Source organism: Apteryx rowi, unplaced genomic scaffold (genome assembly GCF_003343035.1).
Source record: "Apteryx rowi isolate R43461 unplaced genomic scaffold, aptRow1 scaffold_147, whole genome shotgun sequence".
Classification (NCBI taxonomy): Eukaryota; Metazoa; Chordata; class Aves; order Apterygiformes; family Apterygidae; genus Apteryx; species Apteryx rowi.
The window spans coordinates 1,403,658-1,547,836 of record NW_020447719.1 but is presented as its reverse complement, the minus strand read 5'-3'; the positions used below and the strand labels follow the sequence as shown (position 1 = coordinate 1,547,836).

Genomic DNA, 144,179 nt, shown 5'->3' with positions numbered 1-144,179 from the left:
ACTGTTAAAGTAGAGTTCATTAAGTGGATATGTTTTTCATGGGAAGGCACAAAATAGTTATTATTTAATGTTCCTCTTTTACACTAATTTGCCAGGACAACATAAAAATATGCAGCACAAATTGAGTGAAAGTAAGAAGGAAAAATTCCTTGTAGCTCTAGAGAATATTCTGCGGATTCAAAATGTTTTTCAAATTAATCCTCCAGCTACAATATTCTTCACATTTTTTTGTGAGAAGGTAGGCACTCCTCCTATTTCTAAAGGTTAGGACATCTAATTGAGTAACAGAAAACATTCCATTTAATTTAGGTCATCAATCATACAAAGCAAGCAAAAATAAAATGCACAAAGGACTATTTCTAGAGATATTTCATTTAACTTTTGAGGAAACATTGCTATTTCAGGAAAATTCAGTGTGGTTTGGAGACAAATTGGAAAGGCCAGATTTGACAAATCAATGACAATTGCTCTCATTCCATGACCAATACTGTAATGACAGAAGTATCGTGCATTTTTACAGAGGCAAAAAATGTGTCACAGTGAATTTAAGTGGATTGCCTGAATCTGATATATTTACTATGAGGCTTTTAGCATAAAGAGCATGAATCTGAGTATATTTGGATCATTACAATATGTGGTCAGCAGTGAGTAAGGTGGTCAAGGCCTGAGTCACCACCTCACCATTCTGTATGAACTAGGGACCTTTTGGCAAACTTGCATGATCGACTTGACCCAAGAAGAGAAAACAGAGAAAACGGTCTTTTCCTAGTTTGTGCGTGGATCAAAACTTTATTAGATTTTGCAACTGGTTTCCTGACTATGCTAATCTTGTTAAAACTGAGCCAATAGAGGAATAAGTGTAATCAAGGCTTTTTTAAACTTCATGAAACTGCAGAGCATGCAGAAAGTGTGAAAAGTTAGGAGAATTTCTGCATGCAAACATGCTGAAACGAATGGCCGAAGATTCCACCAATTTTGTGTAGAGAAACTTTTACCAGAGTAGCTACATATCTTTCAGTCAACTTTTTCAGTCCAGTACTACCCTGTTCACACCCACTCTTCACAGACCATTCTAGGCAAGAGTCCTGTTCCACCTGTGCTCCTGGCTGGAGCTCTACAGCAATTTTCTGCAATGCCATTAAGGCTGCATCTTATGTGACAATATCCTGTATCATAACAGATTGGTCAATGTGTTGAATAAAAGACCAAACAATCTGGCTTTGCAAACAATTGACCCCTCTTTTTGTCTTGTAGGTGTCATGATAGCCAGATTGCTCTATCACCCACCCATTCAGTTTCACAATGCCCTTGTGAAACAAAGCAAACTCACCCAATTTATCCTGAAATCAATTTTACCCCTCCGTTAGGAAAGAAGCTTATCCATAAACATCCACAGATTTATCAGCTCAAAATTCTTCTCTTGACTGTTCAGGAACTCAGGATTTGTGCATAGTGTGTTTCCATCTGTGAATATGTATGATAATCTAAAATATTTTAAGTTTTGTGCTCACTTTCATTTCTGTCACAAAACTTTTAACTATTTTTTCTTTTAGTTTTATATTCTTTCACTGTGATAATGCACAGTCAGGAGGGTGAGAAATAAAAAATAATTAAAATAAAGAAAGGAACAAGAGAAAGGAATGGTTGTTATACAAATCACCTTTTTTCATATATGCCATATTTGAAATACACCAAAGAATATACACTGGACTTCATATGCTCACTAACTGTTTCTTTTCATATTCTTTTCAGGTGCTGCCACTGCACAGCATTATTACAGCCCCAGACCAGATAAAAGAGTACAAAGATAGTTCCTGAAAAACGGCGCAAAGTCTACATTCAAAGAAAAAAATAGCAAAGCATAAAATCCTGGAATTGACAGAGAATCTGACCCTGTAAAGGACTTGGATCAGGCATGAGAGAGACGAGAAAAAGAGAGCAGGGTAGGATAACCATACTTTACACTGCTATAAAGAGCAGGAAATAACATGTTTGGGAGGCTTTTCAGGAGAAATATATAAAATAAAAGCAAGTGCCAATGCAATGAGGCAGTACTACTATGGCTGCCTCTTAAAAAGTGAGAAATGTCTGGTGAATGAATGTGTGCTATTACTCTGCAAATTGTGCGCTAGTACAGCCCAAAATGACATTCTGTGAGCACCCACCTACTCCCACTCCAGTGACTTTTCCAATGTGGCACTTCCCTATTTTTGGAGCCTTCCTCTTTTACTTTCTTCCCCCATGGCTGTTTAGCCTTGTTACTTAATGCTTGAATTCCAAAAGGATGGCAAGAGTCCCAAGCAAGGCTCTCCTGGAGGCATTTAGGTCCAGTACACTAGAAGGGTTTGTTAAAAATAACACCGCTGTTACCCATCTCCCAAGAACTGCTGTTAGCCATCATCCATCTCTGTGCCTTTCTCTGATATGGATATATATTTGTCAGGCAGCACAGCTATCACCCCAAGATTTAAAATGTGGGAATATCCAGTATACTTACTAAAGTACAAAAGTGTTTTTGGGGGGGTTGTGGTATGTAGAGTTGGGCAATGAAATGTAAAAGGTTAATTTGTTTGTATTACACTACTGTGGATGACTTCCAGACGTGTTGCTTTTTGAGACTTCTTAATGCTGCACTTTTATGAAGTTGGCGGTCTTACCTTTAAAAGCATAGTCAGCTAATGTTAAGTGGTTCATAAAATTTTTTGTTGCTATACACTGCTCTGTGATCAAATTACAAACATTTTGTTTATTTTTTCCTTCCCCGTCTCCCCTTCCAAAAGATAAAAAAACAATACGGATAACCAAGCTATCTCTCTCTGAGGCTAACATCAACATCACTGACCAGCCTGAATCATGCTACTGACTCACTGAAATTAGTACTAGCAAGACTAAATATAGCCCCCTCCCCTCTCTCATCAGTGCTGGCTAATTGTCTTGAGTGGGACAATAAATTATCTCTTACTGATGCTACTTCAAAGTCCTTTGGATAAGAAAATAGATAATTCAGTTAAGCCTTAGGTTCCTTCAGCAAACATTAGCATTTCTGCCCCTTGGCAATTGTTCAAGATGGTTTTGAAACATTTAAGAGTCATTAGAGCTAATAGCTCCCATTCTGAATTTCCTTCAAGGAAGAGTATCAGAAAAAAAATGCGCTACCTTATTCTCACTTCCTTAATCAAGAATTAATCATTCAAGTGATAAACAATGATAGTAACATACTTGAATAAATTATTGGTTGTCTTTGTTGAGCAGATGCAGTTCTAAATCATCTTGGCTGCTTTCAAGATATTAAAGATATAACAAGAAAAAAATCCCAGCTACCTAAAGTAGCATTTTTTAAATATTAATAACGACCTATTTTACATACATAGAGTTTAAAACTCTGGGCTCAGCCATGCAGGCTTTATTCAGGAATAATTGTTTCTTGATTAGGAATTGCAGAGCTGAAGATTACCTGTATCCAGATCTAAATTTGTATATCTATGGAAATGTGTGGATATGCAATATATAGTATTAAAACCTTAATATAAATCATTGTACACAGTAGTATAAAGTATAGAAAAGGTATTACATAAAATGCTTATAACTGTGTATATATAAATTCAAGCATGCTTAGAGTACTTAAGCATGGATTATGGTCAGTGAAAAGAAGTGTCGACTGGGGAATTGTCTCTATTATCATGCAATACGACAACTATAAATATTCAGGTTAGTAGGAACAATCTTTTTAATATAATTTAGAATGTTTCTGTAAGGTTATTAGCTAATAAAAATGAGGAAAATTAAAATATTTCTTGTGGCATCGACTATATTCCTATTATGTATTAGCAGATGGGATCAATAGGATTTTCCTCTGCCTAAGTTCCCTCTTGTCAATTAGATAACATGGCAGCCATGTATTGAACCAACAGAGTTTAAATATATCATGTTGTGGACATATCTAGTAATAGGACTGCTGTAGGTTATTTTGAGGCTATAACATGTTATGCAGCAGTAAAGGCAGTTTGGTTTAGGACAGAACTGGATTAAAAGATATTAAAAAAATCTTGTACGTAACAGCAGCCCAAACATTGACAATTTTATTATCTTTGTTTCTGACTGACTTCAGTGAGAGTTGCACGTGCTTAGTAATTACTAAAACTAACACCTATGTTTCTAAAAATACCTTGGATTATTTAAAGGGATTTCAAAATTAATCTTTATAAGGGACTTTTAGATCTACTCAGATTTAGATATAGATGTAAATCTTAAATATCTTCATATTTTGAGTTTTTCTAAGCTTGGTGATAAAAAAGTCAAGTCTGTTTTGCTGTTATAGTTTTCAGAGTCTTTCAATTTCAAGCCCTCAACCCCTAGCAGTGGCTTTCAAACTGGAGGCTGTTATGGTAGGTTGCAAATAGTCTACCAGGATAACATACAGGGCCCAGAGCTGATCTGTGGGACTGTATTCAGTAATATGTACTGCTAAACTCCTAATGTATGAAATTTCCTTGACAGCATATGTAATGGTTTGTAGAAATTTTAAGGGCTGGTGATGATCCACTGGTCTGAACCATCTGAGAACCACTGTCCTAGCATATCTGTGCCACTGTGTGTGGGAAACTTGGATGAACCTCAGCTAGAATTACCTTTCTCCATCCTCTACGCTGGACTAAGAATAATACAGGAGAGGCTTTTGTTTTATAAGGCAGATGGTGCTAGGATCCTAGTGTTCATATTCTCTGCTGTGTGTAGGGAAAAGTGCAGAGGGGACCCAATCAAGGATTCAATCAGATACTGCAGTTTCAGACACAAAGCAGGATGTTTGGGATCCTCTAGAGATCTTCTCTTAGGACTTTCCCATCCTTGTGCTGAAGGCTGAACCACACAGCTTCTTCCACCCTTCTTTGTTCCTTTGCATAGCTCCTTTTGCCTCTTCTCCTTTTATGTACTCTGTCCTTCACTTTTCTTTCAGTTTAGCTTATTTTTTTCCTCAGTAACACCTTTCCCACAATTCCTGCCAAACAAAACACAACCCAAGAACATCCCGTGGAACTAATGCATCAGATGATTAACTTGTACTGTTTGTGCTGTTAGCGTGTGGTATTCCTCCTCTGCTCTCTGACAGTCTTGTCAGTCGGGTGGGATTGATTTGCCCTAATATAGGCATCTAAAATGAGCACATCTAAATCTATGCTAGTAACTCTAGGTTCCTTTTATAGTCAATGGTGAGAAACTGGCACCTCCAGAAGGCAATATATCATCCTAAGATTAATGTCTAGGATGATTCTGCAGTTGTCTATTTTTCTGCATTAATTGTGGAGGGAAACAAGGGTGAGTAGTTTAGATTTAAATGTCTAACTCTTTGAAGGTTAAAAATGGGTAACTGAGGCAAGCTTCTCTTTCAGACCACATGTTTTTCTGGACTCTCTTCATCTGCGTACCTTTAGTTTAAGTGGCCACTGAACTGAACAGTATATACCAAGAAATCAAAAATAGGAAAACACTACCTTAAGAGGACCAGCTTTTAAAGCAATCCATTGCTAGCGATTTTTAATTAGTGCAAGTGTTTTTCTAATTCATACCCTAATTTCTACTAACAACTTTTAGTAATTAAAGCACTGAAACTTGAACAGAGGTGAGTAGTCCTTGAATCACATGATCTTAAGTAGCAACATGAATGAAGTATGTCAGATTCCAGTGGAACTATCTGTAAGTAAAGGGATATGCACATTTGGAAGGCGCGGGGTTCTGATTCTTGGCTTGAGTTCCACTGAGTTAGTAGTTAGTGGTCCTGGTTGACTCCATTTAGACTGAACTCTTATGAGATTGTATACTTTTTTGCTAGACCAGCCAGACATGGAGAATAAAATGAGTGTGGATCCCATACAGACTGTAGTGCATGGAGTTACTTAAGAGTAAGATTTGAGGTGCAATGTGGAATTGCCAGCACTACCATAGTCTATGTTGTGGATAGTGAAAAGCACTTATAAAATTTAAGAAAATAAGAATCGGTGACACAGAGACTTAAGCTCTGACCCTTCTAATCACTATATGTTTGTCTGCCTCTGGCCTTATGTGGTTCTATTTAACTCTGTGACGCTCTGCCTAAGTGTAGTGAAATATTAGCACTCAGGAAAGTGTCCCAAGAATCCCCTTCAAAAATACAATGTATGTGTGTTTAAATAAATACATAAATATACATACATAAAAAAAGAACTTGCTTTAAAAGGAAATTATAATAATATGTACAGCTAAAACTCCAAACCAGTATTATGCAAATAATAAAACTTTTAGAATAATAAACTAACAGTAAAATGTCTTTAAATTCTGTTGTCATTAGAAAATCCAGCCTGTTTCTTAAGATAAAATGGTCCTTTCCTACTTACTGTTCCTTCCCTCATGCATAGCCCCCTCAATTTTAATTTACTAAGAAAACTAGCAAAAGTATCCATTAAAAAAAAAAATAACAGTACCCTATCCAATAGTTTTATGTGGGAGCCATGGAAAACTTTGTTCTGTTTTTTAAAAAGAAACCAGAACTCAAGCGGAAAACGATGGATGTAAAACCACAAGAAACAAAACCAGAAAGAGTTAATTAAGCCCTCTGAAACCAGAAAACAGGCAGTGTTGTAAAGAGAAGTTTTTTTGGTCTTTTCCTCTTTTCTAAATTAGACAGAAAATTACATGAAACATTTAATTTGCAGACAAGTAAAACTAAGATAAAATACCTCCCTTAAACATAGAATGCCAGGAAATAGAGCTACAACAATGCTTGATCACATCCTGCAGCACTTTTGGTATGTGGGATTGTTCATTGGTGAAAGACTACGGTAATATTGAGACAGGTAAGAACAAAGATAAGTTTTAGCCTTCCTTCAAAATTTTATGTGTTGGGGCTACAGGGTGGCGTTTTTTTAATAGTTTACTATAATATTCATATTTTCTTCTTCTGTGTGTTTCACCTAGTCTTATTTTTTTTTGTTCTTATGGTTGAGTACACAAAAGCAAAGAAAATGGTGTGAGGGGAAGCAGTGAATGTAATGAATATCTGATACCTTTATTAGATGAGGGGGTTTTATTACTCTTTCGCAAGCTCAGAATAGAAACACAAATATAGATTAAGTTAAACTTGTGCATGCCTTTGGAGGGTTAGGACATAAATTTCCTAAAGGAACTTATGAAAAGGAAATATATTTCTTGCATTGTATCAGGGATTAGCTCTCTCAGCATATTCATTGTTTTCCATTTTCAATATTAAAAAGCATTTGCCAGAACTCCAGTCTACTCCCTTGAAAATTTAAACATGCACTTGTTTTTCATTGTTATGAGAGAAAGGAATGTTTGTTTCTTAATGTATTTCATCTTTAATGCACTCCTAAAATACATCAAAGACGTATCTAATCCGAAGCATCATAGTGCATGTCATTTTCAGCTGAGTTACAAGAATCAGCAAATATTTCAAACAGAAATCCCTGGGCAGGTCCATCTTATTCCTTTGCTCAGCCTTCCCAGACTTTACCTGTGGCCATTGTGGGGAAAGGAAGAACTACTTTGCTTAGTGTTCACCTCTTTTAAGAAGTGGTAGTAGGGAGGGAGGAAGGGAGACGGAAAATGAGTTAAGGAAGTCCTGGTTCCACACACCCCTGCTCAGCTACCACTGGGTATACATTGGCCTGTCAAAGTAGAAATACATTTATTAATGCTTCAAAGAAAAGAGGGAGAATGTGTCTTAAACATGTGTCTCTGAGTCATAGTATCTTAGATATTTAAACATGGAATGGCACAATTTCCCATCTCCTGTTTTGCAGGGCTGTCTTTAGAGTTACTGTATCAATCTACAGGAATTAAAAACTAATTGTGCACAAAAATACAAATAAGTAATCATATAAAATGCATGCACTTGTATTCCAATTCCTATAATCTGTATTTTGAACCATCAGTGAAATGTATAATTTCATTCATTCAATTGAGTATAATAAACCAAAATTTATTTAAATTATGTTTTAAAGATTTTTTGGTGTTTAAATCAAATATTTCATTTTTACACTATGGTCTATATAAACATCGATGAAATGGTCTGTTTCTTCTCGGCTTTAGTCATAAGTTATTTTTTGTTTTGTTTTGTTTTGTTTTTAAGCACTGACTCATGAGGTTTCTCTATACTTCTTATACAATACACTTCTTCCTTCCTGAAAAGGCCTGTTTGTTCTCTATTTTTGGCTTGCTTTTGCATTGTTATCTCTAGATTATATACATTTAGCTGATGACTGCAGGATCTGTTTAATTAATACAACTATTTCAGAATAGTTATTATATTTTGCTATATATTAAATGTCTTTGGTTTTTAATATTTTAATAATTTCTAGTATTTCTAGTGATATCTAGTATTCATTCTTCTACAATGTTTCTATAGTATGATACGTACAGTACATTAATTATGATTTATCTCAAAACCCCAAAATATGTTTAGAATTTAATCAAGTTTCCCCGAAGAAGGGAAGGTGTTATATTACCAAATTCAAACACAATAAGGAGTTAAAGTGGATATTTGTTTAAACTGAATGAGACATATTGAGGTTCATGAGAATTCAGTCAAGCTAAAATAATGTTCGTGTACACTGATAAGAAAATATGCTAACTTTTTATTGTAGTTAAAAAGAAGACACCCTTCTAGTAGTCTATCAATACAACAACTTGTAGAAAAATTAATTCACTAAATGCCAGGTAGTACCAGTTTAGTAGGTACAGAAATAAAGCACTGTTTACCCAGAATAAGGATGGCAGAGTCAAGCTTCTAACAGTCTAAAGAATAGCTTGGGGAAAGGTAGCCATATTTATTCTTGTCTTCTCTGGTACTTGGTTTCCTCCATAGTTAATATTTCTCCTAACGATGGGATTTATATTGCTTTTAGAAATAGATGATAAAATGGGAGAAAATATAGATCAACAATACATAAGATCAGTTTGTGTTCTAGTTTTTAAAATTCTAGCTTTCTTAGTAACGATTTACAATTCTTATTTTTAAAGATAAAATCTAATCTATGAACAGATATTAGTTATACTTTAGTACACTCCAAGTTTCATATATTATTCAGTCATTGAATTTCATTTTACAAGATAATAACAGGGATACATTTTTATGAATATAGTTTGATATAATATAATTGCTACTCCCTATTTAATGATAGTAATACCTTGCAGTTAAACAATTTGCTTTACCCATACAAAAGGTTTCCATGATATGTTATATCCTTTTCTTTTTGTCCACTGAATTGCTGCCACTTCTTAGGTAAAAATATTTGCATTTTCATCACATTGTTTTATCCTCTTACTTAATACACACTTCTGTGTTTTCCTGAACTCTAGATGTTTGATATCAGGCTTACAAGCTTCAAGACATTTGATTTGTTGGGTAATGACCTTTGGAAAAGAAGAACATCAGAAGAAAAAATAGCGTTGCCTTTAAAGACTTGAATGGGAAATAAATTGTTGTTCGTAGCCAGTGTAAATCTATGAGGGTTTTGCCTCTGCAGGATAACTATGAGAGATTTAAAAGGAGAAGAATGCAAGTTTCTAAAAGTAAAATGAGAAGCACATTTGTTAATTTCATGAATGTAACAATATGTGTGGTTATCTTTCTTTAATCATGCCCAACTTATAAAACATGTTGCATGATCTGTTACTATATACTGCTTTTCAATAATCCTTTCTGTAATATCGTGTCTAATCATCAAATCTGTAATCCTGCACCACTTGTATAACAGTCTGAAATGCTGTGGGGCAACTGAGTTTTTAAGTCAGTATTACAATCTACCTGGCACAGAGAGACCTCTGTATGTTTTGAATGTGTTTTTCAGAGACACTCTCTCCTGATTTGTTGTTGTTGGCACTGCCTTATACATAAAACACCTTGAGAGTATTTACCTTAGAAGAGGGGACTCACATAAAATGATAATGATAGCATTGATCAGCATCTCTTCAGAAAAAACTCATAAACTGTAGGAAACATGAAACTGAAATGCTTGCAGGAAATGCTTTCCTAAATATTATCTGGCAGATTTTTTTATGTTATTGGGCAATTGGTGGTAAGGAAAAATAAGGCCAGACTTAAAGCATAAAGCCCAAAATCTTAGAAATGTGAGTTCAATATATATCTGAGGCATATGAGAGGAACAATCCACATTCTGCTAGAGCCTTATCTCTACTGGAAACTTCCTCTGCTAAAGGTCAGAAGGAAAACTTGTCTGTATGTCTATCTGACCATACCAGTTGGTTTATTTACAAATTCTTCACTCTTTATCTGTACCTATCCATATTCTTTGTTCTTCTGTAGCTGACAAGCAATGAACAACATACGTGCAAAAGCCCACCTTGTCTACTCTGGCTTAAAATCCTGGATAATGGCTAAGCCATGTTCTTAACTAAGTTTTTCTACCTTTCGTTCAGTTTTTATATAGCATACTCCATATTACATCCAGCTTTGTAAGACAGCGCTTCAGCCAAATGGCCTCTATGAGTAAGGCAGAAACATTTTTTATTTTCTAGGGCAATTAATTAGACATCCACACTGTCACTCCCACTCTTAAATTAATCTCCATATGTTCAGTTATCATAGAAAAAAATAAATAAAAGAAAAAGCTGAAGGGAAAACTCATAACCACATCTCTGCAATGTTTTTTCAGACGTACGACTTTCTGTCAGCATATTGGGAATTCATAATCTCATTATTATATGCTTAACTAATCAGCACACCTCATAATTTCCGCACAAACAATGGTCCCCTTGCTTTTCATCAAATATTTATGAAAGACAGAGCAAAAAAAATCTCATTCATGAGACTTTGTTACTTATATTAAATATAGAACAGTTACTATTTATTTATGAAACTCTACTTCCAATTAAAGTAGCACTTCTCAAGTTATTTGTTTTGTGATGTATTGTCTCTGGTTCATTTCATTTATTGTTTCATTTCCATGCTAATTTGGAAAAATCAATACGTTTTCAGTGATTTTACTAAATTGCCAAGGTTTTAATATGTCTTATTGAAACCCTTTTAGGTCACTTTTTAAATTAAGTGTCATCTGGTGGGTGGCCTCAGATTTAAAAAAAAAATCTGAAAGTATATCTGAACCATTCAAGCACTTTAAAATGCAAAATTTTAACAACTTGCAGGTAGTGAGGTGTGGAAATATATCCATTTATAGCTGATATATCCCTGGTGTGATACAGTTGTTTACTCTGTGTAACAGCCCTATGTTCTAAGGAATTAAAAACGTTCCCAGCCAAAACTGTCACCCCTCACCCCAGCATTTCAAATGCACAAGACAGTCTCATAGCTCAGTATATACAGGACACGAGGCTCTACCATATACTGTAGGCATGAGCATGCAGGGCTGCACAGCTCCTAAGAAACACACCCGTCCCCTCTTTTATCCTGGTGCACACCAGCTTTTAGGATGCTTCCCATATAATTCAGGCAGAGATAAGGAGTTTTCCTCTCCCACCTTTTGGAAGGAGTATGATAATTGAATCCTTAACTTCAGTTTGATCTAACTCTTTTTTGAGGCTATTGAACCATGCCAGTACCATTATTCTTTGCTCTACAGCACTGCAAGGCATAGCAGGTACTTAAAAACCCATAGTCTTAGGCAGTTGTCAACCTGCAGCATTTCAGTCTCAGTAAACAAAACCAAATTAAAGAGGAATGGATACTAACTAGCCTTTATGTAAAGGACTGTTTAATATATCTTGTGTTAGTTCTGTGACCTTCCTGTCTTTAAGTCTTTGCTTTTTATTTCTTCATTTTGTTGAATCTCAGAGTCTCTTTGGTTACTTGATTCAGTGTTTTCTCCACCCACTGCCCACTTGCTCACTTTTTAATTCCAGCTGGGTTATTCCCTATGCATTGCTTTAAGAGAGAAAAAAATGCTTAGTTAGTCACACCTGTGCATTTCTTAACTGTCATCCCTGATTTCTCTTCCTCTCTCAAGATGACATGAAGACCTACAAAACCTCTCCCAAAATGTGAAACTCCATAGAAATTGATCCTTAGCAAATGGAAATAGCTTCCCTTTCCTCTTCACCACTGTTGCTGGACCTGCACATTTCTTTTAAGGACCTAAGAGGGTTCATAAAGGTCTATTGCTTTCTCATGGCGTATAGCACTTGTGGCATTTCTGGAAGAGGATAGACTATCTGCAACTGTTCTCTTGGGCTTGCTCTTTCTGTACTTACTTTTTCTTTTGAGGAGATTGGAGAAGGGGCTTGGAACTTAATCAGAGGTACTCAAAAAAAGTCCTCCCTCCCTCCTTCCTTCCTTCCTCCCTTTCTCCTGCCTTCCCTTCCTCCCTTCCTCCCTTCTTTTTCACCTTCCAATTCCACAGAACCACTAGGAATTTCAGTGAGATTTCTGAATTCACTGTAACTATATAACTAGACATTAAAAGAATTGTCCTTCTGTGTGAGGGCAACAAAACAGGAGTTTAGTGGGGAGATTTCCATGGAAACAATAGTTCAGTGACAATAAAAAATATTTCTCACCACAATTCACTAAAAATAACTTCAGAAATAAGTTTACAGAATTGGGCAATTTTTTATTGATAGCACGGCAGGCAAAACCATTTTATTCTTCATCTGGAGGATAATATGTCGCATTCTGTGTTCCTAATTCTTGAAGAGGATACCTTTACATTTCCCAACCTGCTTTTTTTAACCCTGTTCTGAAGGGATGTATTCTTACTGAACTAGATACAGGGATTACAAAGCAAAGTGGGCTACACCATCTGCCTGGTTGCTTCCACTTCCCAAATTCTTCTACATCGTTGCTATTTCATAGCAATACTAAGATCAGTTCTCTGTGAAAAGAGCAAGCAGCTCAGGTGCACACATTCTTTGCTATAGCAAGGAAGCTGTGTCTTCTTTTGCTTTGCCTGCAATTTTGCAAGAAAGCAAAATTGATTGGCAGTTCATCTGCAAGGTACAATAGAATGGTTGAATTGGATAAGCAGTGCTCCTTTGCAAGAACTGTCATCATACAGTGTATGCTGCTTACTTTGTCACTGAGCTTATGAAATTGCCTTTGGTATCTCGGTTTTCTGTTAGTATCTCCAATAGTCATATATGTCTTTTTTTTTTCTTTTTATGAACTTATTTTTCAAGTAGAAATATATGAGCACATCTCTGGGATGATTTAGGTATTTTAGCTATATATAGTTGATGGATACTGGTTGATGTTATAAGGTGCGTATACAAGTTGGCTGTGGACTGCAGCTCTGCTTTGTCTGTAAGACCATACTTTGTTTTCCAACGGCTTTGCACTTTTTTGTTGAACTAAAATTTCAATGGAATTGTCTATATAGAGTTGTTGGTTTAGTTAACTGAAATATCATAGTTATTGATGGAGGAGTTTGCTTCTTTTAAGTAGGACTGTGCAGATCACTTGGTCAGTTGATTTATCCAGCAGGGTGTCTTCATGAGAAGTTTGAAGGAAGAGGAAATATTCCTGTCTTCTTGCTGACTGCTGGACCCTGGGGTCTTCCAAGATGAACAGGTTTAGAAGTCCTATTATTTAGATCTGCTGCTTATGAAACAACCTCCAGCTATCTGTGTTTCCTTTTTGGAGTAAATACGACTGTGTATTTAAAAAAGGTCATGCAGAAGTGTAATTACTTATATTTATTGTGCATTTCTTTCTGAGAAAGGGTATGTCTAAGTTATGGTGGTAGCTGGAACTGGACCCTAAGTAGGCATAGCTGGATTCTGGGTTTGACTCTTAGGAGAAATGTTAGCTAGTTGATCTATATTCTGTCAGTATTTTGAGTAACCCTCAAATTGAAAAGTAGCGCTTGGATTCTGTTCAGATGGTGGAGGACTTAACATGGGAGTCAGTAACTGAATCTCCTCACGCTTACATGAGAGTGTACAAAAGTGAGTTCTTTATTAGATGTTACAGTGCTGAACAATACAGGTTATGTTCTTGGGGTGTCTTCTTTGCCAAGGGCCTGCTCCTGTATGTCTGTTTGGGAACCACTCCCAAGAAGAAATACGTAAGCAGTTTAAATGCCTGAAGAAATGATTTACATAAAGTTAAACTATCACAATTCAAATATGTAAACATTTAAACATGAACAAAGCCTTTAGGGGGTCAGAGCCAGTATACTGAGACTTCGTAGCTTCCTCCAGTCATAGGACAGCAAAGCAAATCTAATGCACTTTTGAACATGAAATTCTGTGAAAAATAGATTAGGACATAAAATGAGACGTAAAATAACAAAATGATGTCAGCTTGTCGCATTGATAAAAAAAAGAATGCTAATGATCAGCATATTTTTCTTCAAATGTTTTGTCCATCTATGTAGCAAGACTTCTTTGCTTTCAGATGAGTACCACATAAAGATGAATATTTGCAATATATTTATTTACTGCTGAGAAAGAAAAAAAAATTGATCCTGAAAAAGAAAGTTACCAGACAGAAGTTTGACTGAAAGAACAGATTGGAGGGGCAGAATATACTCCTTATTTACAACTTTGAGGTAGAATGAACACAGTAGCTGAGATCACTGAATGTGGCCAGTCCAGAAGTACGAAGAAGATGAAACCGGGCTTAAAGGGAATTTCTAGGTGATGTAAGGACAGCATGAAGCCTTCTTTGCCATTCTGCAGAGGGTTTTGTGGCTGACAAAATGAATGGGCAGGACCCATCCACTTTGCAGAAAATGCGTCTAGTCTATTAGCAGTCTTTTCTAACAGAGCAAACTATTTTTAAAACTAGTCTTAATATACAGGTCTTAATATGCAAACAGGTTTTTATTGGATGATTCAGGTTGAATTTGGTGACTGTGTCACTGTTTAATTTCTTTGTGCTTAGAAGTTTTGTGGCTGTTTCTATTTCTGGTGACAATCTCTTTAGTGATCATGTTAAAAAACACTTGCTTTGAGAAGACAGTCATCTATCTCTGCACAGTGAGAGCATTTACAGTCAGAATTCCTTTCAAATGGATTTCAGAATTTCAAGTTGAACATCTTCTCCAGTCTGTGATCCAGGGAACCATTCACCATTCACCTATGTGAATGGTGTTCAACCTCTATTTGTGTTCTTGGCTCTGTTGGCAGTATAGGTCCTGTACAGTTGGTTTAAGCTGACTATCAATAAGCTTTCTTTTCTTTGTTGCCTATTTAAAATGCTGGTGACAACTTATACAAACTATGTAGATCGCAACTTGAAAACCTTCAACTTAACTAATTGTTACAGTACTTTCCGTGACACATTGAACAGTACATAGTGTAACACCATGTACTGTTGTTGGCAATCACCCAATACTTATGCTGCGATGGGTCTGTTTCTACCAGTAGGGTTCCCCAGGTGTGCATAGATCTCTCTGAGGATGCTCAGCAGCACCGACAGACTCACAGGGCTGAAAGTGTCAATGGAGTGCACAAATGAGGCATTAGCTTCCAAGTTGTGGAGACTCAGCTAACCCACTGCATGTTCTCAGAGAACACCACCTGGGGAAAACCTACCCCAAATTCAGATTATGATGCTGGAAGAACCCCCTTTTAACTGGTAACTTGATGATTAAATGTCACCCATCTGTCTGATGGGACATACAAGTCCAATCTCCTTCTGTGGCTGAGGGGATTTCAACCTGCATCTCCCTCCTGAAAATCTGAAGATCAACCTATAGGATATTCTGATTTGGGCTTTTGAAGTCTCTCCTGATGAAAGGTGAGAGAAAACTCATTGTGTGGAAACAGTGTTCACCTAGGTGAGGTGACATCCAAGATGCTGTCAGCTTCAGTGAATACTTGAACACACACTGTGACCCTCTCTCTCTGTCTGATAAGGAGGGCTCTTTCTGCTTAGGCTGTTTCAGTTCTTTAGCTCGTCAGCTCTTTTCACAAAGGATGTGAGGCTTTCCTCATCCTGTATTTCTCAGAAGTGGAAGCGGACTTCTGTTCTTTTAAAGAGAAGAGGAAGAAATTCCTCTCTTTGAAGTATTTCAGTATATAACCCACTAATTTGGGACAGGTTATTTGTTTCTGTGCTGTTTCTAAGTTTTCAGTTGTTTCATTAAAAACAAAAGAAAATTAGAAGAGGATGTAGTCTAATCTAAAGGAAAAGAATGCAAGCTCCGTTAAATCTTCTCCAACTTGACAGCAGATGTTGCTTGAGTGGGACTTAGAGATCTAAGTCTCATCAGCATAGGAAAATACTGAAAACCTGTCCCAGTGCCACTTAACAGTTGGTTAGCTCTTCAGGTACTGGCAACATTCAGAGCCTTGGGGTAAACAAAGCTGCCAACGTTTTAAACAGTGTTATCTATTTAGAGCAGGCCTAATCAGCACTACTTAAAATGCTAGAGGCTGTCTGTGCTCTGTTTGTACTGTAGCTCCCAACTTTACTGATAGTAGGGGAGATGAGTCAGTCAAGATTTTAGGTATTGCCATAGTCTAGAGATTTTATAATTCATTTTTACAGAAATCTGCTCCCAGAGCGCAGTGTCCACTCCAATGCCACTGGACAAGCCACACTCTACAAGCTGCCTTTGCAACCTGAAAATGTAGTAATATTTTAGCCACTCTGTAAGAGACTGGGACAGTGGTAAGAAATACAAGATATTCTGCAGGAATGCAAGAGGTGTCATACAGTGGGCTGTGGAGAAAACTTGTAATCTTGGTCCAGGAAGGAGACTATTTGAGAAGAATTGCTATCTGTGATATACATGTAACAACACAAATCTTCTGTTAACAGAAACAAAACAAAATTTGCAGATATAAGACTTTCTTTTTCAGTTAAAAGCCAGACAAATCAGCTTTTCTTCTTAATTGTTAAGCTAGATACTGAACCAGATTCTATTGATATAGTTCCTTGGACTTCAGTTGAATCAAAATGCACTTTCACAATATTGAACTGTAGATGACTGTATTATAACCTTTTAATTGCATTCAATGGGTCCCATTTTTAGCTTCCGTGATATAAATCAGATTTTGATCGTGTGAATGTTTACATAGGGTGCTTTCCACTATAAGTCACACACCTTTTTTGGATAGACATTGTACTTCAAAGTGCAAAACATCTTTCTGAGGTTCAGAGATATGAAAAAAAGTATGATATAAAGCACAGCTGGAAAACTTCATAGTATTTTTTATTATGCCTTACATGACATAAAAATATAGCTGAACATAGGATGATAGGGACAGAAAGCTTGATGAAGGCCCTAGGCTATTTTGGTGGCACCTTGACTGTCCATTTTGCTGTTTGCTTTGGTTTTGTCTTACCTTTTCTGAATATTTCCTTTTTTTTTTCCTGTGTGTCTATCAAAGTTATTTTATTTTTCAGCATCCTGTAATTTATTTTAATATATTTACAACTATATTTTGACGTGGAATTATCAGAGTGTAGACTTTAAAGGCTTTGATTGGACTTCATTCCTGGTTATTAAGTGAGATTCTCGGGAAAACCCTCAGTTCATTTCAGCAGGTATTTCTCTTTCAGATTTTAGGATGGCATTCCTAAAAATGGAGATTTAGTCTACACAAAAATTATTTGTCAATGACATTTTATATTACTACTCTGCCAAGTTCAAAGTACTGTAGATTTTGTCTTTTTTTCTCCTTTTTAAATTTTATTTGTTGCTAACTCCCCATACCACTGAATATTTTGTAATTGTTTCTTTTATTTTATGTATTTTTGTGTTCTGACTAGATTTAGTTTGATAATTGAAAACAGAAAAGTTATAAGCATGCTTTGTGGGATACTAAAGCAGTATTTAATTTCTGGCAACATAATGTAGGTATTATCTCAGTTGTTTTGTAAAAATACTTCATATGGGTAGGAGGAAGGAAGAAGAGAAGGAGGCAAATCTTGCTCTCCCTTACATGGTTGTAGAAGACAGACTACAGAGTGTGGAAAAGGCAAATAGCATCCCTTTTACAGGCTGTGTAAAGGCTTTGGTAAGACCACAGGGTAGCTGCTGGGCAGTTTGCCCATCTTGGGATAGACTTGTTGGAAAACAGAATACTGGACCCTAGGGAAAGTGGGGTGAGGGGAGTGGGAAAAAGGTTGCCAGTTGGTCTGGCTGAATCAATGTTGTACCTGCCAAAATTTGAACCAACTTACTTCTCTTCTTCCATTGTAGACATAGTCACATATTTCAGGAAGATACTCTGAGTAGCAGAATGCTCCTACAAGAAACCCTCAAGCACTTTAGAAGATTGAAGCTAGAATAACCAGTTTGTTCTTAAATGCTTTGCAAAAAAAGAAAGAAAACGTGGTTCCTATCATGAGGACCTTCCAGAGGTCAGCTACGCACAACGCAAAACGTAAAAAGGATTCAGGAAAGAGAAGGCATGAACAAAAACTGGGTAGATTAGTAAAAATGCAGTGAAGTAGTAGGTTTTAAATATGGGCTTGAAAGCAAAGAAAGACGCTTGGCTGACAATGAGTAGGAGGCTTCCAAACATAGGAAGCAACATTAAAGAATGTACAAAGCTGAAAGTGGGAGAAGGATAAAAGAAACAAAGAAAGAAGTCAAAGCTGAGTGTAAAGACACAAAGAGTCACTTGAAGTTTTCCAGTTCTACTGAGCATTTTTTTTAGAATCCCCATCTCTTCAGTTACCTAACTTATCTGTAGCTTTCTTTTCTTTCCTTTGGGACTGAGTTATGTACTAAACATTAATTTCATGATATTTATATTTAAAGTCACTGGGCAGTACTGATTTTACTCTCTCTTTTGCCTATTCTGATAGTGGAAGAGAACTTCAGTGTGCTTTTTTCCCTCTGTGCATGAAGCCAAAATGAACAAGATTGAGATCTGAGACTTGCTACTCAGCACCTGACTAGCAACCCCTTTTTAGCTGGAAAAAATACATTGATCTGAGACTTGGCTTGGCAGGTTTTACATTTTCATTAAATATTGATACTTAAACATCATCTTTGTTTACACTGTATGCAGCTTCCTCTAGGTTTTAAACAAGGTGGGTTTTTTGCACATAGGGTTGAAGTCAGGAGTTCATAACAACTTCACTTAGTGATGTGTGATAAGTGTTTTTCGGTGTGTATTTGAACAATCTGGATATATATAGGCATTGTGAATGATGCTTAGAAGCCATATTTTTTGTGAGTCCATTTGTCTTAGAGGATGCTTTCAATTGAATCAGTCATAGTCTAATAAATAATCTGCATATAGATCACGTTAACTGTGGTCAACAAAGTAGGGTGGGAATAGTAAATTTTAAGGATATCAATGTTTGAAATTGATTCCATCTTGTTCTGGTTGTTTATATTGACTCTGTTTTCCAGTGAAATGTATTCTGGTGATTTAAATTAAAAAAATGGCCTTTGTGTGTAGTCCTTTCATTTTGATTTTACTATTTTCAGCAAGTTAGTATATTTTAAATTATATTTCTCTCAGAGTTTAGGGAGAGACAGAATGAATGCTGAGAAGAAACAACTAAAAGCTGTTTAGAAGTAAGATTTTGAAATACTGTGAAGATAAGCAAAACCCTGCTTGTGTGTTTGGTTCCCAAATCAGGACCAGGTCCTTTGTTGTGGTCATTACAACACTGTAAGTAAAATAAGACTGCTGTTGGCTATTGCTGCACTGTGGATGGAAGTACAGGAATTGCACAACCGACAGTCACTTGTAAGATGACTAGAAGCAGATTTCTTTTGGGGTACAGCGGAAGGGGGTGGGGCTACATACATCTTACTTCCCCATGTTTCTTCTAATAAAATCACAAGAGAGAAAATTAAATCAGCATTTTCACTTGTCCATGATATCAGTACCCTGCAAGTTCATGGGAATGGGAAGTTCAGGATATCTGCAAAGTCAGCGATTCAAGAGACAGCAGATGTGATACAATGGTAACATTTGTACTTTGCTGCATCAGCCTAGGTTTAAGTCATCCTAACTAACACACAGGAGTGAGAGGATGGAGCAATGTAAGATGATACCAAAACAGTATGCTAGAAGGCATAGAGTAACTGGCTTATATCTTCTAATAGCCACCTGTTCAGAGCTTTTCTTGCTTCCAGTTCTTGCTTACACTGATTTTGGTTTTGCCAAAGTACCATTTGTAGCATCAGAGGCACTTATTCTACATTTCTGCCATATCTCTTATCTATCAAAGGTCATGGCAGATATCATCCACTTACCAAAAGGAAACTGGCTGAATCTGAGACAGGCTGAGCTACGGGGAAACATTCTGAATAACCATAGTCTTTCTACCATCCTCTTTTTCAGAGGGCGCTCAGATTGCTAAGGCAGTCTGTCATCTGTATTCTCCTGGACTGGATTCTCTGTTCTTTTACCTTACACTGTTGATGGTGAGCCTCAGAACAGATGTAAAATAAACTAGCTCAAAAGGGCAGAAACATAAGTTTGTCTCAGATAGAGAGATCTGAGCTGGAGATATATATTAAGTAAGCACGATGAACTAGTAGAATAATTTGTCAAAGAAAACAATGGATTCTCTATTCAACTCTTAAAATAAAGACTGATTTTCATAGAGATACTGTAGTTCAAGTAGAAGTTACAGGCTTCATGCAGAAATTAGTTGGATTAAAGTTGATGGCCTAGATTGCCATCATGAATATATTTGTTTTGCAAGCAAAGTCCATGCAATAATCTGCTTATATCCAGCTGCAAAGAATGGGTAGGCATTAACATAATTTGAGGAAAATGAATCTAAGCTTGCACTGATGCAAGCTGGAAAAACAGCCTTGAAGTCAGTGGAGCTATTCTGATGTAAACAGGCATAGGTTAGCAGTGAATTGGAAGCAATCATAAATAAAGTTTCCCAAAGAAAGGAATGCATATGGAATATTAATGTTTCAAACAAAGAGTAAAGGTGAGTTACTATCTCCAGCTCATTTTATTTATCACAATAATGACAGGCTATGGCATGAGGCAATTATTTCATAATTTTCCATGAGTGAGTTTTTTCCATTATATCTTTTATGCCCATACATAAAAATCAAAGGTGTAATGAGGAGTTGTAAAACGAATTCTTAAACTGCACACTGCTGCCAAGTTCAGGTTCAAAGTAAATGGGTGTGACTCCCATTGTGCGAAGCTGTGCTATGCCTGCTCTTTCCTATAGTGAATTTGTTCTAGGAGGTGAACAGGTACTCCATGGTATCAAAAGGTTCCCCATGTCTTTACAGTAAAGAATGTGCTTTAGGATCCATCACCAGGACCAAATCTGTTCATCACTGCTAAAAGGAGTCTAACATTTGAATGCCAATAATGTCAGTAAACAGATGTGAGAAAATGAAGTGAAAGGCAGAGGACAGTGTTAATGAAGCCTAGGTTTTCTGTGTCAGGAAAAATGGGAAATAAATGAATTAACCAGAACTAGATGCATAGCAATCCAGGCATCCAAATAAAGAGGGAATTAATTGTTTGGTTACTATTACCACTGGACTAAATAACCAATATAGTTAATGCCCTGAAGAGCATTACCATTCCTTCCCCTTCTTGGTGGGTGTGCGTGAGAGGGGAAGGGAAAGGCACAGTGGGAGCTGGGGTTTTCTACACTGAACCAATAGATTTGTTTTGTCTATTCATCCTTTTGTGCCTGGTTTGTTTGCTAGTTAGACTTGGGCTGTGGGTTCACTAATTCTGTGTCTTTTTTTCATTTTGTTTAACACTTCTGGGAGGTATCTCGCATCATTTTCTCAGGTTGAATAATTCTGTGGTGAGTTTTTACCTCTCTGCCTGTGTGTAACATGCAGACTCAGCAGCTCAGCTTCTCTTCTTCTCATACTTTCCAGAAATGTCAGACAGCAGCATTCATATCCATGCAATGACAGGGCAGGAATCAACCTGAAAATAGTGTTTCAATATTAATGCAGTTCTAGTTTCTTTTCAGCTGGGTGGAAAGCAAACAAAACAAAAATCAGTTAAATCATTTTTCTGTGTGTGCAGGGTGAATTGTGCCACCTTCACAGCAGTGAGATATGGAAATTAATGTAGAATGCCAGTTTGACCAGTATGCTTCAACAATATATACAAAGCTGGTTGGTAAGCTGGATTTACATTGCTTTGCATTGCCAAGTAAAATAAAGATGGGTCTGGTAAAAACAAATAAATCTGAGAATCTTTCAAAAGTTGTAGCCAGGACTTATTCTCCTGTCATAGTCCTGGGGATTTACTATCTTATTAATTGTTTGCATATTTCCCTGCTCTCAGAAATGCCTCCTAAGCCATGTATTGTGATAGCAATGGGAGTTTTGATTATCATGTGCATTGCTCAAGAGATCATATAATTTTGTTGAGACTTGAGAGAAAACAGTGATCAGAAAGAATTGATAGAGTCAAGAGATTATGAAAAATATCTTTATAGCAGTTGCATTTGACTGGCATAAACTCTTTCTAATTGATCTGTACTGGGGAGAGCATTCCTCTTTTCTGGCATGAACTGTCATAATAAAAGTTACAACAAAAAAAAATGAGACGATCTAATACACAGAATTACGGTTTTGAGTGGTCCCATTCAGTATGGCTATGTCTACACAATATACAATGAGTCATATTCAGCCTGGTATAAATTTTTGATTTTAGTGAGATCTGTAATCTAGAACATCAGACATTATTTCCATGAGTTTTGGTCCTCTCCAAGGACAGAATAGAGGAGGGGAAAGAGAACTCTGTGTATTTGTGCAAGGAACAAGATGAAAACTAGACTACATGGGATATTGATAAGCATAAAAATCAAGATACTAAGAATGCAAGAGCCTTAATGGTTTCTTTAGTACTGAGCACTGATGCTGAGGAAAATAGAGAAAACACACATTGACTAAGAATTCATTTTGCAGATGCGTGAATTCTGCAAACTGCTGTTTGATCAGTTTTGACCACACCTTTCCTGTCTTCTAAAAAAAGCTAAAAATATAAATGAGGACTTTTGGTTAGAAACTGACACAATTTATTCTGTTGCATGGTTACAGGTTGTCAGAATATCTGTTAGGACAAATAGATTTATATTATTGCCAACTCCAGATGTTTTGTGAGTTATTTCTGCATACAGTCCCAGGAACTGTAGTGCAGATCAGCAGAGACTTAAACAACAATTAGTGTTTTAATGAACAACTGCTGAGTATGGTCAAAAAAAGAGAAAGAACTATTGAAATTATAACCAGTAAAATTCTTTTTGCTGGAAATGAGGATAACATTTACATCTTCCTGTAATTTCATTGGAGGATAAATGGGATTTGGCTCTGCATTTTTGCGGGGAAAAGGGGATGGAAGATGTCTTACAATAGTAACTGCAGAACAGAAATTGTGCAGAACTGCTCCTGAATATTGTAAATATCTTGGAGCTTGTTTACAGAGAGGAATTACTATGTCCTTAGAGCATACCAGCACTTTAGGCTTACCTAGTTTGGCAGTGCTTAGCATACAGTAAGAATGATAGAGCTGCTTCCACTTACAAGAATTTCACAACTTGAAAATAAGGTATACCTTTGCACTAGTGGGCACAAAGGACAATATTTGAAGTAAAAGTTTGGCTTTTGAAATGCAGTTTAGACTTAGGTCTCTATATTAAGGAGTGCAATCTTTAAAATTAAAATAAAATAAAATAAAATAAATAGAAATAGAAATAGAAATAGACTGAATAACCTCTGCAGTGTCCTCAAGTTATTCAGGTTTCTAAATTTTCTGGCAAAATTCCCTTGCAGTCAGTTTAGTGGTTAAGATGTGAGGGGGAAGGGTTTACTCAGGCTTCGGGTCCCTACTTGCTGTATTACAAGAATAAAAAGTAATGTAAAATTCAGAAACTTTCCTGGAAACAGATGATATAATAATCCTTCAAACAATGTGCTGTTCATTTAGAAACAAGTGGGACAGGAGCTGGAATGGAAAGAAGGGGACAGGACAAAATGGCACAGATGCTGTTGCGGAAATCCTAATAGTATTCACAGATTGTTCTTACTCTTATTGAAGTCCCTAATAAGTTTGCTGGTTGTTCTCAGAAGGCTGAGTAGAAGTGATTTGGGTATGTAAGTACTGAGCCTGTTCAGCAGGAGTTTACTTCTATACTGGCTTGGATTTGTGTGGATTTGAGCTGCCCACAGCCTCACTAGACCCTCTAAATTTGCTTGCTAGCACAGAAAACTGCTAACTTATTACCCAGTTGTCATGGCATCTTCAACTGTACAGCTGCCGAACCTGGGATGAAGACATCTGTTCAACCTCTCTGTAGAGAAACAGTAATAATATGGCACTCCGCTAGAACTATCCTCTCATTCTCACTAGAGCACAGTAAATGAAGCATAAGACCTCTGACAGTCTAAAAAGCATATTTTTGCAGCAGGCCCTTATCTAGTGCAAACTGGCATAGCACTCATTGACTCAAATGCAGTTAGATTTATATGAGAGCTGTCATTTAAAAAGGAAAATCTTGCAAAAGTCTATAGTGCTCTTAAAACTCTTCTTGGAAAAAATGCAAGCAGGCCAATGGACAAAACTGACATTTTGGGATTATTATGTTCATTTTACAAAGTATCAAAATACATACTGCGAAAATGAGTTGTAAAAGATGGACTAATGACAAAATGATATATTAGATGATGGAATTAAAGCCAGATCCTCGCTACATTAAGAATACTTGATATTTCATTATCTATATATTTATCAGCATTGTGACTGAGATACCATGTAATTTATTCCTGAAAGTATGCTCCCGTAGTGCTTGAGTCTTCAGAAACCATTAAAACAAATTAGCAACAAAAGTCTAGAGATCAAAATAGGCTGCCAAATAGCTGGGTATGGATCTTCAAACCCATAGGTATCGTAATACTAGATAAAAATCTTCATGTGTCCCTTCCATTGTATTCCACAGCAAACATCAGGTCTGGCAATGATTTATTGTAGTTGCAAATTTTTTTGCCCGAAAAATCATGCCTTTAGTATGCATTACACATTACAGTTCAGTAAATATATAGATTTTGTAAAACAATTTTAAGATTGTTTAATTAAGAGATTTTTAAGACAATCCAGCTATTCCTGATCCTGCTAATAGAAGATGGATGTAGTTATGAAAAGTCTGTCTACCGAATTTCACTTTGGTATATGTAAGCATGCAGGCTTCATGTCTGGGGAATCTGCAGTATTAGAGACAAGAAAAACATTTGGCAGGCAGGAGTTTTCTGGAAGGGAGGTTACAAACTGCATAATGCTAGTAAAGTAGGCTCACACTGTTTATGGCCACACCGTATGGGCTATGTATAAACACAGTGCTTGAATACTTGTCTCATTCTTACCCAACATTCTCTTCCTCTTATTCTCATCTTCACTTCCTTGTTTATTTTTTCTGTTAACATCAACAGCATTGTCTATTGACTAGACAGGCATGATCACTACAGTGTCATTTAAAGTTGTGGTTTTTATTTTTTTGTGTGATAGTTAGAAACTTGAACTATTCAGAAATGTCTCCTACCCTTATACATGTGAACAGAAATTCCTCAAGTCCAATCAATAGCTGATTTCATTGGAACTATGCCAAAAGGGAATCTGACCACTCATATTTAAAATACGAATCCAGAGCAACAAAGATAAATCTCTGATAGATTACCACTGGACTGAGTTAACAGTGAGTGATCACACATTAAGAGGTCAAAAATGAAAGTCAACAAAGCCACCCTCCATCTGCAGCTGTAACCACAGAGGTGTGGATGGACATTGATTTAACCAAATCATGTTTATTTTAATCACTTTAGAAAGATAGAGATCCGTGCTTTAAAACCTATGCATGCATACTTGTTTTTGTATTTGCATGAACAGTTTGGGACACATGAGAAAAATGTCAGGCTGACAAATGTGAATACATGTAGCAACTTTGATCCATTAAGAGCTGAAAGTTACCCAGTGGTGTGTCCTGGCAGGAAAGAAGGTCAGCAGCATCCTGGGATATATTTACGGGAGCACAGGCAGTAGATCCAAGGAAGTTATTATCTCCCTTTACTTGAGACTCAAGAGACCATATCTACATATTGCATCTAGTTTGGCGCCTCCCAATACAGGAAAGATGTCAATAAACTGAGCAAGTTCAGCAGAAGGTCACCAAGTCGGTTGGGCTGGAGCACCCGCCCTGTGAGAAGAAGCTGAGGGAACTGGGTTTGTTCATCCTGGAAAAGAGATGCTTTCAGGGGGACCAAATCACCCCTCACCTGCCCTCCCTTCCCCCCAATGCCTACAAGGTATCAAGAAAACAGCCAGACTGTTCATGGTGGATCATGGTGGGAGGACAAGAAACAACAGGGATAAATTGAAACAAGAGAAGTTCCTATTTGGTAAATAATTTTTCACCATGAGGACTGTCAAGCAGTGGAACAGGTTGCCCAGAGAGGCTCTGTAGTCTCCATCCTTAGAGGTTTTCAAGACCTGACTGGATGAAACCCTGAGCAACATGATCTGATCTCTGATCTGACCCTGTTTTGAGCAGGAGATTGAACTAGAGACCTCTTGATGTCCCTTCCACCCTGAATTATTCTGTGATTTTGTGATTCTATGATTCTGTGTGGATAAGCAGATTTGCTACCTTAGACTTTAAATTCAGCCCTATTTAAACAAAACAAAAATAGGAGCCTATTCTGCTATTCTTTGTGCTGTGGTTGTGACTGTGAAGCTAAGATGTCAAGATACGAAATGCAAAAAAAGTGCATTTCAATTAAATTTAATTTTGTGAAGCCTCTTCCTTATAAACTGGATACCAATTTCTTCTGTTCAGTTTGATCTTACATTTTCAGAAGCCTCTTAGTACTGTAAATGTGACATGACTGCATGTATGTAAAGATCTTTATATCAGACCAGATTTATTACATATATATGCACAGAGAACTTTACATGGCATATTACATGTGATGTATTAAGCTTCCTGACATTTGCTGGTGTTTGGGAGCCATGTAAAACTAGAGAGCCAAAGGCTGTGACCCTATAAAATGGCTTTGCCTTGTCTAGTTTTTTGGCCCTGAGGAATGAGAAGGTGGTCATATGCCATGTTTTGCCTCACTCCAGGTATATTTAATGATGTTTAAGACTTGTATCTTTTAATTTTAGGAGCTTGTCATGTTTCACAGAATCACAGAATCACAGAATGCTTAAGGTTGGAAGGGMCCTCTGGAGATCATCTAGTCCAACCTCCCTGCTCAAGCAGGGTCACCTAAAGCATGTTGCCCAGGACCCTGTCCAGACAGTTTTTGAATATCTCCAAGGATGGAGACTCCACAACCTCTCTGGGCAACCTGTTCCAGTGCTCAGTCACCTTCACAAGTAAAAAAGATTTTCCTTAGATTCAGATGGATCTTCCTGTATTTCAGTTTATGCATGTTGCTTCTTGTCTTATCACTGGGCACCACTGAAAATAGTGTGGCCCCATCCTCTTAACACCCTTCAGATATTTAAATGCACAGATAAGATCCCCCGAGTCTTTTCTTCTCCAGGCTGAAGAGTCCCAGCTCTCTCAGCCTTTTCTCACATGTGAGATGGTCCAGTCCCTTAATCATCTTAGTAGCCCTTTGCGCGACTTGCTCCAGTAGTTCCGTATCTCTTGTACAGTGGAACCTGGAACTGGACCCAGCACTCCAGGTGTGGTCTCACCAGTGCAGAGGAGAGGGGAAGAATCACTTCCCTCAACCTGCTGGCTGGTTCCTTGTATTTTAAAATAGAACTGTGTCAATAAACAATAGCATGCTTTATAAATAACGATCACATAATAGAGGCAAAGCAACAAAGTTACTGTTTTCTTTATCAGACATGAACATTTTCCTTTTTTGAAATTTCACTGGAGTTGCTCTGGAATTCTCTCTCATAACAGAAGAATTAGGCCCATGAGTACATGTAATTTTGGGATAAAACGATGCAGTGTAAAGTGCTATTTTGGAATTGAGAAATACACAGATGTTCAATTCTGTTTCATTTTCATTTGCTCAGAGTAAAATATCTCTCCTATGGCAAGGGAAAGAACTGATTTGAGTACCATTTATATCAGATCCTTCTAAACAAGTGGAAATATAAGAACTGTTTTTCTTAACATAGTAAATGAATTGAATCAGATGAGAAAAGGCCTGGTTCTATCACAGGCTCAATTTTGCACTCTGAAATGACAGGGTGATGGAGACTAGCATTTTCCAAGGACAAACACAAGCTTTAGTATTGCACATAATTTACCCAGTGATTTGAGGAGAGCAGTAATGTGTTTAACTGTGCTATAATTCATAACAGTTATTGAAGTAAAGGTGACAGAACAGTCTCCTGATCAAAACACATCACTGGAAGTGTTTAGTGTAATAACATTTAGAATGTTATCTAACTTAGAATAATGAGCACTTTTTCACTATCCAGAATTTTGACATGCCTGAGTTTCTGATGTCTGGCTGAACTTTGCAGAACCTGAAGGTGAAATGAAGATGGTAAATGAAGTTTGTACACCTCCTTCATGGCTCCCAGATTCCAGAGTTAATGAAGAACCATTTTGATTGAAGGCTGTTACCACTTGAATCAAAGGTCACTCTGGCAACTGAGAAAATGTAAAGTGCAGAAGCATTCTGGATACACCCATTTTCGCAGAAAAAATCTAGGCCTACCATTTTATACAGTTCCTATAGTTCTTTTATCTGAGGAAATTTCTGTCTGGTCAGACATCTATATTTATGGCTGTTTGCACCAATGAGGAAGGTACAGTGACATTAAATGCTCAAGGTTGCACAATGAATCTGGCAGAGTGAGTTAATTCAGATCTCTAGTCTATTTTGAATTTAGTTATGAAGACATTGGATTGGACTCAAGACACTGATTGTACTCACAGGTTGTGAATTCTCTTGTTCTTTAATATAGCATTAGTGTTTAAAGCACCCCTCAAAAAGCAATCATCTATAACTGAATCTGTTGTTTTAACTGAAAAAAGCATTCATTCCAAAAATTTTAAGTCAAAATATACAGATAGATAGAATATGAAATAGAATATCCCCTGCTGATCAAACCATATTCTCTTTTAGAGAAGGACTAACTCCTTTTATTAATCACTCATATAATCTCATCTGTGATAGCCCTATCACCAAAACATTGCTTGCAATTTACTGTAGCTACAAGTAGATACAAAGATTCATATATATTTATGGTTAGTATTACAGCAGTACCTGCACTGCAAACAAAATTGGTGTCTCATTTTATGCAGGCATAAACATAGAAAAGATTGTTCTGCCTTTGAAGAGTTTTCGTGATTAACTAAACTCTAGTTTAACTAGATTAACTAACTCTAGTTTTTAGAGATACATGATATCTGTATTTCAACTAATGCAGGGGTTCAAATTCATTAGCTATCACTCCTTAAAAGTGGCCCTACATAGAGAACTTTGGATTTATACATGCTAACCTCTCTGAGCAGTTTCACAACTGATTGAAAAAAACCCTTCTTTTCACCTCACAACCTCAGAAAGCTATGTGTAAAAATTTCAAAAATTAAAGTTATGCAACTCTCTCCCTTATATTGGATGAGCCTTTTTGTATGAGGAGAACCACCTATCTCAAGTTTTCTCTTCACTGGAGTCCCAAAGTCAAAGTGTCTTGAGGAGCTTTGAATTAATTAGCTTGAGTCTTACCTGGTCTTGTAATCTACCCATTGTAATATGGAGTTGTTGTTTTCCTCTTTCAGCTATACTCAAGTTTAGGGTTGATGACTTGACAGCCCCTCCTAACTCCTGTCCATTTTACTTTTATCAGAGAAATAGCAGATAGTATGCATGTTGACTATTTCTATTCTTTGGAGATCTTCATCCTCCCAAATGGTTAGCCTGCTGAGATGACTGCTAGTTTGCAGTTGGGTTTCTTCTTCTCTTTCTGGTCCATAACACCTTCTATTACGTTGTCCTGTACATTGCCACAGAACGGCTTTTCTTCTGTTTGCCTCATCAGGTGTTTACTCCTATTCTTTTTTAACCCATCACGGAAGTACAGAGCTCAGAATAATCTGATTACCTTATCAAGAGGTCCTTGTTGAGCTCCACGCTACTTTGCTGAGATGACTACTGGCATCTAAGATAGGGAGTAGCAGGTTAATGCTAGTTTAAATGTACATTTTCACTGTGCAGTACAGGTGCTCTGCTAGTATATATCATGTCATTCAAAAGTCAGAATACCAGCTATGACATTTCTTTTCTTTTCCAATTTGAAGAACAGCTGCTGCCCAAACTGAAAAGAAATGTAACACAACCAGGACACTTTGTGGCTTCTGCCTTAATAATACGTAAAGCCATTATGCAGTTCCATGCAAAAGAACTTCAAAATGTGCTTTTAAATGTGTTTTCAGTGCAAATTAAGTTCAGGGTTACTATTTCACATGCAAACTGGTTGATTAGATTAGCTGCTCATGCAAACTACTGTTTGGACAAAATAATGCTTGCAGTTTAGAGGGTTTTTTGTGTATGTGTCCTTCTTCACAGCAAGAGAGCTATTGTTGTCTTGATTTTGTTACTGAAACCTTTCCTTGAAGCTCAAATTAAATAAAAGATAATTTGTAATAGAATCATTTTGTGTTTAAAGATCACTGAAATTAGGAGAAATGGCTGGAATGACTCTGGAGATTACTTTGATCTCCTTGGGAGTCTTTGTTTAAGTGGAATTGTATGCAATGAAAATGAACTCACAATGTGACAATGTAGCTACAAACACAAATACATCCCTTACCTGTAAAAACAAAGCCTATGAATATGGAGGCTCTATCACCTCTGTATTTTTGGAAGCAACCTCTCCTGGAATAGTGTGTTCATTTCTTGTGTCCAGAACTTAAAAGGAGTACTGAAAACTAAAAATGGATGAAAGGAAGAGATACTGGGAGTAAGAGAAATATAATAACAAAGCACTCTGCAGTCCAGCAGACAAATATATAGCAAGACACACTGTCTCCATTTAAAGTAGAACAAGTTCAGTCTTGAATTAAGGGAGAAATTTTTTGCAGCAAAGGTAATTAAATATCAAAATAATTTACCAAGGTGTATTCTTCATCAGAAATGTTTAAATCTAAAATAGATTATTATTTTTTAATTTTTTTTCCAAAAGGCATGCTGTAGTTCAAACAGAAACATCTTGGGAAGTGTCCTGTAAGCTATTAGAGGTCAGAAATATCAGTCATTACAGTTAGCTGACTGATCTGATATTGCTAGTCTGTATACTTTCTTATTTTACTACAGGAGAAATGTAAGGACAGAGAGGGATTTTAGTCCTTTTTCTAGCTGTGTGTCAGCTCACAGGGCTAATGAAAGTAAAGAATATGTGAGAAGAGACATCAGACACTAATTACTATTACTATAAAAGCAAAAAGGCAAGTGTAAAATTTCATCCTGGGTCTGAGTGACATTGGATGTTTTTTCTTAAAAGTGTAATTCTTGAAAACCAATGATTTGGGTTTTTAACTTTTCTTAGAACAGAAAAAAAAATCTTTCTAGCCTTCTTATTTCAAAGAGAAACTTGAAAACAAGACATAGTTTCACTCTGGAGGTTCAAAAAGTGAGAAGTAAAAGCATGCAAATGTATAATTAAAAAAAAAACCTTCATGATTTTTGGAGAGAGAAGTGATTCATAAATTTTACATGTTAGAGGTTGGCAGCACTGTCACCAAAACACTTGGGTAATACACTGATCTGAGTATTCTAGGCATTAATTTCTGTCCTTTGCCTTTAGAGAACATGGCAAAGAGCAGATGCGACTCGGTCCAGCTCACATGATGAGGACATATGCTGTGGCTCGATGAAGTAGTGTTTAGTCCTGAAATTACCTAGATTCCTGTTTTCTTCTTAATGCTTGTGGAAAAGCATTCTATTGCCAGCTACAAAAAGTTACAAGAAGTTCTAAACCATGTTGAGGCAATGAATAGCCAATAATAGGAGAAGGCAAATGGGGGATGTTAATAGAACAGATTCATCCTTCAGGTACTGTTTGCTTCCTTCTGTCACCTGCCCTTCTTAGTATTGTCGTTTTCACCTAGGAGTTGCCAAAACTGGCCAGTAGCATTCATTAATTTTGACTAGGTCCAAAATTCTTCATTGCCTATTTTCTTCTCATGCTTCAACCCACTCTCATAAATTAATGCTAGCCCTTCATAAGGTTATTTAGTAATTTAGCAAGAAGCCAGAGCCTTAGAAGTTGCTAGGAATGTGGGCTTTCCCATTTATTTTATTTTATAATTATAAATTCCCTCAGCTCCTCAGATGAGTGGGCTTTTTAGGGACATAAGTGGTCTGTGCATGCTTAATTAATAATCAAAAGAAACTAATGATGAATACTGAACTAGGAATTCCATATTTGGTCCTTTGCTAGATAAAATATTCCTTATCTTAATGCATCTAGGTGACAATCCAATGAATTGTGGCACTTTGTATGATTCTTGATACTAATCTTAGTTGATGCGGTTTCTTTTTTTTTTCTTTCTCTTTATTAGCTTTGAATAAATTTTAAAATGTCCTTTTAGGAAGCGATACAGATTGGAATGGCTCCCTTTAATTCAATTTTGCCTTTTTGAGCTGCTGATGTATTATTTCTGAGAGTTCTGGAGTTATTTCCCTGTAGTTCGTTCTTGTGGTAAACTCCTTTTTTTTTAGGATTGTCATCTGTTGTGGGTAAGCTCTGTCTTGGTATATTCAGTTAGCTGCTCAGAGGTAGCAAAGTCTGAGCAAGTTAAAGATCTATTTTGTGCAATTATTAAAATATTAATATTAAATTAAGTATTTATATTACAAAAATAGTTGTTATTAATTACAAACTAGTTTGTAGTCCAATGGAAATGCATGATCCCTAAAAAGAAGACTGGTTGGCAGATAGGTGATAGCTTGAGACCGGCAAATGTGCAATGTAAACATGAGTTAATCAAAGTGAGTTAATCAACTTCTGTGGAAGGTACTGTACAATATTTTTAAAATGTGTTAAATCACAAAACAGCTCCTCCGTCAGCCAAACTTGTGAAATAGCTGGGAGAAGAGAAGCAGTGAACTTACACAGAGCCATAATTAGATGATATTCCATTTTGCTGAAAGGTCAGGTCCCTGGCCTCGTGTCCCATCCCACTAAACTCCTCAAGCAGTGCAAGACAACTAGAAATCTACTCATAGTACAATCAAATCCTTGTCATTAGAGACTTCTAGTTCCTTCAGCCATGCAATGTTAAATCAGGATAGATAGTTTTTACAGCACTTGTTTCTATACTTCTGCTTAAAGGAACTCTTTTAATTGTAGAGTAAGGTTGTGAGGAAATTTGAGCCACAGCCTTAGAATCACAGAATCACAGAATCGCTGAGGTTGGAAGGGACCTCTGGAGATCATCTAGTCCAACCCCCCTGCTCAAGCAGGGTCACCTAGAGCACATTGCACAGGATTGCATCCAGGCGGCTTTTGAATATCTCCAGAGAAGAAGACTCCACAACCTCTCTGGGCAACCTGTTCCAGTGCTCTGTCACCCTCACAGTGAAGAAGTATTTCCTCATGTTCAGATGGAATTTTCTGTGTTTCAGTTTGTGCCTGTTGCCTCACATCCTGTCACTGGGCACCACTGAAAAGAGTCTGGTCCCATCCTCTTGACACCCTCCCTTCAGATACTTGTACACATTGATAAGATCTCCTCTCAGCCTTCTCTTCTCCAAGCTAAACAGGCCAAGCTCTTTCAGTCTTTCCTCACAAGAGAGATGCTCCAGTCCCCTAATCATCTTTGTGGCCCTTCGCTGGACTTGCTCCAGTAGTGCCACATCCCTCTTGTACTGGGGTGCCCAGAACTGGACGCAGTACTCTAGATGTGGCCTCAGCAGGGCTGAGTAGAGGGGGAGAATCACCTCCCTCGACCTGCTGGCAACACTCTTCCTGATGCAGCCCATGATACCATTGGCCTTCTTGGCCACAAGGGCACATTGCTGCCTCATGCTTAACTTGGTGTCCACCAGCACTCCCAGGTCCTTCTCAGCAGAGCTGCTTAGGGGCTCATTTGTTTCTACACATGCAGAGTAGTCTTCCTGAATCTGATGCAGCCAAAACCCCATAGCACCTTGGGCAATCTGAATCATTTCAGAAATGTTAATCCTAAAATGGCCCCAGACTGACAGAGATCAAAAAGGAGGTTTAGAGTTCATTCTTCTGTCAGCCACAATCACAGATAGCTCCAAGTTTCTCAGCAATGTGTGAAATCTGAATTATGTTCCCAGAGAACATCCAAACTTGACCATTTCTGCCACATGAAGGAGAGGTGCCAGAGGAGAGCTCTAGAGAATTGAGTGTGCCTTTTTAAACACAAGGAGATGAGGCAGGTGTCTGGTTCTTCTTGAAAGAGCTGCCTTTTTATCCCTGTTTCTTCCACCCTATCATGGTTGCAGTCACAGCTGATGAACATACTCTAACTCTTCCTACCAGCAGCTGCAGACGTGGATTTTTAGGATTTGAATAGCCATTTTGCTGTCCCTGGCTCTACTACTTTGGACAACTTACTCCTTTACCTATATCTAAAACTCACCCTGACTGTAGTGCCATTGAACACCCAGTCTGAACTGGTCTAATTCTCTAGCTATTTCTAGTCTGGTTGAGAAAGCAGTCAGCATCCCTCCAGGACACTTTACTCCATTGCTATTGCTGTTTCAGGCTTTTCCTGATGAGGTTCTTAATTTTATGAAAGCAGAAATTGAATGGTTTGGGTACTAACTGGCCTTAATTTCATCTGGACTAATGTTGCTTCATACCTCCCTTTTTATACCTGTCTCCACATAATTGAAATAAAAGGTCTGTGTTTATTATTGGTGTAGAACAAAGATCACCCCTTCCTCTATTCACATTGTAAAGGTTAGTCTAATGACTTCATAGCAGAAAGAGAATTTAGATAGCTGTGTGGGAAGAATTGATTCAGAGCGAGACATCTCCGTAAGCTAGAGAAAAAAAGGATTCCTCTTACCTATCCTGTATAGGATGGTTGTTTAAAGGTGTCTCACAAAGCAGGACTTCACTTCATCACACATTGTTCCTAGAAATAAATGATTGACTCACCCTGATGAATACGCTCTCACTGCAAAAAACACGTTAAAGGACTGTGAGAAACGCCCTTGTTTAGGTTGGTATGTTAACATAATATATGTTGTAAATGCATTTTTTTTAACTAGAAGGCTCTTGAGCTTCTAGCCAGACATGTCAGAGTTCAGTTTTCAAATGTGGATTTCTCTCCAGTATTGATGCCACAAATGCTGCATTTGGACATAAAAATAGCAGCTATGTTGATAAATGTGTGTATGTGCAAATGAAGATATTCATATACTTCTGTGTGGTGGGTGGAATTGGAAACCTAGATACAAAAGAGTATAAAAGAATTCAGTGTACCTAAGTACTTGTCTGAATGTTTAATGGAGAGCTTAAAATTTCCAGTAGGAACCCACTTTTTAAAATTAAGTCCTGTGTGCTGTTATCTGGCAGTCAACTACACATAGCTAAAGAGCTAAAGAAGCAGCTAAGATTTTGAAAACAGAAGAATGATGTTTATATTTTTGAGGTGTCTAATTTCAGATCATTTAAATAGGTCTGTATTTTCAAGAGTGGATCTTCATCATTTTATGAAAAATTAACCTCTGTAAAACTTCTCAGTTTGGATATCTGAAACTGAGCTATACCAAAGGATCAATTTCTTCTTGACTAGAACAAGTGCCCATAAAATCATTGTAGATAAGGCTGTATAACAATCTTGTTCAGGTAGCAATATATGTTGCAGTAACAACAAATGTTTCCAAAGCATATTTTTTTATGCTCTGATGTTCTACAGTGAATCTTGAATCTTTTTGATACTTTGTAACTAATCTGTCAATTGGATTTAAATCACTTTGTTCATATACCTTTGTTAAAAAGTATGCCAACATTCTCAAAGAGGTAAGGCTGTATCTGGACTGAAATATTTGCAGAACACTTGACTGGATTAATTATCCCACCCCATTCAACTCTGTTGACTGAGGTGAAGTAAATGGAAAACTATGCTTCTACATCTGGAATGTTTAAAAGAGCAGAGATTTAAACTCTTGAGTTTATTTGTGTTTGACCCACGCTTGGAATTTGCCACTGTAATTGAACATGTGATAGCCATGAAGTGTGCAGACTAACAAATGAAAGCTTCTGTGTATTGGCGCTACTATAAGCACTATGCTGCTTCATGGCCAAATTCTCTTTGTCAACAGAACATTTTAAAAGTTTCAACTGCAAAATTATAACAACTTTCATGTTGGAAAAATTTTAGTAAGATGCTGGTTATAGACAGCTTCATATTTCCTGGCAAGTGAGTAAAGCAGGTTGAAATATTTTTAGATGAAAAATTTTCCTCTTGGAAAATGTGGTTTTGCTGAAATAAGAACCTTCTGTGGGAAAATGTCAATTTTAATGCATATTTTTTATTTTACAATTAGGGTAATCAAAACAAAAGCCCCTTCATTTCCAGATGACAGTTTGAAACAAAGATACTTTTTATTTCAAAATAAAGATTTGAATTAAAAAAAATCAGTTCAAGATACTCAGGAACTTTTGTTCCAATCACAGGTGTTGTAATTTTCACTTTGACAATTTTATTTTGAAAATTCTCAGAGTTTTTTGCTCTACTTTTTTCATACTACAATTTTTCATTCTTCTTTGGAGTAGAAGCTAATTTCTCATGCAGTAAAATTTTGTTTTGCAACCAGATCTACAGGAGATCAATCACTGAAAAGTTTCTATAGGAATAAGGAAGTAATACTTTATAAATACATGTATATCAGTTACAGTTATCTGTCTGATCTCTTAAACTGTTTTCAAGCAGCTCACCTAGGAGAAAATGATGCCATTATCGGATGTAGAGCTCCTCTGAGTACCATTAGAAGGGGCATAACACATGGGAAGATTTTATATTTTCCTTTGACTGGGTTAGAACCACAAGAACTTCAGAAACTATCCTCAGATCTGTCACTAAAGTCCATGAGAACTAGGGACAGTTTTTCCAGGTGAGAAGGATGTAAAGAATTTACTAACACTTTACTTCTTCAAAACAACATCATCCTAAAGGATCTGTACCTGTCTATCTAATTGCCTTTTCTCAGCCCATGAAATGATATGCATGTTAGCATGTGTAATAAAAGCCCTAACATGCTGCAAAATAAAATCTAAGGAATCATCTCCCTTTGATTTCCACTCAGCTCAGTAAATAGCTTCTTCTGTTCACCATAAGACCTTCATGAGCACCCTCTCTGACATCTTCTTTTAATAACCAGTTGCCCAACAAATACTATATAAACCATGTCTGAAGTACATTGCAGATTTTTATAACTAAAGATAATGAAATGGTCTGTAAGAAATAAAGTATTCTCCAAATATAGCCTTTCCTCATATCTAGGCTTCACGACAGGGCTACCAGGATGATGGATTATTTTTTGCTCAAGTTTTAGCCTTTGATGTTTTGAGAATCTAGATGTGCTCAAGGACATGTCTCTCAAGATAATCCACCTCACATATTTTGGGAAGATTAGACAGAAGAATTTGGGAAGTCCACTAATTATGTTGTTGTTAAAGATCTTGTTTGTGGTGGTAGCAGATCAGCAGCACTGTGTCTAGGAAATAACATCTAGCAAATATCTCTCTCTTCCAGCATGGAAGTCATGCTAGGAACAGTGCCAGTAAGCCTGGAATATGCTTAGTGATGTGGAGTGCTGGATATTACTGAAAAAGAAAATAAACCTGTCTTTGTCTATGGAGGCCATACATTTTACAAGAAGTGTAACACTATAAACAGCTTGATTCCGAACAAGAATTTTCATTGCAGATGATTTGTTGCATTTTCCCCATTCTTTCCAGATTTGTTCTGAGGGGAGATTTAACAGTATCATCTAAAAAGACTGCTATTAGGCGTAAATAGCAAGGAACCTCTTCCTTAATCATCTCATAAAAAGCAACAGTTTGATTAGCCAGCATGATTTAACAGAATGAATCAGAGAGCAAGACAGTTACTTGCAGATAGAACGTGCTCTTAAGAAAGGACTTTTGTAACAGTTTGTGGGACTGAGATTAAATGTCTCATACACACATACACACACACATGCCCATGCACCCTGAATGTATCTCAAGATTCAGGATATGTTCACTGGAAACAGTCATCTTTTCCTAGGTGTTGCCAGATGGAAGTAGATAAATCCAGTTTCCTGATGGGCAAGGGGAGGAGTGTCACATAAACTTCACAGTTTACAGCACTGTGGATATCAGTGTATGACTGGGCAATAATTAGTGGAGCTGACTCTCAGTGAAAGTGTTTACACCTGGACGCAACCCTCCACAGAGTTCGGGGATGTTTTGCTGCAGTCCCATTGCAGTTAATGACAGTCTTGTGCTTTGGTACTCTGAGATTTCTTAGACTAGGATGATCAGAAGACTACTTGGGAAGAAATATTTAAGGAACAAAGACTCTGCAGGAAATGAGGTCCGCAACATCTTTTTGAGACCTTACTACTGAGCCATTTATCCATTACGACTTTGTGAGGATTTTTATGACACTGCTGGTCTACAAGAAGTGCTCAGCCACTTATCCCGTGAGGGTTCTTGAATGTGCCCCATGTACCTCTTACTCAGAGATGAGAGGAAGTAGAAACTCAAGTTTTACTTTACTTGGATGCTCTCTTCCATGTTTTCTAAGAAGTGCCAAGGTTCCAAGGGGAGAAGTTGCCTTTTTTTTTTTCTATAAATCTTAAAAATAAAGAAACCATTTATATGAATTTAACTTCACATACCAAAGAGGAGCTCTAAAGAAAGTACATAACAAACATTTTTTTCTATCGTACTGGTGACACTGTTCAACAAGCAGTTAAACCCACAAGGAAGAAAGGGAACATAATTCTCTGCCATAATGCAGTAGGCTATTATCCAATTAAAAGTAGTCTGATAAAAACACTTTTTAACATTTGCCTCATTTTTTTGCCTGTTTGTTATCCAGCCAAAGAATTTCTATCATTTTCTGAATGCAACCAAGATGTAACTAACCGTTGCCATACCAATAACTAGGAAGAAAAAGAACCTCCTCCACATAGACTACCCACACAGAGTTGATGGGCGCAGTTTGTGAAATGCCTTGGGAGTAAGATGGTGTGGTGGCTGATGGTATACACATGGCTACTGCAGTTGAATCTGGCTTTAGAGTTATATGGTGTGTGTGTGTGTGTGTGTGTATATGGTATAAACTGTGAATCACTGGGGCACTGTATCTGCTCAGGTTCCAACTCACATCTTCCACTTAAGCTGTTAACTGCTTCTCTTTCTCCCAGCCTGTTAAACTATCTGTACTATGTCAGAGCTGCTGTGGACCTGAGTCTGGTTGCTCTCTAATATAACAGCACAACTCTCGTAATCATTGCAGCAAATAAATAAACGAGTTTTTTCATATTTTCTTCACACTAAGTTGAGAAAAATGGTGCCTATGCATCATCTTCAGTTCTTTGGTGCCAACCCATTCGTAATACTTATACAGTGACACTAGATGTTAAGAGACATTTGTATACATAGTGAGAAAGATTTTGTTTATTACAAATTACACATATTTTCATTTTTAGTATGTCTGCTTAATTTGCTTTTAAGCAACATTTTTTTTCTCCTTCCTTCTATCTCTGTCTTTTTGGCTGTTAGATTATGATTACCTTGGAATAGCATTCAACTATTTCTGTATGATTGCAGCAGGCTTAGAACATCATGAAAACCAATACATACATTTCTTTAAAAAAGAAAAAAGAAAACAGTCCGAAGAAGTGTCTGAGCTACTTATTTCCCGTTTATGTTTTAAAATAATAGATAAAAGCTCTATAGTCCAGTCTGAAATCCAAGAAAACATTCAGTAGGAAAGAAAGAACAGAATAAATAGTTTTTAGTTCCTTAAATCTTTATAGACTCTCAAAGTTACTAAATTGTTTACTGCTCAGTTATTGTTGTGTTGCGATGACAATGTTGTGATATGAATTTTTGCCATGAATAAGGAGTATAGTCATTGAACATCTCAAAGTGAAAAAAATTAGGCCAGTTTAAACAGAAAAAAATCTGTGTGAAAAGAAGTGGGGATTTCTGCAAAATGAAAAGAAAAATCCTGTTCTGTTTTATTTTCATGTCAGTCCAAAAATGTTGCTTGATCTGAAATAAAATTTCATTTAGTTGTGGGCTATTTAATTAGACTGTTAACCTTTCCTTCCTTATTTTAGTCTAGTATGATCTTTTTTTTATTCTTGAAAGTGTAGAAAGCAAGGAGTTTGGCTTTTTCAAAATGAAATTTGTAGAAATGTTTTAACATTACAAAAAATTTCATTTTTTTCACCAATGTTTTTCATCAAACCCTACCCACATCTGTAGATAGCTTCTGCCATTTGTACCTCTTTCCCCCTATAAAATGCCATTAAAATTAGTAAAAACTTCATTGATCATCAAAAGCATGTATCTCCATTTTAACAGTGGACTTACACAGTTGTATACACTTAAATGTCTGCAAGATTTCCTAAATCATGTTCCACTGGAATACATGAAATCATTGTAAATTCATGTCTCATGTATTCTGTATTGAATTCAAGCTTTTATCATTCACAAGTCTGTCTTCTCACTTAAGACTATAGCAATTTTTATCCAGTGCTTTGTTAATAACAGGAACATTTTCACTTATGCTTGCTAATGAAAATGTCTTCTAAGATATTTGATAGAACAACCTCAAAAGTTTAGGATGGATCTACTCATTTACATTTCTTGGTTTCTCATTTCCTACTTGCTCTGTTTCCTTCTGTGGGAACGCAAACTGATTTGTTGCTCAAATAGCTTTAAGATAGGGCAAGTTCTGGTCCATCTTTGCAAGCTGCACACCATCTCCTATATTTGTTGAATGCCTTCTTTAGCACTTCTTTAGTGGAAAAGGATTGATTTGTATCTTATTAAAGATTTACATGTAATTGTCTGAAGAATATAGGCTACGACAAAAGGCAGTGCAGGCAAATCATGGATTTGAAGTCCAGAAGGTATCTTTTAGTATAACCTATACGACAGACTTCATAGTATTCACCCACTTAAATCTACAGTGGTTCCAGCAACTTGTGATGAAGAAAACTGCAGAAGACATTTTATGTCAGATTTAGTAGAACTTCAGCTGAAACATCTTTCCAAGTGAGCCAGAAGTTTTCATGGCAAATCTAGCAGGTTAGGTCATTTTTACTAAGGTCATGAACTTTGAAGGGTTTGTTCTTTGTGGCAGTCAGTAGCTCTGCACTTCTAGAAAATAAAAGCAGTATTTAGGTAATCGTCCAGCTCTCTTCTAAGACGTATGTGTATAGGTTCTTTTGATTTCAATGGGACTTGTGTATCCAAGGATTAAATGAGCCTGCTAATAATTAATTGTAAGGAATTTTAAGTTAACCTTAACCTGTGCTGCTGTATAATCTGTAGTTTTGTTGGAAAATTGGGTTAGATAACCTCACCTTTAATTCTACTTTCCAGTTAAAAGTCCCAGTCCAGAACCTATACTACCAGCAGATCAAGCAGTAGAAAGGCATCAGTCTTTTTTGTCACTTGATATAACAGTCACAGATAAATGCATAGCAAGTCTGTACTCCTCTGCCAAGGTTAAGGGGAAAAGGTGTTAAATGTAATTTCCCCATCTCCTCACTGATGTGGTTGCAGAACAGTCGCCTTCTCTGGTTCTCTGTAGGTAATGTAAATTTCAGCTACAGTGGAAGAGTAGACTGATTACAAACCAGCTGGCCCCAAGCATGGATCAACAGGTCGGTTCATCATCCTAAGAGTGGTCAAGAGATGAAATTTTACCTTACGGAGACAGTTTCTTCCTTGCTCCTAGGAATATGAATCTGTTATTCTTCCTTGCTAGCATCTTACTGCATCTCTGCAAGGCCTCCAAAGTTATACAGATATATATACTAGAGGCCACGAGCTAAGGGAAAACCCATCCCACATTACACTAGAATGAATGGAGACCAATGAATGCACTACCTCTTACACTATTTCCTGCACCACGGATGACTACATAATTTTTGTGTGTCTGTTCCTCTGATGTCATGTACAATTGTATAGATTGGACCACATTTTAATCCTGAACAAACTTTACATAGTTAAAAAAATATCATGTCTTTCAAGTCAACACATAAGTATTGTCCTTCAAAAATGTAAGTAAGTTTCATAAGGGGTTTGGGGTTTTGCAGGTGATCCCTCAAATTCTAGTCTTGGTGTTGTATAATGTACTTTAATACTCTTTCATACTGACTTTCCACTTACCTAATAGAAAGTTATTTAGGTTTGGGAACTTTATAGATTTTGGCACACTGAAAGAAAACCAACCTGCTTTATTAAATTCATGATTGAAGGAAATCACTGTAAGCCTAATAAGATTTATATGTTTCCATTCAATGTCAACAGGGAGTCAGATTAAATCAAGGCTGAAAGTCTCAGCTGTATACTAGCCCTTGATCAAGCTACTAATGCTTCAGTCTGAGAAATATGACAAGATGATTAGATGATTTAAATAGCCCTGTACTTTTTGAAATTGTTGATATCACTAAAGCAATTATTTTTGCAGTCAAATTATGGATTTCTTATAGTCAAATTAATAAAGTGTGGTTTGTCAAGTTTTTCAGCAAGATGGTTTAATGAAAAGAATATCTATTTTATTTCTTTTGTTTAATACAGTTACTTGTAATACAAGTTGTCTCTTACTAAAAAAAAATAATACCTGGCACTTACACAAGGCTGTCCTCAAAGCATTTTACAGAAGAGTTCTGTATGATTATCCTTTTCCACAGATGTGGAACATCTTTAATACAACATCTTTAATGCATCATCTTTAATGTTACAGTTATTGGATGACATCCTAGGACTGCAACTTCTGTGATGATCCAGAGTGACCAAGGATTCATTACCTTTCAAGGTCTTGTCCCATAAATGAAGCTAAAATACATCTAAAAATGACTCATTTAACCTGCAATGAGTATATGGAAGAATTTTCTTATACCATTTGAAAATAAAACAGCTTTAGTTGGTATGTTTTCATGAAGGAAGGTCCAAATGCAGCCCATAAAGTTCTACAAACTGAGTCTTGTCATCTTCACTTCTTTTACTAAGGTGAGGCCAATCATGGTCTTAGTATATGTTGTTACCTGTTGCATTCATGATACTTACAGTCAAGGATGGGTGTCTAAAATTTTTAAAGCCATCTGTTGGGTATAGAAAAACATTTTCTGTTCATTTTAATGGAATTAAAGGTACCTTCACTCTACTCCAATTTATGCAAAATAGGCTTTGATTTCAGGACTCTGGCAGCCTGCCAAAGCAATCCAGAGACATGAAGTGAATTCTTGGGAACCTTGTTTTCATGAGCTGCATCTGATGAAAATACTAAAATCAATCAATCAACCTGTGGTTCTGATAAAACATGCACTTTGAGAGCCAGGAAGATTAATGCACATTTTGCCTTGATGTTTGCAAAACAAAACCGTAATCCCTGACAATCAGTTTGGAGATAACTGACCGATTTGTTCTCATCTCTGAAGATAAGCCAAACAGTAAGGAAGATGGTGAGTATTCAGGATTACAAACTCAGCTGGTATTTATCCAGACTAAGTTCCTTTCTAAATCATGCTTTTCTTCCTGTATGAGCTAAGTGATCTTTGCTGGCTTTGTAGGTTAGCAATGCCATGCAACTTGTTCCAAAAACTTGATTGGTACTGCTGTAAAATGGATGCACAAATTAAATTTGGCTTCAGCAACAAGTTATTTTCTAGTCCTTAATGGGACTTAGCTAAATGACAGTCATATGGTACTCCCTGGGATAGCGAAAGCAGGCAGTAAAGCAGTTTTTAGGTATTTTATTAGGCACCTTTCTGAAATTTTAGGCAGTCTCCTATACTGGATTTCATGCACAAGCATCAAGCACTCGTACTAGCAAATTGTCAAGGTCTTACACAGTTGTTCAGTGCTAGAATTTTTCTATAGTAAGGGAGGTAATGGAAAGCTGATTCCTAGGTTCTCATCCAGAGCATGGGGAACCCAAGTATGCAGCCAGGCAATGTGGATGTGGAAGGAAGGGAATATCATAGATTGACACTTGACTGGGATAGATCAGATGGGATCGACCTAGGCCTACTAGATTAAGAAGCATCATTGCTGATAATGTCATGGAATTGTCTGAACTGTAATCACACTGCACCTTGATAGCCTAGGAGATAAGTATTTTCCCATTGCTCTTAGCAAAGTGATAGCTGAGAGTCCTTATAATGTTTCGGGTCACTGAAAGCTATTTTCCCCTTAATGAACATTTTAAAAAAAGGAAGTGATGCACAGATGGACAGACTTATTCTTCAGCATATATCACTCAGGGCTGTGTAGTCAAGGATCTTCTAATGAAGCAAAATGTTGCGGGCTGATATAAACTGTCAGTCTCATTGTTTATTTTTACTTGCTAGTTTGCTGTGGCTGTATAACATTATCAGTCTATTGTACTTTGAGGACATTGATATATAGAGATAAGAAGTTTCTGCTGATTACCCCAATCAGCTAAAAGTAATAACACTTTTAAATAACTCCTCCTGGCCCCCCACTTTTGTTTGCATAGATTTGCTCTATGGGAACTGACAGTTTGGTTTGATTACTGTGGGCTGTAAAAATGTCAGATAATTCAATGCCTGAAGCAAGAAAACATAAATGCTTTGCAAACTAGCTGTGTATGCTTTGCATACAGCTGCAGCTGACCATGTAGCTTCCTGACTATATGTTCTATATGGTTCAGGATTTTTAATTGTATAGATGTCCTAAAATATGCAAAAATATTCTTTATGAAATACAAGTATATGTGAATGTTTTATTTTAATTGTAGGAAGCAAAGAAATAAAATATACACATTGTAAATGCTCAACATTTTTGAAAAAGTGTCAAGAGAATGGTACATGTGTTGAAAGGAAGCTCCCTCTTTTTTTGTGAGTATGTCAATAGGGGAATATTTTGCAAAGCCTTCCAGTGAACTGATTGAGCTTTCCAACATTGCTGTAGGCTGCTGACCACAAAACAAAATGCTTATGTGTCTATTTTGTTACAGGCTGTGAAATGTCATGTTTGCCTAGAATCTGTTTAATGATGAAGGCCTGGTACAGGAATTTCACTTGCTTCATGAATTTCCTATTAATGCAAATGCCTTTTCTCAAGTAATACTCTTGGCTAAGACACTGCAGTGACTGGCCAAGCTCACACAAGTGAGATAAAGCAACTTCTGAATGGCAGGTGTCAGCAGCATAGGCAGCTGCATGACGTGTGAGTGACATGGAAGAAACAGGCTGGCTGCCAAGACTCCTGAGCAGCAATGTGCTTGAGGTACGTGTGAAACACTGAATGTGCTTCATATACAGGTCTGCTCTGACCCATTTAGTGCATACATATGGAATGTCTCTTCAAGTACCAGAGATAAAGGTGAGGCAATGTGATACTGAGAAGCACATGTGCATCCATAAAGCTGAGCACCCTTAGTTAATTTGAATGGACTCCAAAGTGGTAGGAAGCCATGTCTGCTGTGATACAAGTGCTAGCTGATTAAGGGCTTGACTGATAACTGACAGTGCAAAGGCGCAAAGTGGGCTCTGCACATACTGTTTCTGTAACCTTAATCTTAACTTCTCTTTTGCATAAGCTTGGGAACCCAGTGATTCCAATGAATAAATAAAGAGGTTCCTGTCTCTGGAACCTGCAGATTCATATAAATGTTCAGACTCTGTGGTCAAGAGTTTTTCAGATTCTAACCCCTAATTTACAGAGAGATAGGAAACTGTTGTGCTTGGTAAATAGTAACAATGAGACAGATCCTAATATTGTCAGGCCTAAGCTTATCTCTGGGACTTGCAAACGACTATGTGTGCTGAGAGCAGCACACATACTTTCTGGGTGTGTAGGAAAAGAGATGCTGAGTGCCCCCCAGCCCATCTCTTCTCTACTATCCACTCTCAGGGATTTTTATTCTGATTTCTAACTCCTTGAGTGATTGAGTTTTTAATCTTTAATGTCTCTATATGTTGTTTTTGTGTGTAGTAGTAGCAAGAGTAATGAATGCAGTGCTTTTTTGATAAGTTACAATGTTTGTTTATGCAATATAATAGCTCTGTGGCACTGTTCTGAATGTTTTTTTTCCTCTGGTGTGGAAGAACAAAGATCATTGTTTACTCACACATGACGTTTGACCAGTGTTAGTGGAATACATTAAAAAAATTAATAGTCTTATTCCCAGATCCAGTGAGCCTTATTCTTCCTTTGTATTTACTGTAGTGTAGAGTTAAGACATCTTTATGCCTGTACAAAAAACAAGAAGGTAATCCTTGTCTGACAGTGTTCACCTTTTACCAGAGATGTTGCTGCATGGTCCGTCTTGAGCAGCTGTTGCAGGTTGGCTTGGGGATGATTGCACAAGGTCCACTCATATTGTACCTATTCTGTGGGTAAACACTCTTTGTGGCTCTCCATCCATTGTTTCTGAAGGCATTACATTCCTTCTAGCAATAGCAATATTGCTGTGCAATAGGCCTGTCATTACACCTCATCTGTTGGAATAAGCATGCAGGTGGGGAGATGCTGCCATATTCTTCTGTGCTAAAAGCAGGGTGGGAGGGTAAATGGAAGGAGAGAAACTGGTATTGTTTATATAATGTATGAAAGAATCGGGAGAAAAAGGGCCATATGCTCAGATAAAAGTTGAAATCTCATTAATTCATGCCAGCATGACAATGAGGACATTGTAACCCCATCACCTACATCTTTCATACAAAGTGTGCCAATAAAACATCAAGGATAGGAAAACTATATATCTGTTTGCTTAATCACTCCTTCCTGCAGTTCTGAACACAAACTAGAATTGTTAACATTCAAAGCAATTCTTTCCTGTCAAATGGGAATGAGTTCCTGCAGAGAAGCTTCTTTTTTTCTACAGAAAGGTTTAGAAGTGTTACTGGCTGCTTGGATACAAAGGACAGTCTGCTTGGTGACTGTAAATCAGTGCCATCTCCTTAATGTCGGTCAGGCTATGGTAATTTATACTTGCTGAAGTAGTCAAACCTGCCAACAGGCACCTGGTTAAATACATATGTTTAACCTGCTGCAGTTGCTCAGAAGCAATTAAAGCAGTAACTACTCCATTAGATGGAGAAGTGGTAAGAGGTTGCCTAGTTGAAGTCCATCTTTCACTACAACACGAGGGGCACTACGGTCCAGGGTGGTGCCTTCCCTGCCACCCCCTCCCACTGAAGCCTCTGATGAAGATATAAAGACAGAGGAATGTAGATATCAATAACATGCACCAAGCACAACTGAAGATATAACCTAAAGACTTGCTTGCCCTGCTGTGCCCTGTGCTGAATGGTGGCATGATCCAAATCTCCTCTTCTATTGCCTTCCCAGTCCTTACCTCACTTTTCCCTTTTTTGGACCTGCCATATCTCCTTGGTCTTTTCCCTTCAACTCTTCAATCTAGTTTCTTCTTGTTAATCATTACAACAAAAAAATGTGATGTTTGCTACTGTTGCTAGCCCTGCTTACATACTATATCCTTTTCCTCTCCTTTGCCTTGTCTATTTGGACTGTAAGCTCTGAGTACTCCTTTTGGCTAGGCACTGTACAAATAAGGGGGACCCAATCTTGGTTTGTCCTCAGGCATTATAATAATAAAAAGGCATTTCAAATTAGTACTCTATCATAAAAATGTGCCTGTTCTTAATGAGAGATTATCTTTTCTAGCTCCAACTGATACAATCAAAGCAGAGAGACCAGCATACTCATTTTGAATAATATTTCAGCAAGATCTTGTTATTTTGTTGCCTTCTGCAGTCTACCAGGTACTTCTTTTCCTTATAAAATGCATCTGCTAACAACAGCTAAAATGCTAACATAGAACTGAGCGAAAAGAATTATTCTAATACTGCAAGTAATGCCCCTACAAGAATGATGACATGAGTGATAAAGGAAACTAATAGCATGCAATCATCTTAATGTTTAAAATAACCTAACACATTAAGGAAGATTTTAAAAATATATTCCTGCAAACTTAGAAAGTAACTTTTTGGAGACAGGGCAGTGCATTTTTTTTTTGGTTATGTCTTTCTTGTTACCTTCCGGTTGTCTGTTCTCATAGGGGACACTACTTCTGTACAACACCATCAACTTTTGGTGGGTCTCTGCACAGGTGGTAAGATGTCAGAGAAGATTTTGATTCCTTGATGGTAAGATTTCTGGTCTATGCTAGCAGTTGCACTATTGTTCTCCCCCTTGCAAATGGTATGTTGTAAGTTTTACCCTGGGCAGTATCATAAAAACAACATTTTAGAAATATTAATGTAGTCACTTAGATGGAAAGGGAATAGAAGTGTGGATGATTTTTACATTACGCTACAACTGAAATCGATGTAACTCTGCTATCTTCCTTTATTAGATGGAGACATGAGACATCTCACCTAACTGTAAACACCCACACTGTAGCTATCTCCTTTGAGCAAGTCATGCTACTACTTTTATAGTCAAGAGAAAAATTGTCCTATTTTAGACATTTCCTTTCAGATGAGATAATTTACAACCTGTAAGTGCTTATTTCTCACTCCTGACTGTTAAGGCCATCTAGACTAGAAGCTTAGATGAGGACATTTATACTGTAGACATTTGCATTTGATCATCTGAGTCCTGTTCGTGGTGCCAGGTCAGTAACTGGGTCAGTAAGGAGTCAAGAAAATGCATCTTCTGCAAAGTTTCATTCAACATGCACTCATCACTCCTGCTGTGCCTCTCAGGCTTGGACCAGATCTGGGTCATGGCTTCTCAGCTTTGAAGGCAACATTGAAGATTGCTGTGGATGGGGAGGATGTTCAGGCCGGGGCCTGGCCACTCTTTCCACAAGAAGCAGAAGGAGGAATAGGGCAAGGATGGAAAATCTGGAGAACTGGGCTTAATGCCTCTGCTGCCTCAATCTTCTCAGCTATCTTTGCCACACCACATATTCTGATACCTTCTTTGGCTGCAGTTATAGTCTGATTTCCAGGCCTCTGCCATAAGAAAATGGTGCAGTGAGCCCATGGCCTTTCTGCCGCCCTCACTGACTGCTGCTTCTGGTGCCAGTGGCATGAGCCAGCTTTGGCCTGAGAAGAAAAAGAGGTACACTTTAAGACCAAGTGTGCCCAAGGATAAGTCTTCTTTCCTTATTCGTCTGTCCAGCTGTAGTTTTTAGTTGCCACTTACTTGAAAAGATATGATAAGTACTAATTGGCACAAGATAGTACAGGCAGGCATCTGCCTTCCCTAGTAATGAAGGGGATAAAACACTGTAAAGATATTTGCTTCCCTTTAGAAACTTAACTACATTTACAGTCCTTTATATAATTTAAATAAGTAATTTCAGGGAGGGGTGGCCTGACCCACAGAGTTACAGGAACAGTTAATTCCTGGCTACCATTTGCTCCTTGTGAAGAATAAATCCTTCATGGTCTCTTTCTCTCTCTCTTTCTTTCTTTCTTCTTCTTCTTTTTTTTTTTTTTTAAGATGCATTTGAATCTAAAATAATGATGAAGATTAGGTATTATATGCTTCTTCTGTAGTAGACCACACAAAACCAATGCAGCAGAGGAATTAACTATTGTTTTGTGTGAGTGTGACACTAAAACCATGATCCTAATTTCGGTAGGAGTTAAATGATTGATCAGATTCACAGAACAGTCTCAGCTAAAGAGAAGATGGAAAGGCTCAAAATGCTTGTTTCAATATTTAAAGAAGTATATATACTGCCTTTTTAATCTGAAGGGGCTTTTGCTTTGGAAATAATTTATTTTAAAGGATTTTTTGCAAAGAAAAGAGATTCCCAAAACAAAAATGAAAACAACATATTTTTGTTTGATCTGAATCATTTTTTTTTTCACCAAATCTAAATGGGCATTATTCATACCATTGTACTTACAAACACTGGAGACAGATGAGAGAAACACTTTTTCCCCAGGCTGCTTGGAGACCAATGAACTGTACAGTTAGTAGCTTGCTTTAATGCAGAGCTAGAACAAGGCTTTTTATCCACACAGTATAACCGTATTTATCTGAATGCATTTCTGTTACTTCGCATTGGATACTATCATTTTTTTTTCACCTATGGTCTTCTGTGGCATACTGTTACTTGATGTTAGCCTTGTGTTTGGCATGAAATTGATGTAAAGGAATACATTAGGAGTTTTATCAGAGGTGTTTTAATTAGGCAAGATATTCTATTCACTTACTGAATATTTGCTTTGGGTTGCTTGTAAAAGGCTGTGGAGTACAACTACCTAAATACTCCCAGCTAAATGTCAGATGGGGTATCCTGCACTCTGTTGATTAATTACATAATATTTAGATCATTTAGCTAATCTGTAGAATGCATATAGCATAGTTAATGAAAGATTTCAAACCTCCAGGCAGAGTTTAAGAAATGAATCATCATGTACAGTACACAATCTTCATTATTCACTGCAGAAATGCAGCATCCATTGGTACGAAGGTTAAACTAGGAGAGGTGCAAAAGACAATGATGCCCTGCCAAACTCTGTTTGCCAGTTATTTTCTGCCTGCTTGGGGAACCACACACAGCAGGTTGAACAGATATTCTGGCTTCTTCTGAGTGGGGCTGAGGCTGATGTCAGAGGTACTTATAAGGAAGGGACTCATCTCACAGTTTGTTCTCCTCCAGAGTGTGCAGAAACCTCTGTGAGTTGGGGTCTCCCCCATGCGTTGCCACTCTGGGTAAAATGTTGAGGTGGGAAAGGAGTGGTAAGGCTTGCCCAAACAAAATGAGTTCTGGGATGTGCAAATCTTTTCTTCCCATGTGCAGTGATGTGCAATGATTAGCTAACAAAGCTGAAATGTCAACATTATCATCACCACCTATTGGCATGGATTGGGTAGCTCATTCCATTTTCAAAGTTTTTTTCAGCCTGTTAGCAGCAGTTAAAGATATCAGTTAATCTTTAAAATGACTGTCAGTTTTTCTCCATAACTCTGAGGGCCAGCAGTTTATTGAGATAGAGAGAAAAGGTCTCTTGTTTTTTTAAAGAAAGTATCTGGGAACATGAAATGGAAGCTTCACTAAACTGCCAGTTTGTTGATGTTGTGTGATCCAGCTCATTAGGTCTGGGCTGGAAGCCTTAGGCTTGTAACAAAACATTTTATGAAGTCTCAGTAGAGGAAAAGGTGAAAAGCAAATTGGAAATGGTAGGGAAGAAAGGCAGATGGGATGAGAAGGCAAAAATGAGATCTGTTTAGTTATAGGCTGATTTGATTGCACTAATATTGGGCAACTCCTCTCTCACAGATTGCCCGTGGAGAGAAATGACACTAATGGTATGATGTACTGTCACAGACAAATAAAAATAGTAGAATCTGTCCTCTGGGATGTAACCATGAGACTCTAGAGAGATGTTCTCCGCATGTAGCTCGCATTAATGTTCATACTGTTACCAGTTCCTGGGAGCATTGGGAGCCACCCTGCCCTCAGCTCCCTTGGTGGGAGGGATTGTGAGCTCATTCCTTATATGCCTCAGGCAAAGGCAACTGTGAGAACTAATATCCATCTATCCCAGGTTTTTAAAGCTGACTCTGGCTGAAGGAGATTAAGGACCACTTGCACTATCCCTCCATCTGTTAAACCTCCAATAGGAGGATGGGAACAAACAGCTGGGGTGGGAGTGATGTCTTATCTGCTCCAGCTGCTTTCTAAGTGGGTATCCAACCAGGGTCTTTGGAGTATATAGCAAAAAGGAGCATACATCTCCTCCCCTTTTTTAAAATTCCTGTATGTGGTCAGGACCTGAGTTTTATATCTCATCTGAAAGATAACACCTCCAGGAGCATCTTGGGAGAGCAATTTAGTACTGAGTCAGAGGAAAGAGAATGAGTCACTGCAGCTCTTAGATTTTTCTTGGAAGTTTCTCACTGAAGCACTGACCCAGCCTGACACCGTTTAGTAGATGACATCAGAGGGACTGAAGCTTATGTAAAATTCAGAGTGGGGTAAAGGCTAGAATTCCAAGGAACTGGTTTGGAAAGAGTGATTAATTCTTTGTGGGGCAGTTGAAAAGTATTTAACTGGGGAATGTTCATCATGCAGATACTGTAAAACCGAACCAAACAAACAAAAAAAAAATCAGAAGACAAGACTGTCTAACCAGAAATCTTGAGTTGCTAAGTAGTGGATACAGCATGTGTCACATTACAGACTGTTCCTTCCTTTAGCAGTAGCACACAAAGTGAACTCATTATAATTGAACTGTATTTTGCTAGAAAAAGCTCCAGTCTTTTTTTTTTTTTTTAATCTTACTATGCAGCTACCTGATTTTTACAGTGGAGCTGCCTGCAGTCCTGCGAAGGATACCCTCATCAACAGAAAGACATCAATGGCAGTGTCAGGTTGTCATTGTGGAGTGGTGCTCTGGTGATTATCAGTGAATTGACAATGATTAGTGACTCAGAGTTGCTCATTCTTAATCCAGCCCACTCCACCACTGCTGGTACTGCCTCGTGGGAAGCAAATCTAAGCACATGCACAGGAAGACGCCTCAGTGTTATTTTGCTGGCAACCCTCCAGAAGCCTCCTTTACACTGTAACTGCTTGTCTGCTACCCACTGAGTTTGCCATCAGGCTAAAGATTTTCTTCTAGTCCTGTGGGGACTTTAGAGGGGTTACATTCTACATTAATGCCAAACACTGAAGAAGATAAAAATGATTTAAGATATGTGAGATGTGCATGTATGTGATACAATGCTGATACATACGTGAGTGAAAAATGGACCTCCTGGCAGGAATCATTGCAGCCTAATCTCCTGAGGAATCTCCCTGTGCTGAAGAGATGACCTTCTGTGGACTGCAGTAACTCCTACACTGGCATCCTGTTCCATAAGAGCAGGGACAAAAATTAGAGATTTCTTTAAGCTTCTTTTCTGCTGCTGCAGACTTGAAGTCACATGCCATCCAGATAAGTGTAGATGAGCAAAAGCTGCGTGTGCTGTGCCATACCCTCAGAACACTATTCCAAGACTGTTCAAACTGCAGACCTGGTTGAAGTGTGGTGTGTTTCGTGTCTGGCCCGTATGCCCAGATCACCCAGGTTAGATATAGCAGAACTTACAGATCCCAGTAAGAAGTTCCCTCCCCAGATATTACAATCACATGAGATAGAGAAAGCGGGAGAATAGAAGGGTAAGTCACAAAACTGATGTGAATCCAGTTGCAAAAATAGGACTTTTAACAACCTGAGCTGGTGAAGCTGGAAATGAACTTGCCAGCGTGAGTATCTGAGAATCACTGTGGGTGTGTCATTTCTCTTAAAATACTATGAATTCTGCCCCTTTTTTACTGACCCTTCTGCCTCTCCTGTCCCAATATATTTCCTACATGGAGCTGGCTAGAGAACATACAGCTGACTTGGTCTGCCTCACATAACGCAGGAATTCTTCAGTAGCAATGGAAAGTTTTGCATGATTTTTTTTAGAAGTGTGGTTCTCTGCTACATGACCACTTCCTGAGCCAGTAAAAATTGAGCTTCCTGTATGATTAAGCACACAAGGTGCAAGGCAGAAGAAAGGCCAGTTATTTTCAACAGGCTATTCTTTAAGAGCTGGAGGAAAGTAGGTGCCTATACAAATGGCAATCTTTCTAGTATAGCCAACATATTAGGAGCAATAATTCTTAGAATCAAAACCGAAGGCAAAAATATGCTCAACAGCTTCATGCTCAACAACATTATTCCTGGAAAGGAATAATGTTTCTGGTACTTAAATGAAGTTATAAAACAAGGCAATTGTGGTCTATGATCACTTTGAGGAAAAGGGGTAGCTCTGTTAGATCTCTCCTCTTTGACTTTCCTTTTAATGCCGAGTATATTTTGTCACATTAATACTCATTGCTTTGAGCTGTTTCTGGCAAACCAGGTAAGTTCTGCTTACTGCAGCTATACATCTTGAACAAACATGAAGTTGTTTATATGTAATGTTTTGATGGATGGAATGAAAACTGGCATTTCAAGGCACATTTCAAGTGTCTGCATCCAGAGTTCTTGGCATGCTGGCGCATCCTGTGAAAAAGTGGTTCTGTCTCAATAATATGGAACACCTGAGCTGTATTTGAGCAGTATTTGATGGGTGGCCCAGATAACATGGCATCCACACAGCTACCTGCCAGGCACTCCGTCCAGGTGTACAGGCAATGTACTAAACTGCACAGCGTGTCTCCTTTACAGTGCAAGGCATCTGTCTGTGTCTGGGGCCACACTTGGCAGACTGAGCAGCAAATCTGTTATTCTGGAGATAAATGGATACCTCTCAATAGACTCTTGAGACATATCCTTGCTGTCCTTATTCAAGCTTTGACCTTTTGTGGGTTCCCTTGGAGTTAAAAGGGCTCACTTTACTCTCTGTCCTTTCACTGAAGTCTTTGTCTACATACCTTGTAGGCAAAAGACTACTGGGATCTGTTCTTTTTTGTTAACACTAGTTTCTTAAGCCTTCATACTTCTGTATCAGAGGAGAACTGTATTGTTTGAATTTCCTGCCATCTGAGGCATGAAATAACATGGGATTGGACTGCTGTGTGACTTGGGGTGTATCTGGCCTCTTTGGGCCACAGAGCACGGAGGATGACTCCTAAGAGTATCCCTTGTGCATGGGGTCTTTCTGGTTAACACGTCCTTGGGCTATTGAACAGTACCATGGTCTTCTGCTCTGTGACACCAGCAGCTGGTCAGTTAGCCATAGACCAGGCTGATCAGCAGTGCCATAGAGTGTCAGAGTGGTATGGAGACCATGGCGCTGTGCTGCATAAAAGGGGCACAGCAGATTTAGCTGCTAGGCAGGAATCAGTTGTGAGTCTTGCACTTTGTGTAAGACATGACAGGTCTGCAGAATGCTAACACTGCTTATCATCTGTATCTGCTCTGTGGTTCTTCATTAGCAGCTGCAGTGAGTGAGAAACCTCAGACTCCTACATTTGACATAAATTGTGGGTCACCGTTTCCTAGCACCAGGCTACACCAGCAAGCATTCCAAGAACATGTGCTGTGTCTGTCTTCCTCATACTTGTTAGTGCAGGCTCTCATCCTGCTCCAGTTGAAATCAAGGGACAAAACGCCCATTGAAATTAATGAGAACATGGGTGAGCCCACTTCCCATATGGTGCCTGTCAACCATGTGCTTAAAAAACATCTGATGTATTTTTATTCTGATCATGTGTTTGATGTCAAGATTGAGACTTGCGAAGGTTTATAAGTCCTGAGAATGTAGACCGTAAGAAATTCCCAAGTTTTGTATAAATATCCAGCTTTGTTCTTTTGTGAGAGAACCACATGCCAGCATGAGAACTCATATGATTTTGGGTGCAGCTTAGAGAAGCCATCTGTTTTAAGGTACACATATAGCACTCTGTGGCAAACTCTGTGCCTCTGTCAGTGCAGCACTCATTTACACAAACCTAAAGTGGCAAGTTACTTTGAATTTCTGATGAACGACTGAGAAATATTAAGGATGACCATTATCCTTTATGCAGTTCTATGACTTTTATACACCTTTACAATATCTGCTACCGTGGCAGCTTAGTCATTTTGAAGCTGTAATGCTATCACCTTTGCTATAAAGTAAATTTACACTTCTTGTCTGAAACACAAATAGAAAAACTTCTGTGTAAGACTTTAGCCCAATTCATAGCCTTTACAGTTAAAATTCCTTCCTCAGTAAAGATGCTATAGCAGAGAATCAGTGGAATGATATTTGATATTGATAGATATTCTCCACTGATAAATATCTTGTTGGGTGGTTCATTTCAATTTAAATAGGTCCCTGAACTTCAGGTAGATGACCAAAATTTTAATATGACATTATAGTGGACAGGATTTATCTGTTATGAAACAAGCTTACTGTTTTATGTCACCTTGACTTTGAGCAAATGTATCATATTATAACTGAAATTGTTCAGAGTACAGTGGAGCATAAAAGAAAAATGATTCTGGACAAGGCACAAGCACAAGTTGACTTTCATGCTTCCTAAGGACAGAGACTAAAGGAAAGTGTGAAACATCATCTTTGTTGATTTGCTTTTATCCTCCAGAGCTGTATGGGGAGTCCTCCAAGGCTTGTGGATTGCACTTGAGTGGACTGGACTTAAATAGGGTATGGCCTAGAAAAGATGCAAAAAAACAAAAGATACCTTCCCCAAACTTCTTTCTATTGAGGTAAATTGCTGGCAGTGTCGACACAGCAAAGGTCATCTTGTGATTTCTTATGCTAACAATAAGAGTCAGGAAAAGAAGTTTCTCTTATTACTGTTTCATAATTGCCATGCTTCCTGTATCAATCACATTTTGTATATTGGTTTGTGAGCAATAAACTGCTGCTAAAGGAAAGGAATAGAACCACAACAGCAGCTATGTTATTTATAGGGGACAAGAGTGAATTTAATATAATTTATCCTACTCAGGATAAAAATCAGTATCTGTCTTGAACAGACAAGAACCTATCTTGAGTGGACAAAAATCTTCATTTACTTCCACCGCACCCACAGTGATTTCCCACTCTGCTGCCTAAAGCTTATTTTTCACAGTTAATAATAAACATCATTGACTAAATGATGACTGCAGTTCCTCTGCTGGAATTACAAGTGATCACTTATGTTTTAGACAGTGCCATTCTTCCTTCAGTGCATTCATTCACAGCACACTCTACATTACCAAAGCCTCTGTTTAATCACTGGCTTCAGCCTCAGTGAATTTCATTTAAGTAAAGCTGAAAACGTTTTCCAAATAGTTGTGAAACACACCTAAAAAACCCGTATGTTCTACTTTTGCTTCAGTTAGTCACTGCCTATTTACTATAAGGAATAAAAGAAGGACTTTGACCTCTAGAATAGAATTTCAGGGGCAATCTCATCCAGAACATCTGAAAAATGTGTCACCTCCAGCCACTAACCAAATTAACCTTTACTGTGTTTCATACTTAACAGAGAAAACAATTTCCTCTAACTGTATCCTAAGGGTACTGAAGAGATACTGATATCACTTACAGTATATTCTGGAAGATAAGGTTTCATTTTCCTCTTTGGTATTGGAAGATGTTAAATCTAATGATACTGTATAAAATTGGTGAGCTCTTCTGCTTTAATTTTCCAAAATGCTAATTTGGTAATGCAAAAGGTTAGTGGTGGTAAGCTTCTAAAAATGGCTCATTTATACACTGTTAGTTTAAAAAATGTTGGTTCGGCTTCTTAATAGGTGGATGAGTTAACTCTTGGAGTGTTAACTGAAATAGTTGTTAGTAATCTGAGAAAGACTGAAGGTTGTTTGAAAGACTTATACGTTATTTTTTTGAAATGGATTTGAACAAACTGAATGTGCCATACCTTACTCCTCCAAATATTATACAGTATCTGTTAACTTTTAAATAGTGTTTAAAGTGTATCTCAGGACTATGATTACAAAGCATCCCTCAGTAGTCTTAAAAATTAATGTTAATCAAGGCTTAGCTATGAGTGAGAGCAAACATGTCTGAATAACTACTCAGCGTATCTCCTTAAGCCACATAGCTCGTCTGGCTTCTATTTAACTGAAAACATACTTACGCCTGGATTATTTTCTACTTTCTTGTAATCTAAGAGATATTTTACCATAGATGCAATAAATATTCCATGGTAAATGCAATAAAATGGTTTTGGTTCCAAATTTATTCATCTTCCTGTCTGTGTCAGCCAGACTGCAGCCATGTAACATAATATAATGGCGTTCCTAGCAGCAGAACTGAAGTTATTAGAGGAAGACATGCACTGGTTACATAACATGTTGGGTACATGCCTGTTAGGCCTTGCCTACCTGATTGTATTGAGCCTGTGTTCTAGAAGTGCTGTACGTATGTTTCTCTCTCCAGTAACTAATTAATGAAGGCTGAAATAATTAATGCTGAATGTAACAGAAGTACAGTGTAGATACCAAGGTTAACAAGTTTATCTTATTTCTTGCCATCCATTATCTATGCATCTCTGATATTAGTTGAATAAACTGCACAAGAACCGTGTAAGTATAACGTAAAACTTATGAATACTGCAATATTCCAGTTAAATGTATTGGCAGTGTGAAAGGTGTATGGTGTATGGTGTATGGTAAATCATCAATTCATTCAACCAAAGTGGCAGTGTTGTAGATAACACCAGAAGATCCATTCTTGGGAATGGTGGTATTGTTATGACTGCAATACTGTCTGAAGGACATTAAAATACTTATGTTGTTTATTTTCAATCTGGCTGCTAATGTCGTTCTTATCAAAGCAAATGTGAAAAAAAAAACAGTTGGGGCGCAGACTTCAGAGTGACTTCAGCTCCTATTCAAGCAAGTGGTGATGGAAGGTACTTAGGATATCTCTGAAAATATTTAGCAACCCAGTGGGTCAAGCTCAGAACCTACAGGAAATGGAATCATTCCAGCTTCACTTCTAAAAAATTTTAAGAAAAACAAATCTTTTTTGTTATTAAAAACAAATTTCCCAAGAGCATCTGCACTTTCCAAATGTTTAGCATGTGGATGACTCACCAGCTTTATGCTAAGATACCATGCTGTTATTTCAAAACCAAAATACCAGCTCTGACATTTTCATATGTTGCACAGAGATCTGTAGTCTTTTTCATTATTATTTTATATCAGTTCAGCTTTTAAAAGTCTAAAAAGAAGCTGGGATTAAACATGATGCTGATTTTGGATCCAGGAAGGTCTATTGCAAAAAGGCTTTTTCTCTGACAAACTCTATCTATTTGGTAGATGAATTTTATTAAAAAAGGAAAAACTTTAATTTTCTTGTTTATCGAGACCCTGATATTAACTGAATTGTAATTGTTGCAAAATTTGAAATAGGAATGAAAAAATTATCCTTTTTTTTATGAGGAATACCAACTAGCTCAAGATATAACTTGGAACAGATCAAAGCTGTCTTGAGTTAGGCCAATTAGGATGGCTTTTTAAGGACTCCTTTGCTCACTGGGTCTTGCTAGAAGACAATTCGAAATTTAGCTCTTCCACCACTTGTCAAGAGGCCTTGACTGCTCAGGAAAAGGGGGTGGGAGGGGAGAGAAGAAAAGAGTTATAACACGTAGCGTACCTAGCACCCAGAGTTTTCTTTGTTAGGAGATTTTTTTACCATTAAGACTGGCTTAAAGGAGGACCAGCTTTGTTTTTTGGTGCTTATATCAAGAATAAAGTAAAATGTCCTCCTTAAAGAATTTACAACTTTAAGACTTCATTTTTGCTTCCATGGCAACATAAAATCTTTGTGCATAAGGAGTTATGGGTGCACAAGGAATATATACTAAATCCTCAGTGTGGCTGTGCAAGTTATTACTTGGAATAAAATAGAATATGGCTCTTCTCAGCTTGAATGGCCAGTAGTAGGAAGGAGAAAGGAATCTCTATGCCAAGGAAGGAAAACTGTGTTCCCAAGTCACATCTATTGCTTATGATAAACGGATAAAGAATTAACTTGTTATTTTGGTTCCAGTGGTACATGGAATCTCAGATACAAAAATTTAGTCCACAGAGACTTCTTCATGATCTTCCAGCACAGAGTGATCTCTTGGTTGGTGCAAGAGAAAGAGCAGGGCTGAAGTATCTTCTATAACAGCATCTGGAGATCTTTTTGTTACCTCATTTATGTTAGACTAATGTCTAAATGAGCTCAGGATCAAGAAAAAAAAAAGTGTCTAAAGCTTCCCCCTCCAGAGTTTAGTGCCAGTCTGTGTTAGAAAAAATGTGAATATAACAAGCCCAGAGAGAGTGACTTTCAGTGTATGGAGACCTATATTACAAATACAAGAATTCAGGTCTCACTGTATGTGCTTTGCAAAATCAGAACCTCTGGGCTTGCTATGCAGTGCTTTTCATGATAAAGAGTTGGAGACTTTCTTTAGCCATGTAGGCTCATTAATTTTACATTTACATTTACGTACATTTTACACTTCCATATAGAAAGCAAGTATTCCTGGAGGGACTGAGTTACCTCATAACTTTTTACTGTAGCTCTATTTGTATCTTCATTTGAAGCAACAGATATCAGATAGCTTTTATGTGTTTTTGTTTTAAGAGCCATGATAATAGTGGCATGATCCAGGAATATGGAGCCCGTTTGGCAGCTCCTAATTTCCTATTCCCCAGAGACCTTGATCTTAAATACGTGTACGCAATCATGTGTCCTGGATGGAAAAATCAGAAACAGGTAGGAGAAGATACCAGCCTCCTCTCGAAAGCCTATGCAGCTCTCTGGCAGTGTCCTTTAAAAGGAAGACAGAACTCTCTAGCTGCACTTCAAAGCAGTAGAAGGGTTTATGTAGGTTTAATTGTCACTACTTTATGATCCTCCTGTGTATGGTCATTGCTACTTTTCTATGGCTCTATGAGTAATAAGAAAATTAAGAGAGGGAGAATAGTTAAAATGACTTTTCATACCTGGGGAACAACTTGCATTTCTTCAGCCCTGAAAATCCCTTTGCCTCCCCTGCTCTTATTCCTGCTATCCTTTGCAGGCCATTAAGTATACAGTTCCCTCTCAGTAGCTAATGAGACTTAAATAAACATACTGAGAGATGAACACGGCCTCTACAGTTTAATAAATGATGCTGATTCTGGTCTCAGTTACGCTGGTGTAAATCTGGAACACCACCACTACTTACAGTTGAATTACTCTAGATTTATATCAGAGCTGAATTTAGCCCATAGACTTCAATTTTTTAACCCATTAGAATTTTATCGCTGCAATTTAAGCTACTTTTAAAGCCCAAATATAAAAATAGTTTAGCAGATCAAATTTCATACCTAACTTTTGCCATATCTCTTTGGATACTGCAACTCTAGCTTCATTTTTGTCTGTTTTTAAACCTTACTCTTCCAACAGCCAAGGAATGGATAACGTTGTGGTGATAACTGATAACATTACGTTTTATAATTAGATCAATGCATCTTTTCTTAGAGAAAGCCCTTTAACTCTGCCCTTGAATTTTTGTACTTTTGGCTGCAAATCGTGTGCAGCCCAAGTTTTTAAACACAGTTTTTAAACATAGTTTGCCGTCTGGTTCATGATTAAAATGACGTGTCTTGATGGATATAAGAAATGCAATGCATCTTAAACTATTCAGAGGAACAAAGTACTGTTTTGTTCTTATAAAACAGGTAGCGCCAGAGCTCCTATGATCACATCACCAGTGTTGTAATGAACAGGTTATTCAGAATCTGCCAAAAATCAAAGGTGCGTGAATGAAAAAAGGCATTGAGAGGAGAGCTACGGCCAATCAGCTCACAAGCAACATGAGCCTTTGAGTCAACCAGCTTTCTACCACATTCTTCCATTTAGGTCAAAATAATAGTAAATAACAACACTCTCTGCTGAAATTGAGTAGCCTTCCTTTAGATTATTATTAACTCAGAGTATGAGTGCAAGTAACTGTATGCAGTATAAAGAAGGATATCTCTATGTATTTTAAATCTAAGATGGAGGAGCCAAATATGCATGAAATGTCATGACTTTAACCTTGTTTGAGGCTGATTCTGCTCAGTAATGCTTTTGGGGAGCATTAGACTTTAGGCAGGACAGTAAAAAAACGGAACCTGAATTGATGTAATAAGTTCATGAGGGAGCAGAAATCTTTAGTTGTATGAGCTTTGAGAACATAGTATATGAAGGTATTCTAGGCTGATGTTGGGATAAATGCATTTGATGATCTTGATGAAGTGATGATCTTCAGTACTACTGAGGATAGGAATCCATGCATCCCATAATAGTTACCCTTATCTACTTTTTATAATAATAAGAAAATGTGTGTGGGAAGGGGGAGGAGGAAGAAGATATAAAAACCTATGCAACAGAAGCCATTTAAAAGACAAGATTTGCCAACTATCGTTACCATAGTTACCTTGCATTATAATTATAGAAGAAAGATCCGTGGTGGTCTTATTTAACCATATGTGGGATGTACCGGTGATTGGATGATGACCCCTGTTCTGTGAAATAAAGAAGAGACATACCATCTTTCAGCACATTAGACTCATGGAAATAAATTAACAAATTTATTAAAAATCAACTTGTCCATGTAATAATGATGAATTATGTTTATTTCAAGAAATCTGGTCACACTTCCTGGAGATTTATGATTGAAAAAAAGCTAGCTGAGTGTTTTAGTGTTAATTTTCAAACTCACTATGTCATGTATTCCAAAATAGCTGATACAAACTCTAACCAAAGAATTCAAGTACACTGACAAGTCTAGATTGACTCGGAGGACTGAGTATGTGCCTGTTTATTAAAGTTAGGCATGTAAGCCTCCATGGGTCTTTGTTCTTCCTGTACATAAGTTGATCTTTCCTGAGACATGCGTGTTCTCTTCTTATAGCTCATCATTCTGGGCTTTTTTTTTTTTTTTTAACTTTTTCACCTTCAGAATAAAGGAACGGGATTTTCAGACTAAGAGTGATCTTAACACTGTAGGATAGCACACATTCCCTAGCTATTTTTCCTTGCAGATCATACTGCCCCAGACCTGCTGTGGGGCTTGGAACACACATTTGTGTTGTGGCATTGCAATAGCTATTGCATCCAAATTCTGCATAATGCGTCCTTTTCATTCTTGTGACTGGTGCAAACCGTGGACCGTCTATTGATCATTTGTCTTGGCATGGTCTCATCATTTATCCCAGGGACACTGATATACAGAATCCTGGCAAAGATACATGCTAACTTATGTGCCTAGGAACTACTTCTTATGGAAACTCAAAGATGTAAACAGATTGAACTTCCTCTCGCATGTCCTGGGAAGAATTTGCAGTATCAGGACTTTAATCCTTCCTAATTGGTCAGTTCCCCAGTTGATCTTTTTTTGGCCTTTTGTAAGCTTCCTCTTGCCTATCATTAGGAAGAACCTACAGCTGAGTAAAATATACAACTACTTACACCAGAGAGGGCCTGTTTTGTGGTCTGATCTTTTCAAGCCACAGCTGCATTAACCTTTTCAGACACTGTGGTTATGTTTACATTGTTGTCAAACAACTGAGCTAGCTTTAAGCTGGCTAATTTGGGACCTGCTAGCAACACGGTCATGGCAGCTTGTACTAACTGCCCTAGCACTTACCTGCTTCTGGGGCAGGTTTTGCAGCCTGCCTTGAGCTTTTGGCTGCCTCTTCTACCACTGAGATCAGGACCTGAAATAAAATTTAAAATGACCCTAAGTGTGCCTGCAAGGGCTGGAATGCATTTCTTTGACTACAAACATAACACATACTCTGTGGCATGTTGTGACTCATGCTTAGCTTTCTATCAGATTGGTGTTTTCTATGGCAACACCATTACTTTTTTATTAGATCTCCTTATTTCCCGTAACTTTTCCTGAGAAAAATCAATCCAACTGTTCTGCCATTTTTCTAACCAAAATACCCATACTTCTGTCACCCAAATCATGGCATACCTATGCAGCAAGAAAACACTAGTAGCTTTGTTTTCAAAGAGAAGAGCTGCTTGGTTTGCATAAGGTAAGCCAGAAAATGTGGCTTTCTGATATTTAGGCCAGTGAATACTAGCTGCTTCCTGCTTGCTTGTTAAGTTCTCACCATGGCTTTAGAGGATGGGTAATCAAAACATCAAAGGTGCACCTCCTCCCTATTCATCTGAGTCTCAGATTTATTCCTTTGTAATTCTAGCTTGGTGTCCAAATTTCGTTTAGTTGTACATTAAAGATGCCTCGAAATAAACTAACCCTCCTATCCTGGAACAGCTTTCTTTTCCATTCACTAAGTTTTTACATGTTTTTTTTCTCTTAAGTCAGAAAATATATTTAGCCCTTTTCACAGGTGTGTTTGCTTTCTGTTCTGCCACTCATCCAGAGAAATCGATCGTTTGGATAGTTCTACTTGTGAGACAGACTCATAGGTAGTGTGAACTGGAGTAACTCCTTCAATTCTCCTGGCATATGCCAGCCTAGATATGCTCAGCATCTGACCTGCAATTTGTTTGTTCTCTATATACTGAATATTCACTCATCCTTCACCTAGAATGAAGGATGGAGGTGGGAAGGAAGGAAATAAAAGCAGTTTGGCATTTTTATTTCTGTGTAAAACTATTCTTATTCTACTCACATACTGATACATCAAAGAAACCAGTAAATCTTAGAGTATGTTTCAGGACAATATTTTCATCCTTTTTCTTCCTGATGAAGGGATTAATCATAAACATGCAATAATTTATGGGACTGAAAAAAATGATGGAAATTATTCTTATGGGGCTCACATTGCCTTATTAGTCTCTATAAAATGATTAAAATGATTCAGAGAAACAAACCACGGCAACTTCACTATACTTCATGAATCCTATCCTTCCTTTACAGAGTAGCATTTATTGCCTGGAAAGGTCATTAATTAAGGACTGGAATGACCCAAAAAATCCATATTTGATGCCTGACCATGGAGTTTGCAGAAGTTCAATCTAAAGCCACTTGGTAATATTTCTGCATTCTTCTGTGAAACCTAACAGCCTGAATATGTGAATATCTGTTAGTTAATTTTCTGTGGGGGAGGCTATAACATTTGACTAATGCCCCACTTGCATGAACAACTAAATTTAAGTCTGTTAAGCCTTTTCTCCAAGTATCAGCCTTGACTGCATATAGAGGGTGGGGGAACATTTCTTTTCTCATGCTAAGTAGCCTCCATTTTACAGAACAGAAGCAGTAAGCATCACAGACTCTTCTGTGGTAAGAAAACAGCGTAAGACTTTTAAGATATAACTGGGAATTGTATTCATTTCGAAGTGGATTTTGCTTTTTGCATTCATAGCAGTAATGCTGTAGTGAAACTGAATAATCAATTCCATCTGTAAAACCAGATGCTGAAATGTTTTGCAAGCAAATTGTTTGTTTATTCAAGTAAGTTAATAGATCCTTAAACTCATTTTGTACATATAAACAGAGCATAATACTAACATACTAACATAGCCTAAACCTTGTGGTTACAGCCATTCAGGCATGTGGAGGTATGTAGCTTGCTGATACAGATCTGGCCCAAAGCTCACACTGAAAAAACCAGCCTCACTGAGTTGTCTGATTTTAAAAATCAAAACTTTTTGTTGTTAATAATCTTGTCAAAATGTACATTTAAGATTTACTGCAGTAATGCTGTAATGGGTGAGAAAAGCTTTATCACCTCAGTAGTTCATTGGTCCATTCTATGGGAATTCTTATTAAACAAATATTTGCAAGATTAGGATCTTAAATTTGACACTTTCCTATGGGGATGATAGCAGTGGCCAGTTTTCTAAGAAGTGAGTGTTTATTGAGGTGAGCCAATGTCAAACATCCTACATCTGGAATCTCAGTGAGATTTTATTTTATTTTTTTCAGTTCTGTGTCTTCTATTTTACTCCTACATCTGCAGATTTGAATATTCAAGCACAAGCTGGGAGTAGGAGTACATTATTTTGGGCTACTGATATTTAGTTTGAAATTGTCAATCAACTTACAGTCAGTGTACAGTGAAGAACAAATACTGCCAAAATCTGAAAAAAAAGCACTAATTACTTTGATATGAAATGTATTTATACTGAATAATCCTAAATTGTTAATAGTTCACAAATTGTGTATTAAATGTTAGTGCATGTTGACTTCCTCATAGTGTTCTAACATAGGGTAAGCAGAAAGTAGAAATGACTTCTCATGAATTCATATGTCTTAGGGGTTTCTCAAGGTCAGTAGCAATTCCTGCAGTAAATTAAAAAAATGCATTTTTTCTTTTCTCCTCTTTGTGTATCTTTTACATAACCAGATTTCGATGTAGCACTCTTAAGTTGCACAACACCAGAAGTAGTATCTCTACTAATAGAAGACAGGAATATCCGCACATGCTCAGTCTGTTATCAGCTAAATAAACTCAAGCATTGGAATTTGCTCAAAGAAAAGAGGACAAATTCAACCACATCCAGTACCTCTATGCCAAAGTCATCTCTGGGAGAAATACCAACAATATGAGTAAATGTGTAGGATATCTGTAAATAAATTAAAATTCTTCAAAACATATTGGTGGCATGAAGATCATTGTACAAAAACTTGGGAATTAAAAATCAAACAGCAAGGTCACTTTCACATTATTGAGGATTGGATAGAGTATTCACTTCTCTATTTCTCCAGCTGAACATGATTCTTCAGAAGAAAGATTAGAAGTCATGGTGACTTCAGCTAAACTGCTAGCTGAAGTTTGGCCTGAGGAATACCTATCTGGTGCCATGTTGACATGATGGCCACCTGTGTGGTTTGTTTTTATGCCAGTGTGCTCGAAGGCTAGTAAGCCATCCTAAATAACTCGGGATCTTCCTTGCTGAACTGCAGAGAGCTGGATAGAATGTTTTTTATACTGGAAAATACTAATTTATCAAAATGAAGACATTTCCAGAAAATGCATTTCTTTTGAGAAAAAGTTTGTTAGGAATGCATCTCATATCCAGTGTGAAATTCCTGGCAGAAAGCGAGAAAGGGTTGATGTGGACCTTCTTGGGGTCTCAGGGTACTGCAATACCTTGTTCAGCTGGCTACTGTTCTGAGGAACCCTAGGTCTTGAAAAACACTGTAAACTGCAGATTTTCTGGGCTCATTTTTTAAAAGTAGTGGGTTTTTTTGTTTGTTTGGTTTTTTATCCTAGCTTAGGAGAGAACAATTCTGAAAATCTCTTCTTTTGCAATTCTTGTTGGACTGTTGATGTTGCTATTCAGTAATTTTCTGGTATGGTATCTGCTTAAGATTATGATTAAAGCATCTTCAAAAATAATTAATGTGTATTATTTTGGTACGTTTATTAGTGATGTGAGAAATAGAACATTCTCGTGCAAGTGTCTGAATGTACAATATTTCTCTCTTCCAAGATAAGCTTAATCTTGATTTTTTTTTCAGGATGGGAGCCTTAATCTGCTTTATGTACATATTAAAAAAGGCTTAAAGCCTAGTGACCCCCGAACTACGTTATTCAGAAATTACAATGAGCTGGAATTTACTGAATTACTTCTTGCAATGTTACTAAAGCAAACTATTCCAGTGTAATTAGTACAAATCAGGCAATGCTGTAACATCAATCTGAAAAGTTCAAGCAGGTCTTCTAAGGGCAATGAATAGGTGATAATGGACAGTACAGTATACACCATCTCTGTTATGCAAGATAATACTGCTAATTATGCAGTGAAATCTGTCAGAAGCAACCACTCAGAAAACCTAACAAAAGCCTTTTACTGAGCAGAGGTTGTATCTAATAGTAAAGGTAGAGCAGAACCATTTATTCAGGTATAATTGAGGGGTAGTCTCTGGATTTCTGTGGCACAGCGTGAAGCTGTGAAAGTTCTGCTTTCAGAGATTGGTTCAGGAAGGTTATTTTCTTGTGCAGGTCCTTTTGTTGTTCAATTATTATTGGGCATGTGCCCAAGTCAAGAATGTATCCAGGCAAGTTGATCTCTTTTTAGAACCATCTTTGAATATAATAGTTTAATAGGAAGAAATCTACATATTTCTTGCTTCTCAGATTCATGCTTTTGTTCTAGCCTCTGTAACCAAAACAGTCGACTAGAGAAATAGCTACATATGTATGTCAAGGTTTTATTTGGACCGATTTTTAGGGTTTAAATTTTTTATCTTTTCAGTATAATTTTAAATGGTGCCAGAGAACCTGTGCATGGGCTCGATATAAGGCAGACACATGTTGTTTCTAGTCGTGTAAGCTCAGCTTTTGAAAGCAGGCATCAGATTTTTCCTGAATGTCTATCTGGGCATCCAAAATGAACAAATATAACTTGATCTTTCAGAACTGTTTAGTATCTGAACCTATTTCAGTATCCCTGATAATGCATTGAAATCATAAGGCACTTTTGGCTCCAAGCTAACATCAGCTAAATTATGCATCAGCATAATCATACTAAATCAACAGTACTCTGTTGATATAAATACAGGATCACCTTAAGCACTGAATAGAAGTACTTCAGTTTTACTTATAGTTCTTCTTGCAGGTTTTCTGACCTTTGCCTTCTACAGAGTCTAGGGAGTATAAGCTGCTCTTGTTGATTGTGATACCATTTTAAGCATTGCACTACTGCTCAATACTGTGTCATGTGAAAGAAGTAAACTGATACAAACTTTTTCAAACTTGCCTCTTGACAGCTAGATCCTTCAGGGGAAGATGCAGGTTTTGAATATTTTTGAAAAGTCAGATAATTTTTATGTAGCTTTCTTTACTTTGAAGGAAGTGGTCATTCCCATTTCTATTCCCTTTTTAACATTACTTTCTCATCCGCATTATAATACTTTGCTGTTAGGTTTTGACCTAGAGCTATGGTGACCTGCCGTAAGCTTTGGTACTCTTTCTGCGAAAGATATGAACAAATATTGTTCCACTGCAAACAAACCATAACAGTGTGGATTCGAACATTGCTGATGTTGAAGAGATGGAAAATACCAGTGATCAAACACTGCCTTTCGATATTTGTAAATATTATAATCTTTTATAAAGCAATTGGAACTGTCTGCACATATGGGCAGCAGAAATTTTACCCGAGTTAAAATGAACATATAAAAAAATCTGAGAATCCAGAATTTACAGAAATTGCTTCTTTGCCTATGTGCTCCAAAACACCAGTTCAGATAGAGGCTGGAAGAGCAGTGATTATATGCTGTTACCATTTGGTTGTCTGTGTGAAATCAAGTAGTGCTGCCAGTTACATTTTGTGACTAATCTAATGCCTATTCAGTTATGGAAGTTGAGAATGGACATAAACAATGAAATATTTCCCATGCTTGAAATCAAGCAGGTGGTTTAGTACCTTGGTGAGTTTAGTACCTTGATGAGTCAGGTGTCATAACAGAAAGCACTATAACTCTTAATGCTTGTTGGTATGTCTATAGGCAGGCTCAGCCAAGAGGACAAGAAAGGAACGGACTTCTCGGCCCAGGAGGCTTGTTGGCAGTATAGTATGAGAGCTTACCCTGTCACAGCCTAGGCTGTTCTGGGAGATTATTATTTTATTCTGACTGCCTTCAAGTATCAAACTGTACTACAACATCTATATGAACAGCTGAGAGTTTGAGAGTGTGACTCTGTATAAATGCACATAGATAGTGTGTATACACGTAACCACACACACACACACATGCACAACACACATAAAGCCTCTCATAATGGAAATGGATCTGCTATGACTGAGATTTATATAAAGAAACCAGAGTTTCACCAGCTTTTCTCTGTACTTTACAGCTATCACCTTTCAACTTACCTTTTCCATTCACTTTTTTGGGTGACATCTTTTCTTTGCAAAGTGAACAAAAAGAATGACTAACAACATTGTAGGAACATTAAGAATTGTAAAACTTGGATCTAATCAGACTTTTTTTCTAGAGTTTTATCATTATCATTTATCATGATAGAGTTTTATCATTATGGAGTTTCTGCATGAGAGGGTGGTGTGCAAAGAACATCTGAAAAATCCTGCAATTACTGGAGTTAAATGTAAATGGAAAATATTTGTTTTATGATTTCCAAGGACTGTTTTTTAATGGCTGTTTTGTTTATATGTCTCAAAACATGCATGTGCCCAGACAGGATTTTAAAGTTCTTCCTCAAGGTCTTCAAAACAATATGCAAATCCAGTAGTTTACTCCTTCTTTTGAAAGAATAGGCCTGACTCACAGCTCAGAGAGATAATGTCAATATTGGTACTCTCTAGGAGATATCAGTTAGCGTGGTTTTGTAGCTGAGATGGCCGATCATGCTCATGAGTAGAGGGAGAAGCACATGATGACAGTTATACATTGTCTGAAAGTTGTGTCTTAGCCAGTGCTGCAGGGGCTTCAGCAGACACTTGATCAGTCACAGTGTATGCCCAAATGCCTGTAACCAGACTAGTTGGCCAGAATAATCTATCTGCAATTTTTTTTACTCTTAATGCATTTTAGGACTCCTGTGCTAGATTTTCATATATGAGAGAGCAGCGCTCACTCTATTTGCAGCATGGCTGTCTTCGGACTCCCCACTCATGTCGTGTCATGTCATGAACTTGTTGGCTGCCAGAGGCTGCTTACCAAAGCCTAGAGAGGTATATTCAAAAACTAAAGCTCAAAAATTGTAAGTTGAGACTTGGCAGTACTGTCTGAAAAAATCCCATTGCTTAAGGAGAAGAGACAACTGGGCTCTGTTGGAAAAACCCTAAACTGCCCCCTCTCAAGATCCCGTTCTATCAGCAGAGGCCCAAAGCAATTTTTTGTGGCCTTTAATAGCTTGGAGAAAAGACACTGTTAGCTTTCTTAAGCATGAATCCCCCTGTGTCAGGCTCCATGCTCCTCTAAGCTATGCTAGCTCTTGTGCCCTCAGGTCAGCCAAAGCAGTGGAGCTCTTTGGACAGCTTAGGGTCATTTTTATCTTACTTACCACCAGTAAGATAGCTCTGTTCATTTTGAAGTTGAGCTCCAGTAAGATTAAAAAACAATAATAATAAAACCAGTAATGAGTGTCTGGTCACAATGCAATCATGTTTTCAGATGTGCACATTTTAGTGTTCTATTCCTCTTGTTCAGTTTCTGTGTGAGTGCAATATATATTTAGATCAATAGGACAAACTTTTCTGACCAAAATAAGTTAAATTATACCTTCATGAGTTTTTGACAGGAAAAGTAATCCTTTTTCCTTAGTCTTTTGCCCGTTATAGAGATTGCAAGTTCATAAGGGCAGTAAACTGTCTTAACGTATCTGTTATATACCCAAACTGTACATAACAAATCAAATGCTCTAATACATTAATTTTATGCTTTGTGTGTTAAAAAAAAACTTGGTTGCTGTACTGAATAGATTGAAAAATACCTGTCTCATTTGCTAAGCTTATATTTACAAATGGGGTTAGTATATTGGGTGTTCAGCTGAGATATTCAGACAAAGCCTCGATCTCTGAAAACACCAAGAACCTCTTCTCTGAAAACAGGGCAGTTTTGAGGTCCTTCACATTAAGTGCCTAGAAGTCTAGATGGCCCAAGTTATGAGGCAAAGTGAGAAAACAATTTGCAAAACAGCACTGCTTGTTCTTTCAATGATTCATAAAATAACCCCAGATCTCTCCCTTGCTTCTGCTCTATCTTGGATCACCAAAGTGACTAAGTGTATGACTAGAGTGTAACCAAAGGCAGTGAGTTCATTCAAATTCTGAAGAATCTGAATTCTACATACTATTTTACCTTTACCTTTGTGCTTTTACCTCCTCAATTGACCTTTTATGTTATTTTGAATTATTTAATAGCCATCTAAATTTAATTTCACAAAGCTACAACGAATAAGACTGTAAGCAAACAGGAACTCATATTTGTACTATTAAACTAATAAGCTTAATAACAATAATCCACCAACATCTGCAATCATAAAATAAAAACTTCATTATCATTTCAATACAGTTAATACAAATCCTCAGGTTCACCAGTACACCAGCTGTGTCCTGGTGCTCAACAACACAAAACAGCAATTCATGCAAAATTACCAGTCTTTGTTACTGACTCTTTTCCCTGGCTGCAGTCCCAAAATATTCCTGCTGTTCAGGTCTTTTGTTTCTTTTCTCTGGAAGTCTTTTGTTTCCTGGGAGAACACAAAAGATCGTCCCCAAGGATGCCTTCAGTAGCCTTCTCACCTCAAGCATCATGCCTCCAGCTTTTTATTTTGCACTATTAAGAACCTGAAGTGCTTGTTTAATAGTGATTGGACTATGTGCTTCTTTCTCCTGTGCTGTTGGCATTGCTCTAGACCTACCCACAGTGTTCTCTAGCACTTTTAAATGACTTGGAAGCTTAGAGTATTAGGAAAAAATAATCATATAGCAATAATATTTTCTGATATCTCTCCTTAAGGATTGCAAAATGCTTGAAAATGTGAACAAGCCAACATTTAATACTTCTCTTTGAATTAGGATAATGTTCATAGTGTTGGATATTTATTTATTAACCAGGAGCAAGGCCTGAGTATGTTGGGCACTGTACAAGCTTTTTCTAGGAGGTGTTCCTTGTCAGAAGGAGTTTGCAACTTAAGTGCATAACAGAGGCAAGAGACTAAGCAGGGGAGATAAGTTCAGGATAAAGTATTTGTTTCCAGAACTTGAGCCAGTAATTCAGAAATAATCCCTTTGCACTGGACCTATGGATTCAATCACTGACAGCAGCTTTCCAGTGTGCATTGTAAACATACATCAGAGAGGTTACAGTGATCAGATAGTTCATAGTGCTAAGATATAACCTAGCTCCTTCCCAGCCAGTTTCTTGTCTCTGCCAAGGAACCAACCAAAAAAAGGACAGTTTATGTTCGGACTCCTGGGTTGCCCTTACATTTCCTCTCCATCTCAATCAGTTGGCCATCTTTTCATCCCTGGTGTGGGTATAGAAGAGCATGTGTGTTTGCTGTCTGAGATAATAGGTATCTTCCCAGCAGTTCTTGTGGGAGGGGAAGGAGACTAAAGGAGGTAAAAAATTTGCCTGCCAGTCAGCTGCATCTGTTATTCCCCAAAGCGCATCGAGAATACAAGAAGAGGAATGAACATCTCAAAGAATGCCCTATAATGTAGTAGACCACAGATCTCTCAAGCAGCCATTAAGATGAGATTCAGGACTGGTAGATACAACAGAATAGACTAAAATGATTATGCATTAGGAGAGGACTGACACCTTTCCTGAAAGCATCCGACATTGCACCTTGGTAGAAAGAGGATACAAGCTGTCTTAGTCCAGTGTGCTAGCTACACACTCTCTTTTTTATTAGAAGGCCCAAGTGTCTCCACTCCCCCTGGTACTCTGACAAATAAAACAGTGCCCAAATGAACAAATGATGTGTCTTTCAAGAACACAACTTTCCAGGTTACAGGATACTTACCTCTTTATGTGGATCATTACAGTCACCCACAAGCAGGGAGAATCCAGATGCTCCAGTGGTATTTGGAGTTCAAGAGTCTGTAAACAATGCGATTTGCTTATTGGGTAAAAGAAAAGAGATTTCAGATGTAAACCATTTAAAGCTTGTTTGACCTCACTGGAAACCTAACAACATCATGTTTCCATATTATTTTTAATTTAAGTATCAGAATTGTGTTTTGGGTAAATAAAGTTAGTGTGCCTATAAAATGGACAAAACACTTGAGGCTTGAACTTATGAAGTGAGGGGAGTCAGATGCTATACTGCAACTGTTCTTTTAGACAAATCACTTCTTTAGTACCATCTCTTTCTGTCATTCCCTGCCTCTCTTGTCTGTTTTCATTGCAGACTCCTTATGGCAAGACACATTTCCTAGTAAGAGTCTGTGCAATGCCTAAAATTTTCAGACCTTACTCCTTGTTTGTCCTCACGCTGCTCTCAGATCTTAAATGGTTTGTATGGAGAAAGTTCAAAGGGCACTCTGCATGTTGCTTTTAGTGCCATGGAACGATCTCAGGTGTGTCTGCACTGAAAAGGTCCTCAGCTCCATATATCACTGATTCTCTGTAAAAGTCTGAAGAGTCACAAGTTTGTCCTTCAAGGTCTAACTTGATAGCTACAGAGCTATTTTCATTACTATATAGAGAGAAATTTTCATTTTAAACATAAAGTTCACATTTTCAAGCCTTTAATCATTTATCACAATACCCAGGATTTTAAAACTTTAATTCTGAGATTTATTGTCAAAATGTATACTCCGAAAATAAAGTCTCAGAAATGATCAACCCCCAAAGCAGCTCTATTTGGAATCTGGACTTGTTATGTGACAAATGTAGTATTTTTTATTTTGTGTAGACCCCCAACTAAAACTGGTCCAGGTAAGCCAGTTTTATTTCAGCAACAATGTATTTCAAATGAAATAAAAAAGTTTGTTTCATTTTGATTTGAGATTGTCAGAACAAATCATTGTATTTTCATAAATCTTCCAATATTCCTATCTAACAGTATTGTCTAACAGAAGACAATTTCAGTAACAAATTTCTGACTGTTTGCAGTCTGAATGTTTGGCTTTTCCATCACTTGTAGAGTTGGCTATCAAAAGAAAAATTGCACAATCCTGTGTGAACCTGTTCTGGTCAATGAGTTCAGCGTTGACTAATAAATCTAAATGGAAAAATAGTATATCAATCATCCCCAATTCATTTCCTGAAAAAAAAAAGAGTTATCTCAAGTTACCTACCTCATTATCTCACTCCTGCTTTTCCCTTAGTGCCTCTAGTATAAACATACAGTACACATTTTTAATAAAGAGGACATGTTTTTGGTGGACAGTTTTATGATGATTACATGCTACAGTTGCTATGTCTAAAGGTCGGTCTCTCTTCCCCATAATCCAGATTTTTTTTGTTTGCATTGCTGATTCACTCTTTCCTCCCTGAGTCAGATATAGCAATCTCCTTTTGACCTTCTTTATAGATGTTGTAGACTAAATTCTGTACAACATGTTAAGAAGGAATGTGGACAGACTTTCAACTTTGACTATGGATGCAGTAGGGGTAAGGGAAAAAACAGGCCTGTATCAGCATAAGAACATGAAAACCATCAACAGAACAGCTGGAAAAACATAATTCTATTAAGGAGTAGAATACTTTGGAAATAAAGATGTTCTGTTAGGAATATAATACAGCTACTAACTATAACTACTTACGCAGAGATTAACACTTTGAAGTACCATATATTTGGGTATCATACAGACACAGAGAGAGCTTCATGAATAACTTTTCTGGTGTCAACCTGTAGCAATGACTCTCAACAAATCTGATTTTTTCCCCTTTTTTCACAATTTCTGTTGTATAATAGCAATAAGACAGTAGGCAGAGTGTTTCCAGGCAATATTACATTTTTTGCCTGGTAGAAATAGATCACTTAGCCTTCAATAATGTCCCCAGACTGCATTATTTGAATACCAAAATGATTCCTTAGATATACCATGGACACTCACAGTCATGTCTCATCACACTTTAACAAATTACAATCTCCAGTTTTTGACTGAGTGAAATAATTTTCTAGCAAGCAAGTCCCATAATACAAATAATGACTTCAAACTATGAACCTAAGCCTGCTGTTCAGGTAGGGTGGGTAATGTAGTATAACCCTACAAACAGTAGTCTGTCTATTCCTTTTCTGTATGATTGCCATTACAGTTCTGTTATGAGAAAAAGGTTATGAGAAATGTTAAGATATTAGCTTAGGACTCAGGACAGCTGAATTCAATTCCTTGTGATACCACTAATGTCCTCTATGATACTGGGTAAGTCTAGATACAACAAAGGACTTAGGTGCCCTGCAAGGCAATGTTCAGTTATACAGAATGCAGAACTATATGTCTGGTAGTTAGGCTTCCTATTTAGTGGCTTGTCAGAAGTGAGATCCCAGACTGCCTTCATATTAAACACAAAGACTTAGAAGACTGAGTGCACTTTAGACCTTAGACTCCTGGGTCAGGGCTGCAGGTAAATGCCTCCATTCATTCAGTAAACTGAGCTCAGAATTTCAAAACTGAAATAGATGCATACATTTCTTTTGAAGGAACTGGGAAGAATTCTTTATTTTCTGTTTCTGTCTTTCTTGTGCAATACACATAATAAATAAAAACATTATCTCCTCAGTGGCTATCATCCTCTCCGAATTCAGATTTTAGAGGACAGTATGACAATGCAGTTATTTAACTGCTGGAGAAAGCTTACTTTTTAATAGTGAAGGCCTACCATAAAGTTTCCAGAAGACACTTTTATATATCTCTTAAATTTCCCTCATCTCTTCAGGTAAAATATCTAGGTGAATGTTGTCAGGAATTGTATATTATTATGGCTCTACTGTGATTTTTACACTGATCTATGTGTACTGGTAGTCTGGTACTGGGTGTGTGTTTTTTCTTTCACTTCAGCAAGGCAGACCTTATTCTTCTAGCTCATGGATCCTGCAGAATGAAGAGAAAACTTGGACCACTTCTCTTACAGCTCAGTGTGTGCTTGCCAAAGCCTCCTGCTCAGTATTAGTGAGACCATGCTAACATATTTCTACCAGGAAATAAGTGTCTATTTTCAATTTGCTATGTTTTAACTACTTCATGGGGCTGTTGCGGGTTGTTCACTTGACAAAGACATTTCAAAGGAGATGGTAAATTCAAATGATTATCACAGCAGAACATCACAAAAGGCTTTCCACAGCATGTCCCTGCTGCTGCAGCCCTCATCCCTCTAAACGTTGCTGAACCTTCCTTTTCTACCATTCTGTCACTGCTCACAGGGTTCTCCCCTTTCTTCTACCTGATAGCAAAAGATGTGGGGAGGGTAAATAGTGAAAGCTTATCCCACATCTAGTTTGGACAATATACAGTTTATCTACTTCTCATGGACATCAATACTGAGTAAACCCACTTTTTTATTTATCACTACACCTTTACAAGGAAGTTTCAGTATTCAGAGCCACAGGCAAATCACAGTTCCACAATGTGCATAGGCCACAGTCCGGCTGGACATACAGTCTCACACTTCCACGTTTCTCTAGGTGACCAGCTCCTGGAACCTCCTGGAGGAGAAGACATCTGTGTTCCAGGAGCATTCCTGCAAGCAAAATGCAATGATACTGTGTTCCTGTGATACATAAACACAAAAGTTGTGGTTAGTGAATAGAAAAGTCATTCAGGGATTTGATCAAGTAGCAAAAACGCCATTGTGTGTGAGGATCATCCGCTTCTGTCATAACCCTCACAGTCTGCTATCTTGCACATTAGTCATAAGGATAGTCTAGAAAGGATATTGACTTCTCAAGCCATATGGTCCTTTGAAAAAGAAAATTTGCTGGTATCAGTTTGTAAAGAACGTGATTTAAACCTCCAACAGTTCTTGTTTTGAATTTATCCTATGTCAATGAACTAGTGGATTTTTATCCTGTGTCAATGAACCAGTGGATTTTTTATACACAAACATTTACACACAATCATCTGCATTTTAAGAGATGTATAATATATTATTACTTTCCCTTGCTAGCTATAAATGTCTGAGCTTGCCATTTGTCTGCACATTTTTTTTCAAGTCTTGCTGGCTTAGGGATGTGGCTTGATTTTAATAGGGTTATCGATTCTATTTCCTGTCCCAGCTAAGCCATATAAATATATAAAAAGTCCAAAGAAGTTTTCTACATGGCAAAATAAGGGATTTTTCAAACTGTGGGTCTGCAAACCATGAAAACTGATCCAACATGAAAGGGAAGGCCTTTTTTTAAAGGGAGCTTTGGAAATTTGCACACTTATAATTACAAAAGTAGCTGCATGTTCTGTATGCATTAGTTCCTGTTCCCGTTCTAGATAGGCTACAACATTTTCTGAATAGTGGCTGTTATGTTAAAAATAGGTTACCTTTTTTCTGAAATCCTGCAAGGATATCAGAATTTTCCACCTCATTTGCATGATTGAACTGTACACCGGTGGTAATGACAAAAAGCAAATATTAAGCTGACAATCTATTGGTATTTGTGTTAGAACTGGTCTGTGTTTCATTGGACATTGCTAGACACAGAAGAAAGACAGAAACACCTTTCAAAAGAGCCCTGTTACAGAGCAAGCAAATTAGCCTGCTTGTGATGTGATTATCCCTGTTCTAAGGAACATTTAGCAGGTACTTTCTGCACATGAGAATAATTTAAAAAAAATAGAAAACGAGATGATATTAGACATTCCACAGAACAGAGACCCATTTTGGTCTCTCTTTGCTACCTTTAAGGAGTCCTTGTTAATGACTGGGATTCATACGCAATATGTTAACAATGAATGTTTAATAATAAAAAAATATTAATCATGTCACATCTTATTGCTGCTTACTTTTCTTCAGTCAGGTAGGACTTGAAAGACTCAAACAGGAAAGGTTCACATTTTCCCCAGATCCTCTAGTCCTGTTTATTTTCAGCTTCCCCCTGTTTATTTTCAGCTTCCCTCCTGGCTTTTCCCCAAGAGAAAGGCAAAGGTCTAGCAATTTCTTCAGACCCCTCCCATTGTAAAATTTCTACCCACCAGAAGAAGAAGAAAACACACTACTATACTCAGTAATGAGTCACAGTGAATGAATACGCGTCAACTTTTTTGTCAAATATTTGAGGTAGCTGTTTGCAACAAACCGTGTCACCTACAGAGCTTAAATAATTCACTGATTAATGGAAAGAAAAACATTCTCAAGAAATATTTGCAACCAGAAAATAATCCAACTTCATCAAATTAATGTCTTAGCTCTGTTATGTAGTTTTCACAACACAGTATCTACAAATTTGGGTTGCATGCCCTCAGTCTTCCTAGCCACAACACTCAGATTTATGACAGCATAGATTTCCCATTGGAACAGATGGCATACTGCAGCAGGATTTATTAGAGCTGCATTTCCGAGGCCCTTTTCTCTAGCACTTTTGCTCCTTCCCCTCCTTTTTCTATCGTAACAGGGCATCAGATGGCTCTGACTGAAATTAGCATGAAGACTTGTGTGGTTCCTTGCAAATCTGCTCTGCATAAATAATCATACTGCTTACTGACCTGCTAAGGCCCCTAGCTGGCAATCATACAGCAAAGCCTGTAATTTCTCCCATTTTGTGCTGCTCCACCATTCTCTTATCCTGACTTCTAAGCTGTTATACATCTCTTGTATCTAACTTCAGAGAAGATAATCAGCTGTGGATTAGGAACATTATCATTCTAGGCCTTAAGTGTAAGCATCTTGAGTTAGTAAGAAGACAGATAGGTATCAAAAATGGATGTGAATGGATGAAATACGGCCAAGTTATGAGTGTTTAGGTTTCCAGGAAGAGTTTTAATTTCAGTTTTTCCATAAATCAGGTTTGTAACAGATGGGTGGAATGTAGGTCAGATGCAGCAGGCATCTTAGTAAGCACTTGCTTTGTGGTTTCTTTGATCATTTCTGTTTCTCTGTCACATGATAAAAGAAGCTCTAAATCAGTCAGTGCAGACCATTACTAATATGACACAGGGTAACGAGAGGGCAAAACTGCAACATGAAGGGCAGAAATCTGGCATTAACTTGTGTCTTGGGCCAGATTCATCCCAGATGCACACCTGATAAAGCAATAGAGTTGTATGCAGGCAAAATTAGTACCCCATTAATAAATACTGTGACACATACGATATACAAGATCACACTGAGCTGAAGTCTTTGCAATCCCATGGCACCAAAGGGTCAACCAAGGACATAGTGGCAGCCTTGACTTTGAATTTCCTAGATGCTGTTCACCAGTGCAATACTTAAGGTTGACATGCATTCCTTCATGTTTTGAAGAAAGCTGTTTGGGAAAACAGAAACCTCTCCCCCGCCAAAATAAAGAATTCCCAATCCTTTTCTTTTGATGGCTCACAATCTCTTCAGTAAACATGCATTTTGGAGCATTTAAATGACGGGTTTTTAAACAGCATATCCTTTGGAGCTGTAAGGGCCCACCGTATAAATTCCTTCTTAGTTCACAGGCGTGACGAATGTAGCTGCTCCTTTGGAGCTGTAATAGTCTCTCATGTTAATGCATCTGCTGCACATGCTGCAGGCTCTCCTCTCCTGACGTATGCAGAGCTTTGTGTGTGCTGCTGTATCCCTGCAGTTGCTTATTACATCGTTGGGCAGCAAGCTGATAGACATCACTGCTACTTATTTGATTTAGCTTCACAAAGTAAAAAATAAACATGTATAAAAAGATTCAAAATCATCTGTCATATTATCCTTGCTTCCTGAACACCATTCCCTCTAACTGTTTTCCTCACATCTGGTGTCTTTTCCTAAATCAGACGGCAAGTTTCTTGTTTTACATCACTGACTGTGTGTTACTATACTTTTAATTCACAGTAAGAGGTGTCTCAAGCCCAGGAATTATTTTCTTCAAATGTTCCTAAGTTTGCTTAGTTCTGAGCCTGAGACTAATTTAATTTGCAAATTGTCATTACTCCTTTATATACAGGTCTAACTAGAGAAATCAGCCGGCAAAGCACTTATATATCTGCTTAAGTGCAGAGTAGTCTCACTGAATTCAATGGAATTACCATTCTGCTTAAAGATATAAAGATCTCTGGGTAGAGCTGTAAATAGGAAATAAGTTACTGATATAGAAAGATATATTGATTTCAAAATCTCTGTCTTAAAATACTTTACAGTTTGGATGGAAAACAATTCTTGAACTAGATTCATCTTTGCAGGCAAAAGGTGGGTAAAAAATGAAATTGTTTCCTTACTGTATCTCTGGGATCCACTGCTGTTAAGTGAGAGTCAAACCTATAATAGGGCGGATGATGGCTGGGCTACATCTTCCTCTGCATATGTCCCATTAAGAGGGTACAACGGGGAACCTCTGGCTGGGACATAAGGACAACATCCACTGGAACTGAAATCAATGGTAATCTTTCCATGGCATGAAATAGCTTTTGGATGGGGTCCAACAGAAAAATAAATTTTAGCTCACTGTGGAACTGAGTATCTTTGTTGCCATTCTGTTTATTTAAAAAGAATATGTGAAGTCTTGTTTCCCCTCACACAGCAGAAATTTGTTAGAAACCAATTCTTTGGTGACATTTCCAAGCTCTTCTCTGGGAGCACTCATCCCACAAAAGTCTCTTAAGACTTTTCTGAAGAATAGCTTCCAGGATTTCTTTTGGCTCTTTTTCTGATTCTTCCTTCTCTCTTTGTGTCCCTGCTGTGTTATTTTACTGGCTCTCCTGTAACACATAAAATAATAGAGAAATTCTGCCATATGCAGATGTGCTGCATGTGGTCATATGAGCTTTAGGTGGGGACACTACTCTGGCTTCACCAAAATAGTTACATGAAGATGCTTATAGACTACTTATCACCACCCTAAAGGAAGTGCAACTTCTCCTATATTCAGAGAGGTTTAGCCTAATCCATCACAGTTACATGTTACATTGTCTTCTTTCTAGATTGCACACATTCAGGGATTTATGCTAAGTCTCCCTTCAGCTCCTGACAGTTGGTGATCCTAGAAAATAGAGGTGTACTTGTGAACAGTTCGTGACCAAGATGGCCACAGAAAGACAAAACACTTCTCTTCAGTGTAACTCCAGTCTGCAGGTCTATTTGGATTTATATTGATCAAATATCAAAAAACCTTTAATAGAAAATTGCCTGTAGAGAATAAATTTCTCACAAGACAGCTTACCCCACTTTTAAGAGAAATGGAAAAATAATACTACAACTCATGACCTGATGATTATTTAAGCCATTAACAATGAGCTATTTGATTTGGCTAAATGTAACCTAAATAGTGTCAGTCAAACATTTCTTCATGTTTAATGACTCTCTGTCATGGATGGAGAGCAACTGGCATGGAGGTTTCTCCACCTTCAGAGGAGTTGTTAGAAATTAAGCCCTTCTCCCTTTCATATTCTCATTCTTGTACCCACAGCAAAAGCTGAACGTGGCTCCTTACCTCATGTTGCTCTGAAACCATGAATAATAATGGTTTATCAAAACATCAGAACTCTGCTTGGCAAGGACATTTTTCATAGTGCTGCAGTGACATACCATGACATAGAAATTATGATCTGGCTTCTAATTAGTGCTGCCATGAGTTTGCCAAATGGCAGAGGCAGACCTGGGGGGACAGTCCTGTCAGGATGGCACCTCCAGAACACATACCTCCCAACATTAACAGTGCCAGTATACCCATACCACCAGAGCAGGTAGTGATCTTCCCTGTGATACATCTTCATATCCACATGACATTTCATATGTATTTCCACCATTTTGAAAAAAAAAATCAAAAACCCCTCAAGTGAAGAATGGAAATTATAGCCTGACAAAGATGACATTTCTTGGGATTGGCTATCTCCAAAATGCAGCCTGTTGGTCACAATTGTTGAGTCATTAATTTCCCTTCCGGGCAAGCAATTAGTGTTCTATTTCCTGGGAAGAAAATTTCCCTTTGGATGGCAGTGAGAAAGGTTGGGCAAATGATGACAGGTCTGCAGAGATTGGGCAGCTGCCTAATCCTTAGAAAAGTTTCTGGCAAGATACGTTTTGCAGGGGAACACTCGCGTATCCGTAAACATCCATACACACATTCATTCACATACCACATATAACCTTAGCTGCGATCGAGGCCTCACTGTTCCCTGTGCTGTAAAGTCACCGTTCATGCTTAAAAAACTAATAAACTCCACAGCTGATCCCACCTCAAAGGTGATGGAATAGCAGCTATATAAATCAATGATATTTGATTTATACCACTTGATAAAAACTTAATTTCCCTGCCTCAATTGGGGCTTTGCTTGTAAAAAGATCATAAAACAAAATTTTATGACAGTCTATACCTAAATATCTTATTTGGGCAAGGATAGAGAAAGGGAGGGATAAACAGACAGACTCTTTTCTACTTTGGTGTTTGTTGAACAATCCAGATATCTCAATTAATATAACTGCAAAGTAATAGACTAATAAACTAAACCTTTCTCACAGTGCATTTTTTTTCTGCTGTTAGCGAATGCTACTCACTTCGGTTTCAAATCCAATTCTGACTGCAGAGCATTAATAAATTAAGACAACTGATGAAACAAATTCCACCCTTGTATAATCTTAAGCTCTAAAAGATTTACTAAATTCTGAGGTCCTTCAGTCTCATGTGACTAAAATAGTTAGAGGAAACTATAAAAACTGCAGCTGGGAAGATAAGATTTAGATTAAGAGAACCATTACCTCATAACAGCACTAGGAAGAGTATCACAAGTGTTGAATTCAGTTTGGATGTTGTTCAAAGCAGAATGTAAAGCGGTGGGAAGAGCCTATGAAACCTCCTGCTGCTGGGCAAATCTCTTTTCTTAATGCAGCCGCAGCACTTAGGTAATCAAAGCATGAAACTATGAATTTCTTTTTTCAACTGAACATGAATAATTGTGAATAAATTTTCCATGAAACTCTTTCCACAGCAGAGCATAGCATTTTATTTTCTACAATAGCACCCAGAGGTCTTCAAAAGTCTTCAGGGACATGAACATTTTCAGTAAGGACTTGAGTGTAAAGCGGAAGGGAGCAAGTGAGCTTCCTTGTCATATGGCCCACGCAACAGCTAAGCATGGGAACCTACCTTCAGAGTCAAATGACCAAGGGTAGATCATACTGTGCTAATGCCAGTGGAGTCCACTGCTTTTTGTAGCTCAAGACACTGGACCAGGTCCTCAGCATATACAGGTCCCTGGGACTTCAGCAAAACCTCAAGCTCTAGCTGCAAAGCTGACCATGTGGTTTAATATATTCAAATAATCATCCTTGGGTTTTGTTTGAGCAGTGATCAAGTGGTGTTATTCTATTTGATGATTTCTACTGGTAAGCAATTAGGTTCTTTTTCTTTCCCAAGTTCCCCCTCACCCTCTCCTTCTTCCCCCACTTTTCAGCTGCAAAGGGAAACTGCTGGCATGAGGAGAGGTAAGGAAGGGAGGAATAAAGTACATTTCTGTGCTTCTCAATCCTGGAGCTACTGGCTCAGGAAGCTAAGCAATGTTGGCTCTCTTTTCATTTAAACCTGTAGTTAATACTCCCCAGTGGACAGTTGTTCAATCAAGGGCTTTATGAAGCAGTAACACTCGCCCCTGGGTCAATCTCTTGAGGTAGGTGAGAGGAATAAGAAAATGAAGGTAATGTTCTGGCTCTGTTTGCCTGGATATTTTTCCATGTTGGCTGTTTTTGTCTATTCCTGGAAATGCAAAGGAACAAGAAAGGGTTGTGGACCTGTATGCACATGCTTATTTCAGCTTTCTTTTAAAGTTCATCTAAAGTTAGAAAGAAGAATAATACAAAAATTGATTTTTGCTTCTGTTGAGCTCTGAAATGTGTCAGATTCTAGCTTCAAAGGAACTGCTTTTTCACCCACACAGGATTGTGCTGTCTTGTATTTTTCTTTGCATTTTAACTGCACCCAATGGATCATTCTTCTGAACAGATAACCCAGGTGCTCAGCTGAGTACTGGCAGCTTTTGTGACTTGTGTGCTGCAGTAAACAGCCCTTGTTTCTTCTGCTGCTGCTGGTATATATCCTGAAATGTGCACTGTTTTCTCCAGAAAACAATAACATTTTGCTTTCTCAGTTTCTGCCATATTTGTGTTATTAGTGTGAATGTGCTTGTGGATAATTGTTGATTAGGCCCTTACAACAGGATTTTCCAGCCACAGAGAAAACTCCCAGGGATGTAGTTGGTCAGGTTTCTCGGTAGTAACTTACAGGATAAGTATTCTGTGATCTGTGATTCACATTTCTTGAAATAAAACTGAACACCTGCAATTGATGGAAAATTTTTCCAAAATACAGTGCAGTCTTCACATATCTATATGATTATGAACCTTTCAAAAAGACCATCTATAGGTCCAGGTCCTATCCTATCTAGAGCATCAGAAAAACAGGGAGATTGACTACGGTAAAATTTGCTGCTTAATCTGAACAGGGTCATTTTTAAGGAGCAAGACAACATAACAGAATGGTGATTATACAGTACTTTGTGATTAACATAGTATTCATCTACTGCTGCAATATTGTCAGCCAGTACAGGATCTACTTACCATGCTGCCTTACAGTCACCAGCAAGGAGCAAAGTAGACCCCAGCTACATGTGTTAGTATGAATTCCAGTTAAAGGACAAATAATTCTCCTAACTGGAAGAATTTATACCTACAGACCCTAGTGTATGAGCTGCCTGGGGTGGTAAATTCTTGCTCTAGCAGATTTCTTCCCTATAGTTAGGCTTTGTAGCAACACAGCAATGCAGGGGACCTCATGGGTCACCTAGACGTGCTGTTGCACAAAACTATCTCATGTTAAGCTTATAGCCAGGAGCTGTTGAAACAAGAAGGGCTTATATTTGGTTCCTTCCAGTGCTGATGTGAACAATACTTCACTCATGAGACTATTTGCACAAAGTAATTAGTAAGGGTGTGAGCTTACCTGATTGTATTGTTTCACAACTCGGCTGTATGCTCAAGACTGTTTGCCTCTGCTGCTTGCACAGCACAGGTGAGCAGTCAAGCCTTGGGCATAGGCTCTGTCTCAGGAAGGACTGTGGCCATAGATGTTCTCCTCTCTGTGCCTTCGTTCTCCACTTACCGTTTGTCTGTCTTGCCTACTGAGGCTGTAAGTAATTTTGGGACAGGGACAGGGACAGGTCTCTACTGATATGCTGACTGGCTTGATGTGCTAGGCGGATGTCCTCACAAGCTCTGAACATGTTGCAAAATCAGACTCAGTATAGTCACACTGGCATCTTGTTTGTCCATGCAAATTGTTGTCAAGGCTGACTAGTCCAGGAGAATAACACGTTGATGAAGCTATACTGTCTCCAGGATCCTAACACTGCTCTGTGCCATATAGCTATAGCCTATTTATGCATATAGCATTAAGTCTAAAGGGACCTTGATGTTGCCTGGGACTTATGTATAGTACTATAAGATAAACTAAGAACATTACCAAGTTGTGCCCAAACTTCTTATGGCAGGCATGAGGAATAAGGCGAACAACAGTAAGTATTTAGCAGTGCCCTGTATGCCAAATGTGACACCTTCATTGTCTGGTAGGGTTTAAGCCTGGGGGAATGACTAAAGAGATGGAAAGAAATAGGAAAAGGAAGTGCAGCAGATTTAGGTTTAGATTTATATGTAACTGTAAATTTCTAATACAGTGAATTGGAAAGTTGGAAAAAAAAGAAAAAAAAGAGAAGGAGAGAGAGTAAGAGAAAGAGCAGAAAAGAGAGAGACCCGGTGTTCTCCCTGCTGATAATTCATTTGTAATTGTAAGTCAGTGCAAAAGCCAAAACTCAGAGCATCTTTGATGGCATGGAAAGGGTTAAATATTTTAAAACTGCCTTTTCTTGTTAGGCTTGCAGAAAGGCAAATACAAATCATTCATAAGCAAGAACCATTTTTATAAGAGCTTTTTTTGACAGCTAGAGGGTAAAGGACTTAACATGAAAATTTTCCATCTCAATACAGCTATTTCAGTGAAGTGCAAGCTGAATCAAAGTGGATTTAAACTAGTTCCATGTTATAGCCTTTAAAATAAGTCCAGGATAGCTGCTGAGCCCCTGTCTTACTGATGTAATAGAAAAATAACTTGATTTATACTGAGTCCCTTTGGCCTTGTTTACATCTGGATTTGTGGCAAAAACTTCTGGAGTGAGGCATTTGTACTCTCATTTTTGTAACTTATACAGCTTTGTTTTGTAATTTTTATTTTTGGTAATCTCTTTTCTAAACAGAATGTCCTGCAGAGACCTACAGTAGTGTGTCCAATTCAAACAGGACTTCAAAATGCATTGCATTTAAAAACATATGCTGATGTATGATTAAAATTACAACACTTAGGATTGTGCAGTATTACAATGTGTAATGTTATATAAGTCTACACTGTACAAACACTTGAAATGAAGAGTTTCTCACACAGTTACTATTATTTTTGAGGGAGTTTATGTTTGGGTTCCTTAGCACCTTTCATTACAAAGGACTTTAATAACCTTTCCTTGAGAAATCCTCCCTTTGTCTGTAACAGAAATCGATGTGTAACCAGGCCATGGGGATATCTTCACCCCGGGACACTCCGCTCAGTCGAGATACAACAAGCCTCAAAGGCAGCTGAGATTTTCAGGTACCCCCAACTCCAGGCAGACGCTGCCTGTGTGGACGGCAGGGATTACCCATACTTCAGTCTCAAATTCTGTGACTCTTACTAAAAACATATGGAAAATTCAGAAAAAGGTAATATCTCCATATTTCAGCCCAAAAGCCCATGTCCTATATTGAAAGGAAATCCTATATTAAATGTGAAGTCCAGCAACCTATTTAGGGCTTAATCCAGCCATGCTGAGAGACTTAAAGTGGGGTCAGGGCTTAGTTCTGTCTGGCAGAGGAGAAAAATGTAAGATTTGGCCCCTGTAAAAGATAGTTTCCAGTCTAATTGACTTCAATGATTTCTGTGTTTCATATTGCAGCTTTTCTTGCAATGAGATGGAATATTTCATTATGTGGGAACTCACTGATTTATTGCTACCTTTTGAAAAAAAAAAACAACATTGCTTTGATAGAGATATCATTCAGTTTAGGCAGCATCCAAGTTTTAACCAGGCCTTACAATCTGCTTATTTGTTCATACACTGCAGGAGTGTGTCCCAAGTTTTTCAGATGTCTTTGACTATTCCTTCTTGCATAATTAATTTAATGCAGCCCTGAAAAGAGCACAGTTTGCTCTCTCTAGAATGCCCTGTAGCTCCAGCATGACTTAGTCGTCCCCAGCTTCTTTTTCCCATCTACTTTCTTGCAGTGGAGAGAAATGGCAGTGCAGCAGCTGCTGAGAGAGAGCATCCCTATAGCCATAATGCAGCCCCATTAAGGCAAGTGACAAGGTAGCTTTTAAAAATCTCCTGGCACAGCTGAAATAGAATATTTCCTCTAAAGACTTGTCTAACTGTATTAGTTAAAAAGAGCCACTTGACAGAGAAGAACAAATTCCAGGCTCTGTGAAAGCAGCAGAAATCTGGAATCTCTTTCTACTGACTATAGTGCCATTACAGAAGATTTCTTCTTGCAGAATTAAGATCAGTTTTGGGCCCATATCACAAGGTACATTTTAATGACATTTTTCCTCAGATATGGCTCAAGTTGATGTTAGTCAGGAGGAATAAATATCTGGGGACATTCTAGACTTTTTTTAGACATTGGTGATATAGAGTCAGCACCTGTGAATTAAAAACAATCCTAGAGACAGCCTTTGGACATTGCTTTCAGAAAGATTGATTCCTATCATCTTATCAGCTGAAGCACATGACTACAGAACTCACTAAGAGCAGGCAGTTTCCACAGCTATGACACAGAAATGAACAGCAGATAATCTGCTAAAGTACAGAAGGTCAGCAGTCTTGCTGGGGTCTCAGAAAACATGGAGGACAAATTCCCCTCTGTTACCCAGGTACAAGTCCAAAAAAGAAAAAAAAGCATTTGATTTTAATGGAGTGACTCTGGATTTACACCATTACAGCTGAGACCAGAATTTGGCTCATTGTGTGCAGATACATCTATGAATAACCCTCTTAACCTGTTGGAAAGCTAATGATGGAAAATGTTCCCTATAAAAGTATATATATTACAGCTGTGTAAATATATTAAAAAAACCCAAACTGTCAGCAAGCTTGCTGGCAGACATATGAATGTTTCAACAAGTTCTCTGTGTTCCACGTGGCTTCATTTTTATTCTCTACATAGGCACACACATACACATTCACACACACTTGCATATAGATTTAATAACATTTAAAGAGTATGAGACTCTTAGGAGAGCTAATTTTGATCAGTTAGTTCCTCTAAACAAACAGGATCCCATTACAGAGCGCATGCTATGGGACGTACTGCGTATGAAACACATTTTATAAGCCTTACCTGGTTGCCAGCTATAAAATTCAGCAGGCAATCTATGTCTATGTGTAATAACCCTGAGAAATAAGAAACAGAGAGCCTCTTTCTCTCCATTCTCATATACCAGGGGAGAACAAAAGATACCCTAATGACAGCACCGGAGACTCCCCAAAAATTCTTCAGCAAGAGCGCCCTGATCGTGTATTATTGTTGCCATAAGTTGCTACTATATAGGCTAATGACAAATTTTTAGGAGCAGGGAAGGAACAAAGAGGAGGTGTTTTTAAGACCCACTGCTTTTTGGAATTACTTCTAGAGAGATGTAAATTACAAACCAAAGGCTAAATCTAGAGTCACAATCTACCCTTCATTTTTATAACTGTGTTTAATCAACAAAGTGACTCCTAACCCAAACTTTTATGTCCACTATTTCAATGGAAAAAAGGGGGGGGTAAGGGAGGATTTGACACATACTTCTGGTATTTCTAAAAGCTAATTAACTGGTTAAATCTCTATAACTGAGTAGTTATAGTGAATAGTTGGTGTTTTTGGCAAGGCTGTTAAGACATATTTACAGCATGCAATTGGAAAATAAGCTTGTTATAAATAAACTATTCCCAGTGACAGATTAAGAAAATATTGGATATGTACAAAATGACAGCATTAAACAATGAAAGCATTTCCTGAGGAGCTGAGCCTTAGCAAAAGCCACAGACAAAATATTTTTAGTGGCATTCCAACACTCTGTGTTTCAGAGCCATTTATAACAGAGCTCATTATGAGATATTCCTTTCTGCTACAGGCCACAGCTGGTTATACCAAAAAATAACCCTCAGAAAAAAAGATTAAAGAAATATTTATCTACGAGCAAGAGTCACAGTACCTGGCTTTATTTCATATGGCTAAGTTCTCCTCTTCAATCCACCACGTGGGCTCAAGAGAAGAATCTGCCCTTATGTCTCCAAACCCTCCAGCCCCCTCCTCTACTGAGAAGTGCTATAAATCCTCAGCCACTGCTGTCTGCAGAAGCATGGAAATTTCAGAAAAAGGCTTCTGCAGAAGGCTGGCAGGGCATGAGGATACCTGTATGTGTGGGCTGTAATTACCTTCTCCCCTACCATCCTCCTACAGGACAATTGCTGTGAACCCTCTTAGAGTACATGCAAAATGGATCTTGACAATCAGCTATTGTACGGGGCATGAAACCTAGCTTTCAAGTGAGTCATTCTACTAAAAGCTCAGGTATACTTTCTTGTCTGTTTAAAACAGCTAAACTAAACCACTCAACAAATATCTGTACTATAGCTCTTTGGGCATAAAATGGGGTATGGAGGTGGAAGGTGAAAGAAAGCACAAGCATAAAGATGCATAGTCTCTGGCTCGGCTGCCTTCAGGCAGACTACGAAGAAAGGGCTCATATGTGGTTCTTTGTAGGCTTTATAAAGGATAAAGTAGGCACTGCCTGTAAAGCTGGCCTGCAGGGACTGACCAGCTGCGTTAATGTGCAGTGACACCAACAACGGCATTTTGGCTTCTGTTTAGGAGTGTACCCACCATAGTATTTGTGGTAGTCTGCTTTGTCCTTCTGCTCTGGCAACCAGTTCTACCTCATTACTCAGACCAGAGCTCACCCCAAGCACTTTTGCCTTTACATATCACTTTTGCCTCCTGCTAGGCTGCGTCTGCTCCCCTGGGGTTTCCACCTTGTTCCTTCTAGCTGAGACAGGTGGGATAGTCTGTTATCACCTCCAGGAAAGCTGCTCTAGGGAGGAGTAGGTTGTGAGGAGGAAGAATTCATCATCCCTTTGCTCAGAGGACAGCTCTCTCTACAGAGGGAACTACATTCAATTTTCCTTTCTTTCCTCTCCTTTCCTGTGCGAATGGCATTGACTGGGGGGCGGATGGGGGGCATCTTGCCAGACCCCTGCAGCTGTCTATCTGGTTGTGCTCTCCCAGGGAGAAGACATGCGGGTAGAGCTGCCAACTGGCTTCTCTAGCTGCTTATGCTATATAAATGTGTACACTCTTCATGTTTGCCTTTCTTTTGGATAATATTAGTTCTTGGGTCTCTAACCAACTGCAACCCAGCATACATCAAGTGACACTTTGTCTTCTCACCTTTTGTATGCCCCTGGTGTGCTGACTTTAAACACAGCCTACATCAGGAGTAATACAGATGTGCAAAAATCCATGCCACTGTCTGACAACAGCCAACATCCTAGAAATGAAAGACAAAGTAGATCTCTTGAGTCAGTCTGTTTGGGTCAGTCTCTGATCACTGGGAGGTGCAAAAAATTCTAAAATGCTTCTGTAGTGTAATGCAAGTTGTAGCTGTCTAAGAAGTCCAGGTTTTAGTAGACAGACAACCACTGCATCAAAAGTTATCTTGTACTTCTCCCATGAAAATCCATGAGAAACACTGATGAGCTTTGATAGGAGCTGAATCTCATTCCAGATTTGTAATAAATAAACAAAAAACAATAGTTCTAATTCAGGGTTTTCCAGCTTTTTTCATGGCAAATGTCAGATCTCTTCTGGGCAACATGGAAGTGATAATGGTGGGTCCTGGCTCTAGGAAAGTACAAGAGTATCCCCCCCTCAGCCCCTCCTTCCAAGAAGCAGGATGACAGCATCTCTTCTGAGTTCCTAGAAGGCTTTTACAGGCCCATCCTAGCCTGAGGTCCTTGTACTGTTTTCAGTGATACATGCTACATGGTGGATAATGAGTTTTAGAGTCCAAATTCTCTTATTCCAGTGGAAATCTAATATAACTGAGATGAGATTTTTTGGCATTTCTACTTGCCTGATATATATATATATATTTTTTTCTTTTTCTTTTTTTTTCTGCGTTGCCTGGTGCTATGAAGGGCTACACTGTAACCAAGGTTTTGCATTAGCCAGAATTTCCTTATGGGATTGTTCCAGTGACTTGAAAACTTAACCAGGAAATTAGATGGTTCCTTACAGAAATGCATGAATTATATCTTTTTTTTCCAAACTGATCTCAAGAGGATCCATAACTTACTGTAGCCAGGTATATTTGCTAGTTGTTACATATTTTTTCAGTGAATCATATCACATTTTGACACTAAGAAATTGATAGTAATTGAGGCATGTTTTAGATTAGATAAGAGAGGCCAAATTCTACATATACAGTAAAAACAGAATAGTTCCTCTAGGATTTATTTCTCTGGCATAAAATCTCACTCCCATTGAGTACAATGCAAGAGTGTCGGTTGGCTTGAATAGAGGTAACTGGATCCACCAAAGGGTATAAATGGGAGTAACAACAGAAGACTAAGCATTGAATCCATAAGCCATATAGATACATAAATGAAAATCGATAGGAAGATTACTCTCTTAAACTGTAGTTAGGAGCCTACATGCTTTCATGGACCTGCAGTCACTGTGGGTGTGCACAGTATATGCATAATTTCAGGGTCCAAAAGGAAATGTTTAAGAAGAGATAAAATACACCCTTTTCTCAAAATTCATGCTTTAAAGCCTCCAGCTTTCTCCAGGAGCAAATAAAAGTATGGCTTTTGCTTTTTGGGCTTTTTGCATGGAAAGTTGCTCATATTTAAGTATAAAAAGTGCAGCAATAGCACAACACAGAGAAACTGTTGAAGGCAAATCACAAAGCTGGGTACATCATTTCCTTTCTTCCTGGAGAATATCTCCCAATCAAATTAAAAGGAATGTCATCAGACAAGGTGAGTGCTGGAGGACTGGACTACATCCAGAAAGCTCTAATTCTTCAAAGTTGGAAGCATAGTCAATAATCATATACCAGAATGGACAGTCACCAGTATTGTGCTGCCCTTTGGAAATCTGCTGTTGCAAAAATAGGTATGGTGACTGTCATGTTCAGGACAACTAGCAAATGGCCAATTATGGTCAAAATCCTTCAAATTTCCCTGTAATTAGAATAATTATATCCACAACATGCCAACATCCCAAGCTGTGAGCATGTTAGAAAAAGTAATTTGTTTTCATGAAAATCTTATTAATCTACATCATCTGTATTAATCTCTCCTTGTTAAAAACTTTATTATTTCCCATAACTGAAGTCCAATGTATTGTGCTTTTTACATTGCAAAATCTGTCTGTATTTTCCCTCACGGTAAAAGGTTTGAAACAGCTGTTAATGGAGAAAGGTCTAACAGTATAAATCATCTGAATTTCTCTTCAGTTTGAGTCTAAGTAACAGTTGCTTTAGTCTACTTCACAACATGTGATGTTTGTAAAACAACGCAAATTGTGCCGTTTTTCAGTGGTTGTCCTGTTTGCCTGGTGAGAGTTAATTTGACATAAGGCTGCATTTTGCTGTCATTCTTGTGAATAACAACCAATTCCCAACCTGGGAATTCTCTGTCTGGATATTCTCCACCTTCTGAAATATAATAGGAGGTTGACTTCACTTGGAGTAGAAGATATTTTCCTCCCATGGAAACGTACATATCAGACCAAATTCTTTATTGCTTTATTGCTTGTGCAATCCAATTTAGGGAAAAGAGCAATACATGTTGCAAAAAGAAATGGCCTTCCCTTGTGTACAGGTAGTTATAGGGCAAACCAGAATGGAACATCTGTGAAAATATTTACTATTCCCAATAGTTACCTAAGAGTAGCTATTTTTGCACAAATGTCCTTTACATGTTTCACCTACACTATAAGTATAAACAGTGCCAAGAATAAAGTTTTTCTGTCCACTTTATTATTTTATATTCAGAAACCTGGTATGAAGAGACACATAGTTTAACTTTACTCATAGTGTATAGCTAGGCCTGGTGCCCTTTCTGATTCCACAGTATTCTTTTAATTTTCTAGTTTTCCCTCAGCCAGTTTTAGATGGTTTGTATTTTAGCTGAGCTTGAGATAGATATGGGAAACAATATCTGAGAATAGTTTCACATGTTCTGATTCACTTTCCCTATCTTATGTTCATAAGTTCATACACCTTTTCTTCGCTTGTCCATTAATTTGGAGTGTTTGTTTCTTTGCAGACAGAGGAATTCTTATTCTTCAAGCAAATATACTTAGATATGTAACACTTACCCTGCAGGTGACAAAGGCTGTAGTGACAAATACTGTAGTGATATTACTGTAGTTGGTGTTACTACATGCATCAAAAGCTCCCAACCTTGTTTATAACTTTTTTGAACACGTAAAAGCATTGCAGTGGCAAATATGTGGTTAGGGTAACACTGACAGACAAGCTCTGGTAGATATTGTTGAACTAGTTAAATCAGCACTTCCTTCAACTATCGTCAGACCCATCTACCAAAGGTACATCCCCCATTGCAGAGCTGGCAGAACAGAGCATTTTACTGCACCTTAGCTGTTCCATTTTACAGTCCTGTACATGAGCTTAACTTAGCAGTGGAAGTTGTTTTGCAGTAAGATGCCAGGTTATGAACTGGAGCAGCTGAGGTGTGGCAGGTTTTGTTGTCACTGGAGCAGGAGCAAGAATTTCTGGCAAAGGGTCAGTAACAAACAGCTGGGATGGAGGGAGAAGAGGCAGCAAGGTCTTAGCCACCACAGCTGTTTGCTTAGTGAATGTGAGTCAGCCATGAGAGAAACATATAGTCAAAAACAGTTGAATAGTTCATGAACCACCTGTAGTCTGAAATACATTCACGCAGAATATTTGTTGGACAGCTGTAAATGATGACTAGAACTATCTGTATCTGCTCTTGGATTATTTGCACAGATGACCTGTGTGTGCTATGAAATATTCTTTATTAAGCTCAAGGCTTTGTACCTGGCCTTTGAAGGTAAAGCATTTTGAATGGAGGTGACTTTTGTTGGGTGTGTCCTTGTAACCAGTACATTCATATCACTGCAAAATGTAAACCATTTGAAGCTCTTCTGCAAATGGCACCGTTGCACCTGCCTCTTACAGTGCTGACATAATCTGTTAGGAAATACCACTGTAAGGCAGGGAATATTGAGAAAAAAATCTATGGCACTAGCCAAAAAAGGCTCTCTGTCAAAATACCCCTTCAATTTTTACCCTTGTTCCTCTGATCACTTCCTGCTTCTCCTCTACAGAGAAGCACTCACAGCTATTTATTTATTGATTGACATTCATATCTATAAAACATGTGCCCACTGCCCAAGTATCTGGGTGGATTTACATTCACAAAAAGCCTAATAAATAATTCACAGCTTATTACCAACAACTGCTAGAGAAAAGAGAATCCCCAAGCTAATTAGTATCCGTGAGCACAAAAGCCCTCTAGAAACTCTAGGCCTAACCAATTTCCCCACTAGGTCTGCTAAAATAACAGGCCCCAAGGATTTACTTCAGCAGAAGCACAGGTAAACAGATAAGCTTTGCACTTTGCCCTGAAGGCTAGCAGGACTAGCAGTCCAGCTGTGAAACAAGCTCTAGAGCTGAGAATTCTTCACAGCAAATATTTTTCCTTCCGTTACTGAAACTGGAACAGACAACAGAAATGCTTCAGGTGAACTCATTGGCTTACAAGATAAATGGAAGAAAAAAACAGGTCCCAGACCATTTAGGGCTTTGTAGCTTTTGCCAACTTGTTCAATATTATCATTCCACAAACAAAACTTTATAGCATACTTTCATAAAAAATGCACTCAGAACTAAGAGTAAAATGTCCACGGAGTTCATTTATGAAGCAATAAAAGTAAATTAGTCATGGAGCAATAGAAGAGGGGAAAATCAAATCAGATTTGCTTATTTGAACACTTTACAACCTAGAAAATAAAAGACAATAATTTGGAAAAAGTTTTTTATCTTGACAATAAGACCTTTAAGCAGTCATATACATTATCTTGCATTTAAAATGAGGGTAAGCAAGTTTAAAGCTGTTTAGAAACCTGGGGAACTCATTGACTTATACAGTAAGGATCTGGCAGATGAGTAAAATGTATAGAGTTCTACTGATGTAGGCTGGATACTTATGACCTTGTGGCACATGACCTCAAGGGATAAACCTCAAGAAGCTGGCACCGGTCAGAGATTTAAAGGCTTGCTTGGTGGATTGCATTTAACAAGTGCTGGGGTTCCCTGATGCATTTCAAATCTTTTGAGTACAATACTGTTCTGGTAACTACTTTTCTTATTTGTCACAATAGCAAGGGGGCCTTTCTTTGTCCAGGAGGAATAAACTTTTCCCAAACTTCCTTTACTGACCCTTTGCCCTTTTCCCCACACAGACCCTTATTATCTAGATAGTGGCATTGTTTGGTGGGAACAAGCTGAACCGCTCTATCAAGATGGTGGGAATTCTTGTCCTTAGTTCTAAATTAGGGGAACTGTGTTGCAGAAACATTTTTCAAAACATTTAAGGGGAGTTCAGAGGAGACTGTTGAATCTTGGGAAGAAGTATGATGGACCATTAAGCATGTGGAGAGAACCAAATGGAGGGCAAGGAGAAGAGGAAAAGTAGACTACATCTGCCCAAGCCTGACAACAGTCAAAAAGTATAAGTAATTAGGATTCACAGATACAACTCTAATTCATGTAGAACATTTTACTCACTCTAAATCTCATTTAATAAAATCTCAGAACTCCTACTGTCTAACAGCCTATAAATTGCAAAATATGGAAAATTCAAGAATCCACCTTCCCAATGACATGTTCAAACACTCATTATTTCCTCTACTAAGCTAGAGGCAATTTCTATTCTTTGTCTTCTCACATATCTACTGACCAAAATCACAGGTACAACACAGGTACAGTTTGCACAGTGCAGATGGAGCCAAGTTAAGGAGGACTTGCTGAGACAGCTTCAGTGGTGAAATTCAGCTCTGTGTGCTTCCCAGCTCTGCCACTCTCTGCTAGGTCTCAGTTCAGCCAGCAATTGTCTTTTAGGACAATATTTAATGGCTCAGAGTTACCTGTATTTTTATATTCAGTGTAGGGCAAGTGGTTACAAATGGCTAAATGGATTTACTCAGAGCATACACTCTTTGTATCCTAGCTTATGCTCTACATCATTGAGAGGCTGACATGAGGTCATTTCTTATCTGTTTCCTAGAAATAAAGCTCACTGATTTGGGATTACACCTTTGGAAAAGAGTGTGACCACATAATTTCTGTTGACTCTAATCTGTGATTTCCTGATTATCAGACTGATGGTATCAAAACACTGTTTTAAGTGCAGAGACTTTTATTTTATTTGCCTCTTTTTACTGCCACACAGATAGTAATAGCAGGTAATTGGATATCTGTTCCCTATCAGTGTGAATAGCACTGGTGTCTCTTTTTCTTGCTTTCCGCTGGAGGTTAGTTCAAGGCGGAACGCCAATGCCACAGCAGTCTGCCACCAGTGGGACGTCCCTCTGTCGCACCTGCAGATTCGTCAGGGAAGAGGCAAATATCACAGGACCGGAGATTCTGGGTGAGGTTCCTCCCACCTTCCTCCGCTGGTGTTTCTGAACAGGGCAGGCCTCGCTGTGAGCTCTGGCGGAGGGTGCTCTGCAGACCTTAGGGGTCCAGAGGGGCTCCCAGGAGGGCACCGGGCACCCAGCCCTTCACATGGAAGTCCAGAGGCTCAGGCCAGCCCTGAGTGATGTTCCAGAATGCTGCTAAAGCAGCTGTCTGCTTCCTGTGGCCACCTTCCTCAAGTATATTCTGATATATCCACCAGTGTTTATCACTGTAATAATTTGTAATAAAGAAAGAGGAGGTGTAGTACTTGCAAAGTATCTGCAGATATCTGCAAATTCCTTTAATCAGGTTCTTTTCCACTGGAAGTTCAGTCAAATGTTAACTCCTATGAGCCACTGAAGTGATAACACACAAATATTGCAGAAAATCTTTTCAGCTCCGGGACCAAGTCCGTGACATCTTTCTTTTGTAACAAGTCTGGTTCAAAGCTTGTAAACAGCCTACACATTTGTAAAATTAGGTAACAAGTCAGAAAGACAAAACAACAACAACAAAAAAAAACCCTCTCATGTCATATGTCTGCAATAGTTTTCTTTTTTTTTCCTGCTGTAGATTAGTGTATACTGTAGTTACAGAGCTGGCAGGACACAGTGTAGATACCTGAGCAAATGCATGTTGCTACAAACCAGCGTTGTGCAATCCTGAATATTGTCGGAAGCAAAAGCAATAGATCTAGCGTACCACAGCAATGACTGTGACACAGCTGCTTCTGCATTACGTAGATTGTATTGTTTGGATGAAGCCTAAGTGATAATGTGTCTTCCACCTTTCCTGCTTATATTTTGCAGCATCAAAATATCTCTTCCACATGAAAAGTTTTTTTTTTATCTGCACTGAGTGAATGTTGTTCTAGCTTGTCCCTTGTTAATGCTGTGAATGAAACTACATATTAAATTTCAACCAGATCTCTAGAGATTGGAGACTGTATTTCTGTAATACCACGCACTCCATTTTATATTGTTCAGAAACACGGACAAACTAAGATAATCTCTTAGAACAAAGTAATGTTTCAGGTTAAAGCTCTCCACTTGTAAATTTGCAGAATTATTATATCTATATTACATTTATATTTTATTATTTTAAAGATAAGTTAACTGCAGCATTCAAACTAATACCATGTTTCCTAAACAAAAAATAGGAACTACTGGCAGGATCTCAAATACTTTTTTATTGCTGACAAAATGTGAACTGTTTAAATGGTGACAACTGTGTGTAGTTTACTCTCAGCTTTCTCCTGTTGATTAAATCTATCTACAGTAGCAATTAACCACTTAATTTATCACTGTTGGTATCAGGAAATGAGTGAGTCTATTTCCACTTGGACAGTAAAAAGAGCTCATATATGTTGGGAGAACCTCTAATCCTTTCATTCAACATGACTCATATAGAAAACTTGAAAAAAAAATCCTGAAGCCATTTAGGCAGCCATGGCAAAGAGTAAAATTTCATTTCTGTTTTTATGTGATTTGCTATGTGAAGATAAGAGACATCATTTTCAAAACCACCTCTGTGACTTAGGAATTGTAAAGCTTATTTTTAAAGTGAGTTGGGGCATGCATATTCTATGCTGTGGCATCCTGTGACCTTGACAACCAGGGAAGTAGCAATACTGGGTTTTGGGACCTGAGCCAGTATCCTCACGTAGCAACGTGCTATTCTGTGAAGAGTTAGCAACCTGTGTGGAGCTACTCAACTGAGTCCCCTTGACGTAGGTATGTTGTCAGGCACTTATACGCTTAAGTGTCACTAAAAATCAATCAGATACTCATTTCTCTTTTTGGTTAGAGTTTAGATTCCTGTAGAACATAGCTGCTTCTATCCCTTAATGCTTTTATGAGAAAAAGCTGTCAAGGACTTCAAGACAAGTTTGTTAGTGTCTTTTATACAGTCCCAATGCTATATGCACACAGTTGTTAGCAATTATATTGTGGTGTGGGGTAAGTATTTTTCCCCAGGTTATTTATGTTCATTTATTTTCTTATTTCTGCTTAGTTTTCTTGCATATATATATCTTTATTTTCTTTTCTGATGCTCTGTATTTTGGAACTCTATAGTACTTTACTTTGGGGACCAATACCCCTTTCGACAAAAAGCATTACATTTTGGACACCTGCCCCTTGATGCAGAGGATGGAATTTCCCTGATTGCCAGTGGCTGTAGGCTACATGTCAGATCTAGGCTGCCTATCGTAGTCTAGGTAGCTAGACTCCCTTTATAGCAAATGGAGAGACATAGGCAGTTTTAGGGTTTGCTTCATTTCCTCCCAGAGCAGACATCTGAAATAGGCTAGACAAATGAATTTGTCTCTTTCTTTACAGACAGCTGTGGATATAAATGCCCACATACCTCAGCCCACTTGTGGATGTGTAGCCTTAGGTATCATGACTTCCATTGATTGAGGCTTATTTGGTATGGTTGTATTTTTTGGTTAATCACTGGATTTAAAACGCTTCCAGATCATGACAATAGTTGTTAGTGTGAATATAAGCCAATGGAGTGTCAGGATGACTGTGTCTATGACCCAGGCTAGATACTTATGAAGTCTCACACTTTCTGCTGTGTGGTTCATAAACAGCAGCTTCTTTGTCCTGTTACTGAGCCATGCCTATTAAAAATGTCTGTGTTCCTGGTAGTTAATATTCCATTTACTGGTGAGCTGAATGTCTTTTTGTTCATCATGCCATAAAGAGAGATTGCAGGTAAGCCTAAAATTAGAATCATCAGCTGTCTTTTGTTGTTTGTGAATATTTATGTTTGTCATATAACCTCTCTGTTCTGCCTGTCCTCGCAATTCTTATAAGCAGGCATACACTGAAATACACATTATAGGATTCATGGTCTCCAAGAGCTCCAGGGAGGGAGATTCTTGCATTCTTCAGTACCTTGCCTGCATAGAGGAGCAAAGAAGAGAGGCAGAGTGACAGGGTGGTGTGACCAGCATATATCTACGCAGAGATTATGAACGGTCCACTTATTCCTCTGGGTTTGCTGTGGCCACGTTACCAGGAAGAAGCCTGAATTAGCAGTACTGCACTTTGTCACTGGGGGGAATCTTGGTTCTGTAGGGCAGTGGACAAAAATAGCATCCTCGAATGAACTGATGGTTAAAAATGGGACTTGTCAGTCTTAATAATGTCAGTTTAAGCTTGATCTGTGTTTCTTCCAAACATGCAGAGTGCTATGAATGACATTACAGATTCACATTTAGCTGATGGCTGGCACCCACAGCATGCAGAGGCAGAGTGCAGCTAGTGTCTGTAGCAGTGCAATTTTGCTATAGAGCTGCTTAATGTTGTGCAGGAAACCTGGAGTAAAAAAAAATCACAAAGGATGCTAAAATCAAGCCTGCTGGAAGGCTCTAGTCATAGCTGTTGTGCAAAATGCTAAGGCCAGTATATAAGTCAACTTCATCATGTTGGTATCTCAAAATATAAAAATTCTGTCTCTTTTCCTTCCTCCATTTCATACTGGTCTATAGGAAGGTGGAGAGTATTGTTTACAGTGAGGCAGGATTTCAAAATCTGACCTCATGCTACTTGTGGCTGTAGAGACTGGAGGAAACATGGGCTGTGTTCAGCCTTGTACAGGCATGAGGCTATGTATTTAAAAAAAAAACAAAAAAACAACCAACAAACAAACAAAAAAACCCCACAGAAATCTGTGAATCATCCTCCAAGCTCCAGCATATTTTCTGAAAGCATTCCAAGAAGATCTGTAAAGACTTAGAGGAATCGGCAGTACATTTACAGCACTCTAAAAGCATTCTGAGCCATAATTTGAAAACAACCAGTGGTGTCAAAAATTTCCCTGGTAGGGAATGCAATGGAGTACTGATGAAGATTAAGTGAGATGAGAGAGACCTCCTTCATTTTTGAGTTATAGAACAGGTAAATTTAGGAATATATATATATATATATAGGATCAAAGATTTGTTAAAAAATCTATGCCTGTTAAAAGACCAAAAGAAAATGGTTGGAATTAAAGAGAGCTGAAAAACAGCTTCTTTTTTTCAGCACTGGACAGCACAGTGAATGATTAGAGTTTGTTTCATGAAATTAAATGGTCTGGGGTCTAATGTTGTGTAATCCTTTCCTTAAACAGGAATCCTTCTCGTGATACAATGAGTATGATTTGGAATTTCTCTAACAGCAATTTTCCAGTACCAGTTATCCACCCATTAGTAACATTGACAGGCAAAGCCAACTTTGTATTATGGCATAATCATAGTACATATCACAAATGTAATGAGTTTAAAATGATGTCTTGTGAATCCTCCCATGTAAGGTAGGATGATATCAGGTATGTGAGGTACCCGAATTGGAGAAAGGGCTGAAAAGAGTCAAAGACTTGGAGAGAGGCTCATGTTTTGTCCTATAGTAAAGACCAAACCAGTGCTTCATCCCTGAAGAATATGTTAAGAAACTAAACTCTATACCTGAGACTACAACTGATTCATTTTCCCTGAAGCCTGCACATTCAGTAGGGGAGACAACCAATGATACACTCTGACCAGAGGATTGCACAGAATTTTAAAACACAAGTCTGCTTGAAGCAAAAAATATAGAATGAAAAGACCCAAGCAATCTTCTGCAAAATGGTGACACAACCAAGAGTTATTACAGGTGCCTTCTCATTTAGGTGATCATCAGTGTATTTGGATTTTACCATTAGCAACGCCTAAAATGCACTGGTGATTCTGGCTTAAACTGACAGTCATGGAAGAGTGGCAGATGCTTTGTCTGTCTGCTGAGGAGTACAATCTTAGAGAAATCTCTGGGCCATTTAAAATATTCATGTGTTACACAGAAATTGTGCTGTTCTCAGTTAAATACTCCTTTCCATTTGCTAGAAGAGAGAAAAATGTGCTTCATTTTGAAGTGAAAGCAGACTTTGCTCTACCACACACCAGGAAACCAAAATTATATTCTTGATGAGAAGGACTCCCTGTCAGGCACTTTAACAGTTCGAAGCCATCTACCATCTGCATGTCTCTGACTCAGTTCTCTTCTACCAGGTGAAGACAAACTGAAACCCTGCAGTCATCCAGTCTCACTCAAAATGAGGTTGCTGTGAACACATTGGAAGCAATATGAAAAGGAAGGGTTCTCTTACCCCATTGGTATTAAAGGTTGGATGGAAGATGATATAAAAATAATGGAGTATGTGCTAAGAACTATCTAGGATTCTACCAGTATAATGCTATTTCACTACTCCAGTGGAAGAAAGTATCTACTGCTAACCCATTGAACACAGGGAAAAAATGTAACATGGGTTTCTGGCTAGTCACATGATCTCATCCTGGGGGGAGAACATCAAATATGAATATTTGGGGGTTATTCTCAGGAAGGTTCTCTTTTCTCCAAGGAGCTACTGATAGAGAAAAGAATGATGAAAACTTATTTCCTGAAGTCACGCCTAGCATCCATCTTGAAAAAAAGTTTCCAGAATGAGAGACAGACGGTGAGGTTAATGAGAGGAGAAGATTCACTGTGCCTATATTAACTTAATTGGATGCTACTTAACTGACTTTTTTTGACTGTTTAAAATGTCTTTCTAAATCCTCCGCAAGCCTTTCACTGGCAAGTAGAAGGACAATGCCCTATTGCTAATCACATGGGCTCTTATTGGGTCATTAACACGTTTTGTGACACTCTCCAACTCATACTGTTCCCTTAACATTGAGGGATGGCCCTGACAATGAGCTATCTAAAATCAAGACTAATTCAAGTGCAAAATGAAAACTAGATTGATGCTTTATTCAGAGATTTCCAGCTTCTCTCCTGCTTCCTCCCACTTCCAGGGAGGTAAGATAAGGTGAGTACAGCAGAGCACATATCCTTCCTGATGGCCTCTGATTCCTACAGGCAGTTAGAAGGTGAAAGCATTTGTCACCCCCCTTCATCTCCCTGCTTGTCATATCAGGCATGGGAAAGACATTGGGCTTGCGGCATCCTTTTCAACCCTCTTCTTGGACCCACAATGCAGGCAACCCTGATTTAGATGCATTAGTTTAATGGTGGCCACAAGAGGTGGGACTTCAGCCCTCTAACAGTCAAGTGTCTATTCTCAAGTGGCCCTCAATGTTCCCTCTGTAGCTAGTCGAGAGGTACAGGCATGTCGAGAGGTACAGGCATTTCCAGAGGATGATTCATCTCATCAAAAATTAAGTTTCTGGAATAGATGGGATGAACTCTCTGGAGGAAGAATTTTCTCTGCACTGTCTGTTCAAGTAACCTAGATGACAATCTCAGACTAGACTTAAATTTTACAGGGCTGCAGTTAGGTGAGGCAAATCCTATCTAAACTTAAATTCCATCCACACATTATCTACAAGAGCACTTTAAAACACAAACGTGACTGAGATTTTCAAATAGTTTAAGGGAGTTAAACCCTCATGTCTGTTGAAATAAACTGGGATTTGGGTGTGGAGATTCATAAGGAAAATTTGGAACTACCAGTTTACCTAGTGGAAGCTGGCAAAAGTGATCTGACATTTACAGGGTGTTTGTTTTTCTTTTTGGGGTGGGGGTGGGGGGTGGAGATGAGTCATTTTATGAATAATCCAAGAACTATAGTCTTGCCTTTCTTGTTCAAACATGATCTCTGAGAACACCTGTAATCCTTTCAATTTCTTTTGAGGAACTACTTCAGTGCTTTCTGTTTTCTTTAACACAGTTGTTGCTTTGATTAATGATTTAATTGTTTAAACAGTTTGAAAATGTGAAGGCTGCCTTTAAGGCAAGGCCTCTTTAATGAACCACAAGAATAAAAAAGCTGCAGTATGTTAGGCAGAATTAACTTCATTGTGTGGCCTTGGTGAGATTACCAATCCCCTTTTTGACTTCTGCAGTTTAGCCATTATTTTCCATGGAACAAACCCTGCCATCTATACTCAAAATTTAATCAGGACAAAAGCCACATTAATGGCAGCAAGAACAACTTCTGGTTCAGCCCTGCATAACCTAAGCTATTTCACCTTCCCTGCAGTAGCGTGCTCCATTTTGCTTGTCACAATGATAAAGTTCAGCAAAAGGCAACACTTGATTCTGAAGAAAACCAACCCACATCCCTGTCTACCCACTCTTAGAAGTGTGATGAGAAGGCATCACACGTTACCTTTATCTATTAGGAAAGACAGCAGCATGAGAGAGTTTACTTGAAATAAATATTATGCATTATCTCTGTGCTTTTAAGTCATATCTTCTTAAACCTGCCCATCTCTTGTCAGGGGACACCAACCTCCTTCTTTCACAAAGCCTCATCCTGTTTTATCTTCCTTTCCCTCCCATATTTCTTCTTTACTGCATCATGTTTGACCTCCTGCCATAGTGACAAGCCTTTTGGTTCCGTTAATTGAACTTTGATGATGCTGAAATCCAGAAAGCATCACTAAACTGGTATAATGCTGTGCACCACTTTCCATAAAAACATGCTTTTCTCTTTCTTCCATTCAACACTGCTGTTATTTTAGTACCCAGTGCTGTCATCACTTTACTTGTTTCCTCCAACTCACAGCCCAGTAGAAAGTGGGAGAGGCAGTTAGCTTTCAGCTCAAGATGACCACTCAAATATAAAGAGTGCAAGCTTAGCTTTATAATATGGGAATTGTTTTGGTCCTTTTCTCAGAGTCAAAAGTGCTGACAAACACAGAGCAGGCGCCATCCTGCCCCCCAGCTCACTGTGAGCTACAGTTTGGCGGGATGATAAATGGCTCTGTGCTTGCACATGAGTGGTTCATGATAAGGGAAGTAATTCAGCGCCCAACTGTTCTATTATCAAGAACGTACAACATGTAAAGTAAGTGCCTGCTCTTGGCCAAAGATAGTGAAGTGGTTAAAAAAAAAAAAAGGTGCATATGTTGCAATTCAAAACACAGGAGCTATTTGAGTGCTCTGCATTCCATAGGCTGTCAGCTGCAGAACAGAAGCTATCTTCCACATTATTACGAGATTTATTTTATTTTTATCTGCTTAAAAATACCCATTAGGGATGAACTGCAAGAGAATGATTTTTGGATAGACATGGGTTGAAACAAACATACAATGAAGGGTGACCTTTCAAAAGGGGGATTACCTATAAATAGCAATGGTTATCCCTCATAGCCTTTTGACATAAGCCTGCCAGGAGTATGAAAAGGAGACCCTATCCCCCAGTTCTTCCAACATGATTTCAGAGTGGCACATGACACATTTTGGCCATGAATAGCTGAAGAGAATTTGCAAGGGATCAAGCAAAAAGCCTTAGCAGCTGTCTGTCTGTCGATATTCCCTTGGGTTTAAAAATTAGCTCAGAGCTTCCTCCTCTTTCACCATGAGCAATGGTACATAGTTTAATAGAAAGGAATATTAAGATTTTATGTTTGAAATATGTCACTTTGGGAGCTCATTTATTTAAAAAATTAATCGCAGCAATTTTTAAAATTAGCCAAGTACTGCCAGCAGAGTTTGTTCAAATCCCAGAGGGCTTAATATCAGGCTGCAGTTCTCAGCTACTGTTTTAACTTCTTCTCTGTGTCATGGATCTATCAAATCCTTTACTCGGAATAAGGAAGAATTGCTATTCCTGGTGACTTACTATTGTTAAAGTGAAAGAGGTGAGTGAATTAATCAGGAAAATATATGGTCTATTCTGTCTGTGATGCATATTCTTTGCTTATTTGTCCTGTGAGGTTGTCATAAAATAATATTTTAGAGCTCCTGCTTTGATAAACTTGACACAAAATAAATTCCCTGGTCACTCTGAAAACAGATAGTGCATAGAAGGTAATGGTTTTGAGTGGTCAGATGTGATCAGTGTCTGAATACTTGTTTATTCATTGCATGTATTTGTATCACATCCTCCGATACATCCCATGTGCAGCCAGAGATCATCAGTAGCCACTCCATAACAGGAAAAATTGTTCTGTGTTTCTGACTCTTGTGGCCTTGCATATTTAGGATAACAATTCTGATAAAAACAGAAATAAATCAGCTTGACTGTTATTCTTGTTAGATTCATATTGGTTAATTATGATGGTTATCGTTACTATTATAATAATGATTATTGTACTAGTGACCAGGAGCTGTACACAAGAATGGGGCGCATGTACTACATACTGTTGGTAAACAAAGTCAGAGACAGTCTTTGTTGGAAGGCATTTACAACCTAAATAGACATGGCAGACAAGAGGTGTTATTATCTCCACTTCACAGATGGTGACCAAGATACGCTGATATGATGTGCCAAGAGATACGCGCAAACAGGAGGGGGCAGGGAGGGAGTGAGCCACAAGCCGGAGCAGGGTTCCCCGGCTGCCCTGGCAGCAGACCACACTTTCCCGCTGCACCAGGTGCAAACCTAATAGCCTGCAGGTTTCCCTTCGCCCGCAGGCAAGAGTACAGGGCAGCTTCCTCTCCCTAGGTGCTCTAGCCCCACTTTTGTCCTTACAGCTGATTTCTAGCAGGCAGCTCTAGGTTCCTGTTAACCCAGGAAGTGTTTGTTACTGGATGGCTCCACAAAGGAGATTTTTGGATTCTGTCATGCAGATGTTGTTTTTATGCACATTTGACAGTTGTTTCTCTGCTTTAACGTCATGATCTGGAAGCTGCTCACTTTGGATGTTTACAGCTGTTGTTGGGTTTAACAGTAGTGTTTCATTCAAGCCTTTTTGCAGCTCAGAATTCCTCACTGCAGGGAAATGTTGCCTTTGAAAAAATTAGGGTTCTTAAAGATGAATTAGTGAAAGGGATTATACAGCACTGGGCATGCAACAGAAACAACCTCTGTGACCCAGCAGGTTGCTTGCAGCCCTGTGTTGCTGCCTGTGATACAATGACTTATTTTCAGTGCAGCAACACTGATCTTAGCAAGTTCTTTTCCGTCTTGAAAATCCCCTAAATGGTGACAGGCAGCCAATCTTTCTTTTACTATTGTTATCCTCTATTTATACTCACATGCAACTCCAGTCAAGGATCAATGTCCTATTGTGACCTCTCCTACATGCACAGGTACAAAAAGTGATCCCTGCCCTGAGCTACCAGGAGAAGAGGAAATGTCAGCAGATGCTAACTGCCAATTTACATCCTCTAGTTTTCCTTTCATCATAAAATTGAGGGTAGCTTTATCATACAGTTGCCTTGCTGCTCTACTCTAACCAGCAGGTTGGTTTTTAAGTGTGATTTATAATGTGGATCTTGTTTCCGTGTTGGAGTGCTTTTGGATTACAGCATGAAATTTGAATGTGTCTAAATAAAGGGAATGCAGTGGTGGTGGTGGCTGGGAGGCAGGGATTATATGAAAGCTTTCAGGACACTCCGAGCAGCGTGCTGCAGTAGTCAAAGGATTTTTATGGGCACAGAGGCACAAAGTAACCCCTCTAATCCCTTTCTCACTGGCTTACAGACTCTGAAGAAGCTTAATCATTACAGGGGAATACAGTCAAAGTGTTTTTAAGGACATATGTGCAGTGGCTTATTTTAGTCATTTCCTAACAGCAAATGCATTGTCAGATTCTCAAGGAGAAATCTGAATGTAAGTTCTCCCTTCTCTCCCCCAAAGAAAAGATGATGATTTACACTTATATCAAAGAGGCTTAACCAGTGAGGAGCTGGAGAAATGTTTCCTAGCCCATAGAATTATGATTATTCAAAAGCCACACCACTCACCCCCCTCCTTCTGATGAAATACAATCCCTGTTCCATTGACCCCCCTAGGCTGACTTCTTTCAGTTAAACATCTCTGAAGAAGGCCAACAGTGGGCCTGCACATTCCTTTTAAAATATCCCTCTGTAGGAGAAGTATTTCACTTTCTCCAAAATTACTAGTTCAGCTGATGATGACATTGCTGCATATGCATCTCTAACCATAAGTATGTCCCTAACTGTGCATGTACTATATATATGCATATGCAGGAGGTGTCTAGGAACTGTTTCTGTCCTGAGCTTTCACAGTTATGTCATTTTTGGAAGAATCTGTGTCTCGAAGAAGAAAGGTATGGTGTTACTTTTTCACCTTGGAAAGTTTTACTTTTTTTCCTTTCATAGTCTTGCCTCATTCAAAAATTATGAAATGGATTTTCCCTAAACCTTCCTAAAATGTCACCCTAAGAAAACTGTGCATGAGAAATTACAGCAACATGAATTTTTTTTTGAGTGTTAACAGTAGAAGAAGATTGGAAATGTTACAAGTATACTTGTTTTACGGTGCTTGCTAGTGCACTGCTTGGTATCCCACTGGTTTTGGGGATATAAACTGTAATAGAAATATAAACCTTTATATCTCCTTATTGCACTATCCACTAAAAATGGTCTATTTGCTTGGCTTTGTAGCAAAGATGGAAGTTTTGTCCATACATTTGTCATCTCTGTAAGTCACTCCTGTGACCTGTAAAATCATATAAATAAATATATATATAAAGTAAGAATTAATCATCTCAGCTGTCTGGAATTTCTCTTTTCGGACTGCAATATTCTGCCTGCATCATCAAAAAGATTCTAACTGAAATCTTGATCCTTTTCTGCTGGGGAACATATTGCTCCTGCTAAGATTGAAGAATAGTTTTAGTTTGAACCTCTTATTCATATTTGCCATGCTATGTCCAGTTTATTGTATGGAAAGCTTTGAGATGAAGCAGCATAAACTAAGCCAAGATCTGCCTTTTCTCTTCTGATAGTGAAAACCTGTTGTACTTTTTGAAGAGAAGGTGCTTGTTGAAGTGATATGAACTCAAATCTACCTTCCTGTGACCCCAAACCTTTTTTCTGGGGCAAATGACCCTCCTTTTACTTAGCACCTTCCCACTAAAGAGCAGGCAGCGTGGCTCATGTACTCAAGGCACTTTAGATCTGAGCTGATTTGGCAAACTAAATTCATTTCCAGGTTCAAGCTTGGAATCTAAGTACCAGGTTTAAACAATATGCATATGGCTTCCATTGTGCTTCTGAGCCCCTGGGTCGGCTCAGTGTGAAGGAGGATGCCACTGCACCTTGGCTGGCCACCTGAAGCCCATTCATATTGCTTTCTCTTCTTTTGATAGAAGGAATGCAGAAACCTTCTTGACAGCAATGTGAAAAAGAAAACTTTCACCCTGGAAAAGAGAAGGTCTCTTTTGCTGTATAATGGCTACACATTCATCCCTCAAACAGAGCTTTAAAATCATTTGAGAGCATTCAGATAGCCCCCCAGCACCATCACTGAATTTTTGTGGACGGTTGTAAAGTAATCTTATGGCATTTGAGATGAGCAGGTTTATGTCAGTCTAATGTCCAATTACTATATCCTTGGCAATGGTAATACAATGTGCTATAAACTCTTAGACTGTATTATCCAAAATTACTCATGTTTAACTGTGTTTCTCTCATACTTAGTTCTGTAGACTTCTATGGAATGACTTAGTGTGAACATGAGTGGCATGATGTGGCCTTTCACATTTATAATTGGAATTACCAACTTAAAAAAAAAAAAGTGACGGATTTGGATCTTAGAAGCCATTACCCCAAGGTGCTGGCTGTCATCAGGTTCTATTCTGTTTGAATGTTTCCAGGAAAAGCTACTTCCTGAGCAGAAGAAACATGAAAGATCAGGAAAGTGACTAACAACATGGAAACCTTAATGGCGTCTATCACGTGCAATAACTTAGAACACTGGATTGTGGCAAGGATGACAAAACGGGCTGTGTAACACAATGGCTGCGAGCTATTGTTTTTCAGGCAGATGACTGAAACTTGGCAATGTTTAGTCTGTAATCAGAGGGGAGGAAAAAAAACAGAAAACAAAATGAGGGACTTTAGAAAATGGACATTAAAAGCTGGCGACAAACTTCATGTAGACATGGATTTCACTCCAGAAAAAGTCAATGATCCAAATTTACTCCTCACAGAAGCCTGGCCAAGTCAGCAGGTTTACACTGGGTTAACTTGGATCTAATGAGCTTAATAACAAAGTAGTTCTTTTTGGCAATAAGTAATTATCTTTTGCTGTTTGAATGCATTCAGCCCTATCTTGTACACCTTCACTCTGTCCCATTGGTTTTATTGGTAGAAGAGAACAGAGATGGAATTTCCTGATGAAAGAACTGTAAGCTTTTTCAGCAGGAACTCGCCACTGATGACAACTCTTCATACAAAAGCAAATGTTATCCATAAACACATCCATTTCTCTGGTGTTTGTCTGCCCCAGCAGCGACCTCATGTTACAGAAAGAACACAATCTAACAGGCAACATGGCATTAAAATATTGATGGAACGATGTTAGTAGGAAGGGGAATGCATATTTAATAAGTGCCTAGATGCTTTTCATGTACACATGTGACACCAGATCTCTCAGGCTAATCAGAGTTAGGTTGGGTCAGTCCTTGTGAGGGGAAGGTTCCAGACAATAAATGGGGATATCCTGTTGTAGCTGACTTGAAAGTGTCTTTCATTGCCTTGACAGGAGGCAAGGAGCAGGGTAAGTGATGTCTTCATTCTAGCTTCTTGCTAGGGTGCAGCTACCTCCCCTCAAGTCATCACGAGGCTCTCAAGAGGTCCATTTCCTCCATAGCTACCCCATTTGTAGGGCAGGCATATGCTTTAAGATGGTGCTGTTGTAGCCTCCTGGGGGCTCATGCAAAGGCTGGAAGACATAACACTCTGTGGCTCTCCACCAGACAGCTAGGAGGTGGCAGTACTCTTCATCCATCCACACAAGAAAGTCCCAGTCTGCAAGGAAAAAGCATCAGAAGGGATGGAACAAGAGGCTCATTATGCCCTCAACTCCCCCTTCACAGAAAAAGGTCAAGAACAATATAACCTGATGGCAATGAGCTGTAAAAGCTGTGACTTCTGCACTGTGAAGCTATGGTTGTGACTACGATGTACATCAGAACCAGCAACTTTATCCAGGTCATCACCTGACCTCCACTTGTGGGACTGTAAAATTACATGCAAATGGGTAGGCACACCTCTGTGCCTGCCTTTGCAAAGGTGTGAACTGCAAGCAGCTGTTAAGTTTTACAGGTGTGACACATGCCTTTCAAATAGTTGCTTGTAGATGCAGAAATATTAGCTTTTGAATTGTAAAATTCATTGTCTTTTGTCATATAGTACATAAGTAGCCCCATGTGTGCTGGTGTGTGTGTGTACGTGTGTTTATGTGCTTGCTCCTTTGTTAGGAAAAAAATGATTTATAGCACTCACCCACAGTCCTCTGTACATTTTTATTATTACCAGCTCTTCTTCAGCTCTCACACACCATGCACTTGGTGTGAGTAATAAAACTCATTAATTGCCCCAATAAAAGAAACTATGTATGCTTGAACTTTGATATTGAAGGATTTTCCATTATATAACCATACTGTTTTATACATTGACAATCAAGTAATGACTTAATAGAAAAGTACTTGGAAACAGCAGTAAACCTTATTATGTTTGTCATCTATTGGTGACTAGAGAGAGTTGTAGATTGCTTTTTAGTCTTAACCACAGCCTCTGCATTTTTCCATCTGACAGCGTATGTTTCCTTTCAATCAGTTAGGTAGTGGTGAGAAAAAAAATAGGGTAATGGGAAAAAATCAGTTCAGTTAAAGGAGGAGAGTGTTTTCACAAAACTTGGAAAAAGCTAAAGCACACAAGAGGCAATTATTTGTAGTCCATTACATTCCAGGCAAAGCAAACTTGCAAAGCATTAATAAATGCATGCTCCAAGCCAGAATGATGCTTTCATCATTAACGTACGCAGTGGTCTGGTACATCAGTGCAACCACAACTCTCTGAGGATCATTATGTTATCACAGAGCTCCCTTAAGATGTATTCAGTGATAATGTTGGTTACAAAGAACCTTACAAAAAGATGGAAATATCCCTATTAGGCTAACTTTTATATATATTGCTGATTTACCATTTATAGACTCACTAAACCTGGGTTTGATTCATTTTACAGCTGCTTGTTGGTTTATAAAATATTAATAGGAACAGTAGAATTTATTTGTCACAGAAGTGCCGGAAACTAAGATGAAATAAAAGCAAACTGGAATGTAAATTTGAAGACTGGAAAACTTTTCCAGCTCCACCTTTTACCAGGATACTCAGGAAGAACTGAGTGAAATCTATTAGAAATAAGTGAAAGTGCAGGACTTTTGAGGAATCAGGTTACTCAAACCAGTAATGCCTGGTTTAGAGCTTTTCCTGGAGTGAAAGCAGAACAGTGAAGAAATTTATCATGTGTATGGAAGCAGACAGGTGGATACTGTAAAGGGGGCCACAGCAGCATCTCACCTATTTATTTGGCATATTGAGCTCTACAGAAGTAACACAGCAGCTTATATAAAACACTTTCAATGAGCTGAAGTGATAAAGGTATATATAGCTGATGGTATTCAAAGCAAACTATACAGTAAAGTTGGAACAACTATAGAACAACCACAGTTATTACATTTAAAATGACAATTTGGATCTCTCTTGCCAATAGGCACACATAAAGGAGAAAAATCCATTGGCTTTCCCCTGCTGGGCTACTAGTGTTTTGTTTTCTGGGGGAGACTGCCTCCAGTGGAAGGGGCAAGGCTGACAATGTCTATGGGGGCCAAGATGACTCCTTTGGAGACCCTTTGCCCGTAACATTACATCTGTGGCCTATAGCCCCCATTCCTTCTCCTGTGAAGCAGACATGAAATGGAGCTGCGATTTCAACCTGGCAGATATCCCTGTAGTTCACTTATATTGAAATTCCCAGAATGGAACTGGGATATCTTTTGCATGGATTTCTAAGGTCAAAAGGGAGATGACATGCTTTCATACTCCTTCCCTCTTCTCCTCTAGTCTTACTGAGTCATGCAAAGACCTGGCACTTCACAGGGGCACAGGGCAGAAGGGTGTCTAGCAGGAAAGAAGACCGGGTCTGTGCAGAGAGGCTTCTTGGTATGTGCCGATCATGAGGAAGACTGGCTCAAGGGGGACTGAGCTGGCTGGATCTAGGTGAAGGGCTGCATGTGCTAATCTTCCTGAGTTGAAAAGGATTGGACAGCATTTTACTCACTGTAGCTCCAGATCAGAATAATTAGTGAATTAAAATGGATTTTCCATTAGGCAACATGTTACTCAGGCCAGTTTTTAGGGGGATTTTTTTTCCTCCTTGTTAATAAAAAAATAAAAAAAAAAACAAGACAGCTGTCTTGTGAGGGATCTGTATTCAATATTGGAAAGTTACACAGCTGTGGAGTCTGGATGCTGTCATAAAAACTGAATAGCAGAGACATGGCATTGCTGGAATACAACCTACTTTATAAGTGTGCTGGGTGCTTGGAATGTGCATATCACACAATAAATGTGCTGCTCTTGTCTATGTTCAAAGCAAGAGCACCAATAGGCCTGTGGAGCTGATGTAATGAGATTCAGGCTGCCCTCAACAACCGAAATATCCAGTTCAGCAAATGGATATTTCAAATGTAAATATTTATATGGGCCAAGGGCTCTTTGTTGCTCTGCTATTTTTACATTTTCAAATCCCTCAGCTTTACTTTTGTTACAAAGATGGTCTATTTGCTGATGAGAAGAACAAAGGTCAGTGGCTAGTTATGCAGAAATGGTGTTATTATCATAGCAAAATACCGCTTCTCCCAACCCACAAAGCTGTGATTCCATATGCTTCGACATCATAGCCTACACATTGATGGAAATAATGTATCCCCCTGGTTGTTATGGGGAAACAAAATTTATAAAAAAGAAAAAAAGTTATTTGAGGTCCAGATTGGGTAGAATTAATGACTTGTTGGGAAGAAATGTTAAGTGCATTTACCTTTCATTTCAAAACCATTCCACAGCTGCTCTTAATAACCAATTGTTACATTTTACAAAACTAGTATTCCCCTTTGATACCATTGCTATTGCAATTCTTCATTAACTTAACAGGGTGCTCACTTTTTGGGTTTCACCTGATTTGGAGATTTAGGAGAGGTTTAGGAGAGTTTTATTTGAGCTAAAGCTATTATTATTTTTTTTAATCCCTAAGGCTTTAAAATCAATGCTTTATTCTTCTGAATATTAGCTATATGAGTGATACCCAGGTTTTTTATTGCTAGATGTCACTGTAACTGTTTTTCCTCTTCCTCTTCCTTCTTACACCTCCTATCCTTTCACCTTCTGTGTCCTCACCTATTCACTACTTTTTCCCCTTCCTCTCCCTTCTTTACTGTTGTCCTCTCCTTTCCCCCCTGATTCTTGGATATTCTGCTGCCCGCAAGCACGTGCCTCTGCCTCACTGCGTCTCAGAGAGTCCTGCTCCCACCTTCTTGCCATCTTCTGCCATTCTCCTAGGCTGCTGCGAGCTCCTTCTCAGCCCACTTCCACCAACACAGATCTCAAGCAGGGTTTCTTAGTTTGGGCTTCTTGCCACTCAGTGCTATGCCTGATTTTTCTTTTTGGTGTGTCTCATTAGTGGGAACTGTTGAATTATATATAACAGCTTCTTGGAAACTTGAAACAAAGATTGAATGTTTACCAAACCACTCTTTGGCAGATACCCATATTTCTGTTCATATTGTTGGACTCTTGCCATATATTGTTTTCTATAAAAAATAGAAATAGTTTTCTTGAAGAATATATATATACCTGGAGAATAAATTCTTCTAAGATGGTCAAAGAAAGTATAGGATGATAGGGCCTTTCTACTTCCTGTTCAGGTGGGATGGGTCAAGTCTTGAGGTCACTTATTTGAGCCCACTGAAATGTCTGGACCTTCAATATTACTGGCTACCTGGTCCTGCTTTTGTGAGGGATGTATTGAGGCATCATTATTCATATTCAGCTGTGTTTACTGCCCAGTTCAGAAACAGAGCTAGACTTTCATCAGAGCTCTAATTATGATTCAGGTCTGGAGCTGCCTTTGACTTGCAAACTGCTGTGTGGTGAAACTGTTCGCTGCAGGTTTCCTTCCTTCAGCCTCCAGCAACCCATGTGCACAGACCTCTGCTCATTTCCTCCACCCATTACTAAGTTTTCATTGCTGGCAAATGGTTCAGATTCTCCAGGCAATTTTTTTCAACGAAGAACAATCAAACATTCCTTTTCAAGGCAAAAACTGAGCTACACAGTTGCTGGGGAAGGGAAGTTTCTAAGAAATAGCTGTAGAATGAGACTACTATGAAAAAGCGTGGGAGGACAGGAACATGCAGATGGCCTAAGAACATAAGACAAAAGTTGGGACTGTGAATACATTTATTGCAGCGTAATGAGTGTAATTTATAATTGCAGTATAATTGCAAAACTCCAGCTAGCCTCTCAAAAGAGGAGGCCTGAGGTAAATGTCCTCACGTCTCCTCTTGTCCCTCCACTTTTGCTCAGTCTTCAGATATGAAAATTTATGTCTTAGGATCCGGACCATGATTAGCGAATGTTTTCTTGATGAAGGTAGTTGAATTTCCATATGGAACCAATTACATATTTTGTTAGCATCTTACAGTACTCTCAGGTCATGACATATGTGTATTGTCTGGTGGGAACAGATTAGGAGTGATGAGTTGATATGTTTGTGAGAGCACTTTCTTAAATATTAGATGTATCATGCTTCAGAGCTGAATGAAAATCTCTCTTGCCCATCCTGCCAAAGAAGAAGTAAGCATTGACAACATTGGTCTCATCAAGCAAAGTGTTTTTTGAGAGCATACTTTCCAGGACACTGAGAAGTTTGTGCAGTGAGTTACTTCATTTCAATTTCTTTTCAGTGCTTTCATATATTTTGTCTATGTGTACATAAATGCATACATTCTGGCTTGCAAATTGCTCTAAAAGATTTGCTCATTGACAACTTTTACCTAGTTAGAAGCTGGGAAATCTTGACTTTGTAATGACTCCATACTTCTTTATCCTTCTTTTGAGCCGTCCACACTCACAAAGTTCAGAAGCTGTTGTGTTTTTGTTGTTGTTGTTGTTGTTGTTGTTGATTTCCTGAAATATGAACACAAAGATCTTGAGTTCTTCTCTTGGTCTGATTGAGTGGAATCCTTTAAGAATCACTCAGTTTCAGTATCTTTGGGGCAATTTGGCTTTTATAGCACTCTGATGTCAGATATTTTTTAGTTTACCCTAAAATCAGATTATCATATGGTTTGTCAGTGACTTGCTCCATTTGAGTTAGCACACTGACTTCTCCCACTCTCCTCAGCCCTGGTGAGGCCATAGCTGAAGTGCTGTGCCCAGTCCTGGACTTCCCAGTACAAGAGAGATATGGACATACTGGAGCAAGTCCAGCAAAGCGCTGCAAAGACTATTAAGGGACTGGAGCACCTGACATACAGTAAGAGGCTGGGAGAGCTGGGCCTGTTCAGCCCGGAGAAGACAAGGCTCAGGGCAATCTTATCAATGTATATAAATATCTGATGGAAGGGCATAAAGAAGGCTGAGACAGACTTGTTCAGTGGTGCCCAGTGATAGGGCAAGAAGCAATGGGCACAAACTGAAATACAGGAACTTCCATTTAAACATAAGGAAAAAAAAAAAAATTGAGGGTGGTTGAACACTGGACCACGTTGCCCAGAGAGGTTGTGAAGTCTTCATCTGTGGAGGTGTTCAAAACCCAACTGGACACAGCCCTGAGCAACCTGCTGTAGCTGACTCTGCTTGAGCAGAGGGGTTAGACAAGATCTCCAGAGGTCCCTGACAACCTCAACACTTCTGTCAGTCAGTCATTCTGAAATTCTCCCCCATACTCCTATAAGGTCTTAACTTTTTCTCATTTTGCATGCCTTCATGGTCTGCTTTTTCGAGGCACTTCAGCTGAAGAGCCTTTGTGTGTGTTTCAACTGCTTGTGCTTACATCAGTGTGATTTGGAACAAGACTTTTATTTTGGCACAGGTCACATCTTGAGAATAGTTTGCCTAGTGATCTTCTTTCTGTCACATCTGCTTATGCTCTTAAGTAAAAGTTAAATTATTTTCGATCAAGCTTTCTGGTGTTTTCTTGGACCGTATGTGTATCTCATTATTTTAGAACAATTTGTTCAGTGCAGTTTTCTGAGTTTTGCTTCTCACTGATATTTCCTTTTGCTTGTATGTATCACTTGGCTAGGCTTTATGGCATGCAGTGCCGAAAAAGTTGTATGCATACAGATATCATTATTTTGTCACAGTTCCTGCGATCCCACAGAAGTTTCCAAATGAACTCTTCACTGATCACATTCCACACCTTTGGATAGAGCAAAATAACTGTATTACTAGCACAACATAAATGTCATTAGAACCACAACCCTGTATTTCTAGGAATGTTTGTTCCATACAAGGAAGTCAGTGCTTTATACAGGTGGCTCCAAATCTCAGGTCCTTCTGAAACAGGTGGTTTTTGCTTCTTTATTTCCCACAGACTTTAGTTTAAACCCACTAAGCAGGTCATTAGATTTTTGCTGAGCTTTGTAGCTGTCTTTATCAATTAAAAAAGAAATACATATTAACAAAATCAGTGGAAACACAGACTTTCTAAAGAACAGAGATAAAATCCTGTAAATGGTAAAATTTCCAAAGCTTTCTGGGGGACCAGGGTTTTTCTTACTTTGCCTCACTGTACCTCCCCATCAGTTTCATCCTCCTCTCAGCTGTCAATCAGCCTTTGCCTTTCAGTACTGGAAAAAAACATTCAGAACATATTTAAAGTTACTCAGTGTTATGGTCACTTGTAAAATAATTTCTGCAATGTAGTCCTTCAGAAATGGGACTGAGAGCTTGGCTTAGCTTGTTCTTGCAAAGAAGTGTTTCATAAAGGTGACCAATGCAACAATACTGCCTCTCTGCTCCTTCTTTCCTCTTTTTTTTTATTTTTTTCTTTTTTTTTCAGGGGAAAGGGGATTCATATGTATTGAGCACCTGTTTTCCCTTCTACAGATGCTTTTGATAAGGCAGGGTATTTTTAAAAAAATTTTATTTTATTTATGATTATAAGCTGACAGCTGAGCAAAAAGTAGAGGGGAAAGGAGCCCTTCTGAGCCATGGCAGCTGATAATTACCTTGCTCTGTTCAGGGCTCTCTATAACCCAAGCATTGTGAGAAGTGTACTTGATTACAGTAAGACCAGCTCGGTGTGAGAGTTCTGCTTCATTAGGGAAACAGAGCTGCAGTGCTTTAGCTGATCTCATTTCCATCACCATTTTTGCCCTTGCATGTAGAGCTAAACTACCTTTATGCTCAAGTAGCTGCCATCCTTTTGTCCTTGGAGAGCACTACAGGTAAATGCATGGAGGCAAAACAAACTCTGAAATATTTGTAAAATGGAGTAGGGTGAGAGGAGGATAAGCTGGAGGACCACTGGGTACTCTCCAGGAAAGAAAGAATACAGTTGTGAAAGTTGCCCTCTGGAAACATAATAGTCCGTATCGTTTGAGTGGGTTTATTTGTTCAATCTCTGGAGGAAGAAAAAGAAAACCAGTTGATATCCCACAGGGAAGGTGGAATGATTTCCACCTGATGTGTAGTAGGCAGAGACTAAGTACAATGATAATAGTGATGATGATGATGATGATTAGAGGCCTTTTAATTTAGAAATATGGGTACAATGAACACTGTGGTTGTGCAGCTTGGCTCCAGCTAGGTGCAGGAAGAGCCCATGGCACTCCAAAATACTCTATTAAAATAAATAGGGACTTGGGGGATGAGGAGGGCTTACTTGAAGGGATTGTTTTTACAACATGCTGATGTTTTTTCAGCATGCATGTTTTACTCTGCCAGTGATCAAATATTTAAATGATAATTATATGGATTTCTGATGTGTCAGCATTTCAGGACACTTCTAACAGCATTTTAGAGGTATCTTCTCTCAGCTCTGACTGTGTTCCTCAGCGCTCAGCAGGGAGCGTGCAACCCTGAGAGCAACGCAGAGTCTTTATCTTGGAGAGGAGAATTATTTAGACATCTTCGTACCTAACTGCAGACTTGGGAGTATTTATTCTTGTGAGTGTAGCTCCACTGGCTGTACCGGGCATTAAGGAGATGGTGCAATGCCTGGGAAGATTAGGGTGTATCTATACCTTGTAATGGAGCAAAGAGACCTCTGAGCCAGTGCAGACTGGGGTTGGTACATCCACACACAGTACAGTGCCGTCAGCAGTAACAAACTTGTGTCTGAAAGCAGGCAATATCCTCCTGAGACCATCTTGCTTGTAGTTAATACAAGCACAGATGGCAAGTGAAGGTGGGAAGTGAGAGGAGTGAGTATGCCCCTCCAGTTAATGCTGTTCTCCCGCTCTGCTACATGACACATTGCTGTCATGTTTTTGTGTAGCTGTGGAGTTCCTCTGTGGTCACGGATGGACACCACCAAGGCTGTCGTAGATCCAGTGTCACTGTCTCTGCACTGCTAGCATAGATGTGCCCTTGCTTTACCAAATCTCATGCCTGTGTTGTACAGAATGTAAAGCAAGCTCCTCAATCCACTTTCCTTAAACATGCGTGTCTTCAGCTGTTATTCCGAATGCTGCAGTTCAGCTCACAACAATTTTCTGGATGGATTTAAAATCTGTAACTACCAAAGGCTTTTATTTTTTGGAGCCTATTTTTTTCCTCGTTTACATCATTATCTTTAAGAGAGCTCCTCACAGGTTAGTCGTTATAAGTGAAAGAAGACTCTGATCTGATTGTCAGAAAACATGGGCCTTGGTTCTCGTTTACATGACCATTTATACCCACTGCTAAGACCTCTTCATGGTTTTGGGCCAGCTGTGAATTTGATTAGTGCTGTGCTGCATGACAAAACCAATGAAGTGGGGCTCATTGCTTGGCCAGCTACCTATGCTCCTTCTGCTTCCTTCCACCTTCACAAGGCGATGCTTGTCCTCTCCAGTCTGGTACAATTTCCATGCCTGTATACACAGTAACTTCCTCTTTTTTCATAAATAGGAGAAGAAGATTCACCACATCAAAGTTATTCATAAAGTTATTCTGAACAGAATAATGTTGTTTAAATAAATTTACCATAAAAGGACAGAATGGTCCATGCTATTATAACACGAAGTGAGGCAGTATTACTGGAAATCAGGTAAAACAAAACAAAAAAAAAGCCCTCATTGCAAACAGACCTCTAACCTACTTTTTAACGTTCCTCCAAACAAGAATGAGTTTTATTTCCACCAGTGGCTGAGGTTTAAAATAAGATCTTTCCTATTATGCTGCTCATGACCTCCTTAGATCTTGTCTCAGTCATAGTGTGTGGAATGAAATGGAGCATTACAGTGTTGGCTCCCAAGGGACGCTTGAGTCTTAGTTACCTTTTGAATTAACTAAACCTTTTGGAAAGATTAAGCCATTCCCATGCTATTGTATTTCATCTGGTCATTTTATTGTTTCAGTTAGCATTTTATGTTTTATCAACCTTTATCAATATTGTCTTGTCTCTTACTGGATCAGAACAATCATAAAGACAGCTCTCCTGAACAAATTCTTCTCTGCTTTCTCACTGCGGTAAGTTCAGTGGTCATGTCATGAACAGCACGCACATGGTTCCAGACATAGTCTCTCCCTTATTATTAAATGCACAGTTTTTCAAGGACTGAGGATATTTATATTGAGGATATTTATAACGTAAGGGCTTCTGAAGTTGTCTCATTCAAATCCTTTCAAAATTTTAATCTCTTTTCATATAGTAAATGTGGTGGGACCCTTGCCCACATACTATATTGTCTCTGGATCAGAGTATTGGCTCCATGGTCTGAGTCTCAGGCAAGATTTTCCACTTTGAGTGAAGAGAGGACAGGGAAGAGATATAGGCAAAGGTGGGTTCATGAGGCCATTTTAAGGTCTTTTTGAAGTAGTGCCAAGGCCTGTCTATCTAATTAATAATCTACAGCTTTCTGAGTTTTTCTACGTTTAAGCACACTCTGCTTCCACTCACTCCTGAGAAGCCAAGAGTGTTTCCAGTACAGAGCAGACTATCCCCTGCTCCTTGCCTGCTTCCTCCTTCTAGTTCTTCCTTTGATCTTTGAGAGTCCTCTACAAGGGGGACTAAGTTTATCCAGGGCTTTTATGTAAGATCCAGGTTGGCTGAAATGGCTTCCTGTGCAAGTCAGGAGCCCCCTTTCTTGCTCCCTTAAAAGGCTCTTTTTGAAGCCAGGGTTCAGCAACAGGACCCTTGTGTGAGAGCAGATTAGCCTCAGTACATACTTTTCTGTATTCTCTTGAGATGACAGAGCAGTATGGAAATACCAAGCTGTGAGAGAAAACCTTCTAAGAGCACAATAGGTGGTGGGGTGTTTTCCAGCTGATATGACTGATGATATTTGGGGTGAGGGGGAGTAAGCAAACTTGGCACCTTAAAAATGTCTTTCCAGTGTAGCAAGGAGTTAAAACCTAGTAGGCAATTAAAGCATCTGATCATTCAGCAATTACCTTCATTTGATAGGTAAATCATTAACAATGCTTAGGTAGGCAGCTGTGTGAGACCCATGGCAACTGGATGGTACATTTAGCAGTGGTCATGCCCGTCACACAAGCATGTCTACATTGCAATCCAGAGAAAACCAAGCTATCTTTAAATCAGCTAGCTTGAGTCTGGGAAATGGTCTGGTTGTTGTTAGAGAGGGTAATTTAGCCTGCTAACGAACAGGAAAAGAATCACAATAAGGTTTAGGGAGTGCAGGCTGGTGCTATGCAGGTGAAAAACAACAGCATTCCAATCATGTAAAAATGAAATAAGAGAGTGTTGAATCAGGCTTTCTTTATTTTTAACCAAGGGAAGCAGACACTGAAATGTGTATGGGAAATGCAACAGAATGTGCTACAGCCCAGGAATCTGCAGAAAGCCTGCTTTCACATTTTGGATAGACGGTTAAGGTAAGAGAATTAACAGCATTAGCAGCCTCTGAGGAGATATACAGCTTTCAGATTTCCTAAGTGGGTGGGTGTTAAAGCAAGGTGGATGATGGCAGGATGATTTTCTTTTTTAAAGAGAGCACCCAGGGCTCAAGCAGACAACTTGAACAGCTCACTACAAAGCTGAACAGCAGTGGTAGGGCTGGGGGGAGGGAATCAGGAAGGGAAGGGAAGGGAGGGAGAGGAGAGGGATGGAAGAAATAGCCCTCAGATTACCATCAGTCCCTGGCTGAGTTTACTGAAACACAAAAGGATGACTCTGTTGATTCAGCTTCACCTGCTGCTGGGAACCTTCTCCCCTGCCCTCCCTCACATCTGATCTCAGCTCTACCTTTAAGAAGTACGTGTCATGCGCAAGGGAGAAAAGATGCTGAGTATTTTGGGCACAGACTGTTTCTTTGTGAAAAGTACAATATATTTTGAAACTGAAGTGTGTCTCCTGGAAACACCTTTTCCCTTCCCTTTCCAAATCACATTTACCTTTTTCCAACATTTATGATCTGGACTCAGGTCAATCTAATTTTATCTGCAAAACGTACCCTGCTTTATCTTCTTACTTGGTTGCTGTTAGGTAAACTCTTTACTTTACAAATACCATTCACAGTGCTCTGGCAATTATATATTTTTTCTTTCTCAGCATTGAAACCATTTAACTAAATATCATCCATTTTGTAAAACTGCCACAATGGTATGATATTGTGAACAACTAGAATACCTTGCATTTATTTACAGTCCTCCCTCAAAAAAATCAGGCACTGGTAGATGAACTGTTAAGATGTCAGAGTAAAGAAAACAGCCCCTTTCATGGAAGAACTCAGAAAATAATATAATATAAATATAAAACCTAAGTGTAATAATGCTGCAGAGTGTGGTGCAATGCTTTAGGGCTGGGTGGGCAGTGCAGGTTGGCAGAATGATTCTCCAGCGGGGGCGGCAGCTGGGGAGGGCAGAGGTATTGCCCGGCTCCCACTGCTCCCAGGGGTGCAGGGCTGTTCTGCTCCCTGACCCCTGGTGACCAGCCCGTGCTCTTGGCCAGCTCTGGGCACCACGTGTGGTTACACCTCCCCAGCCCCAAGGCCCCTGCTCCTCCTGGTGAGGACTGGCAGGGAGAAGACAGCTATTAAGTGTAAATATATTTGATTTGGGATATCTTTTTTTGCTCAGTCTGGCAACAGCATACATGCAGAATATGTGCTAGCACATGTTCCTCTTGTTGCCACCCCCTCTTTGTCTGTTAAATGTACTTGTCAAATCTTGCCTTAAATTGGACCGAAATGTCTCTGCAGGGACTATCTCTTCTTCAGTTTTTGTGTGTCCAAAGTCCCCAGGATGATGGGACTTCAGTCTGATTAGTATTTGACTCAGTATTACTGAAAAGCAGGTCTCCCAACTTTTCCTGGTCTCAGCCTCAGACCTTTGCCAGGCCCTCTTGGCAGTTATAGCATGAAAGTGCCATTGCTCATGCACTCTTCCCCGATCCTACTAGCTTTTAGCCACAGTTAAAGCAGTCCCTTTCCCCCCACCCCAGGAGGCTGCTGCTGAAGATGAGTCTGTGGTGGGCGCAGGATCAGCGCATGTTGTGCAAACATGTGCTTACACCGTGTTGCCATGTGTTTTGTGTCTCCTGGAGCCCAGCTGGAAAGGGCTGCCCAAGGGACCCCCGGACATGTGAGACAAACACGCAATCTCGGCGGCTGCGGGCACCACCAGTTCTGCCGGTCGCTGTTGGGAAGGAAACAGAGCTTTGTCAAACGTGTTTGGTGGGCGATGCTCCTTTTGTTCTTTAGTTTCCTTCCAAAACAGCAGAAGATCAAAAAGTGGCCGGTGTATGTTTATGGGCTAGGTGGGCTCCTCGGTGCCGGTCCTGCCGGCCCACGCACAGCTCGGTGCCCCAGCCGACGCTCAGAGCTGGGAGGCCCTGCCTTTCCCCAGCCGCTCCGGGTATAAATAGCCCTTGCTGGGGTGAGTGGAAGGGCCGCTGCCGTGCCAGGGAGGCAGACGCGGTCCCACAGCGGCAGCCGCCCTGGCTGGTGCTGGAGCGCTCAAAGCCTCCTCTGTCTCGGCCGGCTCCGTCTGCGCAGTTGCTAGGTAAAGGCAGGTGTGCCGGCTGAAGTAGTGGAAATTTCTATTCATCTTATAAATAGTTGAACAGCCCGACTTGGTGAAATGTGAAACGAGCAAACATCCCATCTTATCCTGGGAGGGCAGATCGGGATTCAGTCTATAGTGCTGTCATGTCAACTGTGTCAGCGCTGCTGTTCATGATGCCAAGGCCCTATAAGTTATTCATGCGAACACAGCAAACAAAGGTTTAGCTTAACCAGGGGATGAGCATTCCTCTACCTGCAGCTTTCTCCACAGTTAGAAGCAAAAAGCTCAGAGGTCACTTAATCTGTGACAGAAATAGATTGAACTGTCTTCAGGGTCAGTATGCTTTGCAAGCATGGGAATATGACTGCAGGCAGCCCTGAGGGTCTCTGGCACAGAGTCCCTGGTTGCAAGGGAAAATGTCATCAAAATCCTCATGCAGCTTGGCTGTTTTGCTTGAAATTTACTAGGGAAAATTACAAATTTCCCTTATAATCACGCTTATATATTAGCCTATTAGAAGGCTTTTTCCTTCGGTTAATCCCAACACTTCTTGCCTGAGTACATTGACCCTTGTTCTCTGGTGTCTTAAGACAGAAGCCCATCAGAGGTTTATATTCCCTATGAGACAGTGGGAGCTTTTCAGGTCTTTCTCAGTGACAGAAGAGTTTCTGCTCTTAAAAAGAAGACACTGAATTTGAAACTATATGTCAGCTTGGTAATATATTAAATGAAGTTTACTGTAATATTTCAATTGCAGTCAGTTTTAGAAAAAAGAGATATCTCTGTGCTATTGCCTGGAAACAGATGGGTCAGAGTGAGCTTTCATATACCTCAAAGAATCAAGTCGTCAACATCATCTAGCGATCAGAGGAGAGGACTGTGAGTGAAGATACATAGACCTTAATTCTGCCATGAACCCTTTAGCTGCAGTGACTAAGCCTATTCTTCCTGCATCTTAGATCATCAGATTGTAAAGACGACACTAAGAATAATGTACACAGCAAAGCACGTTGTGCTTATTAATGAAAGGGAGTCTGTAAGTACAAGTTATTATTTTTCTTTATTCCCATTTATTCTGGCTAATTAGGCAGTAGGGTCAGCCCAATCCATGGCTGATCTGAGATCAAACCTCCACGTGGAGGCAGGGACACTGCAATGGCACTTGTGGTAGCCCTAGGTAGCAGTTACATGATTGAAGTGACAGCAGCTGAGCAATATCAGCTGAAACCAAGCCAGTAATATGTTTGTGTGCAAAACAGAGCACTCGCTCTCAGTTGAGTAGTTTATTGGTGAATTACAAGCCCCTGCTTTCATCTGCCCCTGCTCTGTGTAGCTGGTTCCAGAAAGGGGTGGTTTGTGGCGAGCCAGAGGAGTGTGCTGTGATGAGGAGCCAAAGGAGGTATCTGAATGAAAACCAAGCCATTTCATATGGGCTGGTTCCTCCAGCATACTTTCCTTTCCTTTTTGTCAGTCTCACATCCACAGAGAAAGCAAAATCCAGCCCTGGCGCATTTGTTGTTACTCTTAACCTATGTTTGCCCGTAATCTGATCAAATACAGGCAAAATGAAAGCAATCAAAACAAGGACAAACTACAAGGCTCAACGCACGTATAAACTGTAAGTGAGCCTCCCTACGTTTCTGGGAGATAGGTAAGTAGGCAGACCAGTCATATTTAGCAGGTGTAGGAACATGAAAGCCTATAGCTACAGCATGAAGGGGGAGGATAAACAATTTATAGGTACTTCTGAGTGATGATGGCACAGCTCTAAATTGTAGCCTAATCTGCTGCTCTCTGCATTTCTCCCCCGCAAACTCCAGCCAGCAGATTGTAGGACCATGGTTTCTTGAGCTCTGTGCGGTCCCAGACACATGCTGAGGGTTACGCTGCATGAACCTCACTTGCATTTTTGAGAGCGTACAGAAACAGCCTCACTAAAGTCTGTGGGATGCTTTACATAAATGCTCAGTTTCTTGCGTATGGCTTACACAGTCTCGTGCTTATGAGGTGAGCCACTTAGCCACAAAGCTGAGCAAAGGCATAAAAACACAACTACTTTTTATACAGAGCTACTGTAGTCCACTGGTCTCAAAACTCCTTGTTTATAACATGATAAATGTCCAGTCCCCAAGAGCAGTCCTTAGTGTCATGGAACACAATCTGACACAGAATGGCGAACAAGGACTTACTTGAGGCACAGGATTGTAAATGGATTCATGATTTTAATGCTGCCTTCTCTGCTTGTCTAACCAAGCACAGCATTCTTCATTGTGCTAATAATGACTAATGTGAACTTTTCATACGCATGTTACTATGGTGTTGCTTAAAGTGTTATGTGGGCTCATTTAGTTAGATGCAAGAAGCCATTTCCTGGTAGGATTCCTCATCACCTGAATGGAAGAATAAAGATTTCTTTGAGGAACTGTGTACAGATCAAACATGCTGTTTGAACTATACCTAAGTATTGGTGAAGCTTGGGAAATGAATTGTTATGGGATATGTGTTTAACTATAAGTGAATATACATCTTACAGCAGGAGAAAGGAAATTGTGGTTTCCTCAGAACTTCAAAGGGAGGAAACTTTATAATGGAAAGCTAATATATATCTTCACATAACACTACAGATTTTGTGTCTCCTGCCATTGTATAACCTTGGATCAAAGGATACTTGAGTTATTACTTGAGGGAAGCAATTAGCAAAGATGGCAGCACAAGTTATGGAGTGAGTGAGAAAAAGAGAACTATCAAAAGGATCCAAGATTGAATAAAATGAGTAAAGGATTGAATAAATTTTGTCTCCCCATATTAAACCTTTATAGATGAAGAATAGCTTTAAGAAGCTGTTTAGACATGTCATGTGACATAGTTACTGTAAAAAAAGTGCATAAATATTCATCTATTACCAAAGTGATAGTTTCCACTGTTTTACTGTGGTTTCACATTGTGTGGGATTTGCTTCCCACCAATATTCATGAAAGTTCTTAGAATCAGCTACTTTTAAACAAATGTTGAGTGATACTTCTGACAAAAAAAATATAAATTAAAAATATATTTGCTCCAGTAAAATTCCTAAAATTCTTAAAGTTTCTTAAGAAACATATATCCACTCAGTAGGTATCACAATGAGATCCTTCTCAAGAGAAGAGAACAGGATACCCAAGGGTGTGACTCATTTGTGTAATAGAACTATGAATACAGTTTAAATTTCAAATATTTAATACCCACAACAAACCACTGAAGGCCACAGATTACTCAAAAAGATATTCAGAAAATAATTTTGAATACTGAATAAAGACTGCAATGTGCCATGTGCAGTCTGAGTACACAAAAAAGAGGCAATATTCATTTAGGGGATGATTTGCTAGGGATTATTTGCTAAATTCAATTGCTTGCCATCTTTTATTTTGCATTTTACTCCAGTTCTTCCAGTGGGTATATATTTTGTTGTTGAAAGTCCTGAACAGCAAGTTAAGATACATGCAAGTACTCAGAAATCATCTAGCTGCCATGTTCCTAAAATGGTTTAGGGTTGTTTGAAATTTTCTTAAGGAAAACCAAAGTCATGCAGAAGCTACATAACACAACACAGTTTGTATTTGGCTGTTCAGTTCAACTTGAACAAACACATGAGGCTCGTGCAGAACTGTGCTAGAGAATCCTTCCTTTTCTACAGGTGCTCTTTTGTACATAAAGGTAAAGATTCCTCTTATACCTGTGACGCTAAGTAGTTGGTGCCCACCTTTTGTCTTATCTTCAAAAGCTACCTAGATGGTTTCTGAGCTCCTACATCAGTAGCAGCAAAGAAGAGCAAAGAACCAGCTCATTTGGTGGGCAACAGCACTACTCAAACCTGATTTCCTATGGATTTGGGTATCAAGGTTGAGCTCATACATAGTGCCTATGGTCACAAATAAGGTAAGAAAGAGCTCTCTTTTTAACTTTTCCCTCAGTGAGGGTGTCAGTGAGCTTCTCTACTTTCACTAACTTTCTGGGAATTTAATAAATTTGGGTTGTTTTTCTCATTCACCAAGGTTGGTAAAAATTCAGCACTGAGTTCAAAAGTTATTAAAGGAACCAATAGATTGACACTGATGTCACATAAGCTTTGTTTCATTAGGCAACCAGACAACAACAACAGCCACCAGAAAAAATATCCTTTGGAAGTATTCCCTTCCTAGGTTTCTTCCTAATGTCTTCAACAAAACCATGTCCCCTAAGGCTTCAGTGACCACTTTTTAAAATTGACTGAGAAGTTTTTATGCATGCTGAGTGAAAGTTTAACAGCTACTGAAATACAAATGCCGTTTTGAAGAAAGCTAAAAATATGCTTGATGCAGTTTACTTCAGAGAGAATAGAAGAAGTAGTCTCAGGCTAGCCAACTAAAGAAGGCTGCTGGGCTGAAGGTATTGACAGCATGATTATTCAGCTCTGGCTGAACAGTAGAGTACAGCTCTGTGCATCTGTTGTGTTATGCCTTCTGCATATTCCCTTTATCAGTGGTAAATGGGAAATTTTAATTTAAAGAAACTAAAGTTAACATTGTTGTCTTCTTAGCAAACAGGGGACGAAAGTACAGGCCTGTTGTTTTCAGTACCTCCTCATTCACCATTGAGAATGCAATGTGATACCCACCAAGTCCTTCCTAAGTCCAACGAATATTTAGGTCCCACTCATGTTGACCAGGAGCCTATAAAGAACTTTTAATAAAAAGATGTGATGAATCCCTGATAATGTGTATATGCCGTTCAGCTATTTGGCTGGAAAGGCTGCTCATTGGCTCATGAGGGAAGATTTTACTATTTAAAGCCTTTTTTCCTCTCCCCTTCTCTTTGCATGGTGTTAAACAATAAGCCAATTTGGCCCAAGGTCTTGAAACCGTAGAAGAAAAGGAACTCCATTTGCAGTATGCAGCAAACTGCATTTCTGTGAAAAGTGGGTGTTATAACAGTCTAGCTGGCACTAAGTAATGCGCGGTTAGTTCACTACCTGCAAATCTCTATTTTAAAATATCCTGACTATAACACTGTGAAGCTTCAGTGTGCATCAGATGCCAGGCAATTAGATTCTGCCTTCCTTGACTCCAGGAGAATTGGTGTGAAGCATCTGCTTAGTGCACGGCTCTCTTGAGTTCTTTGTGTACAACTCCACCTGCTCACAGGAGAGGCTGTGATGTCTCCTCAGCACCATTTTCTGTTGCTTTCTTTCATATGAAATTCCTCTTCTGAGGATCTGAGGATCTCGGTGGAGTCAGAGGTCCATTGCAATTTGTGGCTTAGCATGGACACAGAAAGGACAGAAAAAGAGGATATTATGCTCTGCTGCACTGTTCTTTTCAGACTAGCCAGATCATTTCTGGAAACTGGGGCAAGTCAAACCAGGCACTAATACAGCTCTGAGCTGTATCGCATCCTCATGGAGCTCCTAGATCTGCTGCTGAGCAGCTGTAAGGGGAGTCAGATCAAAGACACTGAGCATTTGAAAGCTGGAAGGGGGACAGGAAGCCGTGCTCCACCGAGAGGCAGCTGTCCATGCTGAAGAGGATTCCAGTTCTGAGGCAACTATTTACTTTGAATTGCTTAGGTCCTGGAGTTATTGTTCCAAAGCCAAAGAGGATGCCTTGCATGGTTTTAAATGTGAAAGCCTGACCTCTTTCTCTGGTATGCTCTGGAGAAGAAGAAAGTGAAGTAGCAGATTCTTTTGACTGTGAGATTTTTCAGTGCTCACTGACTATAACAAAGGATCATGGAAAGAGCTCCTTGCTCTAATACTGAACAAGGAACTTTATAAATATAAAGAGAATGGAGCTTTCTTAAAATTTTCTTTTTCTCTGTTAGCTTAGAAATTGTATGGCTGTAGACTATATGTTAAAAACTCTTAAGAGGTACTCTAAAAATAAGAACCCAGCTTTACAATAGTTATTTACGTTTGAAGAAAGATATAACTCAGCATGAGTTATATCAAAGGGTGGCCAAAGACATCACTAAGTGAACTGAGTATATTGCTTTTGGCAAGTAGATGTTCAAATCAGCTAGTGATAATTGGCAATCTGGTTCTTGAGAGGTCCTTGAGAAATGGCTCAGACATACCATGAACTGTACTGCTATTGATGGTCAAATCTGAAGTATAACTTTGTGTATTCAACCTTCAGAGTAACAGTCATCTTCTTACCATCGTATCTCTTAAAACGTGGGCTGGGTAAATGATTGTCCAGGCAATGTAAAGACAGCAATTCGGGAATAACATTGGAGATGACAAATATATTTAGAGTTCTGGCACTTGGTCAAAACAGGACTACTCCAGTTCATTTTATTTGATCTTGTATACTGAGTCATAAAGAATAAAAAAAATAGTGGCACAAGGTCAGTTCCTGCTGTAATTATTAAACAGTGTGTCATCTCAGGAGTTATATTTTTCCATTCTATCAGGTCTTTTTTAATAAAACATTTACACCCTGACTATTCTAATGCTTGGTGGACTCTGTGCCTGGTCTATCCTTCTGGCAAGCACTAAAAGCATAAGAAATTACCAGTGCTTCTGGTAACCTAATGAAATTAATGCTGATGTTTGTCATCTTTATTGTTTTTGACTTACCACTTCACAAATCATTTTACGTAAGAGTGCAAACAACAAAAAATAGCACAGACATTTACAAAAAGATGCTGATATACACAGTAAATATTGAATTTTACAGGAAAAAAATAAACCAAACAGGGGTTGTATGTTAACACACCATTTGTAAGGGTAGCATAAAACTCAACAGTAAACTGACAGCTAAAGACTTGTTAATCGTATTATAAAACTGGATTATTCTCATTAGCAGTAATACATATTTTTGGTCCTTGCTGGAATTGACACAATTTGATGAAGTCAGATAAAACGCTTTGTTCTTTAAACCGCAAGCACATGCACTAGGAAAAATCTCTAAATAATAAATAGATGACTAGAAATAGCATTTTCTTCATTCTGTTCCATGCATTTCTGCATGTGACATTAGTGAGCTCTAGCTCTTATGCTGATGATAACAAAACAATGCTGTTTGCTGAATCAAATAAAAAAAAAGAATATATCCCAGACTTAGATTTACTTCCTGTTATTTTCCTAAATGTTTTTCCCCCCTCCCCTTTAGAAACAGTGAACCTTTAAAAAAGTGGAGCTGCTTTCAGAATTGCTATCGTCATCCAGATCAATTTGGAACAAAGTCCTGCCTCCCAATCTATTCTAATTTCAATGTACACACTCTGCTGGCTGGCTGCCAGCATGGAGCTCAGGAAATGATAAATACCCATTAATGCACAGAAGCACAGATTTTCCTGGGATGGTAGGTTGGGGCTGCTTTAATATCCCCAAATTTACCGCACATTTACACATTCACTAACGTCACTCAGAGTGATATTTATATGCCGGGTGTTGGAATGACACAAGGTGGGAAAGGACATAGCTTATACATGTTCTTCAAGAGGCTCTGAACCTTGTTTGCCTGCCCTGAGTTGATACCTTTCCACCTCAACTAACTGTACATAACATGAACAGAAAATTAGGTTGGACTAATCTGATTTGAAACAAGCTGGCCACAGCCAGATACTCTGAATCTCAGGCAAATGTTTTAGGAACTATTTATGAAGAATATTTGACACACCTGCGGGATACTAATACCTCTCTGTTGTTATAAAGTGCAGCACAATATGCAAGGAAAATAGGCTGTATATATTGACTTGTTTGCTCATGCATTTTTTTTCCTTCCTGAATCACTGGGAAGATTTGATTTTCTGTGTTTATCTGGGATATTTCCAGAAAAGGGGTGAATTAATAGCTTTGGAAGATTTTCGCATGTACATAAAATATTCTATACTTCCCTCCAATTTTTTAGGGACTTTTTTTTTTTTTTTTTTTTTTTTTTGTGTGTGTGAAGGCTGAATTTGAAGTGAGGGTAAACACTTTCCAATGTGGTTTGAATTTTTTGATGCTTCTCTTGCTGGCATGTTAGGTATTTGAATGTTATTTAAAACATCAGCTTTAGCAAAACTTTGGATAAAAGCTGGCATCCTGCAATGCAGACAACCACACTAACTGAAATAAGGATAACAAAGAAGCTCAAATTTTTCATTTATGTTAATAATTCATTGAAAGACCAATTATTTGATTAAAGAGTAATTATGGATGTTTAACTACTACTGTAGGCAAAAAGAGTCTCCATAATTAACTCAGAACCTAGTAAAATATCTTTTGTGCAATGCATATGTTAAAAAGGCATTCTTGTTTTCACTAGCATTAAACACAAACACATGCTTTGTATATAGAGATGATATATGGGCTGGATTCTTTGCTGCCCTCAGTTTCTTCTCAGTTTACTAAGCAGGAGACTACTGTGAACCTCATCCCATTTCTTGATCCTCTGTATCTGTCTCAGAGCAGGTGAGAACAGGCTGTTACCGGATGGCTCATTTTGTGGGGAATGCTGGAGTTCGGCTCCTTTTGCCCAATCCAGTATAGTCTTCTCCCTCATTATCCCCTGCCCTGAGTGACCTGTGGTGGGCCTGAGGGACTCCCCTAGAAGGAGAGATTTCCTTGAGAGAAAACCGTGTGGTATTTGCAATTCAGAGGTGCCTCATCAAGAGCAAAGTGAACCAGGCAGTTGGAGCTCTTGTCTGCCCAATGCTTTAGTACGTGGAGCTCAGTGAGATTCCTTGCTGTTGTCTACAGATGTAGGTACAAAAGTGGGGAAAAAAAAAAAAAAGCACACCACCTATGTGAAACACGCATCCATCTCTGTCTTTATTTTTATAAAGCTTTCAGATGGCTGCTGCCTTTTAAGAGATACTGTACAAGGCCTGCTCTTAGTAACAGCCTTCCCCAGCTGTCACCATTTAATCAGGCTGGCAAAACAATAATCATATAGCCTTGCACCCACCTGAGTGAAGGCCTAAGTGCTCTATTTCCCTTGTGAAAGGGAGGAATCGTGCAGAAAGGTGGTGTCTCCATTGTCTCAGGGACATATGGTCACAATTCAAACAGTATCAGTTGGGGAGGTTCATGACTCTCTCTGGCTTTTAGCTAATGTTGGCTCTATTAAGAGATTTGTGATTGGATTATTTTACTTAGAGGTCTGTGATGCAGTTGTCTAAAGGTGAGCTGCTTGCTCTAGGCTTTCTTTATTGTCAGTGGGGAAAAACAGGCACTAGAGCACGACTCATAAGACTTATTTTAGACAAGATAATTTGAATCACCCTAAAAGTGCCTCTGCCTGTTGAGGGGAGCCCTAGGTGACTTACTTAGACATACCCATCTACTTTATAGACTTGTAAAATCAGTGAGATGAACCCTATGCCTGATTCCTTGTCACGCTGTCATGCTATGAAGGTTCGATAGCAACGACTGAGACAGTAATATAATAATAATAAAAAAGATGTTTATTTCCTCACACAAGTTCTTGGATTAGTAACATCCATTAAAATAATGTGATTACTAATTTAGGAAGGATGACACAAAACCATCAGTTACTAATTTAGAAAGGATAACCTGAAACCGTCGATTACTGTGTTATTAATTGGAAGGACTGCTTATCCCTGCTTGAAAGCTTTCTTGTTCACTCTCCTAGCGAGAGGGCTCTCAACCTCGAGGAGTTACCTTAACCCAGCGTCCCAGGAAAAGGGGAGGGGGGGGGATACTCACGGTCCAGCCGGAGAGGATGGTCAGGTCACGTTCCCGTCCCTGCTCAAACTCTCCTAGCTGCCAAGCCTCTTTTTATACGGCTGGGGCTCTGGGCAAGCACTGCTTTTGCTGACTTTTAGCAAGTTTCGCAATCGCAGGACTGTCTGTTTGTCTGCTCGGGAGGACCCTGCTGGCGAGGCAAGACCACAGCACCTCCGTATTGCTTCTCCCCTCCCCGGGGGTGCGTGCAGGTTGCAGGTGGCAGGCTTCACTTCTCCAGTCTTGTTAATCATTCCGCAGCCTTGCGCGTATCAGTCCTTGCGCATATCGGGTGGTAGACGACTTTAGTCCCGTTAAGTCCTCTGTTCAGCAGCTTTGCGCACGTCAGCTCTGGTGCTATCAGTTCTTCTGCATATCAATTGACAAACTTCAGTCCTGTTAGCTCTTCACTCGCCCGTCATTCCTGTTTAGGTGGTAAGGGCAGAATTCACCCACCAAATGTGCAAACAATTCCATATAACATCTTTTCACTTTTGTGCAAATCTATGACTGTGAATAGACATAAGCCTGCTATGAAGAGGGCTGAGTAGCTACATGATCCTAGCCATGCCACAGGATGCGGGATAGTATGCTTGTCAAATCTGATAGTGACACCTGGGGGCTATTGCACCCTGGACCTTAGCTCCTGTCTAAATATGTTGTGTGTGAATAATGGCTGATTAAGCTGCACTGTAAAAATTAATTTGTAGTCATACTGACAGGAACAACAGTGCCTATGTGTTGTAGAGTTTCTGTATTTTATAATAAATTAATCTATAAAATGTTGCACCAAGCTATATTTTCTGGTTCCCTTACATGCCAGGTTTTTGTCTTCTTATAGCAAATAATCATAGAAGCTCAGTATACTGAAAAGCATTATCATTAGAAAATTAGAGAGGAAAGCAAACTCCTTATCTCAGGGAAAAGGAAGTGTATTTTGGGAATGAAGTAGCTAAGATACAATAAATTAAGTTTAACACTACTTGTATCTATACAAGGATATTTATGCTTTCCTAATATTGGTCTGTGAGTCATTGCATCCTTTATCTAGTAATATGGTCAAATTCCAGGGTTATCTTGTTTTTTCTTCTCCTTGGATACTATATTCTCCAAGGTCAGTGATGTGTTGTTTTCTTTCAGTGATCTGTGAAGGAAAAGCATTCCTGGTCTTCAAAAATGTGTATCGTCTACTATTGGATCTGCAAAAGAAGCCCGATGAAATCTGTCTGAATTAGAAAAGTTGTTTTGCATCAAAGCTTTTCAAAACACAATCCGAGTTAATAATAACAACATTTTTTACATGCACAGGATTGCATGTGAGATAGAAATCATTATTCAATACAGTCACTTACAGGAAGATGACTTCAATTTATACATTGATCACTAGTGGAGATAACATATGTAAAGCTATCTAGGTCTAATGTCTTTTAGAGTACATATCTATTCTGGTAGGCCCTGTGTTTTGCTGCTCCCTATTCTGAGCTGAGACAGAGCCCAGAGTACTTCTGGCTGATTTGTACGAACAAATAAAACTTGCTAGTGCTAATTTTAAAGTGGACTGGCAGTCCATCTGCTTATTAAACTTCCAGAGTAAGTTTTCCATGGGCATTTCGTTTGCTGAGGATAACTTCCAAATATTCTTGCGGGAAGGCAGTGGTAAGCTTGTGTGCTAATGTGCTTATACATTGTTCACCTAAAAATTTCCCACATCTGGTGTTTGGTGATGTGAGCAAACCTCTGCTAACACTTAGTACCAATAATAAATAACTTTCCTGAACTGTCCGGCTGTTTCCCAAATATGAATTAAAGAAATGAAGTTGAACACTTTCCCCCCAATTGCCTTTGAGTTTGTAATTAAGTCCATATGAGAAGAACTGCCTGGTGGATTGGGGTGAATAAAGTGCTAAAATAAAACAATTCTAATTTCCTGGCCAGTCCCCTTTTCCTTTCCCTTGTGCACCAATGACCATTTCACAGATCGTTGCCAGATCTGCAGCCATGTCCCCTGGGGCTTTGGGACTGGCACATCTTTCGATTTAAGGGTGTGGACAGAGGGTGTGGACAAACAAATCAGTCACACAAAACTAAGTAAAGCTTCAGAAGCACTAACTACTCCATGTGAATCTTCTTGTGCCTTGGTACCTCGTTTTTACTAGGTACCATGGAATATGGACGTGGACATGGGTGTTTTCAGTGAAGTAGCACTTAAATCCTGCCTTTACTTATTTTATGGTGATGTGTCTGACCAAACCCTGATTCTGATTAAAAGATAGATCCTGCTGTACTCCCCTTTAAAGTAATCTTAAATCATTTCCATTGCCTTAATGATGTTAAGATCAAGTCTGTAGATTGGTGCCTCAAAGGAAAATGTGGGCACTACAAAAAAATGTTGTGTGTTCAGTAGGTTGTGTGTTCAGTAGGTGTCAGATTCCTGAGTCCATAATGAATAATTATCTTAGCATAATTTTGTGTACTGTTTTTCAGGGGATATGTAAAACTGAGGTCTTTTTGTCTCCTGGTAATTAAAAAACACATCTCTCTAGCAATTGCACATTACAAAAGAGTCTCTCTTTTGGAGAATACAGTCTGCTTTTGGTATCCAAGATTGGATAAGTAACTATTATACTGATAATTAGAATTGGCTGTCCTGTATAATTTTCCCTTCCAGCAGCTCAGATACTCATTTTTGCATTTTAATTTCAGTTTATGCATACATTCTGTAAAAGAAACTCGTATGTTTTACTTTCTTTGACACATTTTTTAATTATATGTGTAAGAACAGATTAGTTTTGATACTCCCCCCGGGTCATCTGACAAAACTATGGTTCAGAAATCGACTGCTGGATTTCAAAAGTGACTGGACACATTCATGGGAGAAAAATGCCTAAAGGAGTGTTAAACACAAAGACACAAAGACTTCTGGCTCAGGAAATTCCTGACTTACAAACCGTTACAAATTGGGAGAATATTCTTCAGACATATACCTGAATGCTTGTTCCATTTGTAAACTCTTCCCTAGAAATCTAATGTTGACCACTGTCAGAAGAAGATCTGGGACTAGGTAGATCTTTGTTTTCATCCAGAATGGCCATACTTATGTTCCTATGTGATGTGACATAACAGTTGAAAATAAATGTCCCATCATTAGGATTTCCTACCAAAGCAAGGAAACATACCTAGTTAAAAAAAAAGAAAAAAAAAAGAAAGGAAGAAGAAGAAATGGATTCTTCTTAGGATTCTTAGGAATCTTAGGATGTTTTCTTGAAGAAATGTTACATGGAAGATATTTTTTCATTGAAATATTCGTGATCTATTTTATTACTAAAATGGACATCTCTTATCAAGATGGCTTGCACTTACTGTAAGTTATGATAGCTTTTGGAAAACATTCCTTGGCCTGCCCTTGGAGCTGTTATGGGAAATTGAATGTAGGGTAATAATTTCTCATGCCCCATCCAACTTCTTCAGTGTATCCTCTCTTGGATTTGCTAGGTGCCAACACAATTATTTCGAGTGGGAGAGTCATGAGAGAACAAATGTAGAAGATGAGGTATAGCTAATACCACTTTCATGCATATATCCCAGAGATACCAGTTAAAGAATACTTTTGTGAAGAACAGCAAGTCTGTCTAATTAAAACTGGATTTCTGACTTGCTACTCAGATCAGATGAAAGAATTGCCTTTGTGTACATTTAGGATTTTTCTAAATTTTTTTATTTGACTACTTAATGACCACAACCAGTAATGTCTGCTTTTGGCTTTCCTCTTGACTGCTCGTAGACTACGTCTGTGCTGTCTGTCAAAGGGTGAATTTGAGATTTTTTTTTTTTCCTTCTGGTCAAACTGACATTCAAAGGCAATGACATGAAATAAAAAGTTGTGTTCTCTTTTTCCAGGTATCAAGAAGGAGAAAGGGATAGACCACATGAAACCTCCAGCTGTCATACAATGCACAAAGAGACGAGATGAAATCTTCCTGACATCTTTCTATCTCCATCCCTGGGACAAGAGAGAAGAGGAGAGCGTCCCTTTCATGAGGAAACAGCAGGGGGGAGAAGGAAGACAGCAAATAAAGGGTGAAAATGTTTTGGCCATCTTAATGGCAACCAGAAGATGGGAAGAAAAACAAATTACTCCATGACTGATATCCTGGAGAAAGAACAGTCTCATGCTTTAACAACTCAGACATCAAAATCACATGCCAAACTATGAAAACATGGTGCTTTTGCATTGTGACACTACATGATGAGGTGGCTTTAAACAAAACTACAACAATTTCTGCTAACTGAAGTTCGACTGATCAGTGGTGAATGCAATTTTGTGCGTTTAATGCATCAAGAACTTTAAAATCAGTGAGATGATAGCCCTGTCTTTGATTATAGGTTTTGATTAAGAAGGAAACCTAAGGTACTGGAACATCCTCCTAATGTTGTGGACTGTTTGGAAATTGCCAGAATATGTATATCCAGGTCCTGACCCTTAGGTGCTACCATAGTGTAAGTACTAAATAATGACATAAGAAATGGCAATGCACAGAACTTACTTTCTATGTCTCCTGGGCTGGCAGAAATGTGGAATCAGCTGGGGCAGTCAGGTGCCATCACTGGTGAGCTACCACTGGGGTTCAGGTGTGCTCTGTGCAGATCAAATTGCAAGGCCTGGGCTTGCCACGAGACCTTGTCAAAATAAGGAAACATGTCATGTGCTCAGAGAGGTATGGAATAAAGCAGTTCTCAAGGAGGAGGCAGAGGGTTTTTTTTTCTCTCTTGCGTTTGCCAAGTGCATTTACACATGGAGTTCTTGGCCGCCACTTGTGCAGACTTCCCTTGGAAACATTTTCCATCTGTCATACTCATATGCAAAAAAAAAAAAAAAAAAAAAAAAGCCCTGGAGATTCCACCCCCATCCCTGAAATGGAGCCTCTTTTTGTCTCTGACAGCTTTCAGCAAGACCTTTATTAAAGAGATGGAGGAGGGGAAAGGCAGACAAAGTGCTTTCTACCATTTCATACCAAGAGCTGCAGCCAGCAGGATCACAAATGCCCAGAAAGGCAAGGAGAAACAGATTCTGTTTCACCTTGACTCCTTGTTTCATCCGCCAGCAATCCTCCCTTTATCTGCGGCTCTCTAAGCTCCATCAGCTGCTCCATCCAGGCCTACTAAGAATTAAGAGTCTCCTTATCTATGGAGGACAGTCAAATAAAGTACAGCCAGAAATTCTTGACACAGCCTTCTACTATACTTAGAAGTGTGTGTAAAATGCCAGTCATCTTCTTCACACAAGTAGCAGAAAATTTACTTTTTTAACATGTTTCCCAACAATATTATCTCTTTTAATATGTTTCCTAATAACAACCACAGTAAAATGACTGAAAAAAAAATCATGGAAAAATACACTGGGAGTTTCAGCATCGTAAGTCTGATCAGTAATGACATAGGGGAAGTACGTGGGTCTGTTATGTCTGCTTTCTTCAGAAGATTAATTATTTTGGAAATAAACTGCTCACTTATCCAACACTTGTGATTTGCAGAAGAAAACTTTGTGACAACACTTAGTGATCTGTGGAAGATCTGTTCTAAATGCATTGAAAGTTAGGACATTAGGCTGCAAGAGAGACAATTGGCGTTAGGGTAACTAGATCTTTTGAACAAGTAGGGTCTTTCTTTAATAGAATATTCTCAGTCTAAATTTCTGCTTCACATGCCATGTGAAAGGCAGCTGTAGATCCAGAACAACTGAATAGCAAGATCTATTTAAAAGATTGGCCTGCTGTTCCTATCACTGATAGAGAAAATCTGAAAGTTCTGTTGATTTTAGTTATATTTCGGTGATAGGGACATTTGAAAATTATCTTTACAAATAAGAATATCGGAACTAAGTCTACTTCTTGTTTCTCAGAAGGATTTTTTGGTTTTCCCAACATACTCCTCCCTCCCAGCTCTACACAAGCCATCCCCATTATCCCTCAAGGCACTGTAAGCAATGGGTTAACGCGTTTTCTGTGCAGACACATTGGACTGCAACACATTAACTGGTCTTCTTCAGCTCTCCTGCATGACACCACACAGTGTGCCAGGCTGCTGCTGGGCTGACAAGGCTTTACTGTGACTCATTATAGCAGGAGGCACAATCAGCTGGTGTAGTGAAAAAAATATAGGTTTATCAAGGATAAATAAAACATGTTATTTCAGGAGGAAATGATCCTTAACTGCTCATTATTAAAGCCTTTAAAAATTACTTGTATAAGAAAAAAGGAATTACATAATAAATTTAACTCCCTGGTGTGTTCTCATAAGCACTAGTGAGCCAAACTATCTTAGGAGCCAAAACACACACAAGTTCTGAACCTGCTCTTCAGCAGGCCTTTTACAGGTGTTTTTACAACATTTAATATAATTATTGATTCATTCTGTATTGGAAGAAAAGGAAGGTGGCAACCACATGAAAGTTTCATTTCTTTTGAGAAGAACAGACAGAAGAAAGAGTATGAATTGAAAAAATACATTTGAAATTTTTCCCCTCACAAGTCAAAAAAATGAATACAAATCTAATGATATCATTGTTAATAGAAAACATATAGATGTGAGAAAGTACTTTCAGCTTACCTAAATCACTCCTGTTGCAGATCTGATCATGATGTTCTTCTCTGCGTCCCTCTTTAAAACTTTTTATGTAATAGTTGCTGTTATCCGGCATCCATGTTTCATTGCCGAGGCGGCTGCAATTCAGTTTTGGCTAAAGGATTCATAGTTTGCAGGGACAAGAGGGAAAACAGTAGCAAAAAATGGCAAAAAGGGAAGATAAACCTTGTAATGGCCTCTGATATCCATGGTCTGCTGCCTACCAGCAGTGACCCCAAGCAGAGCACAGATGCTCATACATGGGTCTATATCGTCAGTCTCTCCCTTCTCCCCTGCAGCTGGCTTCACCTTGCTAGCTGTTCTAATACCGCATGAAGGTATTCCTTATTGCTAGGCCTGCAGGAAGGAGGAGGATGAGGGAAGAAGGAAGATGCTGTTGCCAAGGTGCAGGGGTGGAGGGGTGCTGCTAGATGCTCCCTCTGCTTCCCCACAGTGACTGTTTTACTGTGTCCACCTCACTTCCAGGGAGACTGTTGGTCACAGCCAAATAGGGGCAATTACAGGGGATGCGTTGCCCTGTGTGTGACTGATGGACAAATTGCCATGGTGCTCACCTATATATTATATGCACAGCAACTGATAGACTCCTGCTGAGCTCTCAAGAATTTAATGAGGCAGAGTAGGCAGAGACACAGAAACTCATATGTATGTGCGCACACACTTAAAGATGTGAAAGACCGATGCCATCTTGCTCTGGGTGCCAAAACATCTTATTAAGGTCACCGTGCTGAGGTTACATCATGTTTATATTCTAATATCCTTCTTTTAATGGCTAATAGCATTCTGAAACTTTTCTCTTTTCCAGACCTGATTTCTGCCCAAATGTGATTTTATTTGGAAAGTTTGAACTAAAATGGCTCTGATTTTTCTTATTTACTTTGAGCTTGAGGACTATTGGAAAATAAAATTGTGTTTAAGTCCAAAACATTATTCAGCTTTCTGCTTTGGTCATGGGCTGATTAATAAAACGTTCGAATCAGACTAAATCCACCTGCTTTCTGTGGGGGAGTGCCTGGGGAAGGACATCAGCAACTCTTCCATTGTAATAGCCTGTGACCTATGTATGTTAGGGCTTAATTTTTGTACATTAACATGAGTGCAGGACAAAAAGTAGCCAGAGAGAATGAAAGATGTGAGGCCAGTATGAGAAAAAACAAGGGATGTGGGTGAAGAGGGAAAGAGGGAAGTGCTGTAGCTTGGGAAAGGCTCTGAAAAAGATAGGGAGGACAGAAGGGTGAATTACTCATATCTCTGATCAAAAAGGCATTACTATGTCTTAGTTGTTTCTCATTCTTCTCACCATTTTCTGGCAGTTGCATTGCCTCTGGGAAGGCCCTTGGCATCCTTTCTTATTTTGTTCTTGTGAATGTCTCTTGTCAGCTTGTGGCAAGTGCTGCTTGCACTCCTTGACTGAATTCCTTGCAGTGCTTCTCCAAGGGCCACAGGGGTGTCACATAGTCATGTGTTTTCTTTAGGCTGCCAGCATCACCTGCATGGAATAATCCATCAGGGAACATTGAATGGGCTTTTGTTAACTGCTGTATCTGTCACACAGCGCAATTTTGAACGTGAACATATTTTTTTTGCAGCAAAGTGGGCAGATAACAAGACATGATACTGCACAGTCTTTAGTAAGCATGGAAAAGGCTGTGTGAGACAGTTCAGACTTTCCTGCGAGTACTCTGTGTGTGCCATTTCCTGTTGGTGTGCTTGTCCTCACAAAATGGTGCAGATACTGTTCAGCAATGTGACTGATTTCATTCTTGCACTACCCTGGGCATTTCTTCTGCTACTGACTCAGATTTACTTATGATTTTCACAGCTCAGATGAAACCCTTCCTAAACATTTTTCCACTTGTGTGCATGGGTTTCCCACTGCGTATGAGTATCCCGTCATTGCTCAAGGTTCCTAGAATGTGGGTCTTTTTTCCCTATCCACTATGGGCAACCAGTAGCAGACACCTGCTTTCTGTGCTTACTTATCTGACCAGTGTCAGCCTCTACCTATTCACTATAGGTAGGTTTTACAAACCCTTTGGTTGTCCTCTGCAACCTCATATTTGGAGTCAGGACCTTGAGAACGTCATTGCCTGTGCTTGTAACCATGCACCAGCAGATATCTTCTCTGGTTCCCTAGCATATTACTTGTTCACTGTAATTATTTTGTAGCCTATGAAGAGGTGACACCTTTGAAAATTTGATATTACAGATTATATACTTAACTAATTGTTAAGTCCTACATTACATTATTGTCTGTGATTGGGGGGAGAAAAAAGTTAAGTTCTTTCTGACTTAGGAAGTTGTTATTTCCAGAGTCTTAATAAGTCATTTTATTTTTGTTAGAAAATATTGCATAGCTTCAGGATGCAAAATAACTTTTTCCTGAAAAGAAACACAGTGTTCAGACAGCTGAAACTGGGACCTATGGATACTCCAAATGTCTGCAAGTGAGCACATGGGAATACAAAAGCAGCATCACCCAACAGTCTTTCTAGATGGCTTTTTACCAGCATCTCTCCAGAGCACCTGTTGTCTCTGCTGTATAGTTTATATATAGTGTGTATATATTTAGTGTATATATATATATACAGCCACTTATATGGCTTACCATGAAAGGGAACTGCCCTTTTGAGATCCTAAAATGAATGATAAGGCAAAAGGTAGCACAAAGCAGAATTGCTGTACAGATCCCTATATGCATCAAGAAAACTATTGATAAGATTGTTGATATGATAGGGCCGAAAGATGTTGTAACAGACCCTGCTGTGCAGAATCTGAGAGAGGCTGAAGGCCTTCAGACAACCAAGAGAGAATCAATAAATAGTTCAATGGACAAAGTTCAAAACCTGCAGGTGAAGAAAAGGTCAGACTGGATCAGACCAGCTTCTATGTAGGGTTAAAATGTGTAAGTAGAAATCTGGTGTTCCTTCAAAGCTATCAGTTACTATTGTCCAGTCTGAGAGTGACTCGTTTATTTGAGACAAATTGTTAATGATGTGTCTAAAAGACTGGAAGAGGCCCAACTTCATGCTTATGATATTTACTTCATGACCAAAAGTGAGGAAATGGTCTTTACACAACACCAGACCATTTGCAGATCTAACAGCAAGGAAGCAGGATTTTTTTGATGCAGTGGAGACACCCTCAACATCTGCTAGAATCATGCGAAGAGCTCCAGAGACATCTGTTCAGAATATCTGAAGTCACTGAAGGCTGGAAAATCACAATGAGGTTCAACTCAGGATCCGAAATAAATTTTATTTATAGCAAACACCAGTGCTGAGGGGCAAACAGTGTAAAAAGTGAATTGTCACTTTATCAATCACCAATCACCATAAATGAAATGGGAAATCAAGCTTGCACTGAACTGGGAGTCTCTGCACACTAAGGCACTGGGGTGAGTCATGGGATGAATCCATTCCACCTTCCTGCAGCACTTTGAAGAATTGAAAAGATTGGTTAGGACAGATCTAGACTCTTGAAGATGGCATATTTGGATGAAGCCAAGTATTTGATAATGAACTGGAGATCTGGCTACTGAGCCCAGTGTCTGTATTTACTAGCTACACACACAATGGTGCCCTGCTACGATCTGTATGAAGCCCAGCTTGGAATTGCAGCAGTGCAATGTGGACATTCACAGCTCACCATGAAAAGTGAGGTGTGCAGGTGAGAGAGGTGAAAATCAACTCTGGTGTGGCCTGTCAGAACATCAGGAATGGGCACCAATTTCTGAACAACAGTAGCTGTACTGACAGAGATATGACTCATACGGCTCAGTGCAGCTCAGGAATGATTATCCAGTGATCTGACTAACAATTCGTCATCGGAGAGTGTCAGAATTGTTTGCCAATGAGCTTACAGGCAATAGTAATGGAGCATCTTCATTGCTGCACAGTAACTTGCACTTCAGGAGAGCTTTTCAGTTCAGCATGACTGCAGATATTAAGTATGGGATACCAATTTTCATTTGTTTTACCTCTCCAGAAAAGAAAATATGACAAAAGAAAACAGAACTCCATTAGGGAAAATGTTTCTGCCTGTGAGTTCACAGAGATCGACTTGAAAGGGCTGCTTTCGGAAACACCAACTGGAAATCAGCCGGTGCTGACAGCATGTGACAGCTTCTCAAAGTATGAG

The 144,179-nt window shown here is 38.7% G+C and overlaps 2 long non-coding RNA genes across 2 annotated transcripts in view; both read left to right on the top strand.

Annotated features, from left to right (window-relative positions):
• LOC112962380 overlaps positions 1-28,678 on the top strand; it is a 30,434-nt gene extending 1,756 nt beyond the window's left edge. Inside the window, exons 2-3 of the long non-coding RNA XR_003252289.1 lie at positions 1,753-1,943; positions 28,330-28,678. This is a non-coding gene — a long non-coding RNA (uncharacterized LOC112962380). The remainder of the gene's footprint in view (positions 1-1,752; positions 1,944-28,329) is intronic.
• Positions 28,679-45,122: 16,444 nt separating this feature from the next.
• Positions 45,123-138,014, top strand: LOC112962379. The gene is made up of 4 exons (XR_003252288.1): positions 45,123-45,330; positions 47,734-47,831; positions 48,128-48,215; positions 137,295-138,014. It is a non-coding gene; the product is annotated as an uncharacterized LOC112962379 (long non-coding RNA).
• Positions 138,015-144,179: the final 6,165 nt, after the last annotated feature.